Source organism: Molossus molossus, unplaced genomic scaffold (genome assembly GCF_014108415.1).
Source record: "Molossus molossus isolate mMolMol1 unplaced genomic scaffold, mMolMol1.p scaffold_m16_p_8, whole genome shotgun sequence".
Classification (NCBI taxonomy): Eukaryota; Metazoa; Chordata; class Mammalia; order Chiroptera; family Molossidae; genus Molossus; species Molossus molossus.
In genome coordinates, this window is record NW_023425402.1 from 23,509,164 (window position 1) to 23,653,342 (window position 144,179).

The following is a 144,179-nucleotide window of genomic DNA, read 5'->3' on the forward strand; positions in this document are numbered from 1 at the left end:
TCTCTCTGCTGGACTAAGCTACAATCCCTCCACTCCCCTCTCACTAGGCCCTGTCCGTCCCGTGGTTCTACTGACGACTAGAAAAACTGGGATGATCGTTATTCCCAGGCTGTAATACAAGAAACAAGTAAGAGGACATAAAATCCAATGAGGCTCAACTGAGTGGCTTAAAAAGTCTGATTTGCTGCAGGATTCTAAGAATAGTTCCCATGCTGTCCTTCGTGCTCTCAATTATTTGTGTCTTTAGTTCTAAATCTGAATAGCACAGAGCAGCAGAATGTATGCATTGTTCATAAGAGAACGGACAGCTCGTCAATTCTTCACGTGGGTGGGATTCGACCTATCACCATCGTAGGCTCCGTTCCGAAATATATCTGGGTCTGCTCTTCTGAGATGATAAGATGTCTTGTCGACACTCAGGGCTACTCAAAAACAGTGCCCTTCTGGTGTGTGACAAGGTCACAGCCTCCCCCTCCGAGGGAGGGTGTCAGGGGGACATCTACACTCATCACCTCATGTTCTTTCGTTCACAGACTCATTTGTTCAAATATTTGAGACTTTTCTATGTGCCAGGCAAGAGAAAAAGCCCTTGTCTTCCAGGAGAGAGACAGATAAACAAATATTTAACAATGAAAATGTTACAAAGAAAAATAAAGCCAAGTAAGAGAATGGAGTGTGTCTGTGGGATGGTGGTGGTGGTGATGGTACAGAGGTGATGTTTTAGATCTGGTAGTTAGGGAAGGCCTCTTTGGGGAGGTGGCATTAAGGGGAGGAACAGGTTGTGGAAACAACTGTCTGGGGAGGCACAGCAGGGACAAAGGCGTCTAGATGGGCAGGGCTCCATGGGAGACCCAGCAGAGGTGAGGGTGGCTGTGCACACGGAGGGAGGGAAACTGAGGGAGGTCTGGTGGGCCCAGGCCAGCTGGAGAGGGTCTATGGTCATGGAAAGATTTAGGATTTGATTTGCTGTGAAGCCATTGTCTAGAGGTGGCCCCAAGGCAGAGGGAAACTGGTGGCCCCAGGGGGTCCCTGCTCTTTCCCAGGTACCCATTCATGACGCTCATCACAGGCTGGAAGTATTAAGGGATTCTGGGAGAATCTGCAGGTCCTGTGCAATGGTCACGGCAGGTGCCAGGCCCCCCCTCTTGTTGGTTCTACAATTCGGGTGAGCTGTTCTGGTGCCCTCGGTCCAGTAGAATTGGATTTTTAATGGGAGCTGACTTGCTTCCTGCTGCGCACCACCGCCGTTACGTGGGGATCATAGTCCTGCGCCCTCCCCCATAGACCATGGGATCTATACATGTTCTGCAGTCCTGGAGAACCATGCTGAGTTCAGGTGAGGCAACGTGACAGTGTCACAGTGTGCTGGGGTCAGTTCTGGGTGCTGTAACACAGTGCCACAGACTAGCTGGCTTATAAACAAGGGACATGTATTTGTCACCATGTGGAGGCTGAGTCTGAGAGCAGGGTGCCGGCGTGCTCGGGTTCGGGTGAGGCTCCCCCCCGGGCTGCAGGCAGCTGAGGCCTCATCGCGTCCTCGAGAGCTGCACCCTCACGATCCCCTCCAAACCTAATCACCTCCCCACGCCCATCTCGTAATGCCAGCCCTCTGGGGAGGCACAGGCGTTCGGTGCATGACCCACGGTTACCGAGTAATGGTGGGATTTAAACTCCAATCTAACTGGCTGGAAAGCTGCTTTCTTACTCTGCACCACATTGTATAATCCTTCCTACTTCATTCTTCCTCAAAACGTTCATTGATGATCATCTGCTGTGTGTTTCGTGCTCTGCTGGGCACACCTTAGGGATGTAGACACAAGTAAGAGACCGTTCCTGTCCTCAGGTGTCTTAGAATCGAGGGGGCCGTCTAGAATCTCGACTACACCTCTCAGAATGAAGTGAGGTTATAGTGCAGAGACCTCTAACACACATGTGTGTGCACACATGCATGTACGTGCGCACACGTGCGCACACACACACACACACTCTGTTTTAGACTTTCTGAAATGGATATTTGCCTTATTCTCCTCATTACAGAACCTGCCAGCTGCCAGGCAGGATGTGTCACCGCCACGCATGGAAAGCATCTATTGACTCATCTGTCCTTGGATGACATTGGTATTACCTTTCGTGGCTGGATTTCACTGACATTTGGATCCTTAACTGGCACTTTAAAACATCTTCAAAGAGATAACCTTATAATAACAAGTTAACCTGCCAGGTTATTGATGTAGAAGCCTGCCCGTCACGTATGGGCAATGCAGTTGAGGGCAGCAGCAATCTCAAAGTCCCTGAGTGCTCACACTACTGTCAGAGCCAAACGCAGAACCACTCGGGCATGGCTGTCATGCAGGTGGAAACAGATGCCGCTGTGGACCGCTTCCAGACGACTTTCTAGAGAAGGCATGGAACTTCCCACGATATCTTACTTAGCTCGAAAAGATGAACTACCAACTTCAACACGTAATAAGAATTCCAATACCTTTCCTTATGTCTCAAAATGATCTCAGGTATAAACAGTGCCTAAGATTAGTCTCTCTGTTACTACCCTGGCTGTTTCCTTCAGAGGAGTTCCTAGACTTTATCCTTATTTTGTTTGTCTTTCTTCCAGAATGAGGCTACCTTTTCGTTGTTGTTTGCCCAGCAACTGGCTAAGTGCCCAGAGCAGAATATGCCCACGTCCTGCCGACCTGGTATCACCTGTGATACTATTATTACCCACCCATCACCTAGATGATTCACAACTACCTTTCTTTAGTGTCTGGAGAAGCTTAGGTTCAAAAGCTTTATTGCGATGCTAAAAAAATAAGTGCTGTGTAGTTTCCCAACTTACAGTTGTTTCAATTTATCCTTTTTTTTTTTTTTTTTTTTAGAAATCTGAGTTCCCTTACCAAAAGCTCCTATTAACTGAGTGTCAGTCAAGGATAACTTGGAAATAATTCATGTCGAGCAATAGCATTTAAAATCTAATGCAAAAAAGATCTCTGTGTACCATCTTGTCTGTTTACTGATTTGGTCTTTCTTAATAAATAACTGGCTATTACTGTCAAGTTCTGTGCTAGACACTTTATCTTGCATTTCTGCATCTAACTTCAGCCACCTGAGCTAAGCGTGCTTATTTCTCTTTACAGTTGAGGAAACTGAGGTTCAGAAAAGTGAGGTTAACTTGCTTTCAGTCCCAGAGTAAATAGCAAGATTTTCTTCTGACGAGTATGCCATGTCTCCTCCAAACATGCACGAACCCTTCCAGCGCAGAGTGCTGCTGTGCCCACAGACACACAGACTATCGACCGGGTTCTAAAATAAGGGTGGGACTTAGGGTCTGCTTGGGGCCATAACAATTTTCCTGTTCTGGTGCTCCTTTAAGAAAGGCACTGTTTTTAATGTTTTTATTAAAAAAATATATATATATATATATCGATCAGCTGCCTCCTGCGTCCCCTGGCACTGTGTTCTTAAGATTTGGATTCCTATTGCTCCCTTGTAGGGACATGTATGACTTTGGTGTTAAAATACATTTTACCAGGACTCCTTGAGCAGAGGGCTGGAGCGCTGTGTGAGCAGCACAGGGAGCAGGCGGGCAGGTCAACCCCTGGTCACGGGGCCTTCCAAATGACTGCCAACCTTAGCATTTCAGGAGGGAGCACAGGAGAGCATGAGGCTGTCCAAACCTGGGGTTGATGGTTTGCTACAAATAGGCACTTGTCTGACTGGAAACATTGTCAGCAGAAGGCATACAATTTACCTTAGTTACAACTGTCAAATTCATCAATCAAGGGAAATCCCCGCGAATGCCCGTATGCCCTGTATGCCCGTGCCTTGAACAAGGGCCAGTAGCAATCTGTGTGGAGTAATCTCCTGCAGGGAGACCCGCCCTCGACACTCTCCTTTAGGTGTTCCGGGTTTTCAGACTTCAGATGCCATGGCTAGAAGGGATTTTCAGAAGGGCTGAGGCCCCCATGAGGCTGCCCGTCTGACAGATGATTCCTGTAGATTTATAACCAGGACGTGAGTCCCAAGGCTTGCCAGTCACCTTCTGCTCCTTCCTAGCAGGAGGGCACCCAGGCAGGAGGCAGAGCTAAGAGTGAGCCTTTAAGGCATAACTACTACTTCCCCAGGGAACTCTAAGCACCGTTCTCATTTCATCCATGAGGACACCCCAATCGCACCCTCTTCCCCTTCACCTTTTTAAAAAAAATAAGCCGTTTCCCCATACATTCAGCAGTGCAGCGAGTGTGCCTCAGCCCTCGTGCCCTCTCCTGCACCTGCAAGGCCGTCTCCCAGGCCACCATCAGCCACCAACCGCTGACACCCAGACTGGCTTTGCAGGTGCAGATGGAGCCCACTCTTCAGAGCTGTTCTTTACACCCTGCCAGACGAGCTCTCTCCCCTCAGACACTCACAGTTGGTGTCTATCAATGGCATGGCCCTCGCCACAAACCATCAGGTGCCGAAGTTGGCTGTGGGTGTCTGATCCCAGTGTAGCAAAGGCCCCCGCGGGGCCTGAAGTTACTTCTCACAGATCCCCATGGGGCTCAGTCCTCTGCACCAAGCACTCTCCCAGGGGAGCAGGCAACATTCTTCGAAGGTCTGGTCAATCCAAGAACATAAATGGGCGACGAAGGGGCAGTAAGCTCTGTTCAGGAGAGTCTGGATGATCTGAGCGCGGACAACCACGGACAGCCTGTGATTGGACTCTGCCCCCTTTACAGCATCAGCTATCGGGTCCCACTCTGCTTGTTCCTATGACTTCCAGGCCAGAGCCCCAGATGTCTTCCACGACCTTGGATCACAAGCCGGGTGCAGACATCCATATAGACTATAGCAAAAACCAGCCCAGGAACTTTTCCCCTTTGGGTGAGTGTATAAATAGATCGGAAAAGAGAGACGATGAGCTCCCGAACATGTCGAGGATGACAAAAATGCATGGTCAGTGTTTGCAGTGAGAACTCGGGGCTGGTGTGCAATGCCATGAGAGCAGAGAACACAGGCAAACACCACCTGCCCCGGCGGGGACAATCGCCTCCAGATGAAGCGTGACGAGAAAATCTGGGTATTTGAAGTCTCTGACCGATGAGGGGAGAGTAGGAGACACCTATTTAACATGAGTTCAGACGAAATATCCAGGTACTGCACCGACCCGTGGCGTGACTGAAGTGTGTCAGAACTCTGGAGAAAACGAGCAACAGAAGACTAGAGACTGAAAACACGGCCCTATTTTCCACAGAGGAACTGAACTAGGGTCTAGAAACTCCAGAATGGTGAGTAAAACTCAGACCGAATCTGGAATATAGATGGTGAACATTTTGACTCCTAAGGATTGCTGGTTTCTTTTCAACTCTTGATTCAACAAAGCAAGCGTCATTATCAGACTACCTTCCTTCCCCTTCTGATAGGATCAGTAGAGCAACCCGTCAAGGAAGTAACAGTAAAACAATAGTGATAGTTTGGAGACCCGGGAGGTGTACTGAGCAGAACACACTCTCGAAGGTACCAGCGAACACATCAGTAGTTTACTCTGGGCTAGCCATGGTTGCAAGGGCTTTGTATATCTTTCATCTGTTTAATCCTCGTAACAACCCTATAACGCAGGTATTAACGTTATCCTCACCTGGCAGATGAGAACAGAGGCAAAGTTAAGGCAAGGTGTCACAAGGCCACACAGCCTGGATCCCAACCAGGCAAGGCGGCCACACTCCTGCTGCCCACATTAGGCTATCCTGCCTCTCCACGTGAATGGTAAGGCTGAGGAAAGGGGTGGGGTGGGGCAGGGAATGGGAACATCCCTTTTCTACACAGGTGAGCGAACTTGCCCTCCCAGGAGAGGGAACATGAGCGCCCATCCGGCCTGGCCCTGCTCTCTCACCCACTCACTTCTTGGAGGGGAGGAGGGTGACATTCCGATTGCCAAGACTGGGAGATGCCGCTGGGCACTTTCTTGGCATGGAAAGGTCATCAGGGTAGAATATGACCTACGAGGGAGCTTGTAGTATAAGTGGGTAGATTCCAGGGCTGATGTTCAAACTATTTTACTGATCAGTTCATCACCAGACCAGCAATCCGAAGAGAGGCAGGCCGTACACCTCGGATGTGGCTGCGGCCAGTGCTGGGAGGCTTATGTGAACAGGGTTGCCAGCCTGGGTATTAGAGCCCTACGGTGACCTTGGCCTGACCAATCCAGTCTTCTATGCCAGAGACGAACTATTTTGATTTCCATGAGTTTGACTTCTATATCCTGCTTTTTCAATTTGTCCTGGACTTAAAGAGGGGAAAGACAGGATATGATTAATCATCACCACCAAACCTCCAATAGCCTTTTTGTGCTTTTCAGATAATATCCCAACTGCTAAATGCAGTTTCCGATGACATTTTAAAGGTGACACTGACAAACTGAAAGGCACTCAGAAGCGGGGACGGAGCGGACACTGGGGGCTGTGGGGTGTGAAGCAGACGGAAGAGGGGTCACTCGTCTCATTCCCCCACGGTGGACATGGGTGGATCTGAACATCCACAGTGGGGTGGGCTTGGAGGCACTGGGATTTGGGGCAGGAAACGGTCTTTGGCAAAGAAAGTGACAGTGCTTTGGGACCAAGGTGGGACCTCATCTTTAGAGCAGGGGCTCAGCAAACGAGGTGTACCGTCTGGCTCCCTACGTTAAATCCGTGTGAACCTCTGGTCTGGACTTGGGAACGTAACTGACAGCCTGGGTGTGGGGAGAGGGAGGGGCGAGAGAGGAAAGAATTAGGGGGGAACCACCACCATGTGTTTACTGGATGAGGTTCCTCCTCACGTGAGCTGAGCAACCATAAACCTCTCAAACAGAGCCATTCACATCTGTCTGTGTGAGTTCTGAGAAGGTGGAGAGAGCGGGTTTTTCTCGTCTCCTGTAACCGGCAGCACGAAAACGATGTAAAACGCAAGCACAGATAATCAAAAATGTTTTAATGATTAATGTTTGGATGTTATTGAACAGTATGGGTACACCCAGATGAGCTAAAGCACACTTTGACAGCACACTACCGGATGTTACAGTTTCTGTATTGAAATATGTCAAGACTTTCGCCAACTAGTACCTAGGAAGACAGACATGTACAAATATACACATTCTAGGTTTGATAAGGTAAATGTAAACAGATGCCATGACTCCTTCCAAACAGAAAACCCACAAGACTAATAAGAGAACCAGCTGGCTCCCTATAATATGAATGTGCAAAATTAAAGCATGATATTTACATAAATATCAAACCAACAATTAGTTTATACATTGTCAATGACTTTCTAAGATGTGTCATGAGTGGTTCTGTGAATACCTCCCCCAACGGAGAAGGTATTCAGAGACTAAATTCCGACACTTCAAAATGACACACACAAAATAGTCCTTATCTGTCTGACCACTGCCTCCTTACAGGTGTGGGACATGATTTTATAAGTAGTCTATTATTTTTAAACAAGCGATTCTAAACAAATCTTTAAATTCTAAGCAGAAAAAATTACAGGTGTGATTAGATTTATATAAACAAATGATCTCTATCCAATTTCCCAGTTCTCTTATGCTGTAGCTATCTGTTTAATTTTACCTTACATTTTTTTTTAAGGAAGGTCCTTTTTTCCCCTTTTATTAATTTTGGTAAGCTAGGCACGTTTTAAAAGGAAGGTTGTGTCAAACAGATAGCAGTACAGAAATCAGTCCACATCTGGACCCTGGCGACCACTGTCAAGTGTTAAATAATCAGCCTTCCTTCTTGAAAAGTGTATCTCCTCTCTCCCATGAGTGGAAAGCAAAATGGGCTTTGTTTCCCATATAAAAACACTTAGCACTTCAGAAATTAAACATGGCCGACATATCCCACACACTTTCTAGAATCTTGAAGATAAAGAATATATATTTAAGTTTTATCAAGACTGCTTTAGAGCCCCCCCCTTTTTACATTATTAATAGTGGCACTCAAAATAAAAAAATAAGATCTGTTAAAAAGTTAAACTGACGGTTCCACTAGATTTGAGCCTGCCTGATTTAAAGCCAATATTACAAAACCGAAGGTGCCGTTTCTGATTTCACATGTACAAGTCCCCTGAAATTATGTGTCATACGCTAGTTTCATCAATCGTGGCCTTTTATTTTTCTAATCAGAGCTATTGAACGTAAGTCAGAACTTGAAACATACCCTAATTTAAACTAATAAGCTTTGGGCCCTGCTCTGTAAATTTTAAGGCATGTGTGTTTCTCTACTGTAACATTGTACAAATTTACAATCACATGCATGATCTACAGTAAAAAAAAAAAAAAAAGTTTGGATTACAGTGTTTTCAAATTGTGAATCACAATTCAGCACCTATCATGTTACAACTAATAAGGCAACAGCAGTGTCGTATACTACAATAACACGCCCTCCGCAGGGCAGCGCGGGGGTCGGTGAGAGCCCAGAAATGTTAAGAATCTTATGCCTACTTGTCTAATCTGTGTACATCTCCTAGGGGTTTTGCAGTGATGAAGAGGTCCTACGCGAATCACTATTGTAGACCGGCCTAGTTACAGCAGCTGTCAACGAGCCTCGGGCACAACTCATATTGTGCTTACAATCAGACGACAGGGGTTGGAGGCTTGCAACTCTTCGACCTCAGTCCTTCCGTTGCTTCCTCAGCTTCACATTGTTTTCCAGGGACGAAAAGCTGTTGGTGTGTCCGTTGGCAGCGGCCAGGGACCCATTCTGGTGGTCCTTCAGGTGCTCTTTCCGCCGAGAGGCCCCCTTCTTGTTGTAGGTCTGAAACACACAAGGGCAGATAGCAGTGCGGGGCGGGGGCGGGGCGGCGCTGGGCTGGGGCTGCATCCCTGACACCAACCCAGCTCCATTCAAGGAAGAACTTCTGGCCCTGGCGGTTTGGCTCAGCAGTTAGAGTATCAGCCTGCAGACCAGAGTTCCAGGTTCGATTCCGGCCGAGGGCACGTACCTCGGTTGCGGTTCGTCCCCGGCCCTGGTTGGGGTTGTGCGGGTGGCAGCCAATCGATGTTTCTCTCTCTCTCTTCCTCTCTCTCCTTCCCACTCTGTCTAAAGATAAATGTAAAAATATCCTCAGGTGAGGATTAAAAATAGATAAATAAATAAAATATCAATAAGAATATATTTAAAAAAGAAAACAAAACAAAAAAAGAACTGCAGCTGAGCCACCATGAACATGTTTGGGGTTTTCTTGTGGCCCTGGTTTCAATCATTCTTCTATTTTATGAAGCTTAGCCCGAAGTTAGTTCAGTGAGTCATGGGCTGCAATAGAACCACTGTTTTAAAAATTAAACAGAAAAGTCGATTTATACTTGAATGTTGTGCCCTTTCAATACCTGGATGGCAGAGGCCAGGGGCTATGCGACCCCGCTGGATTCTCCAGCCTGCAGAACCTCGCGCTTGCCTTCACGGTGCTCATTAGACCCTGGCCCGGTAGCTCAATGGGCTAGAGCGTCACCCGGATACACCATGGTTGTGGGTTCAACCCCCAGTTAGGGCACATACAAGACTCAAATAATGAATGCAGAAATAAGTGGAACAACAAATCGACATTTCTCTCTTTCTCCCTCTCCCCTCCTCACTCTAAAATAAAAATTAATGAGTTTGAGAAAAAAGATGCTCATTACTTCAGCAGTTATTTTGGCCCTTATACAAGTGATAAGCAGTCAAAGCAAACATTATTGCATCTTCATGGGATCCTGTCCTTTAACCTCCTTTGTGCCTGATGAGTGTCCCAAAGTGTAGCATAAACCATTAGCCCAGCAGTATACAAACTCAACTCAAACATGCCATGCTCAGGTGTGTGTGACGAAAGGTACAGGTGGGCACAGGGAAGAGGAAGTGAGGCTGAGCCACCAGGTGGCTGCTAGACAGAACCACGCTTTACTGCCTGCGTGCCCGTGGCCTGTCCTTGGTCCCGACCTCCTGTGCCTGCCCTGGAGCCAGGCACTGCCCGCGGGAGCATCGTGATGGGAGGCAGGGAACCAGCAGTGGCTGCAAAGTGGTCAGGCTCCGCCGGAGATCAGCTGCCCTAAATGTGAGCAAAGCCCCGCATCACATCGTGCACTTGGAGGGGAGCTAAGCCTCCAGATGCGAGGGGTGGATGTGCGAGGGAACTGGGACAAAGGGGCAGGTTTCTATCTATAGCTGATAGAGTGTGATGGAAATTTCTCTGGACGTTTAATTTAGCTGTGAAGTTCAGAGCAGCCGCGAGGCCTCTGACTGAAGATTACCTGCCGTGTGTCTGACTCGGGCCTCAGGGAGGTGATGCAGGAAGCTGCTGACAGTTTTACTTTTCCACATAAACCCCAAGCCTCCCCCGCTGAACATCCAGAACTCCAGAGGTCCAGACAGACTTAGCATCTTCTCCATGAGCAGTGACCCTCCCCTCCCGAAGGCAGGGGCTGCCCTGTCACTCGGACTACGTTAGTTCCCAGTGCCCGGCACACAGCAGGGCCTCTACAGGTCCCCCTTAAACACAGGCGAAGCCTCTGCTGATCAAGGCCCGAAGCCCATCCGCCAGCGGAGAGGAGACTCACCTGAATGTAGAAATTTGTGAAGAGGGCAATCAGAGAAATCATGTATCCGATCTGGAAGCACAACCAACCGAAAGGGAATGCACACGGCCAGATGACCCCGCAGCTGGTCTGTATGATTGTCAGCACAAACTGAAGCTGGTGGGAAAGAGGGGCAGGCTGAGCCGGGGGCGAGCCGGGGGCCGCCCGTGGGCGAGGGGCCCTCTGCCCTGCACCACTCCTCTCGGAATGACACTTACCCACCTTTCTGCAGGTACCTCAAACACGAAGCATATGCTAGGTGTATCCCGAGCTCTCTATCTTTCTGTATTTGTCTTGTACACACACATTCTCCCTTCCCTCCAAGCTACTTAAACCACCTGTCCTGAAATTTGGGGAAGAGTGAACAACCGTCTCACATATTTGACAGTTGCTCAGAGTAGATCTTAAAAGTTCCCGTCACAAGACAAACACCTGAAACTATGTGAGGTGATGGATGTCAACTAGACTTCCTGTGGTCATCATTTTATAATACACACGTATTATCAAATCATTATGCTGTACACCTTAAGCTCATACAATGTTATGACTCAGTGACGCTGGAGGCAAAAAGAAAATGTTAAAAGACAAAACAAGACAAACATACATGCAAACGTCAGGGACACAGTACAGAGAGAGATGCAGGTTTTTTCTTTCTCAGGAGGAAGAACGGGTGTGGGGTGTGTGTGCAAAGGAACCAGTAACGTCGCTGTAGAACGTCCAGTCCCACTGGACACGTCTCCTAGTCCTCATCTGCGTTCCCTGTGGGTTTGGTGAAGGCTGATAAGTAGATTTAAACTCTTATGAGGATATAATGTGAAGTCCACAGAATACTTGTGGTAAGCAGATCTTGAAAAGCATATAAAAGTGCTTGGGAAACGAGGCACGGGTGTGAAAGCGTGGCTGTTGGAGGGGCATCTTCGAGAGGAATAACACAGCGGGTGGGGCTCTGTCCACTGGATTTCTGGCCCAGCTACCAGGGTTACTACACACAGAACTGCTGTTTTCTTTTTCTTCTTCTCTTTTTCAAGGTAAATACTCTAGGCTGAGTGATAACCAGGCGTGATGTTTAAAATAAATCTAAGCAAACTAGGTGCAATCTTCTGCCTCCAAGGGCACAACCTAATAGGAGACCAACTTCCCCTGTTGGTTCTTTCAAATTCTGCTTCTACAGAGCCGCGGCTGTGGGGTGCAAGTGTGGTACCGGTGCAAGTGTGGTACCGGTGCAAGTGTGGCGGCTGTGGGGTATAGGTATGGCGGCTGTGGGGTGTGTGGTACAGGTGTAAGTGTGGCGGCAGTGGGGTGTAGGTGTGGCGGCTGTGGGGTATAGGTGTGGCGGCAGTGGGGTGTAGGTGTGGTGGCAGTGGGGTGTAGGTGTGGCGGCTGTGGGGTGTAAGTGTGGCGGCTGTGGGGTGTAAGTGTGGCGGCTGTGGGGTGTAAGTGTGGTACAGGTGTAAGTGTGGTGGCAGTGGGGTGTAGGTGTGGCGGCTGTGGGGTGTAGGTGTGGCGGCTGTGGGGTATAGGTGTGGCGGCTGTGGGGTGTAAGTGTGGTGCAGGTGTAAGTGTGGTGGCAGTGGGGTGTAGGTGTGGCGGCTGTGGGGTGTAAGTGTGGTGGCAGTGGGGTGTAAGTGCGGTGCAGGTGTAAGTGTGGTGGCAGTGGGGTGTAGGTGTGGTGCAGGTGTAAGTGTGGTGGCAGTGGGGTGTAGGTGTGGTACAGGTGTAAGTGTGATGTAAGCTGACCTCCTTCCTCATCGCTGCTCCTCAAAAGGAACAAGGTGAAAGGACAATTATTCTTCCTTGGGGCAGGGGGTGGGGGCGAGAAACAGCTAAGGGACGGCACTGCAGCTGGCAGGAAGTGATAATGAAATGCCAAACACGTACTAAGCTCAGCTCTTCTCCGACTCCCCCCCACCCCAGATTGCTATTTTTAAATATTGGAATATCACCATTGACTTGAAAGGATCTGAATCAGCTTGGTGTCTTTGGAAGACTGTTAATGAGGCCAGGCCGGGGCTCCGTGTCTAATGTCTAAGGCCGGTCAGCTAGTCTGGCCTATTGCTGTGTCCTCCTCTACAAAAGGGGGATAAGAACGTGAAGTCAGGCTATTGAACGATTCATGTAAAGCTGCTTACTTAGCAGGAGTGCCTGCTAAGCCAACACATGTCAGCGTTCATCAGTAGAAATAGCACTGATGATGAGTTTGTGGAAGAATTCACGAGGGGAGGGGAACAGAGACCTATAATGTCCTGACCACTAGGAAAGCTCAGGAGAGGATGGTGAGAAATAACGCCAGGAGCGACCTGCTGCAGTGGCCCCCCATGGTGACCCTTGGGAGAAGCCCCATCTGGAGCACAGCGGTGCCCTTCTCGCCACCAGGGGCTCCGCTGCACCGGAGCTGGGAGATCCCGGCACCTGCCTCAGCAAATACCTCGCTGCCTAACAGGCCATAGGCACCCTGGACTCAGGCCAGTCCACAGCTCCTCTGAAGTCCTGGGAACACAAACAGCTTTCACTCTGGAGTTTGGATTATGATTAGGAGACACATGGATGGACAGACAGACCCACATATGTGCATGTGCTTTACGCACACACTAAGAACAAAGGACTGAACCTGAAGTCAGAAAATTAGAGCCTAGTTCTCGTTCTGCAACTCAACTAGCTGTACACCCATAGGAACAGTTTCTCCACCGATAACAAGAAAGTTCCCCGCTCTGCCCACTTCGCACTTTTCACTGGAATAGTGGGAAAGGGTGGGAAGGCACCTAGTCGGTGCTATTAAACACAGAGCCAGGGAGGCAGCAAGAGCACCCCGGGGAGAGCTCTGTGCACCCCCAGCAGCAGGTGCTGGGGAAAGAGGCCGAGTCACTCACCAGCTGCCCCTGAGTGATGTACTTCTTCCACCAGAGGTAGGGACGCATGGACGGGACAGAAGACAGACCATAGTATGAGTACATGAGGATGTGGATGAAGCTGTTAAGTGTGGCACCGAAATAAGCTGCAGGAACAGAGAGGATTTGCAGAGGAGGATGTATCAGTGTTTTATACATGAGAGGTAGAATAAAAATAAAATCCAAGATTCTTTATAAATTGGAAAATCAGGTGGATTTGAATGGCTGGCAAACACCGCAGCAGTGCTGCACGGACCTGTCACTGGAATTCAGTTTCCACGTGGCCAGGCAGCGGCAGGGTGCTGTAAGCCCAGGGTCAGCTGTAGCCTCCAGGTGGGCATCTAACTCAGGGGCCATGAAAGCACCCGCCCCTCGGGCACCTACAGGCTTTGCCGCCAGAGCCTGACCCACTCCCAGAGGCAGCTCTCTTCTGTACAAGCCCAGGGCCTCAGACGGCTGAATTGAAGACTCAGGAAGACAGTGACGGGCACTGCGCTCAAAGCTGGCTGTCTGCACACTGGCTGAGGTTCGAGAGGCCTCTGAAGTCGCCGCCTAATTACTCCCCAGGACTGCAGTACTGAGGTCATATCTTTCTACTGCTGGTGCGGTTCAGAGTCTAGTTCCTTGGAGATGAAAGACCCGCCTTTTATCACATGATGTTTAACTTCTAGCAGGACCACCAGTTTTTTTTTAGACTCTCTGTCCTCCTCCCCCACAGCAGTCAACCAAACAAAGCTCTCTGGCTTTTCCACGTGCAGTGGAGGTGAACGAGGCTGGGGGCAGAGAATGTGTTTGCACCCCTGGCTGTGACAGCACCTGGCTGTGTGACCTCGGACGAGTCACCTCCGTTCTCTGGTTGTCTCTCAGGGGCCAGGTTAAAGTCTGTCATCCTGCCAAGTCCTTTGACAATTTAAAGCATTCTTCAAGGTATGGAGGTGCTGTTTCTATCAGAAAGTTAAGTCAGCTCATCCACAGCCATAGGTGTGATATTGAGAAAGAAAATGACACTTGTCGTGGGGGGGCCTGCAGTTCTGAGTGGCACCAACCCCCTACCATCGGCTTTCTCTTCAGCTGAACGGAGCTGTGTTTGGAAAGTCTTTTCAAGTCTAAAATCCCACGACCGTGAATCGTGGTGGGCCGAGTGAGTCAGGGCACTGCCATCCTAGGGGAAAATGTGAACAGACTCAAATCTGTCAGTGATGGATGACGGGAATCCGGACTGGGACACATCCGTGAGAACTCCCAAGCTGAACCCGAAGGTGGCCACTTACTTACTCTCTGACAATTACAAGAGTTCAGATCATAAGCTTTCCAAAGCCACCCATGTCCTGCTATACAGGCTTCATAGACCGCGAGGGTCATGGTATTAGAATATGTGCGGATTCCCTAAAGCTACATTTCATAACTTGCCTTGTTCTTGGTGCTCACCCAAGGTGTGATTCCAACTTCCTGGCCTGCCCCCATTAGTCAAACATCTTCCAAATTGTAAAGAAACAAGAATTAGAAGTAACCTATATGACAGAGAACATTGTCCCTATTTCTTAATATGCCTTGGGCTGGATATCTAGCATCGCCCTCCTCTTGCAAAGCCAGCACAGGACGTTACTCAAGTAGAAGCAGGTTTTGGCAGCGTATGGAGTGCACAGGCCACACCAACTATCATCAGAAGCATCCCAGACACAATGTTCAAATGCTTGACCTGGAAATCTAGAGACGGCTCCTTTCCTAAGAGCCGGAGCTTCTGCCTAGCACTTCTGCTTATGCCTGTTCCCCAACCCCCGTATGTGAGACTTACAGTGGCCGCAGGGGACCCAGTTCATGACGAACCACCAGATGTTCAGCATGGAGGCGTGGTGGTACACGTGCAGGACCGTGATCTGGTGGTTGTTCTTACGCAGGATGAAGAAGAAGGTGTCCATGAATTCTATGAGTTTGGAGAAGTAGTACCACCACAGGACACGGATAATCTAAGAGGAAGGGGCATCAATGTTTCGCTGGAGTATCTCCTCTGACACGTTACCGACACCTCAGAACCCCGTGCTGGCGCAAAGCCCGAGCGCCCCGCCGGCCCCTCCAGCCCTTCGGCAGCAGTTGAGAGCGCTGGTCACTCTGCAAGTGGCTCTAACCAAAGAGCATGATTTGGGGGGTGGGGGAGGTTGAAATAATAACAGAAGAGGTTTTAAAAAGGGCCGATGACACCATTCAAGACTATCAAAACAAGAGGCTCCAAGTTCAAAGCCCCGAAGCCGGCCGGTTTCCTCAGAAAGAGGTTGCAGAGCCATTGGGACAGAAAAGCCACCTGAAAGGCACTTCTGATTTCAGGGGCTGGCGTGGGGCAGGTGACAAGACATGAGGTGAAGAAAAGGAGCTGGGACTTTCTGTCACACAGGGGCTCTGAGGACATGACTGCCTGTGCTGAGCTCCACCAGCTTCTCACATAGAAAACACCACACTCCAGAGTGGGCGTCAGAATCTGCAGCCACCATGCAGAGGACACTCGGAGGGATGGACAAAGCATGTAGGGCACTCCTCTATGACCCCGTTTACATAAGTAATGCACAAACAATGATAAATGCATGCCTTTTCCCCCAGGAACTGTTACTAGGACTTACTTTTGCAGAGAAGGAAACTTCAGTTTTCATTTCATACCTTTTCATGTTGTTCAAATTTCATATTATAAGTATATACTGCTTTTTAAGATTATTTTAAATGTCAACAAGAATGACCTGAACCGCAAGGTCATAAGCTGTTTTGCCTTTTACACAATTCACAAAAATGACTTAAAACAGAAAAGAGGGACAGTACCTTCATATCTGCGTCTCCCGCGCTGCGTGTGCCCTGACAGAAGAAGTTGTATTTGCCTTCCCATACTCCTGTCACTAACTAGAAAATAAAAAGGAGAAAAGCCAATTACCAACACTGTTAGAACCATTGAAGCCCCAATCAATACAAGTTCATTAGTTTCAGAATCACTGAAAATTGACCCTGGGCAAGCAGAGGCAAGTTTGTTGCAAGCAAAACACAGGAGAGGAGTGTGAATGAAGCTGCTTTGCCTCAATTTCACAAGGGGGGGCCCAGGTTACAGGAGGAGGGGTGGCCAGGGTTACAGGAGGGGTGGCCCGGGTTACAGAGGGGAGGCCTGGGATACAGGAGGAGAGGTGGCCTGGGTTACAGGAGAGGGGAGGCCCAGGTTACAGGAGAGGGGAGGCCTGGGATACAGGACGGGTGGCCCAGGTTACAGGAGAGGGGAGGCCTGGGATACCGGAGGAGGGGTGCCCGGGGTTACAGGAGAGGGGAGGCCTGGGATACAGGAGGAGGGGTGGCCCGGGTTACAGGAGAGGGGTGGCCCGGGATACAGAGGAGGTGGCCCGGGTTACAGGAGGAGGGGTGCCCGGGGTTACAGGAAGAGGGGTGGCTGGGGTTACAGGAGGAGGGGTGGCCGGGGTTACAGGAGGAGAGGTGGCCTGGGTTACAGGAGGAGGGGTACCCGGGGTTACAGGAGGAGGGGTGCCCGAGGTTACAGGAGGAGGGGTGGCCTGGGTTACCGGAGAGGTGGCCTGGGTTACAGGAGGAGGGGTGCCCGGGGTTACAGGAGGAGGGGTGCCCGGGGTTACAGGAGGGGTGGCTGGGGTTACAGGAGGGGTGGCCGAGGAGTGGGGAGCTGGGTGCAGTCTTCAGAGCTGCTTCCTTATCAAGCTGTCTTCCTCCAGAAGGCCATCACAAGCACCCTGCCACTTCCAATGCCCTGACAAACAACCCAAGGCGGGCTCCCCGCCCTGCCCCCAGTGGCCTCGGGTAGGTCACTCCACAGGCTTTCCCTCAGCCACTACCTCTCAACCTCCTGCAGACCACAGTCACCCAAGGGCGACCTCTGGCAGGTTTCTGATCCTGCAGCAGGCCGCCCGGGGTGGGGTTCTAAGAATTCTTATTTCTAACCAGTGTCCACACTTCGAGAACCACTGCTATGAGCCTTGGGATCATGTAGTTCAGCCTCATCGTTGTTTCCTGTTGCGGTGTCATCCCCGGGCTCCATGAACTAGACCTCTGCAGACTGCGGAAACTGGGCCCATTCCTCAGAATCCACTGCAGCAGGTGGGCCCTGTGGTGGCACAGAAAGGACCCAGAATTGGGGCGCAAGCTGCAGGTTCCAGACCTGCAGTATCAGCAGCTCATGGCGGAGGCCCGTTTCCTAGCGTGCACAGGGAGGGACCCACTCTGACAGTCCGGAGGGAAGGTCTGGGTTGACCACCGTGTGCATGCCCACCGTCTACTACCTTCTAGGCAAACACTCGGGATACTATTCTTGGTCCGTGTGAACTGTAACTCACTGCTTCCTCCCGAAGCCTAGGGTAACCTTGAGTTCTCCGACACCAGAAGGGAGAGATTTGCGGGGGCCTGCCTCGTGCCCGATCTCATCTCGGTAACCCACCCAAGGACTGGCCCTGGCTCCCCAAGTGCGTTCCCCAGCCCAGCTGCGTTAGCATCACACAGGAGCTTATAAGACACACAAATCCTTGAGCCCATCCCAGACCTTCAGAATGAAAACTCTAGGCACAGACCATCTCTAGGGACAAACCCCAAACTCTAGGGGCAGGGCCTCCAAGTTCTGGATCACAGACCCTTTGAGAATCTACTACTGTGGTTTACAAAGTGGCCCAACCCAGCAGCATCACCCAGGAGTTTGTTAGAAAGATAAACTCGCAAGGCCCCCCCTATACTTACTGAGTCAGACATTTCTGGGTGTGAAGCCCAGTGGTGCTTTCCAGGGGATCTGATGCAATTCAAGTTTGAGAACCCCTGGCTGGAGCTGTGGTTCCCATTCTAGCTGCATAAGAGGATCAGCTGGGTTTTTTTTTTTTTTAAATTGCTAACACCTAGCCTCCCCCTAGACCACTAAACCAGAAATTTGAGGAGCTTTTTACAAAGCTCTTAAGGTGATTCTGATGTGTACCTAGGAATGGTGACCACTGGTTTCAAGCACCTTAACTTCAAATAAGAAATGATTCCCATACCAGCGCCTTGAGAAAGGTGTAACTGCGACACGGACCTCCCCCGTGCCCTTGCCCTTGAACGGAGGTTAGCTGGGTGAGCAACAGGACTCCCTCAGGGGACAGGAACGCAAGGGTCTACGACAACACTGCTAGACCCTCCCTCAGACTGACCTCAGAAATAAACCCCGGCAGTGGGTGTCACCACTGAGCACCCTACTTAGAATCTGATTATTCTATTACCTTCCCTTTTGTTGTTTCCTTCTGCTTTGTCATCTTCTATAGGTACAAAGCAGCTAACACAGTTCTCCGTGGCCAAAGATGAGCAGAGATTTAGAGTACACCTGAGGGGAGGCACCGTTCCAGGATGAACGCACCCGGATTAGGAAGCAGAGGATGAGTGCAGGGCCAGGCAGGCCACCTTCTCCCTCCAGCCAGCCTGGGACCCGAGGCAAGCCAGCTAACCGTGGTTGTTTTTACTGTAAAAAGACGAGGCTGGACTAAATATCTCTAACAGCTCAATTTTAATTGTCTACAGTGTCTATGTTAAGACTTCTTGATCTGATCTTTGAAAGACCAGCACCCACATGGTAATTTACTAGAAGGTATATTATCTTTTTGGTCTTAGACAACTCTCTAAAGCTATGGCCAGATAAGCATGCAGACCTATCAGAATTTCCAGGAATCAAGATAAAAAGCCTGAGTCCAAAGTGCAGCTGGGAGAAGTCCTACAACTAAGGATATAAAGAAACCACATCAAGACGGCTAGAAGGGCCCTGCCGGTGTGGCACAGTGGTTGAATGTCAACCCATATACCCAGAGGTCACCAGTTCGATTCCTGGTCAGGGCACATGCCCAGATTATGGGCCTGATCCCCAGGGGGTGTCATGCAGGAGGTGGCCAATTGATGTTCTCTCTTATCGATGTTTCTATCTCTCTCTAAAATCAATAAAGGACAAAAACAAAACAAAACAAAAAACCCCCTAGAAATTAAAAAAGAAAAAAGAAAAAGACTGCTAAAAGGGAATGAGGCATGGTATGAGCTGGTCCCATACCCACATGTGGCAGATAAAAATAGGAAGAGTCTCTTGGCTACAGAGGTCACCCCTGAGGAGCGAGGGGTCCCAGCCCCACACCAGGCCCCCCAACCCAGGTTCCAGTGCCAGGAAGAGAGGTCCCCATAAGTTCTGGCTATAAAAACCAGCAGGGATTGAGGCTGAGTGAGATGGAGGCTTCTGGAGTCCCAGGCAGTTCCTCTTAAAGGGCCCAATGCACAGACTGACTTAAAATCACTCCCTCTGAGCTCCCACAAGCTGGGGAAGCAGCTTGAAAGGAACCAGAGACATACTGGTTCCTCATGCAAATTCCTCACACTGATATGCCAACAATCAAGGCTCAACTACAAATGAAGGGTGTGCACAGCCTGTACGGGGGTGGGGAGGTGCACCTCCAGCACTCAGCTCGGGTGAAAGGGGAGGAATTGTGCCACTGGACCCTACAGGTCACCTTCTACATAAGGCCACTCTACCAAGCCCAGGGGATGCAGCGGTTCTGCCTAATACATAAAAAGAAACACAGGAGGCTGCCAGAATGAGGAGACAAAGAAACATCTTCCAAATGAAAGAACAGAACAAAACTCCAGATCAACAACTAAAACTGGAGACGAACATGCTGCTTGATGCAGAGTTGGAAACACTGGCTATAAGGATGCGCCATGAACTTAGGGGAAGAGTAAATTAACTTTGTGAGAACGGCAACAAAGAGATGGGAAACAAAAGAAGCTGTCAGAAATGAAGACTACATTAACTGAAATGAAGGCTACATCACAGGGAATCGTCAGTGGAGCAGATGAAGCAGAGGATCAAATCAGAGATACTGAAGACAAGGAAGCAGAACACACCCAATCAGAATGTGGCAGGATAGCAAGAAGCTAAGGAAAGTCCTTGACAAGTGGAACAAGGCGAACTGAGACAAAATAATTAAACAAGGCTAAACTATTTGAACAATTTACAGCCAGATAATGAATGACAAGGTTTTATCTTCCCTAAACAAGGTCACTTAGTAGCAAATGGTTTACACATTCCAGACTAGACCACCCTCGGACAGAACAGCTTGGTCCTGGTCCCTCTTTATTGACATTCTTTGAAAATAAAACTAATCAGAAAATAACCCATGACCCCTCTATACACACATTTTGGTGAAGCAACATATTGTAGGACACACCCACAAAGCTAATAAGTATTCTGTTAAGACCTTCCCCCCGAAGACCACCACTAGGATTCAGCCAAAGAAAAATAAAATGCCTCAAGACAACGGGCCCATGGCACACTCTCGCTAGGGCACACCCACACCTTGCATCTCTGTACCTTTTCTCCTGAACTCTAACAGACTTGCAACCAGGGGAGTAGCGGGCAGCAGCACCTTTGTCCAGGCTTACCCCCTAAACCTGTCTCCAAGGCCCCCTTGTCTTCTGTCTCTCTCCTGTTACTTCTACCTTGAGCCCTTCGTTTGTTTCACTGTCCCCAGCTTTTAAAAATGTACTCTCAAAATCACCTGGACTCATGTTGTGAAATCTTTCCTGCACAAAGAAAAAACCCCCACACACACTACTGATAGGCCCAAGGCAGACCCACTCCAGGCCCAGTACCCATCACTAACAAGAACAGCAAAAAGAAAAAGAAAGAAATAAAAGAAAATAGTTTAAGGAGACTCTGCAACACCTTCAAAAGTACCAACATTCGCACCATGGGAATACCAGAAGAGAGAAGGAATTGAAAACCTATGTGTAAAAAATAATGACAGATAACTTTCATAACCTGATGAAGGAAACAGACATACAAGTCCAGGAAACACAGAGAGTCCCAAACAAGATGAACCTACTGAGGCCCACACCAAGGCACATCATAATTAAAATGCCAAAGGTTAAAGACAAAAAGACAATCTTAAAAGCAGAAAGATAAAAGCAATTAGTTACCTACAAGGGAGCTCCCATAAGACCGTCAGCTGATTTCTCAACAGAAACTTTTCAGGCCAGAAGGGATTGGCATGAAATATTCAAAGAGATGAAAAGCAAGGACCTACAACCAAGATTATTCTATCCTGCAAAGCTATCATTTAGAATCAAAGGACATATAGTTTCCCAGACAAGGATAAGCTACAGGAGTTCATCACCATCAAACCAGTAATACATGAAATGTTAAAGGGTCTTCTTTAAGAAAAAGAAAAGAAAGAAAAAAGATAAAAAATATGACTAATAAAATGGCAATAAATACATATCTGTCTATGGTTGACTAAAAATAAATAAACAAGCAAGCAGCATAGAAACAGACTCATAGATATAGAGAACATTTTGACAATTGCCAGATGGGATGGGGGTTCGGTGAAAACGGTGAAGGGATTAAGAAGTACAAATTGGTAGTTACAAAATAGTCATGGGGATATAAAGTACAGCATAGGGAATATAGTCAATAATGTTATAATAATTATGTATGATGCCAGGTGAGTATGAGATTTATAGTAAGTTATATAATGTCTAATCGCTGGCTTGTACACCTGAAACCAATATAATATTGTATGTCAACTGTAATTAAAAAATTAAACAATTATTTAAAGTAAAATAAAAAACAAAGTGCAGTTGGAGGTGGGGATTGCTGGCCTGCAGGTCCTCAGGAGACCTGAGGTGGGAAGAAGGAAGTGTTATCTTGTACAATGTTCTTCATTGCCCTTCCTTCTACTGCATGAAGAAACCGATGAATTATCTTTTGTGGCTGGAGGGTACAGAATGGGAACAGATGGTTCTTGATGAAATTTGCATAGGACTATCACAAATGAGAATAAGGACAACAGGGCAAAGTTTCATAAAGATGAATTTATACAATTTAAAATAGCCATACTTAGTAAAATTAAAGATTTACTAACACGATGTTGTTGTTGCTTTCAACTTTATCATCTTATAAATCTAAAATTCTAGGACCTACCATCATTGTTTTCCAGCTACTATTTTGGTTTATGGTGTCCTAAGACAACCCAGGTTAGTTTTCTCTTGCCAATCCTAGAATGGGTGGCTGGGTGTGTGTGTGTGTGTGTGTGTGTGTGTGTGTGCGCGCGCACGCGCACGCGCACGTGCAGGCAGAGGACCAGATGACTGCATTCACCAATGTCTACCCTGGTGGGGAAGGGGAAAGCAAGGAACCTCTCTGGGGAAGAAGATGACAAATCCTTCCCCATAACCCCATAGACACCTCGGCCTCAAGGGTGGGCACAGGTTGAGGGGTCTGTTAGTTCCAGCAGAAGGCACTGACACATGCCTCCTTTCTCTTAAACTGTCTTTCAGAAGGAATCTAGGTGGGATTGCCTTGACTCTTTAAGCTTATTAATCTAAAATTCCATTTGCCTTTCTCCCATAAATGATAAAACAAATCTTAAACACCTGTTTTTGGAGGCTAAAGAACTCAAACCTAGGTCTTGGGTGGTGAACTTCCCAATTCTGAGCATAAAGCAAGTACACAAGCCAGAAGCTTCTCGTTCAGGGCCACCTCACTGCCCGGAGGCCCCGTGCGTGCACCCTAAGGCTCCTGCAGGAGCTCCACCAGGCTTCACTACAACAATCCTTTGACCGATCGCTGCTGCCACTCAAACCACAGAATTGTGTTTAAGACCCTCCAGTGACTCAACACTGACTTCAGAATAAAACCCTGAATCCTAGGCACAGTATTCAGATATATACGTTCTTAAAAAAATAAATAAATAAATTGATTTTAGAGAGAAAGAGAAAGAAACATTGATGTGTGAGAGCAACACATCAATCAGCTGCCTCCTGCATGTCCCCCACTGGGGATTCAACCCGAAACCTGGGCTTGTGCCCTGACTGGGAATCGAACCAGCAACGTTTTGATGCATGGGATGATGCCACCCAACCAACTGAGCCACACCAGCCAGGGCCAGATACACACTTTCTTCCCCAATGTCCCTCCAAGTTGACCCTCCCTCCTCTGCCGACAGCAGACTGGACACACTTCTTTCCCCAAGCCTGCCTCTCCTTAACCACGCCATGTGACCAAGGGGAAGAGCGCAGGTTTGGGCACTAGCCAGAACCAGGTTAAATCCTAGCTTCCAGACGTTTAGCTCGGTGACCCTGGGCAAGATCAATGCTTCATTCTCACATCTCTTTAGGCCTCCGTTTCCTCACTCCTCAAGTAGGGTAAAAATAATACTCCTGCCTCTTAAGGCTGAGGAGTTAAGGAGATGAGGTGATGCTTCTCTTATCCCACCTGGAATGCAGAAGCAGCACAATAAATGTGAGCAATGACCATTGCTTTGTACCTTTCAGCTGGAATGCTCTCTGCAATCATGTACCCCCGCCTCCGGCTCTTAAAATCCCATCTAACCTTCAAAGTTCAGTTAAAATTCTATTTTCCTCATGGCTGCTCCCTGGAGCACTCCAGCTCGAAGTCTGTCCCTCCTCCTCCAAGCTCACCCTGCCGTGACGCGGTCTTATCTGCTCACGTGCTCCCTTTTAAGCCCCTTGTCACTGGTTCTGCTTGAAGCTCCTTGGCAAGCTCAGGGGTGCTGACTGGCTCCCGCCTCCCCAGAATCCAGCACAGGCACTTGTACACAGAGGTGCACACGAATGTTTGCTAAGCTAATGACAAAGCGCTCAAGGTGCTGCTCTTGTCCCCCAGATCTAGGCCTATTGTTTTATGTATATGCAGCCAAAAAAAAAAAGGCTTTGTTTCTGCTTTGCAAATGGAGGAACTGAAATACAAGAAAGTATTTTAAAGAGGCTTGAATGTGATGACATTCATCAGAATTCTCTTCACAAGATGAAAACCAGTCCTCATGAAATAAATATACTGGTGATATGGAAAGCTCAGTTCTTAAATATCCTTGGCTTCAGAAAGGATAGAATAATGTAACACACGAGGACCAAAACCTGAGTTAACGTTTACCCACCTAAGAGTCTCAGAGTAATCCTCCATAAAGTGGCCAGTGTCAATGTCCTCTTCCTCTATTCCCCTATCAGAAGGAAACCACAGAAGTCTGAGCTTTAAAATTTTTAAATATGTTTTTATTGACTTTTTAGAGAGAGAGAAAGGGAGAGAAACATCATTGGCTGCCTCTTGCATGCCCCCTACTGGGGATTGAGCCTGCAACCTGGGTATGTGCCCTGACCGGGAATCGAACAGGGACCTATCAGTCCATGGGACGATGCTCAATCCACGGAGCCACACCAGATGGGCTAGAAGTGTGCATTTTATTTATTTATTTATTTATTTATTTATTTATTTATTTATTTATTTATTTATTTATTTTAATCCTCACCCGAGGACTCTTTTCCATTTTTTGTTCAGGTAGAGTGGGAGGGAGAGAGAGGAAGAGAGAGAGAGAGAGAAACATCGATGTGAAAGGAACACATCGAGTGGCTGCCACCCGCACAACCGACCAGGGCCGGGGACAAACTGCAACCGAGGTACATGCCCTTAGCGGGAACCGAACCTGGGCCTCTCAGGACCGCAGGCCGACGCTCTAACCGCTGAACCAAACAGGCCAGGGCAAAGTGTGCATTTTAAACCCCGTGGTTACTCATGACTGTAACAGACCGGAGGCCTATCCAAGCGAAGGCCTGGCCTTCCCTCTGGCCCCACGAGGAAACAGTGCTCCAGTCAAAGACACCTCAGCCACCATTTCCCTTCAGGACTCGGGCCTGGCTTCTTTCCAAAGGGCTGCTTTGGTCAGTCCCTGGAAACTCACCGCAGGGGAGGCCAGGAGGCTGGACAACAGTGAAGCACTGAAAGGAAGAGATTCTGGGAACCAGCTCACAAGCAGGCAGGACTGTATTCCAATGACAGAGAGGCCACATGAACGGCTCCCAGCACCTGTCCAGCTCCCCGAACACCACTGACTACTCCAAGGGAGCACTACTGACCCTACCTGGCTTTCCCCAAGTAACCGAGATACAAGCAGCATCGCTGTAAACCATGTGCTTTCTCCTTGGAGTAAAGCAATCTTGAATCAGTCCACAAGCACCTGAAGAGCTACAATTAACCCCCAAGCAAGACAAAGCCGATAGCCAAAGGTGGTTTAATGTACCTTCTCATTTAAAGAAAAGTTAGGCAAGTATCCCCGCTGGGTCTAGGATGATGCAGTTAAGGGAGTGAGTCATTCCTAACGCTGAGAGTTGACTTTTTTCATCTGACACCACGCTGGACCACAAATGAGATAAAATATTCGGCCTGATACCCATTTCTAGGGTACCTTCTGGAAAGCTACCAAAGCAGCTCAAGGAACAAGGTCACTTGAAACACTTAAAAAAATAAGCAGAAACATGCCATCCTGGGTGGCCCTTATCTGTCATTCACCCCAACATGCCAAGATGTCAGAGCAACAAGATAACCCCTCTGGTGGTCAGGGCTTGATGAGCTGTGTGGTGATTACCCTCTACACAGAAATGCAATGAAAGGTAATGAGACAGACTACCCACACGGGCATTCAAATGTACTGAGGGACATTTCTAAGCACCACCACCAAAAGCATGTGGGGTTGACAATTTCACAACTTTGTTTCTAGGTGAACCTCCAAGTGCATACGTTTTAGACCTGGTAGAAACTCACAAGGAAAGAGAGATGAGAAGGGATATGGGCGGCCTGAAGTCATACAGCTTCTTGGAGGCACTGCTGGGTCTGGCCCCCAGCAATCCCGACTCATCAGTGCGATGTCAAACAGCAGTTCCCAGCTGCCTTGACCTCCTTGTCGGCGTTGGAATCCTTCGTGGGGCACAGTGGAGCTCCTCTCCCCATGAAGAATTCTATGGAAAAGCAGACTTTTAGCTGCATCTTTATCTTCAGCAGGTGCTTGGTTTAAAATGAACCATCAGCTACTCCAAAATTAAATGTACCTATTCTCTCTAGGGTTTGGCTGGCCAGTCTTGACAGTGCCATAATGGAAGAGGGTCAGGTCAAAGAATGTGGTTTTGAAATTCAAATCTCTCATGTCAAGAGCATAAGGATGCTCATTAAGATAATTTTACACCCGTGACCTCTGGAGTATTTTTTCCCCTCTTATGACCAGGAACGCCGCTGGGTTACAGCTGAATGGAACAGTCTTGGGTAAGTCATAAGGACGGGCTCTGTGCACTAGAGAACGCTTCAGAACAAAGCACAGAGGAAAGGCTTGTCCTCGGCGCAGCCGGGAACAGGTATGCCTGGCATCCCTCCTGAACGGGGCCCCGCCCCTGTAAGCTGGCAGTCCTTTCTCGCTGCTCAGGCCTCTTGAGGTGGTTTCAGGTGGGTTGCTTCCATATACCTGGCAAGAAGCACTTATTTTATATGTCATGGGGGTTAGTGGCTGGGCAGAGAAAAACCTCAAGCTAAGACTTGGCATTTTGGGGTAGTACAACCCAAAGGTTTGGAGCACAGACTTGGATCGCAGGCCCATCCCGGCACTGCGGAAAGGGGGCAATAATCATGTGATGAACACTGAAGGTGTTAGCCTAGTCCCTGGAATGAGGTAGGCGCTATATGAGACTGCTATGATTCCAGCCAAATGTCAGCGTAGCTTCCAACACTTGAAGGCCCATGACCAGGTCTCAAGTGGTATTGCTCCTCCTGTGTACAGAAGCCCCAGACAGAGCATCCTTTGCATAATTTAAAGAGAGACCTCCAGCCCACTACTGACTGGCTCTGCGGCCTAAGTCTACTTCCGATGAGGATTTGTAGAGTGATGTGCTCCTGTTACAGCCACTGAAAGGCCCAGTTAGCACAGGTTTGCAGGGTCAGTTGAGGGGGGTCAGGCTGGATGTGGGGGGAGAAGAACACTGGGCCGCATCCTTCTCTCCATTAGCTCCACAGCACAGCATTCCCTCAGGGCAGTGCAGGTCCCCGAGGGGCAAGTCACCGAGGGCTGCTCCTCTCGGAGGCTTTTTTTCAGAGCAAAGAATTTCAGTTGCAAGGGAACCAAGAGGGAGAATTATCTTAGACAATGACCAGGCCTGATAAGTATTAATCGCACCAGATGTTTCAACTTTTCTATACCCCTCTTAAATGGGAAAAAGCAAGCAGCACAGTAAATATCTTTTCCAAAGTATTTTGGCAAACAAAATAATTTTTAAATAAAACTCAATGATCAATTGCAAGGTCTTTTAAGTGTTTTTCCAAATGTCATTTTCCCACAATAACATATCTATTTTAGGAAAGCCTGAAGGGAAAGAAAAACAACAAGACAGTTTAGGATATAATGTTTCCAAAGCAACTGCTCTGTGGTTCTGTCACAGAGATTCAAAGCCCGAGCCCTGGGAGGAACTGCCTGTCAGGTGCTGGGGGGATACTTCACCAGCACCCACCCCACAATTACGGAGGTTAGAAATCAGAGGCAAAACACTCAGCCTGTCCGATGCTCAGTTTCCTCAGTTTCTTTCATCTTTCCAATAATGCAGCATTGGAAACCTTCAAAAGGAGTTTCAAAAAGACTGGCGTCTGGTTCTAGCAATGCAGCAACCTGAACAAAAGCAGAACCAACCGCCCTGCTATTGACACGAACGGAAACGCTACGTGAATCACCCCAAGAACACGCCAACATCATTGACACCTCACTACAAGGTGAGGTTTCTTTTCCCCAAAAAAATCATTCTGAAAAGAGGAAGTTAGCTTACACTCAAGTCCTTTTAAAATCGTTCTTTTGTTTGGGAAGACAGTAACCTGCGATGATCTCAGCGATGACTAGAGTTTGGGATGCTTCACAGGACGCCCGACAGATCGTTCTGTTTTTGTTTTTAAAGAAGCAAAGAAATTTAACATAGATGATATTTATTCCTAGAGGCGTGACCTCCTGGATATAGCGGAAAGAAAACTTTGAAAAGACGATGTTTAAAAGCAATCTAGGGACTGGCTAAGTGTGGAGATCCCTGTCATAGATCTGAGCCATGGAGGACAAAATGACGTTTCATGTTGTAGAGTGAAAGAAAAGACTGAGAGGCGAATTTTTAGAAATAAAAGATAATCACTGACAGTGAAAATGAATGAAATGGATGAAACAGATTAGACCACTGAAAGTAGGAATGAGTGAGAAGAATGCAGAAGAGAGAAAGCTGAAAAAAATATGAGAGAGAGGACATGTGAGTCTGAGAATGTCCAACATGTGTCTAATGGGAGCTCTAGGAGAAAGGTCACAGCCTAAGACATAATGCTGAGCACCTTCCCAAATCAATGAAACACAAATCCTCAGATTTCAAGCACACAGCCCCGAATGAGGTAAATAAAAATGGGTGACTAGGCACACTCTTATTTTTAAATGCAATTTAAAAATACCTGGAAAGAAAGAAAAAATGACCTACAAATGAACAAAAATGAGACTGCAGCATAATTCTCTGGAATAAATCTTCAAAGTGCTGAAGAAAAAAATTTCTTAATTTAGAATTCTACACCCTGCTAAAATACCGTTTAAGCATAAAGACCAATAAAATGATGTCAAACAGAGACTTACAGAGTTTCTCCTTCACAGAAAAGAACTACTTCAGAAGAAGAAAACTGAACCTCAAAGGAAAGAATGAATTTCACACACAGCTCAACAGTGAGAGAAAAAAAATCAGTAGCAGGGCCCTGGCCAGTCTGGCTCAGCTGTTAGAGCATCAGCCGGTGGACCAGAGAGTCCCGGGTTCAATTCCCACTAAGGGCATAGAACTTGGTTGCAGTTTGTCCCCAGCCTGGTTGGGGTCGTGTGGGTGGCAGCCACTTGATGTGTCTCTCTCACTTCGATGTTTCTCTCTCTCTCTTACTCTCTCTCTCCCTCCCACTCTATCTGAAGATAAATGCAAAATGTCCTCGGGTGAGGATTAAAAAAAATAAAAATTAAAAATAAATAAGTAAATAAAAATCAGTAGCAGGGACTGTGATAATGATGATTGTTTGGGGCCTCAGGAAACAGTGGAACTAAACACCTGCTAACAATGACACAGAGGATGAAGAATCAGAGACAAAATCTTCTAAGGTCCTTGTATTATTTAGGAAAATAGAAATAATCACTTTAGACTTCATTAAGTCAAGAATGCATGTTAAAAACATATGGGTAACTAACAGAACTAGAATAACTTTTAAATCAGTAAAATAAAATAAAAAATTCAACAGAAAGCAAGAAAAAAAGGACAAAGAAAATATATACGAATACAAAAAAGATAGAAATTATCTCCAAGTAATTAATATGCTAGATGAAAATGGATTAACTTTATATCCATCCAGAAAACCCCAGATAAGATGGTATAAGAAATCCTAACACTAAAATAGCACAGAGAAGTTAGACCTAATAAATTGAATCCTTAAGATTCAACATGGATTCATCTCAAAATATGTCAACTGAAAAGTTATTTAAAAAAGAGTATAAACCATTTATGTAAATTTAAAAACTACCTCAAAATATACTATATTGTCATGTATACATACATATGTAGTAAAAGCAAAAAGATATATCCAGAAAAAAAATATGAACTGTGAAGTTACCTCTGAGGAGCTGTACTTTAAATACATTTTGTATTGTTTTCTTTTACAGACAAAAAATTCAAACCAATAAGAAATTGTCAATATTTGTTGGGTGTGGATATCATTTAAGTGATTTAATTTTTCATATTTTAAAGCAGTTCCAAAATTACAATGTAATATGCAAACTGCAAAGGGAAAGAAAGAATAAGTTTTGGATCTGTGCCAATCCAGATCCATCTGTCCAGCTAGCTGTCAATCATTGTCTCAAAGTTACATCTTAAATGTCTGAATGTGTGTGTGCCAGAGAATTCTCTCATATCACTCACAAAACACAGTTCTAACTGCAAAGGAATGAACACATACAAATACTCAGAAACTAATCTTGTTTGAAACCTGTGATTTGTATTTGTTAAAGTGAAACCGTGGCTCTGGCATTTGCTTTTCTCTGTCCTAGTGCTCAAGACCCTTCTGGTGGACCACACCAACAACGGGAGACGACAATGCGGGAGAAAACTGTAAGGACAGGCGTCCTGCGAGCCCGTGATCTGTGCGACAGGATGCTAGAAGACAGGGCCACCAGAGCCCTTTCATGGAAAGGAACGTGTCCCGTTCCTTGGAAATGGGGATGCAAATGATGCTGAAAGATCACTGCTGTGTAGCCAAGTCTCCTCACAGCTTCACAGAGGAGCTGATCCTTGAGCAGAGTCCTCAAGAATGAGATGGAGGCTGTCAAACCGAGGTAGGCTTAGGTCAAAAGGGAGGAAAAATTTTTAAGGAGTAGGGACCAAAGCCTGGTGCTGGAGGGGATGGGGGGAGTTTAATAGAGCTGGGCATAATGGACAGGCGAAGCAAGCCCAGTGGTTCCCCCAAGGGGTGGTTAGCCAGCAGTTCTCTTGGTGCAAAACCAAGTGGACATGCAGTGCTGACCCTGGCAGCTGCTGATGAGCCCAGAACCCGTGCACGGGAGCAGGCTGAACAGAGATGGTCCTTCTTGGACTGTAACAAATCAAGCGCTTAGATCCTCTCTGCTTCGAGTGGTGAGGCAGGAGGCCAAGAGGAAGGGACAGATACACTAGAATGGTTCCATAGTGGGACAGAGCAGCTGCTGAAGGGGGAACCCCAGGTTTTTTTTGTTTTTTTTTTTTACTTTTTTTTTTATCCTCACCCGAGGATATTTTTCCATTTTTTGTACAGATAGAGTGGGAGGGAGAGAGAGGAAGGGAGAGAGAGAGAGAAACATCGACGTGAAGGGACACATCGAGTGGCTGCCACCCGCACGACCAACCAGGGACGGGGACAAACTGCAACCGAAGTACGTGCCCTTAGCGGGAACCGAACCCGGGTCTCTCCGGACCGCAGGCCGATGCTCTAACCGCTGAGCCAAATTGGCCAGGGCAGGAACCCCAGGTTTGATATGCAAACACAAAGGAGTCAGAAGCAGCTCAGGCAGCTCGCTGGGTGGACTGAGAGAAACTTGAGTCCAGCCTGGGTATATGTTGCATAATTTGGAAAAGCCTCAATTTTGTGATGGGTAGGTGGGGATTTGCAATCTGGGGTTTGAGGACAAGACGAAAGACGTAGATAGTTTAAAAAAACAGTGGGGCATTTATTCAGATGAATATGCCCTGAATCTCCGGGGGTAAACAGGAACACAAGATTTTTATGTTTGCTATGAGGGAACTTTTACTAAGCTGACTAATGCAAACTAAGTTGTTTCCCTTTTATTACATCAAATTTTATTTCTGAATAAGAAATAAGATCACCATTAACTGTGATCTTAGACAACACCTAATTTAACAACTAAAAGTTAAAAGGCTTGCCATAAAGTCTTACAGTTTCAACCTAAAACAGCTCCCTGTTCAAATGTACTTCTAATCAGGAATCTATGATCTTCTTCCTGGAAATAAACACTAAGCTCATGAGATAATTAAAAGTAATGCCACGACTCTCCTAATTTTCTTCCTACCAAATGCATAAACTATGAACAAGTCTACGTTCTTTCTACATTTTAAATTCAGTTACTTGATTTTAAAACTGTCATTTATTTACTTTCTCCTAGCAATTTTAAAGTTTCTGTGATTAACCCCATCTCCTTTTTATCTCCCTTCTTTCAAGATTTCTCTTTGTCTGCTTTAGTGACAATTTTATCTGTCTTTTCAAAAACAATTTTTTCTTTATTGATTTTAGAGAGAGAGGGAGAGGGAGAGAGAGAGAGAGATAGAAACACTGATGAGAGAGAACATCAACTGGCCACCTCCTGCATGTCCCCCACTGGGGATCAGGTCCACAACCTGGGCATGTGTTGATAATCAACCACTGAGCCACACCAGCTGAGCAATTTTATCTGTCTTAACCTAGAACTTGCAAAGGCAGTTGTGAACTCATGCCACAGGATTAAATAAACAAATATATCAATGACTATGTATTTATTTTTAAAATTCTTCACAGACCCAAATATGTAGATAAGCAAGATGGTAAATAAAGACTATCAAGACCATGCCAATTGTGTGACCACAGGCAAATAAATGGCTCTCACTCTTGGGATATTTCTCTGAAACAAGGGGCCCGCGGGGTCCATGATCGCCCCAATGGTTTCTGTTCTACCGCTCTATAGCTGCCCTCCATGCTTGAGTATTCTCTAGACTCCAAACACTAAGCACAAAAAGAAAATCCAGTAGCAAAAATGAAATGGAAAACCTGACAAATATGTTTTAACAGTATTCCTGATGAATACAGAAAAAAAAAAAGTCCAAAAAACAAAAACCAAATGTGAATATCATTTAAGTTGGAGTACCTGGGCTTATTTAAAACTCAGGCATGTGACCTGGGTAGAGTTTATAATCTTGATTTAATTAAGAAATTACTGCCCCCTTACCTATTACCTCTCTATACACTTTATAAGTTGTTATTTTCTTCCTCTGTATATTTCTTGGATCTCTACATTCAATGCTCGGGCCCTACTCAATGCCTTCTATTGTTCTCAAGAAGCTGTCAGAAGAAAATCTATACTTCTTGTTACAATGCTTTTGGAACCCCCCATTCACTCATTTATACAAAGAAGCCATTTATACAGCACTTTTCCTCCTCTCTTCACCCAGAAATGATCTATTTAAGAGGTTAAATTATGAAGTTAGTGCTATACCTCTAGGGTTAGAGAAATATTTAAGGCATCAGATGCTTAAGTTCTATAAGACTTAATAATCTTACATATTTTTCTCCGGACTGTTGCTATGTGTAAGAATAAACTCGGTAAAAGCTTTCTTAGGTAAATAGCTCCAGCATCTATCATTCTGAGAAGCCTGGCAGCTTGCTGCGGTTCTGTCCCTCGAACAGAGAGACGCGCGCAGAGCAGGAGTCACTCCTGGGCACTGGCCCTGCCTCCAGTCCTGCAATATCCATCTTGGAGTTATTTAAACTGCCTTTGCTCTAGAATAGGACAGAAAAAAGCAAAAAAGGAGTTGTAAGCATTTGACAGAGTGTCAAGCATAAAAATAATGATAGTAGCATCTAGCGTCCTAGTCACAGAATCTTTACCATGGCTTTTGAAATACATGTGGGAGAACGAGACATGCATCCCCACAGCTACAATACCTCTGCCGGTCAAATGCAAGGTTTTCAATAGCTTGTACACCCAAACCCACTCTCAGACACAGCCAGCCACGCGCAGACAGGGAGACATCACAGCCGGAAGCTGATTGCACATTTATTCTTTCTTTGAATACTAATTTTAAGATTCGGATTGAGCTCTCCTCGTTCCCTCCGCCTTTTTATCTTCTTTACTATTTCTTGGAGAATTAAAGCCACAATAAAAGGTTAAAAAAATCTGAATAGGACTGTTAAAAATGTCTGTTTTATGTATGGCTTAATTCTCCACCCTGGAGACATGCCAGTAGTTTTGTGTTGTAAGGACATGTGTGTTGGAAGCCTGAAAGGTATAGTCCTTCCCCTAAAAACGTACACAAATTGTACTTACCACTGGAGGGCAGCCTCCCCCACCCCCCCTTAGCTTTAAAGGCTGCATTACTATACTTTGCAAAATAGGAAGGACATAGTATTGATTCTGGTTTGTCTTTCTTTCTTTTTTTTTTTAATCCTCACCCGAGGACATTTTTGCATTTATCTTCAGATAGAGTGGGAGGGAGAGAGGGTGGAAGAGAGAGAGAGAAACATTGATGTGAGAGAGATACATCAAGTGGTGGCCATCCACACGACCCCAACTGGGGCCGGGGACAAACTGCAACCAAGGTACATGCCCTTAGCGGGAACCGAACCCGGGCCTCTCTGGTCCGCGGGCCAACACTCTAACTGCTGAGCCAAAGGGGCCAGGGCTTTCATTTTTATTTAAACTATATTTGCCCTTGAGATAATCAAATGTGGTATTCAACATTCCAGTTATATAGAAGAAATAATTAGGTCTGAACATACACAGACCATTCAAGCCTTAAACACAGATCTCATATCCACTCTTCTTAGCTTTAAAAAAATAACATGTCAAATCTCAAAGCTGTTTAGTTACAGATCAGGATAGAGAGGCTGACTTACCACGAACATAACCAAACACTAGTACCTCCCACTTCCTTCCTCCCTAGCCCCAAACAAGCACCATTTATTAAATGCCTAATAATCAAATGCTCACAGATCTGTTTTCTACATTTTGTTCCTTTTCCACTCTACATTTTCCCTGCATAAGAGCATTTCTGAAATATTTAATTCTAAATAGAATACGAAACATGAGAACCAATAGCAAAGGCTTCTGTTTTACCTATTCCAGAAGGTATATTTGTGCAAACAACGCTGGCATTTTGAAAAATCCATTTCAAAACATACACACAGCGCATTGCTGGACTTGCTCTCCCAGTCCTCTCCCCACCACCCCTTTCTTCCTCTAGGAACACAATTCAGGACAGCGACAGGAGCCCAGTTAAGGGAGAGGAAGCCCTTGCTAACCTCAGACCTACCTCACAGAACATATAGAGAGACAGCAACGTGAGCCCAAGGTTGTACACCACTAAAATTCCTCGGCAAGCGAACGGCTGCCTGTTCTTCATGTATTTTGGTCCCAGCCATACAATTAGTAAGTATATGATGGAACAGATAAAAGTAGGTATATAATTGTCCAGAAGAAACCATCCTTTTACTCTGGTATCTGGAAAATAATAAAGGAGCAATGTTTAGTGATTAATAAGGTAGATATAAATATCACAACATTTTTTAAGTATTAAAAATATTTTTCTCTAACCACAATTTTATAATAGTTTCCAAACACTGACGTTCCTAACACCAACCAAGCAACAAGAGGAAGCACGAGTTTTCGATCTTTATCACACAAGGTGAAGCTCCTTTATACATATTCTGAACAATGTGCATATTATGTTTTTTGCTAAGTAAAATAATCATTTTAAAAATCCTTTCCAACAAATCTTTAAAAAGTGAAGGAGAAAGCTAAACTTTCCATTAACTGGATTTATCCACCAGATCTGTTAAATGATGCATGGGATAATGAAACCCTAGAAACAGCAGTCATTGAACTCCGAGTCCTCCATCTCAGCCAAGTGTCAGCAAGTCCTCCCAGCATGGGCAGACACAGAGAAAACGTACCATTTAGCCAGCTTAACAACAGTCACTGATTAGACGGGCAGCATCTGCTGTGAGCACACGCACTGGTCAACAGCACAGGGCACAGTGACATTTTTTAAGTGAGGGTGAAGCAGCAATGATCAGTAAGTGACTATTTAGGGTACTAAGGAACCATGTGAAGAGTAGACGCTTGAGGGAGAAGATCTGCATGGTTTGAAGGGAGCTACGGGTACAGGCGAGAACTCCCTTGCACCCATCCCTTTTCCTCAGCAGGCATGAGGAGGAAAGGAAAATGAGTTCTAAGTAGCTGCCGGCAGCAGTGTGACAACCATCTCCTTAAATGGGAGTCAACTTTCTGGCAGCCAGATCCCCTAGGTGTTATCTGTCCACTGCAAAATTCAACTTCCTCTTCTGGCTGACTCCCTGGAAGCCACCTCTGTAGCATGTTCCCCTCTGCATCCTGCTCTGGCAGCCCCCCCCCACCCCAAACCTGTGGCTTCTCCAAGGCCCCCACTCTGGAGCTCAGAGGCACATGCAGGTTTCACTTCCTGCATCTTCTGAAACACAGCAGCTATGGGGACAGCCTTTGACCTTTCTTTGCCCTCCTGGCTGGACCATCTTGCTATTCTCGCCAATGCTTTTTCTGTTGACCTCACAGGACAGCCTATGTCTACTGGGAGAACCTACTGGCAGTCTGCTTTCTTGCAGACACATTAATTCTCCCAGTGTTTCCTGTCTTTATTCCTTGGCTTCAGAGAAAGGTGGCCTCCACCCTCTCCCACTAGTTGTGCTAAGGTGGTAGAGGGTATTACTGACTGTTCTGCTAAACTGATGGTTCTCAAAAGTTCTTCAGGGAAGTGATTGGCCCCAGTGACCTTAACAAGGGGATTCCTAACACCTTTTTTTTTCAGCCGTCAATTCTGAGAAAACAAGTTCCCACTTAGCAACTAACATCAGATGTTTGCATGTACGTTATGTATCAACAAACACAACAAATGCATACGTAAAAATCTTCCGTTTCCTTTTACTTAAAGCTGCTTGCACCTTGCTTTTTAAGTTTTATAACAGATTTTCGTCTTTCCATATTAGCAAGTATCCCACCTCCTTCCACAATGCCTAGTACTTCCTGGGCAGCTGGTCCCAGCCCTGGTCCTGGCGGGAAACACTCGGGGAGCCAACTAATCGTGGTCAATCCTAACCCACTCTCTGGTGACTGGTTCGGACATGGGCGTGTGAAGCAAATACAGCCACTGAGCTCTGAGGTGACAGCTGGTGAAGGGCTCTGGGGAAGAACTTCCTTGTTCTTAAATCAGAGCACGTGCGATTTCTCCCTCCTCCCCTGTGGCAGCCATCCTGCCACCACGACAGGTGGGAGACCTGTTCTGGGGACAGAGCTGCTGCTGTACTGAGGATGCAAAGTAGAAAATGACAAGAACAGGGATCCTTGCTTAACAGCACACAGCCCCTGAAATAACGCAAGAATCGCCCAATCTTGTAATGCAAGCTGGTACATATTATTTGAGTTGCAGCCATTTAAAATTGGTTTTTGGGTCCTGTAAAGATGAAGTGGGGCATCATCCCAACACAAGCATATACAGATGGACCTAACTTGTTCTTTGCCATTGGCTGTCCATACATCTATTTAACCAGCCCCCTACTGATGGCCATCTAGGTGATTTCCAGCTCTGACAAGCAATGCTGTAAGGGTCATCCTGGGACACATCTCTGCGTAACCGATCAAGATTAGTTGTAGGGTAAATTCCTAGGAGTCGAACAGCTGAGTCAAAGGGCATGTGCATTTTGATTTCAACAGCAGACACAACCACCCTCCAGAGAGGTTACGCCAACTCAGACTCTGTCTCCACATCTTCACTATTGTCACAAATGGCATCACACGTATGACTCATCTGTGCCATAAGAATAGAGTGTCTTTTGTTGCTTTCTTTTCTATTTTAAAAATCATGAGTGAAACAGAATCTTTTAAAAGATCTTTTTTAAAATGACAGTTTTTCTGTGAATTATTTCTGTGAACCTACAAAGTTCCTTCTTTACAGATAAGACATTACAAGACATCTTAGATGACACTAAAGGAAGGCAACATGGAGCTGATTTACTCCCTCGAAGATAATACAACATTAAGAGAAGTATAAAAAGTGAGTGTACGCGTATACATTTACTTGTTGATGTGCCACAACATGAAAGGATGTAAAAAAGCCCTAAAAATGGTCGCAGGGACCATTTTAGACTGGCAGGGCAGCAGTGCGTTTGGGAAGCCAGTTGCGGCTGGAGACCCACAAGAATCCAGGATAACGTGCAGGCGATAATGGTGAGGGCTTGGCACCGGCAGGCTGCCAGCTTCCCAGCATAGCCTGGTCTCCTGCTGACACAAGCTGGGGCTCACAGTGGCTTTGGTTCTGCTCCACAGCCAGGGACACGGCACCATTTCAATAACCATCCGAGGACTTCTCCAAGCCCCTTGTTACCCAGGACAAAGCATTAGTCTTATCATAAGAAATGCTAATGCTTTCTAGACTCTCATCATGCAATATTTACAAGTGGTTATATAGGGGGAGGGGAGCGAGGAGGAAAAAGTAAGCAAAACCGAAAACCACCTTACCTCGGGGGCCTAGCAATGCCTTGAAATAGGTACTAAGTGATGCATCAAAATTTTCCATTTTTAAAACCTATTAAGAAAAAAAAAAAGACACTGATTAATCTCTACTCAAAATGCTTTATGCAGTATTTTTTTTCATAAAGAACAAGAACAAATTCTTTTCAGAGAATATGCTACGGACAAGGTTAAATTCCTCGTGCTCAAATATATATTTTTTCAACTCACAAAAGTAACTTATGTGCTAGTTCTAATCTGAAAACCAAAATGAGAGACACAATCCGTGAATTCACTTTATAAGTGCCAGTGTAAACTTCCCTCAGTTCTCTAAGAACCCTCTCAGCGAAGCTCAATCTCTGGGGAGAAGAGTGGAACTGGGCTGAAAGGTGGCAGACGGGAGAAGATCCCACCCGGCAGAACTGAAGCTGGAGCTAAGACAACAAAGACAGGAAGAGCTGTAGAAAAGAAAGGAGTGTCACAGTGAAAAGATGGCTGCTGTGCTTGTTGTTTTTATTATGTTTAATACTTCGTTCATGCCCACAGTAAAAAATTCAAATATTACAAATGAAGAGAGGTGGGTAAAACAATCTCATCACTTCCCCTCAACCACAATCCCTAGAGCCCTGCTGTCAGAAGGAACCCAATGGTGAGATTTATTGGGTATACTTCCCAAGATTTTTCTCTTTTGAGCACAAAAGAGGTCATGCCAAATGGGTGTTTTTACAATTGTGGGTTGTAGACGTAGATCATATATTAGTAGATGATCAAGTTAACTTAGTATTAAAAACAATAAACTGATCATAATAATCAAAATGAGAATAAATATTGTTTCATAAATCTTTAATGTTACTGTAGCATATAAATATGATGTATTTAGTTGTGATGTAAAATATATTCTTACTGAGGGGGAGGGGGATCACAGTAAAAAAGAAACTTAGAAAAATACTGTTATACGAGAAGTGTATATAGTAAGTCCTTACTTCAAGCTGTGTCAACATGATGTATAAATGAAAACAATTTTACCATAGGCTCATTGATAAAAACAAGAGCGAAGTTCTTACTGCTTCTTATCAACATTATAAAAAAAAGATGTTATTTGAGGACCTGCTGTATATTACTTGCTTGTTTTCACTTAAAAAAAACATCTTGAGGCCCTGGCCGGTTTGGCTCAGCGGTTGGACTGTCGGCCCGCGGACCGGGGAGCCCTGGGTTCGATTCCCGCTAAGGGCATGGACCTCAGCTGCAGTTTGTCCCTGGCCCCAGTTGGGGTTCTATAGGTGGCAACTAATTGATGTGTCTCTCTCACGTCAATGGTTTTCTCTCTCTCTTCCTCCCTCTCTCCTTCCTGCTCTATCTGAAGATAAATGCAAAAATATCCTCTGGTGAGGATTAAAAAAAAACATCTTGAGGATAGTATCATATCAATAGTTATGGATCTAATTCCAAGACATCATAAATCCCTACATTTTCCCCCAATTTCAGATTTGACTTTATAGGGTAGCTAGGCATCTTTTCATATAGATATTGACGAGATTTTCTATATTAACGTTTGGAGGCATACATTTTCAAATTTCCCTGTCATTACTCTTACAGAAATAACCACAAATATTTTACCTTCCAAGAGCAAAGACAAACATCAGTTTTGTTAGCCAAGCTGCTAATCATTTATTGCTACATCTCTTGCTTGGCTTGCCACATTGAAGCATATGTATTCTTTGGCTAATTCATGAAATTACCTAATGGGCTCTATCTAGCCAGCTATGAGATAAGAGATATGTGAACCCATCAAGGGCAGTGACAGCAGTAGCTCCCAGGGTTCTGGTCCTGACATCTGTCCAGCCCCAGCAGAGACTCACTGTCTCAACCCATGGCTGGAAACCAAGAAGCTACCATTCATCCAAGTACCAACAATTAGGTATACCACCTTTTTCCCTCAATGGTTACAAGCCAGGCCACTAGGTCACTTCTGAACTTCAAAAACTAAACAGCTTTTTAACACACTGTATTCTAAGACCCTTCTTATCCTGAGCCAGTCCCCTCCCTCAGACCGACCTCTTCAGGGGAAACATTCTAGACTGTCTTAAGAAGTATCTGTCTAACTGCACATTTCCTCAACAGAATTCCTCTTATAAAATTCCGTCCTTAAGTAAACAATGTTGTATTTATTAAAGGCTGTTAGAAATCCTGCAGTTAAAAAAAAAATAACCTTATCTATGTTTTCATAATCTATTGAAAATCATCTAGAAGATACACATTTTGGAAGACAACCATCATGCTTTTGTGCAATCTAAATCACTGACACAGCCCAGCCGGCGTGGCTCGGTGGCCTTAGCATTGTCCTGTGAACTGAAAGGTCACCTGATTCAACTGCAGGTCTGGGCACATGCCAGGGTTTCAGGCTCAATCCCCAGTAGGGGATGTTTCTCTCTCTTATTGATGTTTCTACATCTCTCTCCCTTCCTCTCTCTAAAAAACCAATAAAAACATATTTTAAATCACTGACATGGTTTAACTTCGTCTGTGATGGGTGGTCGGCCATGTATACAGAGGGAACAGGGTCCCCTGCACCTCAGTCAAAAGCAAATACAGCCCTGGCCGGTTTGGCTCAGCGGTTAGAGTGTCCGCCTGTGGTCCGGAGAGACCCGGGTTCGGTTCCCGGTAAGGGCATGTGCCTCGGTTGCAGTTTGTCCCTGGCCCTGGTTGGTCGTGCGGGTGGCAGCCACTCGATGTGTCCCTTTCACATCGATGTTTCCCTCTCTCTCCCTCCCACTCTGTCTGTACAAAAAGTGGAAAAATGTCCTCGAATGAGGATATAAAAAAATAAAGCAAATACAGAGTCTGCTCAAGGAGGAACAACGTCATAAACCCCACGACTATTGGAAGAATTACTGACGGACAAGCTGTCCAGTGGACAGACTTACCGCCTTCCAAGGCATTTTAAATGTAGACCCTGCTATTACTTGATGGGTACACAGCTTACTGATGGGTCTAATACTCAAGTATTAAGCATGAAGTAGCTGAGAGCAGGTATACCAGACTGGCAGGTGATTAGGTAGTTCAATACTGGGCTCTTTATCAAACAATGTGGGTTTGGAACTTATTTTTTCCAGTTACCAGCAATGTGTCTTTGGACATGTTATTTAACCTCCTATTTGTAAAATGGGGGAAATAGTAACTGCCTCTTAAGGTTAAGAAGGTCAAATAGTGTTCTCAGGGCACTGCCTGGAATAAAGGTGTCTGCCACAGGCTCAACTCCGTAACGGGCGCTGCCAAGCACCTGGGCACCGGGCCTCTCAGCAGGGGCACTGCTGACTCTGTCCCTGGCCTGGCCCACTAAATGCCATCAGTGAGCCCCAGTTGTTGTAACAACCCACAATGTCCCCTTCACGTCCTATCACCTGCCAGCAGCACAGGTGGAGGAGTTGCTAACACCTCAGGAGAGACGGACTTGCCAGTACAGACGCTGTCTAACAGAAAAGAAAAGGCTAAAATGAGTGTGCTAATTAACTACACAAAGACCAAACATCCGTGTGTACAAGACGGCCATGGCCAGAACTGGAATAAACACAAAGAAGTATACCTGGAGGCTGGAACAAACCAGACCTTCACAACGGGGGAGGAAGCCAGACGCTGTGACCACACACAGAATCCCGTTCGCCAGAGCAGCTGTTAGAACGATGCGTGCTAGAACAAGCTGTGTGCACACGCCTGATAGCAAGCTGTAAAAATAAGGTTCACATAACAGTATCCTGGGCTCTACCATCGGCAAAGGTCCCTGACAAAAGCAGTCAGGAGATCATTCTACTTCTTAACTAAGAGGCCTTTGAGAGAGCTGCGACCAGCTTTGGTTTCCACAGAAGGAGGTTAGAGAAAAGCTGGAAACAGGAGTAAAGAAATGTTCTAAAATGATTAGGAAACAGACCTGCGGGATGGAGTTGTGGGGGAGGGAGAACATGAGTGGACTTAGAAAAAAATGAGGCCCTTAGGACAGTGGTATAAACCTATCATTACGAGGACGACGCCCGAGCAAAGCTGAACTTGGGAAGGCAGGCTAACAACACAGCAGCGGAAAGGCAGCTGACACAGTACAACTCCAGTCCACGCGTACTGAACCCACAGCAGGCTACCCCAGAGCGTGGGTCTTGGTATTGGAAGCACTGAAGAATTCTGTTACAAGTCATCTGTCCTGAATAATCCAAGTCTAAGCCCACCTTGAGCAGAGGCCCCATGGAAGCTGGCAGGCACGGGAGCACGCCTGCCGTTCTGAGAAGAAACAACTCCACGCAAAAGATACACGAGATGGGTGGTTCTGTCAGCAATAGCACATCTGTCTAAGACTGTGTTTCTCTCGGCTGGAGAAGTCTCTTGGGTTTGCAGAACTTCTCACAAACTCAGAAGCATGTAAAATAGCCAATGAAACATTCTCTAAAAAGACATGCATGGATAGAGATAAACCAAAAAACTTACATGCATATATGCACAACCGATGTACACAGACATTAGGTTAGAGAAAGCACAGGCCCCTGATCAGCAGAGTCCTGTTCCATGAATCACAGCCCTGATTCTGTGCTGAATTCTGCTGTGTTAGAGGTTTTCCCCAAACGGTCCCCCATCACACCCACAACTGGACATGTACTGCAAACCTTCTTAGACAGGTTATTTTTACACAGGTTATCAAAAGACATCGCCACCCAAGGTTTCCTTCCATCCTTTGCTCCACACAATGCCATGTATCTGTCTAGCCAGCCACATCTCACACCCCTCGCTGCCACGTGTTCATTTTTCATTCATACCACACACTGACTGAGTCCTCCTACGTGCCAGGCATGCAGGCACCAAGGTCCAGAGGGAACAAAATTCCAGGCTGGGGTAGAAATACACACATATAAAGTGTTATGTAATGCAACTGATGGCAAGAAAAAATAAAGCAGGGTGCAAGGGGTGGGGTCACAGAGCAGGACTTGACTTTGGAATCTGCCTTTAGAGAAGGCCAGACACCTAAATGCAGAGTACGAACCACCTAGCAAGAGAAAGGGCACTTCGGGGAGAGGGACAGGTGGCAGGAACAGTTCCAAGGTCAGGGCTGCTTGGCATGCTCAAGGACCACAGGCCAGGCCAGGGGTAGAGGGCAGGCGGCAACTTGGGAGACCTGTCCTCCACTCCCTGCTAGGTGCCCAGACCTCGCTCAGAGGTGGTCCACAGACACTGATACCACGGCGCAACTTGCAGAGAGCATGTGGCCAACAGGCTGGGAACAGAAGAGTGCCAGTCCTTAACTGCTCTCCCCGCCACCATCCCCTCATGCTCCTGGCTGCACTGCCTGCCAGCACCGTGCCCTTTTCCTCCTCATCTCCCTTGCTGAGCCTATCTGCTGTGCCACAGGAACAGCACAAAAGGTGTCAGCAAATGCATTCTTCACTGCCAGCCTGGGCCGGCCTGCCCCGCTGGGCGAACTGGGTACTTGCTGAGTTGCCTGTGGGCCGAGCCGCACTCTTTTGTACTTTTCTAAAGGAACGGGGGAGGCACAGGACTTTGCAAAACCCTTGATACTTTGCTGATTGATCTGGAATTATGGGAACAGTATGACCCACTTTGCACAAGATGTCAACCACACTGCCAGGGCTGCAGCCTGCCTACCTGCTACAGTGCCCCATCTCCCAGGGTGCATGGGGACCAGTGACATCAGTTCCCAATGGCCCGCATCACTCTACAGGCAGCCTGGGCAAGCTGGGCCAAGTGCGAACACAGCTGCTCTGTACAACTGTACGAGCAGGGACCAAGCCCAGGCGCTGGGCCCACAGGAGAGGAGCTTTGGTCTGAAACGCTGCAAAAGATTCTTTGATCTGGTTCGTTCCCCACATCCAGACAGGAACAAGGGATGCTCAGCCCCTCCCAGGAACCAGATCTCACTGACACCAAGCCAAGCATGGCATCCCCATCTCCTTAGCTGGGAGTCTCTGACACCCACTCAACCAGAGGGGCTTCCCAGCACGTCAGGCCGTGACAGGGAGTAACAGAATCCATTCAAAGTAATTCCAATCACAACAGTATCCAAAAGCTATTAACTCACTCTTTCAAGGGCTATACGTGGAAGATGACGACTATGAAAACAGGTAAGGTAGACAACAGAGACAGGTAGTAAATTAGAATAGATTTTAAAGAATTACTCTTTTATGTACATTTTTCAAAAGCCATTTCCCACTATTAAATTCAGGGGTGTTTTTTGGTAACCACACAACTGTTATAAGTGTGCCTTGCTGTAAGTCTCTCACTGAGAAAGACATTCATCGGGGCTGGCCATTCTCTATAAATTACCCTATATTAAAGGAGGATGTGGGCGAGAGCTCAGCATACTGTCACCTACAGTGTTAGTACACATGCCAGGAACTCAGCATCCCGGACAGAGGTGAGCCTTCAGCCTACCACAGCAGAGATATGGAGACCTGGACATACTGATGCAAGCAGAACACAAAAGGGCAAAAGCTGAGTCCCCCAGAGAGCAGTGCTCCTGAGGAAAATCCATCTGTCTATTAGTTAGCTCTCGGCAGGAGCAGGAGGCCCAGGTGAGCCATCTGCATGAGGTGAAGTCAGCATTAGTGTTCACTCTGATCTAAGATCAAAGCGAGCTGGAGGCTTGTGGGAAAAAAGACACCACAATAAGCATTACAGCAACCCTCCCCCCTTCCACTTGGCTCCCAAAATGGACAACAAAATGTGAGAACGGGGAAGGTACCAATGGACGAAGGTTACTAGGGGTGAGGACAGATAGCGTAGTGATTCTCAAGATGATGGGGAGAACTCTGATGGAAGCAGCTGATGAAGTTTCTGCCGTGATAAAAATGCAAACGCTAATCATGCTGGCCATTTATATATGAAGTAGGGGAACGCTACTCGGCAGGCGAAAAGTTCTGGGATCTGAAGGCAAATGTGTTTTAAAGAATATCAAGATTTAAAAAAAAAAATTTCATAGCAAAGAAAAGTTAATTTCCAAAACCCACAACTAGGTTATTTGCTGAGCAGCAGAGACCGTCAGGGTCAAGCCCTGGTTCTTCTTGCTGCTCAGGCTACGGTAGCAGCGAGCAGGCAGCTTGCTTTGAGTCCCCTTTCCTGTGAAATCAGTCAAGTCTCATTGCTTTTAGCTTTAAAATGTGCTCACTGCGGACGTTTATTTTCCTCATCGTGTCCTGTTTTATTCATTTATTTTTTTGAACTGTCATGGTTGGTCTAAAGATAAGTCAACCGAGCTGGCCTCACAGGCGACAAGAGGTCAGGAGGAAATTCCCCTCCATTTCCTGTTCTCTCCGACCCATCCATCCTTTTCAACAGTCAGCCTGTGTTAAGCAGGCATGGGAACACTCTTCAGATTGTCTGCCAATAACACAAAAAATTAAATGGCACTTTAACTTGGCAGTCACAACACTGCTTGAATTTAAAAAGGTTTTACTAGGTTGGAGGAAATCAGCTCAGGAATGAGGGAGAAAAGAACCGTACCTTGGTCAGAAATATTAGAATACCAAACACTGGCTTAAAGACCATAAGGGAAAGAATAGCTAAGGGCGGGCACGCTTTCAGCTATGAAAGAACATTGACAACAGAATCCCTTTAGAATGTCGGCACTGAAATCAATGACTCCGGATTAAATCTTGGCTGGAGAGAAGTATCGGCCACATCAACAGTGGTACCATCATTCTGACAATCTGGAAATCTAGGCTTATTTTATTTCCCTCATAGAATTCCCATACTTGCTAACCTCCATTTTAAGGACATAACAATACACCTTGATAAGGGTCAGTATTCCTGCCATAGATCATATATGTAGAGAAAGAACACAGTCCTATTTGGGGCCTTAGATAAGGAACTGCAAATTTTGGACACTGATATGCACTATACAGTACTGATAGTACTTGGATAGCTCACAGGCTGAAGGAGGCTGAACAACCTCTTTCTGGTATAATGGACATTCAGGGGAAATGTTTTAAATGTTGCAACAAAAACAAGATTGAACAGGTTAGAAGACAATCCCCCACCTCCCACTCCTTCGTTGCCCCCAGTTAATTAAAAAATACTATTTTAGTCCTGGCTGGTTTGGCTCAGCAGTTAGAGCATCAGCCCTCAGACCAAAGAGTGGTGGGTTCAATTCTGGTCAAGGGCACGTACCTTGGTTGCAGTTCGATCTCTGGGCCTGGTTGGGGGTTGTGCAGGAGGCAACTGATCAATGTGTCTCTCCCACATCGATGTTTCTCTCTCCCCCTCCTCCCTCCCATTCTATCTGAAAATTGATGGAAAAATATCCCTGGGTGAAGATTAAAAACAAAAAAAACTATTTTAGCCCTGCCAGTATGGCTCAGTGGTTGAGCATCGACCCATGCACCAAGAGGTTGCTGGTTCAATGCCCAGGTTGTGGGCCTGATCCCCAGTGGGGGGCATGCAAGAGGTGGCCAACTGATGTTCTCTCTCATTAATGTTTCTATCTTTGGTCTCCTTTCCTCTCTCTCTCAAATCAATAAAGAAAAGCAAAAAATTTTAAAAATACTATTTTAACCACTCCTGGAGAAGGACATTTTTCTAAAGCAGTGGAGAGATACCCCAGTGGCTCTGATTTTTTTTTTTCCTTTTCTTTTTGTTCAGATAGAGTGGGAGGGGGAGAGAGAGAGAGAAACACCGATGTGAAAGGGACACATCGAGTGGCTGCCTCTCGCACGACTCAACCAGGGCTGGGGACAAACTGCAACCAAGGTACGTGCCCTTAGTGGGACTAAACCCGGTCTCTCCGGACCACAGGCTGACGCTCTAACCACTGAGCCAAACCGGCCAGGGCGGCTCTGATCTTAAATGAATCATCTATGGTCCTTCTCCCTGTTCTCCCCTGTCTTCACTGCCCACCCTTTTTCCAAGACCCAGATCAGATGTTACAAAGGCACCTCTTGTCCTCTTGAGGCTTCACTGTCTGGACGACTCATTTAGCGTATAACAACTTCAATTTTTATATGACTTAGACACTTATGTTTTCAGGTATGATGGGAACACAGCTTGTACCACCTCAGGTAAAGCTCCAAATCCAATTTCCTCTATGCATACAATAATTATCTATGGGTGATGCAATAAATGGGGCGATATACCTGCTATTACAAAACACATAACAAGAAGGGAAAAGTGTCAAATACTGACACATGAGCCCACAACGTCAGCTTCCTAAAGCACGGACCCCAGCCTAGTTACAGAGGGTGTTTCCTCAGAGAAAAGGCCCTCCATGCCAGCAATCTGGAACACTAACATCAACCTCCTCCTGTCTACGACATGATCAGTAAAGGCATTTTACAAGGTAGGAAAGAAATACCAAAAGAATAACACACATACGCACATACACACCTCTTAAAAACACTCAAAAGCACCCCCCCACACACACACACAGAGAAAGACATGTATTTTTCTACTTTTGGAAGGCAATAGATAAATATAAGTGAACTAAGAAACTCAGATGTAGATAGTTTTTTCAGCAGCGGGGGAAGAGGCAGAGTAGTAAGATCTTAAGTTGCATTCTAGGGGAATTCTCACAGCTAAGGAACAGAATGTGCCGTCAAATTCAAAATTCCTCCAGTTCTCAGCAAGAGGAGATAAGAGCCCCACACCCCAATTCACTTAACCAACAAGCACTTGGAGAGGGGTTCACTATAGAAGATTACTCTTGTAGAATTTCATCACCTTAGAGATGATGACCTAATTTTCACCTGGAACACAAACAAGAAGCAGTGATGACTTTGCTGGGGTGGAAGCACACTGTCATTTGGGGAAAAACAAGGCTAATCCACACCCAGAATGCTCCTGGCTGGTGGAGGAAGCCAGCTTGCCACAGATGGACTTAGAACTCTGCTCTCACAAACAGCCTGCTGACAGTAAATAATTAATCCCCACAAGGCTGTGGTGAGACAAGGTAAAAGGTCCACTGAGGGCTGGGATCAGGTCATCCCCATGACTTGTTTTACTTCTATGCTCCCCAAACATCCTCAGAATCTCGGCCCTGCACTCTTCCTGGTCACGTGAAAGGCAGCTGGCTTGCCAAGTTAACAAAGACCTTGTGAGTGCCCACTGTGTGCCAGGCTGTATGCTGCTCATTAGGAAAATGAGCCCTCTTGAAAGGTAAAGCAGTAAAAGCGGTGTGCAAAGACGCCAGTGGGTCATTCGCTTTTGGGTAGCAATGGTTAGGAGCACACACTCTGGAGCCTGACAGCGGGTTCAGATCCCTGCTCCACAACTGACTACATGTGTAACAACCTCAGGCAAGTTACTTTACCTTTTCATGCCTGAACGGTCTCATTTGTAAAATAAGTAATTAAGTACTTTCCTCGTGTGATTAAATGAGTTAATGTATGTAAGATACTTAGACTAGTTCGAGGCACACAATAAATGCTGCAAACGTATTTGTGTTGTTATCATCATTACAAAGGCCTTTGGCATTGACCAACCCACATTCAGTGCTTATGAAAGAGTTTTTTTGCTAAGCATAAATCCGAGTTCACTGCAAAATCCACATCCACACCTCGCAGCTGTTATTCTCTACTTTGAATGGAATCACATACGATGCTTGTGAATCAGGGGTTTTTAAGCGTCACTAGACACATTCCTCTAGAACAGCGATTCTCAACCTTTCTCATCTCATGGCACACAGAAACCAATTACTAAAAACCTGAGGCACACCAAAAAATATATTTTTTGCCAATCTGACTATTGTTGTGTTGGCTGTTGTCATTTTTTATATTTATTTACTTATTTATTTTAATGTTATTGATGTCTAGAGAGATAGAAATATCAATGTGAGAGAGACATCAATTGGTTGCCTCCTGTACGCCCCTCACGGGGGATGGAACCCGCAACGTGGGCATGTGCCCTGACCGGGAATGGAAGCGGCAACCTTTGAGTGCATGGGATGACACTCAACCAACTGAGCCACACGGGCCAGGGCAGTTGTCATTTTTTAATTTGACAATCTAAGGGAAGAGAGGTCAGTGTCCTTGATTAAATAGTTCGGTTTGCATGTTTTAAAAATTCTTGTGGCACAGCGGCTGAAAATCGCTGCTGGTCATTGACTTCTTTGTGAGTCCAAGATCAGTGTTCATACCCTAGGACAAAGCGCAGGTCAGTCCATATCTGATATGCCTTTTTTGGTACTCTCAGCACCTAGCATATATGAATTTATTCACTTACTGCAGTTGGAGAGGTGACTGAGTTGACCAAGATCACAGCGCATGGGTAGAGACAAAGTTTGAACCCAGGTCTCCTACCCTATGGCTGGTCATTCTTAAAAAAATACCCCATATATGGCTTTCCAAGAAAAGTACCTTCACGTGGTTATTGTTAAGATGATGGCATTATATGTATTGTAGTGTTTGAGTTCATATAGCTTTAACCATGAGAATAAGATACAAAAATAACGTAATTTTAAGTAACACTATCAAGGTAAAAAAGAACAATAACCAGTTGCATTCACCTATGATGCTTGGTAACAGAAGCCTTAGAAATCTCTGTAATTAAGACCCACATGGGAAGACGGTGGGAAAGAGCTGGCACTTGCCCTTGGCCTCATTCACATGCCCATCATCACTTCTACTCTATCTCAATCAGTGATAAAATTACAGGCTTATTTCTTAAGTGTTATAATTATCGGTTATACTGTAATTATCTGCTCATTTGTTCACAATCCCCATCAAGCTCTCAGCTCTTCTAGGGCAAAACCTCTGATGTTCCGTTTGTCTCTCCACAGAGCCTGAATCCGTGCCTGACAGTGCCGATTACGGGCTGGGACCATGAAGGAGCGCCTTCGTGCCCTTTAGTTTCATATCAAGGGTTTCTCTAATCTGTCAGCAACTCAAATCACCTAGGAGCTTCAAAAACCAGATTTCTAGAAATTCTGACTCAACAGCTGGAGCCTGAGACAGTTGTCTTTTGGGAAAGTTCCTTGGGATGATGAGCAGCCTTCTTTGGGAACCACTGCTGTATATACAGAGTTCACTTTGGGACTCTAATAAACCCCCCTGCAGCTCTTGAAGTTATATCACCCAGACAGTATCCATTTACTGACAGTACTACACTCAGTCTAGACTAGGGCAGTGGTCAAGGATAAAATACATTTCATTCCTACAAATTCAGTTATAATTCTGTTTGCATTAACTCCACCATCATTTCCTTTTAAACCATCTCTCAAACTAAAATAAAAGCCCATGAAGTTGAGATCAGTTCTCCTATCTATCAAACACCATATTACACAGTACATAACTCATATAACCAGTCTGTAGTAAGTAGTGTAAGCTCTTTCTCCAATCTGGAATGTTGTCGGAAAGAATACCATGTCAGCAGGAGAGATTCTTTTTTTTTTTTGGTTGTCCACAATTTTTGTTCAAATGCTGACTACCCCCCACATAACCTTCACATCTTGCTTATTATTTTGTTTTTATTTTAATTAATTTATTTTTGTTACAGATGTTTCTCCTTTTTCCCCCACTGATTCCCCCGACCCTGTCCCCAGCTTTGTTGTCCATGTCTGTTGTTCACGCATACATGCATATAAGTTCTGTGGTTTCTCTCTCCCCCACCACCCTCTCTTCTGGGGATTGTCAGTCTGTACCCCACTTCCACATCTCCGGGACTACCCCAATACTCAGACTGTTCATTATATTCCACAAATAAGTGAGATCATATACTTGTCTTTCTCTGTTTGGCTTGTTTCATTTAGGATAATACTTTCCAGGTAGCAGGAGAGATTCTTAACCTGTCATTTCCTAAACCAGGTGTCAGTGGTGGCCAAGTTTGCAAAAGCTCAGTGAGGGTGGGGAACGTATATCTCTCTCGTTCCCTGTAATCCCAGCAGCTGTTCTTAGCACACAGAAGGAATTTAGCAACTAGTTTGTTTAATCATACTGAACTGGGGCAGTGTGGGGTGCCAGTGTGGGGTGCCACTGCCAGAAAACGTGGCACATGCTTGGCCACAGCCAGTTATACATACTCCTTAGAAGGAGACAAGGTGAGTGATGGGAAGATTACTGGCTGAGATGTGGGCTCTGGCTCAGGCCCTGGTATCATCAGTCCCAAACTGAGCCACTTTCTATTGGCATCACTACCTGGATCAGAGGATCAAGGTGTCAAGTGAATTGGTATCTGTGGAAGGCAGCCTCTCTGATGGTCCCCCATGATCCTCTCCTGAACTGAACCAGGGTTGTGTGAGCAACCAACAGAATATAGCAAAAAGGATGGGATGTCACTTGTGGGATTTGGTTATGAGACACTGTGACTCTCATCTTGGTCAGCAGTATGTTTCTCAGGTCACGAGCTCTGGGGGAAGCCAGCTGCCCTGTTGTGAGTGGTCCTATGGGAGGCCCTCTGCCAACAACCCCTTGAGTGAACTTGGAAGCAGATCCTTTGGCCACAGCCAGCTTCAGATGACCTCAGCCCAAACTGTAACCTCGACCCTGAGTCAGGACCACCCAGCAAAGCCTCTATGGAGCTCCCGACCATGATCATCACAGCCTGTGTGAGATGATAAATGTTTACTGTTTTAAGCTGCTAAAATTTTACAGTAATTTGTTACTCAGCAATGGATAAAAGAAACTAATGAGGCCAGTGGGGGTGGGGAAAGAGGTTCTTCAAAGTCAAACCTCCTCCCCCTTGGCTAGCTTTCCTTTTGGTTACTACACATAATCAAAGACACAGCCCTAAAAAAATCCCTTTTGATTTAATTGGAACTGAGAAGGAAATAAAAAGTCCTGTTATCTAAAGTACAGAATTTGGTTAAGAAAACAATGTAACACTCATTACTAGCCTGAAGCTTAACAGACAAGGGGGCTAACATTTATGATCTATTGCATACCTAGTTTTTCAAAGACTCAGTAAGGAATTATCCTCATTTTATAGATGAGGAAACTGAAGTTCAGAGATTTTAAGTAACTTGGTTAAACAACAAACTGAATAGAGCCATTTAGTTAACAGCGGGTTTATATGACAGGGTGGCCAACCGTCCTGATTTATTGGTACTTGGGAGTTGCCAATGATGCAAAAGTCAAGGCGAGAAAAATCAGGAAAGTCCCAGGGACATTGCTTACCTTACTGAGTCTAGATATTGTGCTCTTTGAAAATCACAATAGAGTTGATTTTCTTCCCCCCCAGACAGTCAATGTTTTTAAAGCTATCATTTCAGCAGTTTATAATCTGCAGTGAATTTTGAGATGTCGCCTATGCAGGTGAAAACCACAAGCCTTTCTAGTCTTTATCTCACAGTATCCAAAAAAAACCTTTTTTTGTTTTTTCTGTGAAAGAGCAAAACAGTTGCTGTTGTTATGATACAAACTAGTACGGAAATTTTTCAGTGTAAGAATTTCTGCAAACTCCTGTTTCAAAATAGCAATCCAGTCCCAACGCACAAACAGGTGGGCCCCCCGGGCCTCTGCCTGCAGGCCGGTCCAGCATGGTGGCTCGGAGGGCTGTGGGTGTGACTGGGTGGGCTCCCTGAAGAACTGCACACCAAGGCAGGGCTCAGGCAGGAGAGGCTGACAGACAGGTTCACAATTTTCTCTTCTACAGAAACCCAGAGACAGCCAGCGAAAATCACCGGGGTCTCCAACATTAGCAGTGCACAGGTGGTTTTCACACCTGGTGGGTTCGGAGGGCCAACTAACTATCAGCAAAGTGGCATAGCCCAAACAGCTCTGGCCCTTTCTCTTTTAAAAAGATCCACATAACACCCAACAGGATGGCTGTAAGCACAAGGACAGACAATAACAAATGCTGGCAAGGGTATGGAGAAGCTGAAATGCTTATACATTGCTGGTGGGATTGTCAAATGGTACATGTGCTGCGGAAAAGAGTTTGGTGGGTCCTCAAAAAGTGAAACAGAACTGGGGGAGGAGGTGGAAGAGGATATCGTGGGGATAAATGGTGATGGAAATAAAATAAAATAAACTTAGCCAAAAAAAAGTGAAACAGAGCTACCATCTGATCCAGCAATTCTAATCCTAGGTTTATATCTAAGAGAAATGAAAATATATGTCCATGTAAAAACCTGCACACTAATATTCACAGTGGCATCATTTAAAATAGCCAAAAAATGGAACCAACCCAAATGCCCATCAACTGGTGAGTGAATAAACAAAATGTAGTACATCCATACAATGAAATGCTTTTTAGCTGTAAAAAGGAATGAAGTACCGACACATGCTACAACATGAATGAACCCTGAAAAGATTATGCTAAGTAAAGGAAGCCAGTCACAAAAAACACATATTATATGATTCCATTTACATGAAATATTCATACTAGGCTGGTCCACACAGACAGGAAGTACATTAGTGGTTGCCAAGGGCTGGGGGGAAGGGTGATAAGAAGTAACTGCTGACGTATATGGAATTTGAGGTAATGAAAATGTTCTGAAATTAGATTCACTTCAAAAAAATAAACAAAAATAAACTTCAAAAATGGAAAGGTACTTTTAAAAAAGCTTTAAAATATTGCATACTCAAGTCCACTTCTAGAAATCCTTATACCAAGGAATAAAAAGCAGATGTGTACTGAGATTGACCTATAAGATTGTCATCAGTACTACCACAGCAGAAAAATGGGGAGAGGGACACCTTTAAATATCTACCTAAAAGAACCTGCTAAAACAAATTATGGTACAGGCATACAGTTAAATATTATGCCACCATTAAATTAAAGTTGTTGGGCATTTATTCCAGAGAAATGAAAACTTATGTTCACACAAAGACTTGTACATGAATGTTCATAGCAGCTTTATGTGTAATAGGCCCAAACTGGAAAACCACCAAGATGTTCATCAACAGGTGAATGACTAAACAGACTGTGGCACATCCATACCATGGAACACTGCTCAGCAATAAAAAGGAACACACGAACGATACGCTTAACATGGATGAATTTCCAGAGAATTATGCTGAATGAAAGAAGTTAATCCATTTATATAACATAACATTTTTGAAAAGACAAAATTACAGAGATGGAGAAGAGATTAGTGTTTGCCAGGGGTTAAAGATGCTATGAATTTATTGGGGGTGACATTGGTAAATAAGATTATATAGATTTCAGGTATAAAATGCTACAATACCTCATCTATACACTGTATGGTGTTTACCACCTGAGGTGTTTTTTGATAATAAAAATATTAATAAAAGTCTTTTGTACTATGACAAATAAAAACTGTGCTTTCTTCTATTTTTTTTTTGGCTCATTTTCTTGTCAATCCACTCTAAACAAAAAACAAACAAACACAGTGGTTTAAGAAGCACTTTTGTAATGTGGACGAGTCCTATCATTACGTGATTCCACAGCTGACTGGGGTAAGCGCATGTCCGAGTCATGCGTGCTCTGTGGGCCTTTTGCTCTCAACAGGAAGGAGCCATTCAACTCCCACGGCTCTTCAGATGACAGTGGACACTTTCCAGAAAAATCTGAGATGACCACTCCTGGAACCCCCGTGGAAATTCTCCAGCTAGATTAGATTCTTCCCAGCAATGCTTTCCTCCCTTTCACCAAGTGCTACTTCCAACAAACGTGCCACTGTGTTTAAAACCCCCCTGACAACTATGAAAAGTGAAATACAGAGCATTAGGCCCTAAGGTGATTACATTTTTGTGGAACTGCAAGTATTTTAGCAAGTCATATTAATGTAACTGAATATTCTGACTGGCTAATAAATAACAAGATTTTCCCTTCATTTCAATTTTCCCCAAGTACCAAATGTTCAACTCCAAGCTGTCATAAAAGTCACCTTGCTGTAACAAAATAAAGACAGAGAAGCCAGTGATCAAATTAACATGAAGCCAATTAGGTACCTACCTACGGCCAGAACACCAAGGGAGAGACACTAACAGGTCCCAAAATGAAAATGAAGGACATAGCTAAGGGGGGGGGGGGAGCTATTTGTGTATAGACCATGTAAAAATTATTTCCTGGAGAAGTCAATCAGGTGAAAATTTTAAGAAAAAAATTTAGGTTATAAAATGGCATATATCATTGTTCAACAACATGCCTTCACTAAGCACCAAATGTGGTTAAGGCACTATGGTAGGTGGTTATCCAGTTGGAATCCTTATTTTTAGCTCGTTTCAAAACACAGAAATGCAGCACAAATCCACAACAGCTCAACACACACCCCTCCTCTGAAAGGGAAGAATATTTTATTGGTGGCGGAGGGAAACAGATACAAAATGATGCACTCTCTCCTACTTTGATTTGGAGAAGCTATCACACATTTTCCTATGCAGAAGCAAATGAAAACAATTACTGCAAGAAAATTAATGTGACTACAAGAAGCAGCGACATGTGTAAAGTGTATTATGTTTCTTCCAATTATTTTTTTTCATCTACATGAACAATTAATATATGCCACCGGGTTGGAGAAGGGAGGAGAGAGTGTCTTAAGTCGGCTCAGGCCTCTACAGGCTGCTACAACAGAACACCATAGACTGGGCGGCTTCCACAGAAACTGATTTCTCCCAGTTCTGGAGCTGGGAAGTCCAGATAAGGCGCGGCAGACTGAGTTCCTGGTGAGGTACCTCTTCCTGACTTGCAGACAGCCATCGTCTAGCTGTATCCTTGACCTCACAAAGTGGGGAGAGGGGGCTCTGGTCTCTTCCTCCTTCTAGAATGACACTGATCCCATCATGGGGGCCCCATTTAAATGAGCTCATCTAAACCTAATCTCTTCCCAAAGCCCTCACCTCCAAATACCACCACACTGGGGACTAGAGTTTCAACATATGAATTTGGGGGCTGCACAAACATTTGGTCCATACAGAGAGGTAGTTCTCCATTTAAAAGATAAAGGGAATGACTCATTGTTTACAGAGTCTAGAGAAAATTACTACTTTTTAAAAAACCTAGTCTCCAAGGCAAATCATTTTCATCCATTCGTTCAAATTATCAAAACACATAATCTGTACTTTACAAAAGGGATGTGTTCCAGATGTTACTCTGTAAACTAACCATCTGGCCTTTGGAAAATTCTATTTTCTATAGAAATTATGTTATATTAGTTCTTAATCTTTTGGGGATCCCACACTAATCGTAATAATCGATTAAAGCAAAAGAGACATCTCTATCCCCAAATGATAGAGTGTCCCCAAAATCCTAGGGACCCTCAGTCCCCAAATTAAAAAACCTACCTACATGTAGTTGATAGATTTCCAGATGACCCCTAAAGTACTTAATTCATAATAAAGTGGTACCTATAGGACCATAGATTCTCAGAATTTCTATGAGAACATGGGATCTATAGTATGTATAATTTGAGTTACAGTCCTCTGGGCTCTGGCAGAACACAGTAATAAGATCCCTGGTATGCTGCTAAACCTGTACAGACCTCAGTTTCCTGGTCTGTAAACAAGTGCATAATAATGCCTACACCTCACGGGGTTGTGGTGAAGATGAAATGAGCATTTATGACACACCTGGCACAATGCATAAGCACCTTGATTCATGGCTGCTGTTTTTCAAATTATCATCAGCAAATATCCATTGAACACCATTGAATCCACTGTGGTAGGCACTGGGACATAGAAATCCACAAGACACATCTGCCCAGAGAGAAGTCAGAGTCTAGCAAGAGAGAGAAGTGATAAATAACTACAGTAAAGTGAGGTGCCTTGACAGAGCATGTACAGGTGAAATGGGGGGATTAAAAAAAAGGACAATTGGTTGTACATAGGGACAAGAGGGTCAGGCGAGGTTTCAGAGTAATATTTGAGTTCAGGCTAGCCAGTGTGGGGTGGCGTAGAGGGAGAGAAAAATGATGTTGAAGAAGTCGGTGAGAACTCTCTAGTGTTCCGATTTTAAACAGGGGTGGGGCCTGTGGGTGGGGTGTGCAGGAGGCTGGAGAGAAGGTGTGAACCAGGTCAAGTCAGCGGACAAGGGCCATAGCCCACCTGCAGATGGAGAACATCCTAAAGCCATGGCTGGGGAGGAATGAGTGGGTGAGGTGAGGGACAGGAGGAAGTCCAAGCTTCTGGTTTCTCACTCTGCACCCTAGACCGGGTATTATTCGATGAGTCAGGGAGCACAGGGGCAAGCTGGCTAGAATAAGGGAACAAGGAAAGTTCTGACCATCTAGAAATGTACTGCTATGTGACTAACCTTATCAATCAGAGATCAGTTACAGTTTCATATGTGCCTGTTGAAACAGGAGGCAGGCCATATATTTTGCATTTTAGAGTGCAAATTAGTGAAAATTCACCATACTGACATGCTCACTTCTAGGGAAAAATTTGTTAAATATAAGAAGTTCAAGCTTAAGCTGGGACCTGAGCCACATATTTGTTTAGGACTTTATATACTCTTGCTGTCCTAAGAAACATTAAGGCAGCTATGCTCTACCATGAATACACACTGTGAGAGATTGAATTATTTAGCAAATTGCTATATCCCTTCACTAAATGGTCTGCTAATGACAGACTGCTACAAGTAAGCTTTCCACAGTCATTCTATCACATTAATACCTCTCCAAGAGACTCTAATCACCATTTAGAACCTCATCTAGCCCAGTTCAAATGATTTTTTAAAAATTTTCAAATCTTTTTCTTTGAAGATCATAATGGTTATAATAACTAACACTCAGTCTTACTATGTACCAGTAGATTTTCTGCTATAAATTTACAAGGATAATCTCACTTAATCCTCATACCAGCCCTTCCACATTCCCCTTTTCATACAGAAGCATACTGAGGCAGAGAGCAATTAAGTCACTTATTGAGGGCACAGCAATGGCAGGCAGAGTGACTCTGGAGCCTGCTCTTTTAACCCATATACCTGCTTGCTTCCCCATAAAAATGTTTTTTTAATTTTATTTTTCTTTATTGATTTTAAAGAGAGAAGAAGGGAGAGGGAGACAGATAGAAATATGGATGAGAGAACATCGACTGGCTGCTTGCTTCATGCATGCACCCCACTGTGGATTTGGCCCACAACCTGGGCATGTGCCCTGACTGAGAATAGAACCAGCGACCTCTTGGTACATAGGTGGATGCTCAAACACTGAGCCACACTGGCCGGGCCCTCATAAAATTTTTTAAAAAGATGTCTATTTCAAAAAACTACAATGTAAAGAAATGTGTCTTTTTCTTTTGTTAGTTTCATTTTAAAGTAAGAACAAAAAGCAACCAAGAATGTGGCAGAATCCATGTTGCCCTTTCTTACACTTTACAAGCAGAGTGATCTTGGACAAGCTAAGCTGTGAAAGTCTCCGTCTCCCCCTTACCTGGAATGTTACTCACCCTGTAATGGGAATAATAATAATTTGAGTTCTGGAGCAATATTTATATAAATGCTTTAATTATTCTCCCATTATTAGTCATTTAATCTGTTTCCAAAAGTTTTTACTATTTTTTTTCAACTTATCTTTATTGTTAAATGTATTACAGATGTTCCTCCTTTTTCCCCTACTGAGACCCCTCCTCCCCAATCCTGCCTTCCCCACACTGCTGTCTGTGTGCATAGCTTATGCATGTAAGTTCTTTGGTTTATTTCTTCCCGCCCCCTTACCCCCTTCCCTTTGAGGTTTGTCAATCTAACAACCAATTTCTTCTTCTTAATTCCTTCACCTTTTTCACCTATTCCCCTAACCCCCTCCCATCTGGCAACCAACAAAACGTTCTCTGTACCTATGTGTCCGTTTCTGTTTTGCTTGTTCATTTTGTTTGTAGATTCAACTGTCGATACATATGTATTTATTGCCATTTTATTGTTCATATTTTTTTATCTTCTTTTATTTCACGAAGACCCTTCAACATTTCATACAATATTGGTTTGGTGGTGATGCACTCCTTTAGCTTTTTCTTGTCTGGGAAACTTTTTTTTCCCTTTATTGGTTTTACAGAGAGAGGAAGTGATAGGGAGAGAGAGATACAAACATTGATGAGAGAGAACATCGACTGGCCGCCTCCTGCATGCCCCTCACTGGGGATTTGGCCCACAACCTGGGCATGTGTCCTGACCGGGAATTGAACTGGTGACCTCTTGGTGCATGGGTCGACGCTCAACCACTGAGCCACACTGGCCAGACTTGTTTGGGAAACTCTTGATATGTCTATCGGTCTTAAATGATCGTTTTGCAAAAAAGAGTAATCTTGGTTGTAGGTTATTGCTTTTCATCACTTGGAATATTTCTTGCCATTCCCTTCTGGCCTGCAAAGTTTCTTTTGAGAAATCGGCTGACAGTCTTATGGGAGCGCCGTTGTAGGTAACTAACTACTTTTCCCTTGCTACTTTTTAAATTCTCTCTTTGTCTTTAAACTTTTGCATTTTGATGATGATATGTCGTGGTGTGGTCCTCTTAGGGTTTGTCTTATTTGGTTTTCTCTGTGCTTCCTGGATTTGTATGTCTGTTTCCTTCACCAAGTTAGGGAAGTTTTCTGTCATTATTGTTTCAAATAGTTTTCAGTTTTTTGCTCTCTCTCTTCTCCTTCTGGCACCCCCGTGATGCGAATGTTGGTACACTTGACATTGTCCCAGAGGCTCCTTACACTATCCTCATTTTTTTGGATTCTTTTTTCTTTTTGCTGTTCTGATTGGGTGTTTTTGCTTCCTTATATTCCAAATCAATGGTTTGCTTCTTGGCTTTACCCACTCTACTATGATTCCCTGTAAATTATTCTTTATTTCAGTTACTGAATCCGTTTCTGACTGGTCCTTTTCTATGCTCTTGAGGCCCTCAGTAAGTTCCTTGAGCATCCTTATAAGCAGTATTTTGAACTCTACGTCTATTAGACTGCTTATCTCCATTTTGTTTAGTTATTTTCCTGGAGTTTTCTTCTGTTCTTTCATTTGGGACATGTTTCTTTGTCTCCTCATTTTGGCTGCCTCCCTGTGTTTGTTCTATGTATTAGGTAGAATTGCTATGTTTACTGGGCTTCCTAGGGTGGCCTATTGTTGTAGGTGTCCTGTAGGATCCAGTGGCCCAGCCTCCATGGTCATCCATTTGGGCCCTCAAGGTGCGCCCCTCGTGTGGACTTTACACCCTTCTGTTGTAATTGAGTCTTTATTGTTATTGGCATGTCAATGGGAGGGATTTACTCAGGCTGATCAGCTGCAAGGACTGCTGTGCCCACTATCCACTGACCTCTTACTACCTTGGAGGATCAGCTGCAAAGGCCCACCACACAGAGCAAGACTTACTTTAGCAGGGCTCTGGTACCCACTGAGTCCACTCTTTGAGTGTGTCACTTGTGGAGGTTGTTGGGTAGTGGTGCTTCATTATGGTCTGACAGTCCACTGGGTGTTCTGGCTCTGGGGCAAGGTCAGTCACTGCCTGTGTTCTACCAGGGGCCACCAGGCATAAGCTACAAAGAGGTCTGCAGATGGCTGCTTCTTGTGCTGGGCTTGGAGGTACCCAGGCAAAGCCAAGGTGTGAACCGAGGCTGGCTGCTCCTAGTGCTGGGTCTGGGGCCACTAAGTGAAAGGTATGGGGTTCGTTGAGGCCAGATGCTGCTTTTTTTAGAGCATTTAGGAAAATAAGAAGCAGGAGCCAAAACAGAGCCTATGATAAAGCCTCTGGGAACAGCTTGGGTGGGCAAAGTTGGTTGGGGCAGGGCCTCAGGGAATCACCAGGCGGAGCCAACAGTGTGAGCCAGGTTGCTGGAGTACCAGATATGGCAGCCATCTGCTGCCCCAGGGAAGGGCTCACCAAAGGAACAAGGGTCTCCATCAGCAATTCTGTCCAGGAAAAGCTGCCTATTCAGTCCTCATCCCAATGTCAAACAACTCAATTCTTCCCCATATGTCTCTGGTGCCTTTTGAGCTTCCTCCCCCATCCTGGAGCTCAGAGGGAGCAAGTCTGAGTAAGTCCATGCTCGGGACCTTCAGGAGGAACTGCCTGGCATTCCAGCAGCCTCGGCCTCCCTCAGCCTCAGATCCGCTGGTTTTTACAGGCAGGTGCTATGGAGACTTCTCTTCCTGGTGCTGGAACACTGAACTGGTGGCCTGGTGTGGGATGGAGACACCTTGCTCCTTAGGGACGACCTTTGCAGCCGAGGTATCCCTCCTGATTTTTATCTGCCACACATGGGTGTGGGACCAGCCTGTCTGTGTCTCCACTCCTCCTACCAGTCTGGATGTGGTTTCTTATTTAATTTTGTTGTAGGACATCCATTCAGCTTGGTTTCAGGAGGTTCTGAATGATGGTTGTTCTGTAGTTTAGTTGTAGTTTTTACTATTCTTTTTTTTTTTGTATATGCCCCTAGCAAGAACCAAACCCGGGACTCGCTGGTCCACAGGCCTACGCTCCAACTGCTGAGCCAAACCGGCCAGGGCTGTTTTTGCTATTCTTAAGTAATATTGTAATAAACATCTTTGCATAAAAAACTTAAGCTATACATTAAATTATTTCCTTGGGCGAGAATTTCAGAAAGTGAGCAATTATTTAAAGGGTCTTAATATATACTGCAAAATTTATTTCCAAAACATTTTTACCTACTAATGTTCTCACCAGCAGAGTCTACACGAGCAGTGGATACTGCACCCTGGCCTGGACTAGGTAATCTCATGAAGAAAAAACTATTTTTTTCCACTAATTTAGTCTAATATAAAATGTTCCATGCATATATTAAAAATATAAATCATACAGGAATCCCAATGGCTGAATAAACAGTGAATATATACATTAAAAATCTGTATAAATAAGGGGTTAATATCTAAAATGCACAGAGAACTCATATAACTTAACACCAAAAAAACAAACAATCTAATTTTAAAAATGGGCAGAGGACCTGAATAGACACTTCTCCAAAGAGGACATACAGATGGCCAATAGACATATAAAAAGATGCTCAATGTCACTAATCAGAGAAATACAAATTAAAACCACAATGAGGTATCACCTCACACCTGTCAGAATGGCCGTCATCAATAAATCAACAAGAGCTGGGAAACGTGGAGAAAAGGGAACCCTTGTGCACCTTTGGTGGAAATGCAGATTAGTGCAGTGACTGTAGAAAATCAATATGGAGGGACCTCAAAAAATTAAAAAATGAAACTACTTTATAATCCAGCAATTCCACTTCTGGGTATATATCAAAAGAAACCCAAAACACTAATTCAAAAAAATTTATGTTCCCCATGTTCATTTTAGCATTATTTACAATAGCCAATATATGGAAGCAACCCTAGTACCCATCAATAGACATCTGGTTAAGAAAGTTGTGGCACATATATATAATAGAATATTACTCAGCCATAAAAAAAAAAAAAGAGTGAAACCTTACCATTTGCAAGGACAACATGGATGGACCTAGAGGGTATTATGCTCAATGAAATAAGTCAGACAAAGACAAATACAATATAATTTCAATTGTATGTGGGATCTGAAGAACAAAATAAAGGAAACAGACTCAAACAAATAACAAACTGATGGCTGCCAGAGGGGCTGGGGGTTGGGGGCCTCGGTGAAAAAGGTAAAGGGATTGAGAAGTACAGATTGGTAATTAAAAAACGGTCACAGAGGCTAACGTTCAGCATAGAGAATATAGTTGATAATATTATAACTGTGCATGGTGCCAGGTGGGTACTTGCGTTATAGGGAGTCACTTTGTAAATTATATAACTGTCTAACCACTATGCTATACAGCTGAAACTAATATAAAATAATATTAAATGTCAACTGTAATTGAAGAATAAAATTAAGAAAATGTGCATATGTAAATAAAAAAACATTTATGGCTAATGCATGTAACAGAAAAATGAATAATAAATTCCATGTGCCTTCTGCTTTCTAAAGGATTAATTTGTGAATATAAGCTGGTATTTGTTAACTAATCACTTATGTCAAGAGTCTTTCTTTCACTCAACTTATTAGTACAGATGTTTCCTACTTCTTAAAAGTTTGTGTTCTGCCACTTTGCTAGCTAGAACAAATCTGAAGAGGATTTTGCTTTTACGACAAAAAGTGAAGTCAAAACAGCATTCAGGTTTGTTTTTCAGTGAAAGCAACCACACTCAGCGTCTCAGCATCAAGCCACCAGAGCTTTGAGCCGTTGTCTGGGAGCATCTGTGTTTTATCTCAATTCACTCTGCGCATCTGTTAGCAAGATGTGTCCTAAGGTATCAGAGAAGCCTAAGGGAGCTCGTAAGGGTGTTATGTTTAGTGCAAAACTGGGCATAATTAAGCATTTCCATGATGGTGCGTGAAATAAAGACATTGTGTATGCACTGAATTTGGGTCCTGGGAACCACTTTTTTTCATGTAAATCAGTAATGACTGCTTCTTTGCTTTACACTATCTTGGCTTACCAAAGTTTTCATAGGAATGCTCCACTTTCATGTCTCAGGGGAAACCTGTAAATGGAAATGTCTGCTTTCCACAAAAAGTCCCCCTCAAACCAAGGCACTAAGTCTAGTTACTAATGTTTTAAAACTCTGAGAGAAGCATTACATCTTACATAAATAACAATGATCCTTGACAGCAAGTATGGATTTTAAAAAGCACAGTTCCCCCAGCTGGTGTGGCATCGACCCGTGCACTAAGAGGTCGCCAGTTCGATTCCCAGTTCGATTCCCAGTCAGAGCACATGCCTAGGTTGTGGGTTGGATCCCCAGTGGGGGGCATGCAGGAGGCGGCCAATCAATGTTCACTCTCATCGATGTTTCTATATCTCTCTCTTTCTCCCTTCCTCTCCCTCTAAAATCAATAAAGAGAAAAAAAATGTTTAAAATAATAGAAAGCACAGTTTAAGCATTTGTTAAATACCTACTTTGTCTAGGGACATGGACTATTTTTTTTTTTTTTTTAGAAACACTGAATCTACAAATCCAACCACAAATAAGTCCTGTAAAAGTAAATTCAAGAGATTCAGAAAACTGGCTTAAAAAATGTTTTATGAATTTTTTAACTTGAAGTAAGAAGATTCTTTCAGTTGATTTATTAACTGTGTACATAACATTTTACAGGAAGGTCAGTTTTGCTAATCAGTAGCCAAGTCAGCCAAATTTGGTTTATGTCATTAGTATTATTTGTCCATAAAGCATTAAAAAACAGCTTGCTTTTTCCAATCCCATGTGGAAGGAGGCACTGAGTGAGCAGTTGGAAAAATATCTGACTTGCTCACAGACAAATTTCATGCATTTCACAGGACACAAATGAGGAACCCTGGGGCCTCCCTGCCTGCACTTTTCAGCTCAGTGACCACACCCAGAATAAATAAGTGGCATTGGATCCAACAGCTTCAATTTAGAATCAACCAACTCCCACTTGGGTCATAAAAACCCTCCTGATGACAAGTGGCCCACTGCCCAAGAATTAGGTCACACCGAAAGGAAACCGGTAGCGCAATGTTAGGCGGGCACTGGGATAAACTACCCGAGGTCTAATAGGATAAAGTGGCATTAATCTGGCATCAAACAAATCTCACATCATTATAGATTGTAACGCCTCAGTAATGAGTTAAGAGGATTTCATTATTAAACCATAGTCTTCCTTCAGAGTCCCCAGTTTCAAGAGAACATCACTAAAAATAGGAAACACAACAATGATAATAATCATAATAGTAACTAACAGTGAACACAGTACATGCTAGGCATCATAGTATGCACGTCACATACAGTTTATTCTTCTCAGTAACTGTGTAAAGGGTTATTTTCTCCACTTTATAGAGGAAATAAAGGCTCACATACTAGAAGTTACTACACACACTCACTGAGCCTGTACTTGGTGATTCAAACCCTGGCTTCCTGGCCCCACAACCTGGGCTCTTAACTCTCTTGTAGTGAAATGACACTAAGTTTAACATTGCTAGGAAAATTTTAAAAAGTGCATCAAACTAGCAACCTACAAATACCTGTAACATACTACTGGGCCCTAAGTAATAATCTCAGGTTTTGCGAGGAACAATTTATGCCCAAAGCAACCTAACACCAAGACAATGGGTGTTCACCATAGAGTGTCAGTGAGTCAACGGTTACCACTGGTTACAGTGCTTATGTGACACACATTTGTTTTGATTTTTCCTCCCCATTCGAATGAATCATTACACAGACTTTGTGTCCTGTAGACGGCATAAATAAGGTCATACTAATTCTCCAGTGGCAGGTCTGCTAAGAAATTGACATAAAAACAAGTAATAGTGATAAAGTGGTTTCAGTGAGGCTATGGTTGAAAAAAATCTCAATGGGCCACTTCCTGCCTGAGTGTCCTGGAGGATAACGTGATGTGGAATGAGAAGTGTGTCCACCATGCTCAGCACTGGTCAGTTTCCAGAGCCAGGAGGAAACCATGGATGTGCGGCATATGATAAAATCAGTTATAGATCTGTCTCCGTCTCTAGACATTAACTATATAATTTTATATAATTAAAAACACACATTTAAAAAAACATAGATAGCCCTGGCCGGTTTGGCTCAGCGGTTGGAGTGTCAGCCTGCGGACTAGAGAGTCCTGGGTTCAGTTCCCGCTAGGGGCACGTACCAAAAAATAAAAATAAAAATAAAAAAAACATAGATCTATAGAGAGAGTTAAAAGATTCTTTTTTAAAATGGGCCTTGGGTGATGAGATGGGACAACTACCTAGTTTTAGATTTAAAAAAAAAAAAAAAAGGCTGAAGAAAGAGCTATTATAAGAAATAAGAATTTCTCCCATTTCCAAAGAGGATCAGATCACAAAGGAGAAGTATTCGTTTTGAGGTCTGACTTAAGGAAGAACTTTCAGAAATATGCAAATGCTAGAAAAGGCCTGTGGCTCACTGCATAAATAAGCCCTCACCCCTTCATTGATGGCAAGAACAGATTAACCTGAGGCCAAGGACCTTTTCTGGACACTGATAACCCTATTCCACGTAGACTGAAAGAGGGTAGAAAAGCACTGTGTTAAAGGTCAGTTAGTCTCCTGACTTTGCCCCACCCTCTGGGCCCACTTTCTAATGTGAAAATCCTACCCTTATGGTTAAATTCTTTCAGGAAGGTCAGCTCACAATGCATCCTCCAAAAGGCCATTTGTTCCACACTGTTTACTACTGACCAACTTCTCATGCTTCGATGTCCTATCCAAGAACAATTTATGGCTACAGCAAAGTGAACCATTAGGGTATTATTCTTCAATCTAAAACACAAATTCTAGATTAAGATACCCATTGTTATATCATAAGCCAAATTATGACACATGTCCAAACGCTGTTTTTTTTAATTGCCCATATCTTATCATTTATGGGAAATTATAAAGATTATGAGTCATCTGCAGACACTTATGCATGCCAACCATTTACAAGCCCTCTTCGGGATAGAGTAGACCTGCGAGGGTCTGTATTGTCCAATATAACTGAAATCACATATACATAGTGTGAACGAAAAAGGGGTTCTATGGAAGGTAACCTCACATGGTGACCTAATCAAACATTTCTAACTAGGCAGGTCACGGCACGTAGTCACGCCACACACACAATTTCTTTAGTAAAAATTTCTTTGCCTTAAGCAAGCATTGTTTTTGTGCATCTAGGACCTTAACACACCTTTAAAGTAACCACCCCCTAGAGCACATAATCTTGTTAACTGGTTGCATTCAAATAAAACTCTTATAAAAATTCTTTTTGTTTTTTAATCCTCACCTAAGGTTATTTTTTTATTTATCTTCAGAGTGGGAGTGAGAAAGAGGAAGAGAAAGGGAGAGAGAAAGAAACATCCACATGAGAGGGACACACTGACTGGTTTTGCCTCCTGCATGACCTCAAGCAGGGCCGGGACGAACTGCAACTAAGGTACATGCCCTTGACCAGAATCGAACCTGTGACTCACTGGTCCCACAGACCGACGCTCTCACTGCTGAGCCAAACCGGCCAAGGCTCTTGTAAAATTCTTCACAGGTTTGTACATTACTTCCACTGACAACAGAATGTTACCAATACCACAAGGGCACCCAATAAAAGAGAGGGAAAGCCGAAAGGGTGAGGGCTGTGGTGGGAGGAAGAGATCGGGGCTGGGGCATCGAGAGGCTTCCCCAGAGGAGTGGGGCTTGAACGGACACTAAAATGCTTGGATGAGGAAGGGAGGCCAAGGAATGCAGGAAGGGTAAACAAACACGAGGACTGCAGTCCGGTGTGGACTGCTCATCGCTGGGAGGCCTGCGGGATGTTTCAGGTTCTACCTTGACTTGATCAGGCCACCATGTAATCGATTGGCACATGACTAGCGCTCCGCCTTTGCTAGAAAACCAAGTCAGCAATGATCTGAAGCCCAATAAAACGCGTGAATGTTCTGTAAATATTTGCTAAACTAAATGAATCTGAGCAGCGATCAGAGAAGACTTCGCAACAGTGACGTGTGGCCAGGTTATGAAGGATTTTACAAGGCGGGATGTTGATGGGTATTTCAAGCTGAAGTAGAGCATTCTCCATTGCACCCGACTCTCAGGCAGATCCAAACAGGAAAAGCTCCCTCACCCACCTGCCCCACTTCCCACTTACCTCATATTTATGCCCTAAACCTCTGCTGAAAGGTTACTCACTCCAGAGACATCTTCGCTGACTCCTCCCCCAAAGGCCCAGTCCAGGTTAGGTCCCTCTGTTTACACTCTAATCATACCCCAAGTGCACATTTGGTTAGTATCTAAGTCCTTGAGGACAAGGTCTGTGCCTGCCTGGTTCAACATGTAGCACCCACTCAGCCCTTGGCACATGATGGGTATCATTTCATACCCGAGGAACGAGTGCCGAGTAGACTGGGGACAAAATGGGGAAGACTCGGAAAGCCAGTAGTCTGTTGACCTTTATTCTGTGGGCAGTTGGGAGAAGACAGCTCCCAGCATTGGCCTTGCTGTGGGCAGAGCTGGCCTCCATCACTGCTTTTGGCACCAATCAGAATCGTTGACTCAGCTTTATCAACCTTCATCAAAGGCAACCGAATGAAACTCAAGGTCTGCTTTCCACCACCCACTTCCAAGAGCAAGAAGCCCTCAGAGCAGCAGCACAGCATCATTCCCCAGCAGGGCGAGGTCACAGCCTTCACCTCATTGGCCCTCTTGGAAACCTGGTCTGTCCACCTGCAGTGGGCAGCTATGGGTGACCCTGATCTACAAACACAAGAGAGGACCCCCACTTTAGGTGGGCTCATGTTTCCACATGTATACTCTAACTTCAGAACCCCAATTTACCCCAAGTTGAAATAAGACAAGTTGCCTTGTCATGCAAGTTCCCACCCTCCCACCCACGCCTCCTCCCCACGCCTCCTCCCCAAGCCCTCCCTGGCAGTTACATTGCTCTTGATGACTGCCAGCCCCAGATCCAGCTCTGGCCCCTGGAGGTGTGTTTCCCTGCTCAGACTGGACCTCCCAGCCAACCATTTCACAAATACTTATGATGACACATCCACCTATGTGGAATCTTGATCCGAGGTCAGTCCAACTGAATGATGTTCTGCTGAGACTCAGGCTGTCAAAATGAATTCATTAAAACTCCCTCTCCTTAAAATGTCATGTCACTTTTTACATGCTACAACATAGGTGAACCTTGAAAACATTATACTAAGTGCAAGAAACCAAATATAAAAGTTACATATTGTATGATTCGATTGATATGAACCACGCAGAACAGGTAATCCACAGATAGGTTAGTGGCTGCCTGGAAGCTGCGGAGAGGAGAAAGGGGGGATCTGGGGTGGGCACACAACCTCTCCTGGGGATGATGAGAATGTTTTCCAATTAGAAGTAATAGCAGCACAGCATTATGGATGAACTAAGTGTCACTAAATTGACCACTTTAAAATAAGTTTTATATTACGTAAATTTCAGTTCAAAACAACCCAAACACTTAAAGTCCATCTTTCCCTCCCAGTTCCATTCTCCTACTTGCACTCTGGATCTTTTCCCCACTTATCTTCAATTCCCTCTCTCCATAGGACGCTTTTTTCCTGCTGACAAATCTGTTCAGGTCTCCCCAACCTAAAAATCTTTCCTTAATCCGCTTTCCCCTTGAATCTCATCTAGGAATGCCTCAAGAGATGTGTCACTGTGTCATAAAAAGCAGCCCGTATCAACAGCCTTCACGCTTTCAGCTCTGACATTCCTTTCTAGTTCCATATCTGGTGATAAGCTATCTAGAGATATGGAAACCTATCTGCTACACTTCTAAAATCAATAGACTGTTATAAACCACAGAACTTATATGCATGTATGCATAGCCGATGGACTTGGACAACAAAGCTGGGGACGGGGTGGGGGGTGGGGAGGAGGGTGTCAATGGGGTAAAAAGGAGAAACATCTGTAACAAAAATAAATTAAATAAATAAATAAAATCGATAGGCTCTTGTCCTGGCTGGTGTGGCTCAGTCGGTTGGGCACCATCCCATGTACCAGAAGATTGCCCGTTCAATTCTTGGTCAGGGCACATGCCCAGATTTTGGGTTCGATTCCTGGTAGGAGAATGTGTACGGAGGCAGCAGATCGATGTATTTCTCTTTCATAGATGTTTCTCTCTCTCCCTTTCCTTTCCTCTGTCTCTGAAAATCAATAAAACAAATCTTAAAATTGATAGACTCTTGTAAGAATGAATGGATGAACCTGCGTGGAATCCAGGCCAAGAATGAGACAAGCATGAATCTTTTAGAAGCTGCCAAAAACCCCGAGGGTTCCACTGTTCAATCACTGGGATATGAGCCACATGTGGCTATTTAAATGTAAATTAATTACAATTAAACTAAAGCTCAGTTCCCCAGTTGCAGTAGCCACATTTCAAGTGCTCAATAAATACCTATGGCTAATGAGTATTATATTTGACAGTGCAGAATAGATTCCGTAGAAAAATCTCAGTATCTGAAATACAGCAGCTAATTCAGACAACATAGAACCTGAGATCATAAACATCTTGACAGAATGAACCAAAAGGGAGGCAGATACAGTATTTACTAATCCCCAAAGCAGAGCTCTCTATGATCAGACATTATACAAAAAAGGCCAGAGGAACCTTTTTGTAACACATGAAATTATGAAGGTTAAATGGTTAAACAGAACAAGGTGGAGAGGGGGACACGATGCAGCAAATTTTATTAAAGCAAAAGCACTGTCCAAAATCAACATTTAAAAAAAGTCAAGTAGTATGTATCAAACAGGCATGAACAAAAAAGGAAGTAGCTATTTTAAAGACTATTCCAAAAAAAACAGCCAATCTGAGGTCCAAATAGTATAATGTATAGCCAGCAAAGAGAATGGGATAAATAAGAAAATAAAATGAACATCTAAAATGTTGTTTATGTTACACTGAGACCTTGATCTGTTTAGTTCCTCATTCCTTTCTGGTTTGCATTTTTATTTTAAAAACAGACCACTACAGTGCTCCAACAGAACATCCATGCAAGCAACCAGTGTTGTTAAAAGACATGAGTTTACTTTTAAATATTATCCTACCTATGTAAGGTACCTTGCAGATATATTTACTTGATAAAATGGCTCAAACTAGTCCACCTGATGAAGTTCAAGTTCGAAAGTAGCATTTAGAGATCCTGTGGCATAAATCAAGAAATTTACTCAGGCAGAAGGAATCAAGAGGCAATAAAAGCTGCTGCTGGAGGAGGAGGAGGAGGAGGAGGAGGAAGAGGAGGAAGAGGAGGAGGAGGAGGAGGAGGAGGAGGAGGAGAAAGATGTTTGTATAGCTAAGTAGAAGGGTGGTTCTTAGTTTTAAAATACAATAGATAGGATCTGGTTAGAATAGAGGTTCTTAAAGTGTAGCCTAGACACCCCCGAGGGTCCTAGGACCCTTTCCAGAGATTCCGTAAGATCAACACTATTTTCATAATGCTCCTAAGAGATTACTTTTTCAGTATCATCTCTCTGCATTGTAAAGTGTCCCAGAGGCTACAGATGTATGATCCCAAAAAACTGAACGAAGAAGTGGCTAGGAGGATCCAGCTGCCTTTCATTAAGCCAGATAGGTAATAGGTTGGCAAAAAAGCCAATGTCTATTTTCACGTTGTTTTTTGTTTTGGTTAATATATTTTTCATTAAAATATAGGTTATTTATGTTATATAGTGGGCTAATTATTAGTTTTAGATGTATTACTAATTATTTAATTTTTTATTTAAAAATAATGTGAAACTAATTTTTAATAGAGTAAATAGCAATCCACATAAAAAAGCTCTCTGAGGTTCTCTTGTCCTAAAACCCAAAAGTTTGAGAGCTGCTGCACTGAAAAAAAATTGTGTACAGAATTCTTTCACTGTATAAGGTTTTACTTCTTTAAAAATTTTTTTCCCTTCAATGATTTTAGAGAGAGAGGAAGGGAGAGGGTAAGAGAGATAGAAACATCAATGAGAGAGAACATCGACTGGCTGCCTCCTGCATGCCCCCCCCTGGGGACTGGGCCCACAATCTGGGCATGTGCCCTGACCGGGAATGGAACTGGCGACCTCTTGGTGCATGAGTCAACGCTCAACCAGAGATCTACACCGGCCGCACGATAAGGTTTTACTTCTAAAAAGACATTATAAATTTAGCTTCCCAACTTAAAGGCAAATATCCCAAACATACCTCAGAAAGAGCATGTCTTCATACTTTAGGAGTTAAATTTAACATGGAGTACACAGAGTTTAAAAACTGAATACATACTACTTAAAATGTGTTGATATATAGTCATTCTGAAAGCAACCTAACAACAACAAATAAAACTTACAATAAATATTGTAAGTTCTTCCCAGTTCCCCACCAACTCATGAAAGCATATGTAGTATGTTATTATGAGAAACTCAACACCCCTGAAACAGGAGGAGCCTTTTCCACATTACTCTAAGAACATAAAAACTGAAAGTTTCTTTAGCCAAAGCAGGAGACTAACCCCCTTTCCAAATGAGAATTCTCCTTGTGGAAACACTTAGTCACCAAAAAACTAAAATTTTAAGTCATAAATAATGAGACACACGTTTCCTGTGGCTAATGCACATTAGGTAGTACTGCGAAGAGTTTGTACTCTCTCTCATCAAACACCACACAAGTGCCGGAGTGCTTGCTTACCTATAAACAAGAGGAAGAATGAGAATGCTAGCTAAGAATCAAAGTGAAAAATTCATATTCCTGACTTCAACCTGCCATAACAAAACACCTCTAAGAAACCATGCTTTCCATTTGCCGCCTACTGCCTCAGTGTGTCCAATTTTCACCAGGTCCTACTTTCACCAGGACGCATTTTGCTAATCAGTTCAAGTCCACATTGTGTGGGAGGTTTCTTAAAAATGCATAATCCCCTGCAGGCTGCAACCCCGCTGCTATCTACTCCCAGCATCAGGGGCTGGGGCCTGTGGGTTCACCTCCTTCCTTCCTCTAAATGGGGTGTCAGTTGCTGGTGTGGCCCTGACATTGTACAGGAATATAATTACCAGAAGGAAAGCAGCTGAGGGAAGAAAACCAGGTCAGCAGAAGTGACAGTGAAAGAGACAGAATGAATATAAATAAAAGAGGGAGAAAAAATTACATGACACTCTCTTTTCCGAAATAAGAATCTAAGTGACATTTCACCTCGCCAAGCATGGCTGTCATCGTTTAGAACTTTACTCCTTTGAAAGAGAGCTGCGTCCATGACAGAACAAATCCTGTGTGCAGCTTAACACCTACTTACTATAAAGCACATTACATACTCCCATCTGTCAGGAAGACACTCAATGCTTTTAAACTAGAGCTCAAAGCATTCACCTTTTGGTCATGGACACAGAGCAGATATTTGCAGGGTTCTCTCTACAAAATGGTTTATTTGCTTTTTTAGTTTGGAAAACATTACAGAGAAATGCCTGCAAGCCAAGGAGATGGTCTCTTCAGGGGAAGCAACTTGATATCAAGAAAGAAAACAAACAAAAAAAAATCATGACTGTGTGGACGGTACACTTGAAATGTAATAATGGGCACTGAAGTACAGGACTAACTCCTCCTCCTCCCTCTCCTTCTCACATGGCTTAATTGTGTTGCACGCAGCTTATGCTTGCTGGGTGTTTGGGGGGCTCTGTCCTTTAGGGATACTGATTGATATAAATGGCAACTCAGAATTGTACACACATAAATCTTACTTTAATCAAATCAAAGGAAAGGGGGAACAGAAAGTTTAGCTGGTCAATAAGCTGGTTTTAATCTTATTTCCTTTTCTGGAGAAGGAAATGTAAGCAACTCATTGAAGTTTAAAGTGAATTTCATGTGTGGTTTATGGAAGTCATTACTTTATTAGTCATACCTCATATCTGTATGGGCCTTAAATTTTTTCAATTACATTCAGTACAGTCTTCATTTAAAAAATCTTTACAAGCCCAGCCGCAGTGGCTGAGCTGGTTGGGCATCATTCTGGGCACCGAAAGGTTGCAGGTTCAATTCCCCATCAGGGCATATGCCTGGGTTGTGGGTTCCATCCCCAGCCGGGGCATGTAGGGAAGGTAAGTGATCAATGTGATCAATGTTTCTCTTTTTTTTTATTTATCCTCACCCGAGGACATTTTTCGATATTTTATTTAGATAGAGTGGGAGGGAGAGAGAGAGAGAGAGAAACATCGACGTGAAAGGGACACATCGAGTGGTTGCTACCCACACAACCCAACCAAGGCCGGGGACAAACTGCAACCGAGGTACATGCCCTTAGCGGGAACCGAACCCGGGTCTCTCCAGACCACAGGCCAACGCTCTAACCGCTGAGCCAAACCGGCCAGGGCGATCAATGTTTTTCTCTCCCCCCCCCCCCCCCCCCCGCTTCTTCTCTCTAAGCATGTCCTTGGTGAGGGTTAAAAAAAAAGTCTTTTCACTTGTAAGCTCAAATAATACACCAAATAGGACAGTGATCAAAGAGAGAGAAAACAACATCATAGACAGGCAATGTGGTGCCCGAGGAAGAAAATTCTCTAAAGTTAATAATTCTACACCTTGGCTCTGAAATGGTTTATCTCTCATTTCTCAAGAAATAGACTAGAATTCATTCATTACAACCAAGTTTATGATGAAGAACAAAGGAATTCAGAAACCAAGGACTTCCAGGATGTCACCATGTCTAAAATAAGTCTATATACAGTTCAATGGCAAATTGGTATTTTACAAAAGGATGTGGAAATGCTATAGCAAACGGCATTCGTTTCCCTTTTTCCAGCTTAAGCCAAGTTTTGTTTAGGGCTCCATCCTCCCTGACTCCCTGGGTGAGATCTGACAGTGTCAGGACTGGGAGGGGAGGAGCATATGACCCTGAGTGACTGGCTGGGTGACAGAGACCAACCAGAGGAGGACAGGCTTCTGGGAAGAGGACCCGTAACACAAGGTAAAATACCCAAAGGCGGGTGGGGGGTTACAGAATTATGTTACTTAGTTTATTTAAATGTGTTAATAATTTATTTAGTATTAACTTATTTTTTTTTTATTTAAAAAAAATGTTAAGGGTATACTGAATTCGCCCAGGCAGGTAGCTCAGTTGGTTAGACTGCTGTCCTTATACACCAAGGTTTCAGGTTTGAACCCCAGTCACGGTACATACAAGAAGCAATCAATGAATGTATAAATAAGTGAAACAATAAAATCAATGTCTCCCCTGCCCCAACCCTTTCTTCTCTTTCTCAAAAAAAAATCAATGAATAAACACATTTTTTAAAAGGGTATACAGATTTCAAATGGTAACAAAAATAATTTAGGTGAAACACTAGGAAAACCTTAATTTCAAGGACTGTGACATCTTGGATTCTTAACAAGGGTTGCCGAGTCTCTTCACTGGAGAAGTTTGAACAAAGAGTACAGCTGCTCACGACCAACGACACCTGGCCCTGCACCCCATTGCCAACCTCAGAGGCCAGGTTCTATCTGAGCTCTCTCCACCTACGTGCATGTGGTCCTCCTGAACGCAAACCCAAGACAAACACTGAATTTATCATACTTCCCTCACAACCTTCTCTTCCTTCTGACTCATTTATTTCTGGGGCTAGCCCCAAAGCTTCTGAGGAATCGAGTCCTGAAAGCACGCATGTTCCATCCCTCGCCCTGCACTGGCTACCTGGCCACCCAGGCTTCAGGTCCTGTTGATGGTACTGCAAGGTCAGCGGCCCCCATTTCTACTCCACCCACTCCTCCAGTCTCATCCTCATCACCTCTTTGCCAGAACTGTCTTCTAGGAACTCCTTGGCCTCCAGAACCTTCTCCTATCCAACCCAACTCATAAATGAATCTGCCACATTGATCTCGTAAAGCACAGCTCTTCACTTGGCAAACACACACCGCTGCACGAGTCCTCTAAGGCTGCTCTAGCAAATTACCACAAACCAGTGGCTTAAAACAACACTCTTATCTTACTTTCAGATCAGAATTCCCAAACAGGTCTCACTGGACTGAAATGGAGGTGTCAGCAGGGCTGTGCTCCTTTTTGGAGGCTCTACAGGAAAATCCTCTTCCTTGCCTTTTCCAGCTTATTGAGGCTGCCTGCATTTCTGGATTTACAGTCCCTTTGTCCACCTTCAAAGTCAGCAACACTGAGCCAAGTCTCTTCATGCCTTTTTTCTAGTCTCTTCTGCCTCCCTCTTCCACATTTCGGGACCCTTGTGATTACACTGAGCCCACGTGGATACTGTACGATGCTCTCCCTTCTGCAGCATTATCTTACACTGCTTCCGTGACGCACCCTGCTACTTACTGTACTCAAACTGCAGAATGCAGGACACCCAACACACCTGGGCCTCTCCTCCACATAACTTGTTTTACCTAGGAGGTCCCTCCACTCTCCTGTCCAAACTATACTTATCTTTTAAGGCCCAGCTCCAAAGACACCCACAATGCCGTTTCCCCCAACTGGCACACTCAGCAGTAACAAAAGGAAAGAGATTAGGCAGAAAACGGTTCTGATGCTGCTCTGCAGCCAGCTGTGTGGCCCCGGTCAAGCTGTTCCACGTCTCAGCCTTGGTCTTGCCATCTGCCCAGAGAAAAGGTCAACCAATTGCTAGATTCTTTCCCAGGTCTTAAGCTCTATAAAACTGAGAGGACTTTTAGGCACTTCTTTTGATCCCCAAAGCCACTACCTAGTCAAGGCCACCATCATGTCAACTGATAAATGCACCACTCCCTTCCTAATGGACCTTCCCTGCCTCCAGTCTCGGGTTGCTCCCCACACCCTAAAAAGCATCTTTCTAGGTTACTCCCCTCCCCAAAACAAGTTCAAGGCTCTTAGGAAAACGTCCAAAGTCCTCAGTGTGTCCCCAGAACCCACATGATCAGGCTCCTGTTTCCTCCTTCAGTTTTCCTCACTGACTTTCTTTCAGTTCTTCACATGCTCCTCCACCCCCAGCTACCTGTCCCCCCTCTCAGAGCCTTTCCTTGACTTTCCCCTTTCCACCGGATTCCTGCTTATTGTCCAGGCAACCTCTCCTGACCTCCCAATCTGATTTAGGTGTGCTTCCTGTTTTTTTTGCAGCTCTGCACTCCAACTTGTACGTCAGTGGGGTTGTCAATCTCCTCCACCACCGGTAGCACAGACTGGTGATTGTTGCCCAAATTCTGCAACAGGACTTTCAATTGCCATGACCACCCAGAATCAAGATGAGGTTTTGCAGCCTTTTTCTGCAGCTTCATGTGGCCACGTGTTTAAGTCCTGGCCAAGGAGACATACACAAAATTGTCTAGAGGCAGTTTCTGGGAACTTCCCTAAGAGAAAGCATGAATGAACCCTCTGCCCTTTCTACTTTCTTTGTCTGTCCCTCTCACCTGTTGCCTAGGAGATGGCAACCACACTCTAATTGGGATGAACACTGAGCTACAAAGAGCCCGTGATTGGTCATACCAGCTCTGGACTGATCACCTTCGAACTACTCCCCAACCTTTTATGGGAGATAGAAACTTCAACCTTGTTTTGAGATCCCATTATCAGAGCCACTATTATTTTGAGATCTTCATCATTTGTGGCCAAACCTAAGAACAACACACAGGGCCATATCCACAGTACCAATAATTATCTGTTGACTCAAGTACACAGCTCACTTCTTATACTGGATTATAATCTCTTTGCCAATAGGTGTCTAGTCATGTGTCCCTGCAAGATCCATGCTCCTTAGCAGAGAGTAGCACACAGAAATCCTCAACAGTGAGTGAGTGTGAATGATCCTTGAATTAGTGACCATGTGTCCTCTGAAGATGGGCCCTGTCCAACCTATACGGTCTACTTCTACCTGGGTTCTATGTTGCGGCCAACCAAAATAAGGTTTAAAAAGCTTGTCAGTTTCCACCATTATTCTATCATGGAACAGTTAGGTGCCTAGACCCCAGAGTTCACGTTATTCCTTGCTTGGGCACGGTGCCACCAGTATGGTCTACAACTGGCGTTTTCTACCTGCGTGCTCTACAAGGAAATATGCAAATAAGCACAGCCCTTTGAAATAACAGCATGAGTCACCTCTGCTCCTGGGCATGTGGGCTGTCTAACAATTTGTATGGCCTGAAGGCTGTTGCTACTCTACTCCGGAGGGGAGAATGGCTGGGTCTCCAGAGACCCCTACCCAGGTGGACTCCCCATTCATGAAATGTTATGTATCCTCAGGCTATCAAGGTACACTCACCTTCACAGAGCCATTAGCATAAATTACTGAATGGATTCCACTTGAAAGGTATGTATTTAAAGAAACATAAATGCAAATAATTGCTAGATACCTACTATATGCCAGGTGGTGCATAGGTACCAAGGATACTGAGGTTAGCATGCCAGACACTGAGCAAAGAGAGAAGGAAAAGCACTAGTCACTCTCATTAAAGAATGAGGAAGCTGAGGCACACAAATGTGAGGTATTAGAACCAAGGTTACACGGAAGGAAGAGGGAGAGCACCTAAATCTGTCAAAAATATCAAAGGTCCTAGGGTGTGAGCACTTGACCTATGAAGAACAGGACTTCTTCGATTAAGTTTGCTTTGCTTTTGTGTTTTTGTTTTGGGTGGGAGCAACTGCTGGAAGCCTCCAAATACAGCCCGTGTGGAACAGAGATGGGAGCAGACATGGTCCTTTTGGGGAAATCAAGTCCATGGTGTGTTTAGAATCAAAACTGCAGGTGGGAAATTGGCAGGAAATGAAGCTGGATCGAGGATGGCCCTGAAGAAGAAGTAAATGAAGTATATAGGATGGAGTCAAATGGTCCTATTAACATGTCAGAAGACCATTGTGACAAGAGATTAGGGACCAGAACACAGGGAGACAAAAGGGAGCCAGGGAGAAACTGGAGTGGTCCAGGAAGGGGCTGATGTGCCCCTAGTGGCAGAGAATGGAAGGTGAAGGGGGCAGCAGAGAAGGACAGAGAGGAGCCTGAGTGGACAGTATGTGGTGAACATAGGTCGAGGGAGTGGGAGAAGGGTGTGGCTGATGGGAGAGAGAAGGACCCGAGTACTGCTGCCGGCCTGATGGCTTGGGAAAACTGGTGGACGGTGGCACTTCTGACCATGTTGGCCCACAGAAGAAAGAGGTTTGTGGGGCATCCAGGTGAACCTCGCTGATGAAAAGTTCTAAGTGTGGAGTTTAGAGGAAAGAAGTGGATTGGAAATAAATATCTGAGATAGATAACAGGAGGGTGAGTGGATACTTTAACCCAACTAGTCACTCATTGAAATCAATCTTCCAACAGTACCTTGCATACTATTCAACTAAATCTTGAATTCTGGGAAGCTCTTGAAAAAATGCCAGTCCTCACAAAAGGAAAAAAAAAATATTTAAATAAAAATAAATGTAAAAAAAGGAAACAAAAATAAAATAAGCCAGTCCCATTTCTTATGAGACGAGAAACTCAAGCATGAAGCTCTGTACCAGGGCTCAGTGAAGGCACCTCCCTCACTGGGCAATGCACTCGTGTTCCTCTGGGGTCACAGAGCTTATTCCAAACCTACCATTCCTTGCCAAATAAAGAAAAAGGAGCTGCTCTGAAAATGAAGCAAGCACAGCTTTTATAGCATTGTCTTGGGGACATGGTAGTCCTCAGAAAGTGTCTTTCAGGGGCTCTCTGGAGAAGCTCCGGCCTGTTTCACAGGGCAACCACCTTCTTGGTTGAAGCATACTTGTAGAAAAGACAATCAGTGGCAGAGCACTAATCATGGACCTCGAGATCCTCAGCATGCCTCTACAGGGTCCTGTGAAGACCTTAAAGAGGCTCAGCTCTACTTCAATCATATTCCTTAACATTAAATTAGACTGTAATTACAAATAGCTAGGAGACAAACATTTAAGAGGAGTTGAAGCAACATTTTCTGCTATATGCAACTAATAATTCTTATCTGATTGCAGTCTCTTAGCTGATGTGATTACCTGAATATTCAAAATAAATTATCATGTTCTCCTAGCTCATTCATACTAAATACACAAAGGCTGTGTTGTCCCCTAAACGAGGGTGGAGAAACAAATTCAAACCTGTGTAATATAAATCAGGCACGTGACATAAAAACACATTTCTTTTTAAAAACTAAATCTAAACACCCACATTTTATAAATGGTGTTTGGGTGGGGGGGTGAATGAGGGGAGGGAGAGGCAGAGTTAAATGTGTGTGTGTGTGTGTGTGTGTGTGTGTGTGTGTGTGTTTAAAAGCCTATTACAATGTGGCAGTTTAAAAAGCAAGCACCATCTATTAATCATCTATTCATTTCTTCCATAAAGTGTGTCTATAGAAGTTGTTTTATCACCTGGTCATAATAAACCATTATGTGCATTTTGTGATTCTCTTATTACAGGAATGATGGTACTCATAGCCAACATTATGTTGTCAAATCTAGAGACCACACCCAGAGAGAAAATAAAGACATTCTTTCTATAAGAGTATAATAACGCAAGAGAACTGAAGGCGGTGGAAAACAGGTCTATCATCAGCTTGAACAAGTGGTCCTTAGCAGGACCTGTGTCAGATGACCTAGTACATGATTTCAAAATATACATGCCTTACACCTCCACTCAAGGAAAATCAGACAAGCTGGAGACAGAAGCTTCCTAGAGGATTTGGGTGCCCTTCCCTCTTAGCCCACACTTCTCGGTCTTACCACCTTGTAAATCAAACCCAGGTGAGGTCAGGTAACCAATGCCAGATGTCCTTGACCACTCATGCTAGCCCAGCCAATTGGTAGCTGGGCTTTCAATACTGATTTCTCCGGACCGCAGGCCAGCGCTCTAACTGCTGAGCCAAACCGGCCAGGGCTGAATACTGATTTCTTACACCAATACTTTTTATAGAGCTCTTCTGTGTTTTCACTTCCGGTCACACCAAAAAGAGGTGGCTTAAGTGCAAAATCTCTATAAAAGGAGTCAGAGAAGAAACAAAGGTCACCCTTTCAAGGACTGATCATATAGGTTATTCCCCTATTACCTTACTTTCTCTGATGTTTAGTTACTGTCAAAAGTTCTATACTGGATACATTGCCCACCTCCAGAATGTATTGATGAATAAGAAACTCAACTATGTTTTCTCTAGTTCTGTATCAAGAGCTGCAAATACAAAGATTGCTATTTAGGTCTAACAGGCATGCAGCATGCCAGGGTGGATTTGAATCTTGCCGCTGCTAGCTGTGGAGCCTTGAACAAGTCACTTAACCTTTCTGTGCCTTAGTTTCCTCGTCTGCAAAACTGGGGTACCTACCTCAAGGGGTTTGTGAGGCCAAAATGAATTTATGTAGGGCTTCAGAAAGTGTCTGGTATGTAGTATTGAGCAGCTGTATTCAGTACCCACAGATCAGCCTCATCTTTTTTATAAGCTGCAAAGTATTCCACTGCCCAGCTATAGTGTAACTTATTCTTCTGAAGGACATTCACCCTACTCTTTCAATCTTTTGCGATTATGAACTATGCTTCAGTGAACATCCTATACAATAGAGGGATGTTTTTACCATGATCATCAAATTAAGTCAGTCCCCTAGTTAACTTTCATGTGTAATTCTGATGGTTTAAATACCCTCCAGAGTAAGCACAAGTATAATCACTTCCAGGTTCTACAAAACAAAGAGGTGGAATAACTTAGTGCCAGAGCTGACACAGCTGTCAGTGGCAGGGTTGGAACTCCACCCGGATGTGTAGCTGCTAACCTGAAAGGGACTTTCTTCAGTCTGCTTCCTACAGCTTTGCTTTTTTTTTTTTTAAGCACAATAGATGCTCTTATCAATGCACCTCAGATCCACAGTAGAGATAAATATCAATAATTCTATAAAAAGTAAATTCAAGTTTTCACAGAGGTGCCTATCAGCTTATAAATTGGGCAGATGTAAGTGTCAACAACTTCTTTAAATATTAAAGTAATCTGTGCAGCCCAGGTTGGTTGCTCAGTGGTTAGAGCATCAGCCTGCTGTCCAGAGAGACCAGGACTCGGTTCTTGCTAAGGTCACGTACCTCGATTGCAGTTTGTCCCTGGCCCTGGTTGGGGTCGTGTGGGTAGCAACCAGTCAATGTGTCTCTCTCACATCAGATGTTTCTCTTTCCCTCCCTCCCGCTCTGTCTGAAGATAAATGCAAAAAAAAAAAAAAAAAATGTCCTCGGGTGAGGATGAAAAAAAATTAAATTAAAGTAATTTGTGTCTTCTGCCAAACACTGAAGTAAGGGTACCCTGAACACAGCCCCTAGGGACAGACACCACACTGCCAAACTCCCAGGGAAGCAAATGAGTACTTATTGAATTTGGTATCATGAGAACTATTCTTTGGGGAAAGAGAAATTCATAACAATTACTTTGCAGTCGTTTTGCTGTGCCAAGACAAAGGGGAACAGGTACTCTGGGGTTCAGAATAACTCAGATAAAATAAAGACCTGAATGGCCAATTCTCCAACATTAGTTCATGAGCTCTGTTTGGCATGGGCTTATAAGATTCATTCTGACTGAGTGAACTTGCTGACAGTGGAGAAAGGAAAGGGCAGAGGAAGGACTGAACAGAGAAGGAGCTGCAACCAGCATGCGCTAACAGGAGGTGCTCACCCGGCATGCGGATTATTGTTAGAAACTGCAGGGTTGTTTCCAGAAAATGGTTATTCTCCCAACAAAGGAGGCATGACTGTACCAGCACGAAAAATCTAGAAACAAACTATTTCCTAAATCCCAGTGAGCAAGAAGATCAAAATCTCACAAGATATACAGACTACCAAGACATTACACACAGCTGTACTTCAAACAGTTCTTTCTGAACATCCGCCAAACGTGAATATTTTAAATCCAGGCACTGCACAATTCTAAAAGTGAATGGCTACAAGTCAAATAAAAATGTTCCAGGGGATGAAGCATGCCAGCAGGAGCCCAGTAAGAACCAAACAGTTTGGTAATAATAACACTTATGGGTTGAAATCGAGGTTAAGGGCATATGTGGATGGGTGGGCCTTCCTATTACAGTAACTCAAAACTAGGCCAGGTTACCTTCCTAAACAATTCACTTTGCTAGGATCTCCCACAGTTATGTTTAATGACTTAAAGAGAAAACTAATTTCCATCACTGATTCTGACTTCTACTTTCTAAGACCTGAATGCTTTCAACTTTCATTTTCTATCCTCGGTCAAACAGAAACAAAGGATTTTTCTCTTAATAAAAGGGAAAAGAAAAAATTTAGTTCTGAAAGGGTCTTGGAAATCACCTTGGTTTAACTCTTGTAGTTTAAAGAAAGAGAGGTTAATGCCCACAGTTGATTTTCTTATGGTTGGTGGCAAGTTAGAATAAGAAACCACGGCTGCTAGGTTCTATACAAGGGTGAGGCATCCCACCATACACAACTGTGCCTTCCAATCCTCTCAAATTACTTCTGTTGTAATCAACAAAAAAACATGCACTCACTTTGTTACAATCCTGTATCATGAAGCAATGTTTATTTTAATATCTATTATGTAAATTGAGGTAACCCAGCTGATGGAAGGAGCCCAAGAGTCTTGGTTCTTACTCTTGGCTCCACCAGCAACTGGCTGCATGAGCTTTAGCAATACTGGGATCCAACTTTTACCAATGATATTTCATGAGAAGGTGGGAAGCATCTTAGTTATAGTAATATTAAAATGTGGGGAAATGCTTGTAAGTGACTTTAAGATGCCACTGATTATAAGTTGCATCTCTACCCAGATATGTTAAAATGTGAAAAACTATCTGAAAATGGATGAAATGTGGTGGAAACATGTCACTTGCAGAAAGGCAACAACAACAACAAAAGGTTAGCAGAGAGAGACTGGCTGCAAAGAGGAGGAATTGAAACTCATGGTTTGTGTGGACATGTACCTGGACTGCTAGGATATTTCCACCTGATTACAAAGCTTTCTCCTCCCTCTATGATACCATGTTTCTTCTACCACCCAGTCTTAAGAGTTCCCTTCCTCTTGTTGGCCCTCGAATCCAACTGGTCTCTAATACACACAGACCTTATCCTAGCAACAAGCTGGGTCAATTAGCTCTCTCCAGTCTGTGTCCATGGCCATGGCTGCAAGCGGAGCTTTATCACAGCCCTGGCCTCCTCTAGCAGCCTCCCAGCCCATCTCCATATTCCCAGCCTCTGTCCATGCCAATCCATCCTACACATTCAGACAACACTCATATTCCTGGAGCCGAGCATTCATAATGCATTCCTAGCTCAAAAGCTTTCGTGGTACCCTGTTACTGCACAAATACCTCAGGAGAAAAAGCAGGCTAGGAGATACAACGACCTGGCCAGAATGCTTTGTGACCTTGGGCAAGTGTCTACACTTCTCTAAGTCTCCATTTCCTTGCCTGTGAAGTAGAAATGTTCATAGTACCAATTATTAGTAATTGAGATAAGTCCATGTAAAAAGTGCTCAGTGCTCAGTTTGACACATAATAGCTCAAAAAAAGTTAGTCATTATTATTATCAACAACTTGCTTTCAAAACTTTTCTTCCATTTCTATCCTCTCTATCAGCTTCAGCCAACTGGGCTACTGGCTTTTTGCTCGATAATTCTGTACTTGTTTGCTCTCTAAACTCCCTCTCTCGCCCTGGCCAGTTTGGCTCAGCGGTTAGAGTGTCGGCCTGTGGTCCGGAGAGACCCGGGTTTGGTTCCCGCTAAGGGCACGTACCTTGGTTGCAGTTTGTCCCCGGCCCTGGTTGGGTCGTGTGGGTGGCAACCACTCGATGTGTCGCTTTCACATCAATGTTTCTCTCTCTCTCTCTCCCTCCCACTCTATCTGAACAAAATATCGAAAAATGTCCTCGAGTGAGGATAAAAAAAAAAAAAAATCAATAAACTCCCTCTCTCAAAGAATGCCTATCCTCCTATCTCTGAACCTAAGATTCCTCTATGAAACGTAAGCCTACATTCAAATTGTTGGTTCAATTCTATTTAGTTTAATCCAATCACAGCTTACTACTGACATCCTTGGAGGCCTGTACCGCCACCACTGTGACTCGCTTCCCCCATGTCCACACAGGCCCTTCCTGAAGACATAGTAGCAACCAGGTAGGTGAGGTGAGATTTAAATCCACTTGAGATAAATCCTGGTTATCAGATTTATATTGTTCTAATTATTACTTCAAGTAAACTAGGCCTATGTAAATCACCTCTAGGTCAAGGACCTTCTTTAAAAAGTGGAGGGAAGGGAAGTTCCCACATGAGAATATGGTAACAGGAGGGTCTAAACTGTTGCTGGTAGTCATCTTGCAAAATCAGACTATGGATATCATAACATCTGAGAGCATTTCAGAGAAATAAGCAAAAGTTCTGCCATTAGCACTGTTTGGGTCAGGTGTTCATGTAAGCCCATCTGAGTTGGGTTTTCTGTCTCCCGCACAAAAAGCACCCTAACCAATTCAGGAGCACTAGGCATGGATATGTCTAACATGGATAGCTCTGCCATAAAGCTTTCTCAAATACAGTTAGATAAGTCCTCCAGAAATCTGCTTCTGATATCCTTTTGGCCCCAAATGCAGATTAAGTATGGGTATTAAAGGATTAAGGTATAGGCTAATTCAGGAAGCCCTTTTTATTTATTTATTTTTTAAATCCTCACTCGAGGACACCCTTCCATATATCTTCAGATAGAATGGAAGGGACGGAGGGAGAAAGAGAGAGCAAGAAAAACATCAATGTGAGAGAGACACATCAATTGGTTGCCTCCCGCATGACCCCGACCAGGGCCAGGGATCAACCACAACCAAGGTACATGCCCTTTACCAGAATCGAACCCGCGACTCTTTGGTCTGCAGGCCAACGCTCCCACCGCTAAGTCAAACCAACCAGGGTTAGGAAGCCCTTTAGAGTCATTTAACTTTGTATATACCTTGTGTTGTCATCACACACACACACCACATTCCATAACCGACGAGTCAATGAATTAGTAAAAAGAATGAATCAAATATGGGCTAAACGGAAGGGAATAAATTTTAGGCAGTTTTGAAAGATGACAAGTTGTTAATCTTGGATGGCTTGAAGATGGGCCTTTACACATGGGGTTAGATTTTTAAGTACAGGGTAACAGAGTTACACACAGCCCACTGATTAAATCCTAACAGTGCAAAGACAGACAAGGGAGCAGGTATGATTCAAGAGACAGAGCTGTGTGGATTTGGAAAAATCACCTGGCACTTCCAGGCCATAGTTCTTATTATTTAAAAAGGAGGTAGGGAAAGCAACTATTTACAGGAAGATACTCACATCAAAAATATCTGAAATGAATGCATGCAAAGACTTAGCTATGGGTAACTAATGGAAAGATTGTCCTATCAAGAACAGAAAAGTTGGTAGGCAACAGAGGAGATACTCAAACTCAGAATAATTAAAAAACATCTCAGGGGAAAGGAATAATGTGGCTGAGTAAGAAAGAAGTTAAACCATTACTCACACTCTTTACTATCTACTTAGGCATCAGAGTTCTGCCGAAGGAAGGATACCAGGTTTACCTTGATTTGTATAATTCAAGAGGGAAATAGGACAACCAAGGATTGACATACTCACCTCACCAATAGCAGCAAGAGGATGATCAATAATTATGCTGAGGGCAAAAGAGAAAGTAGTGAAAAAAAAAAAAAGATCCCTAAGAGGTCCTTGCAAACGTCACACATCCAAAAAATCAGGGTCTCTAACAAAAAAACAAAAACTCTGTTGATTCCAGGAAATGAGATGACTTACCTCATTTTCAAAAGTGACTTCATAAGGATACTGAAATTAGTGTTTGTGAAAACCTAGTTTTAAATATTTCCCAGTTATTTTAGCTTTTCGGGTTTCATTCTTGGCCACATCCCCTAAATCTCACTTTATGAAAAAATAAGTAAGAAGGAAACATTTGGCAGACCCATGTTGGGCTATTTTACTTGTATCATCTCTTGAAATCCATATAACTATTCTGTAACATGAAACCCCCATTTAGAGACAGACAAGGAAATTGAGTCAAGGGGATGAGGGCAGTGTCTGAAATTGAAGTATTTTTCTTGAAAAATCGGACAATCAAAATTTTCAGCAAAGTTCTATTCTATATTATGTAAGATTGGCCATCTGTAACCATCAACAATATTTTCCCTTTTGTCTTCAGTAAAAAAAAAAAAAAAAATGGAAGAGAAAGGGAAATGCAAAAAGAGAAAACACTAGAAAAGTTCCTGGCAATGAGAAATTACAACCTGGGGTAGGAATCTCAAAGGGAAGAGTGACGTTTCTCTTTCAAGTGCAGAGCTTTCCTGGAGAACATCAGGCAGCATGTAAACTGACTAAAAAAGTAATCTACTTGTCCCCTACCACAGATGTAAAGAAGTGTTCATCCACAGCCATGGAATGCAGAACTGGCTGTGTAGATTCTGCACCAAATGCTGGTGGCTGAGATGTTCAGGCAAAACAAGTGCAGACCAACAGGTTATCTACCAAGCGGTTACGGGAACAAGTTACAAAGCCTAACAAGCAACATCAGCTCTTCCGCACAATCCTGTAAAGCACTTCCTGCCACGGATCCCGCTATTAAAGAATTCAGGTTGCTTGCTCCCCACAGTTCTCCCACCTGCACCCCTCGGTTCCCCAGCCCTGCTAATAAGTCGCACTGGATTCATCCATACGTACTCCCACCCCAAAGGTGGTCAAATGCATTCTTTAAATTTGCAATCACGAAGCTGGGAGATCAGCTTAACAACAGTCATGAGAAGGGGAAACCACCACCCTTTAAGTGCAAGAGGACGGAACGGTTGCAAGACACAATTTGAAAGAACAACTCTTGCTCCAGGCATGACTCCTTCCACCCCAAGGTGGGCGGGTGAACTCGGGGAGTGGGGGGTGGGGGGCGGCGAGTCTTACTGGCATGGAAACTGTAAAAAAGCACTTTTCCTTAGAATTCGCAACAGACTTGACCCAAGGGCTTCCCCTAGCCCAGAGCCACTCCCGGGCCCTTCGTCTCCCTCCCCGCCTGCCGCTCCCGCCTCACCCGCTCCGCGACTCCTTAAAGGGCCGCCGGTCCCTCTCAAGTCCCCGCCTCCTCGCTTTCGCACCGGCCTCATCCCTCCCGGAATACCTCTGGCTGCAGTTATCTGGTTTTAATAAACACCGAAGTGGTCCGGGGCTAGGAGGCTTCACTCTGGGGAAGGGGGCAGGCAGAGGCAAGACCCGAGGGTCCCCGCACCTCCCGCTCAGCGCGGGGGTGAAGGTGGGCACGCCCTGGGTCTTGGTGCCCATCAGACCAGCGATCCTTAATCCCTGAAGGCTCTCGGAACTCACCCAGGTTTTGTTCTCCCCAAAGAAAGCGCCCTGTTTCAGAGGGCGCCTCCCTGGACCTTGCACCCGCGAGTTCATCCAGACCCGGCGGGCGGATCTGAGCACACAAACCCATCCATCTTGCCTCGGATCTGGGTACAGTGGGTGTTCCCGCAGCGCCTCTCAGCGCGTGCAAAACTGCCCGCCTGCTGCTTCCACACGCGGAACAGGTGAGCCACCATCAGAGTGGAAACTCCCGAGGCGCCCAGGACCAAGCCACCTCGCGCCCGCACAGCTCTCCCCGCGCCCGCGGTCCGTCCTGGGGGGGCTGGACTGGGACCCGCGGAGCCGGCCGGCCGGGCTGGCTGCCACGGGCCGCCAGGGCTCTCCTAAGCCTCACCAGGGGAGCACGGGCCGTGCCGGCAGCTGTTCCTCCGCACTGGGTTCAAGACCTAACGGGGGTTCGCAGCCCGCTGGTCCCGGCCGCACGCTTGCGCGAGTGTCATGGCCGAGAGGCGGCCCCAGGCGAAGTTTCCTGGAGCTGATGGCTTACCTCTAAGCTCCAGCGGCGGCAGCAGCTTTGAGAAGCGGCGAGGCAGCGGCGGGAGTGCCCGTAGCCAGCCGGAGCCGAGGAGGACTTGGGAGGGAGGCACCGGTAGCCAAGAACCGCTGCAATGGGAAGAGGAAGGCGCCGGGTATCTACAATCAGAACGTGGGCTGACAGTGACGTCACAATGGCGCGGCTAGCCAATGGGTGTCCCAGGGATGAATCAAGCGCTATGATGTCATGCGGACCTGGAGCCAATCGCGAGACAATAGAACTTTCGTGATTGTAAATTCCAGAATCCGAAGCAGTCGGGAGCCCAGGCCCCAGGCGGTACCCCTTAGTTCACGTGTCTCTGGGCAATTTTATCCCCTTTCTTCCTAATAAGCCTGCGTGGAACCTCAGAGCCTGCGCAATAGCGCCAGTGAGGTTCCCGATGCCCTGAACTCTGATTCTCTTCATGCCAGGCGTGGCATGGTGTGTGGTCGCGTTTAGACGACAGAAGCCCACGCTCACAGCGGTCCCCTCTGCGGTTCTGAAAGGGATCTAGTTCGCCTTGGTTTTAGCTAAATGGGTCAAATGCCTACGGAGACCACCAAAACTAAGGTCTGCAAATGAACAAGATAAAGCAGTAACAAAATCCACTCAGAACTGATGTTTATAGCTTCACTCCCTTGTGGATAGATTTACCCTGATTTTTCTCAGGGATTTTGATTTTTCCCTTGGAGGTCACTACCAACGCCATTTCTACTCCAGAAATTACTCCAAAGGCTTGTAAAAGGAAGAACGGTGGTGAAGTAAGTGACATCTTTTCAGCTATAGAAATTTAAGCACTTAAGACATAATGCTTTGTGCTCAGGGTACACATAGAAGATCCTTGCTGTTTTTCATTGATATTTGTATAATTTGAGGTTTTCATCATCCTAGTATCCTATGATTTCCCCATATTAAGCCCTCTTGCTATGTTTCTACTACTCCATGTTCTTGGATCTAACTTAGTTAACCATTTAATGTAGCCAGATTTATGTTTTTACATTTACAATGTAATGTTTACTATGTGCCAGCTGTGTTCCAGGTGCTGGGCCTTTGCAGTAGGGAAACAGGTGTACACACTATATACAAATTAGGTAATTTAAATATACACAAATGAGATATTTAGCAGTTGGCATCGGACTCCACACACACTGAATGACTTCAGTTTGTTAGATAGTCTACTAGGTGTTAGGAATAAAAAATTTCAAGGACCCCACTCTGCCTGTAAAATGATATAGTCAGGAAACAACTACTATGCAGATTGGTAAATGCTACAGTGAAAGCCAAGATACACAGAGTAATAATTTTTTTGTCAAGAGGCATGTGAAAAACATACTAGAGGCAAAAAAGAGTTTGGCAAAGGTATCTTCACTCTTCTGCCAATAGGCCAAGGTGATACCCTGTCCAAGTTCTGTCTGTCCAAATTTTTAAAGTTTCCATTTTAACTTGATATTCCAAAAAAATCTCAAGTTTTATGTCATACGCAATTGTTTTTATTGTGTGCATCTATCAAAATATTTTAAGCCCATATTACCAAAATATATATATTTCAAATTATGGACTTATGTCAGTAATTTTCAACTAGTGTGTTGCAAGAATCTTTTGAAACATGCAATACCTGACTATTAGTCAGGAGCATTGGCCTCATTTCCCTTTTAATTGTCAAAGTACTGACAACAGCCAACATAACAATAGCCTGAATGTGAATTCTTGTCTTGAACCATAAATATATAGGTCAAATAATAGAGTTGCATCTTATTGGTCGCATTGCATAATAAGATTGCATCTGATCCGTTAATTCTTGTTACCAGAAATCTCTGTATATAAGTATAGCCACCTGCTTTTTAAAAAAGTCACTGTGGAGCAAAAAGAATGGTATGTAATTACTATTAATATTTTTTTTATAAATCAATCAAAATTATACCTATTTTGTCAGATTGGCAATATATATATATATATATATTTTTTTTTGGTGTGCCACAGAGTTTTAGTAATTAGTTTGTGTCCCATCAGATGAAAAACGTTGAAAATCACTGACTTATATAACTGTCAAGTTGTACATTAAATTTTAAATATTTTTTCTTATTTTAAAATAAAAGTAAATATAAAGTTCTAATATTTCATTCCTTTGGGGGCAAAGGGTGCTTGTCACATATCCCTTGGCAGATAGCTCTTAGTTGCTCTATGTATCCTGGTTTCCATTATAGCATTTTCCACTGTGTACGCAGATGTTTCCTGACTGTGCCTCTTGCTCAGTCCATGGGGTGCTTGTACCCCCACTTTAAAGATCACTGCTTTAGATTGTATACTCTGTTAGAGGGGGAAATGTTGACTTTTGCTTGTTATTAATCTGCAGATTTTACTATAGTCCCTAGTATATAATAAGAGCTTAGTAAATATGTTTTGATAAGTGAATTTTTACATTCCCCCCCCCCCCCCCATCATTACCATCATCACTGGTGCTTCCATTTTCTGCTCCAGAATTCCAACCCTTTGTTAAATAATCATGTCACAAGACTATTGACTCCTCTCACACCTAAGTAAGTAAGGTCATGTTCTCATTCTCCCTCAACAAAAGACTTAGGGTTCCCAATACATATATGTTAGGAGGAATTCCCCCCACTCCAACTCATACCCAACAGTGTAAGCTAATTATCGTGACCACTGGATGAATTGCTCTATATTCTAGCACCATTACATTCATGGATAAAGCTACAAGAAAAGAAGTAGAACTGAAATGACTCCTCAACTTGACTCAAAATAAAATTTAAAAATGCCTAGGACTCAACTCAATGCCAGTGTTCAAGGAAAATGTTTTAGCATCAGAATCAGATTCTTGGCCTTCTGGGTTCTAACCACTGTGCTGGAGCCATCCCAGTCCTCATAACCAGCTTATTAAAAGTGAACCCAAGTAGGATATAGTAATAAAACCCTGCAACTCTTATCTGTTTTATTTATAGAATCCATATGGTAGTACATCTAGAAGTGATTGTTGAATCATCTTCATTAAGTAGTTAACTATTTTCTTCCTACTTCCTCCTCCTCTGTCCTTTACTATCCTTCTACCAGTCAAACCTCTGTTCTCCTATCTCGAACAATTTGCTTCTCAACCCACAACACTTTCATGCTGATACGTGTATTATCTGTCCCTCATCTCTCAATTAACAAACAGAGAGAATGCTCGAGTATGACTCAGTTTACTGATAAATCTCACGTTGCTAACTTCTCAGGAAATTGTGCTGTGAATATTTTCGTGGGATTTTTTGTTTTTGTTTTGTTGTCCCTTATTATTAAATTTTCATTTTTTACTGTACATTTCATTTCCTTTTTGTTAAATTTTTATTTACATTTCATGTCCTTTTTGTTTTTAATGTGCTTATTTATAGATTAAACAGTGTGTTAGACATGTATTGTATATAAGAAAGGTTAAAACGGAATCATTTGGGGGTCTGGAATGGATTAATTCAATTTATATTATATCTAATGGGAAAAAAATGATTTGGTTTTCAAACAGTCTTCTGGAACGAATTAAGTTCCAGAACCGAGGTTCTACTCTACTTAAATACTGGTAGCATTTTTCCTTCTGCTCTTAGTTTTCATCAGTGGTCTCAAACCTCCTCCCACCACACACTTCTAAGTGTATTAGAAGACTGCTTTACTATTGCTCTTGAGAAAGAAAGTATTTCACATCCTGGGGAATTTATTTTTATTGCAGCTGTAGAAATACAATAGAATGCAATTCTAATTAGTGAGACTGTTGTTTCATTGAAGAATGAAATACTATATTGCTTAGAAAGTATTTGCATGACATGATGAAACCTGCCTCTTGTAATAAATCTGCCTGTGTTGACTGACAGATCTCAGAGGGGAGGGGTGTTGGGGATGGGGAAGAGATTAACCAAAGAATTTATATGCATTTATGCATAGCCCATGGACACAGACAACAGTGTGGGGAAGGCCTGGGGTGGGACAGGTGCTGGGAGGGGACAAAGTGGGGATAAGTAGGGGACATCTGTAATACTGTCAACAATAACAAATACATTTAAATTTAAAAAAGAAAAGAAAAAATGTAAAAACTGGGGGGGGAAAAAGATGAGTCTGTATTTACCTCTAGACGTTTGAAAGTTGACTAAAATATAGGCCAAGTCTAAGCCACTTTATGCCTGGGATGCCACTATGCAGTCACCATTGGTTTCTACTTTTTCTGTTTTTCTTTCCTGTGATCTCACTTGTTGTCTTGTTTGTATTTTTTGTTATTTTGTTACCAGGGATTCCCATTGGCCTGGCTTGTCTTTGCTGAAGGCTGATAGAGAGTAAAGACAGTTTCTTTTCCTCCTCAGACTTCAGAGTCCATTCTATGCTCCCATTGTTACTTTGCAGCTATTCCTCTTTGCTGCTTTTCAATAACATGTACCGAGGTTTATCTCTATGCCTGTCCTTGAGTGTTCGTTTCGGTGGATGGGACCGACTTGAAGGCACTGCGCATGCGCCGTCTGCCATGTTGTTTTCCCAGTGGTAGCAGAGCCTCTGCCAAAGAGCAGGTGCTCATAAATATCAGCTGAACAATGAACAGTTTGAACTATTTCCGGAATCTCTGGTCTTTTCTTTTACATCCTATAATACTCTATCCAGGAGCAACTGGACTATAAAAGGAATCGGTGTCCTTAGTGCTTTTTACTTGTATTTCCTGGGTGATATCATCACTACCTTTCATGGCTTTGGATTCTATCTATAACCTGCTGACTCCCAAATGTATTTCTCCAACTTACACCTTTCTCCTCAATTCCTGACTTACATATTTAACTGCCTATTAATGGCTTCTATTCTTGGATGCCCAAAAGACATCTCAAGATGAGAATAATAATAATAATAATAATAATAACAAAAAACACAAACTCTTGATTTCCCCCCACACACCTGCTCCTTTCATGGTCTTCCCAGCTCTGTAAATGACAACTCCATTCATCCAGTTTCCCAAACCAAACACCTTAGAGGTATGTTTAACTCCCCTCTTTCTCTCATGTCCTACATCTCTGCATCAGCAAAATCCTGCCTGCTCCAAATTCAAAACATACCTAGAATCTGTTTACTTTTCACAATTTTTACCAAACCACGAGTTTAAGTCACTATTGCTTGTCCAGAATTTTGTAATAGCTCTCTGCCCAAACCTTTACCTCTGTTTTTGCCTCCTACAGTGTATTTCCAACCTAGCAGCCTGAGTGATCCTCTTAAGATCAAAGCCAGATCACATCACTTGTTTGCTTAAAACCATCTACCAACCTCTCATCTCAGTAAGAGTACAAATCAAAACCCTTACAATGGCCTATAAGGTCCTTCATAACTTTGCACCTTACCACTTCTCTGACCTTCTAAAGCTACTCTCTCTTCCACAATGGCCTCCTTCTTATTCCTTGAGTACACCAAGCACTAGACTTGATTCAGGGCCTTTGCACTTAATCTTCCTCAATGCATAGAATAATCAATCCAGAAAGCTCCAAGGCTTACACCCATGCTTCATTTTTATCTCTATACAGGTCATTATCTTAGGGAGTTCTCCTTGATCATTCTCTAAATTTATAACATCTCCTACCTTGCCTCCCACATTCTAGAACCCTTTTACTCTGCTTTAGTTTACTCCTTAGCACTTTTCACTGCTTGACATCCTAAAGCTTTGTTTACTTTAGTATTTGTTTATCACCCTCCTAACATAAGCTCATTGAGGGCACAGACTTTGTTCTGTTCACCACTGTACCCCAGTACTTGGAACACTGCCTGTTACCTGGTACGAGCTCAATAAATATTTATTCAATGGCAAAATGGATGAACACATGAATGGAAAAAATGAAATGCAAATCAGTAAGATATAATTTTACTAGGTACCACTAGGCCGCAAATTCAGTCTAAGAGAAAAAGAAAACTATAATAATTTTAAATTATCTATGACTATTATTTTTCTGTACCCCATTAAAATCAAGATACATTTTTCCTCCCACTTTTCTGAAATGTTAAAATCTAAAAAATTAACATGGTCCAAAGAATATTTAACATTTTAAAAGTGCTATAAGGGAAGCAAGACAATAACTATAGCTATTATGAAGAAGAAATACTGTTGCCTTAACTTGGTGTGAATTTGGGATATTTTATCCCTCTATAAATGGAGCAGTTATCTTGAATATTAAGCACTTTCTCTTGAAATAGAAACTGTCATGATAATTATTTCAAGATGAATCAAATTTGGTACTAATTTTTCTCTTTTTATTACTTATAAATGTCTAAGGCCTTTCCTAATACATTCTCATTTATGCTTTCAGCACCATAATGAAATGAGAAGAGTTAAGTGGCATGCCCAAGGTTGCAAAGCCAGTTAGTGCAGAATTAAGATTGAATTCAGGTCTCAGTTATCAACTTCTTCAAATCTCAGCTATGTTAAAAATAAAATGTTAAACCAGGACAAATTCTCAATGTGGCTTTTACTTTGCTGATTACCAAAACATAAATTTCATAATTGACTTAACATCCCATAACATATTAAAAAACTAAAGATTTCTAATAAGTAGACAAAAGCAGACAATAATCAAACTTCTGGCCAAAACCTATGTGCAACTGTGGTTTTTGTTGTTGAGGAGTGTGTTCTAGTTAAGCAGTATGTTCTACTAGTACTCTATATGATTTTGGAGCTGGCGATATAATACAGGATATACTCTGACTAATTCTATTGTTTATGAAATATTATAAATATTATAAGAGTATAATATTAAATATTATAAATATTTATACTATTATAATATTAAATATTATATTATTATTATTAGGCACTCCAAATATTAGCTGTAGTGATTTAGTAATTCTAGGTAATGTGATGTTTTAGTTATATACATAATGTGTCATAAAAGGCCTTGCTTCTACATAGTCTTAATCTATATCGAATCTTTTCATTTTTCTTTCCACCTACCCCCATCCTTTTTATTTCTCTGAATGTGACCTAGAACAGAATGTTTTTTTCCCCTAATCTTCCCATAACCACAGCACTCTGTGTAGGCCTTTGTTTTATCATTTATAATATTAATATTGTAATTATTTGCTTATACTTCTCTCCCCAAGTCAAGGCCTGAAAATGTATCATTCATACTTGTTCTTTTAACATTGTGCTATGCCTGATACATAGTAGGCATTCAATAAGTATTTCTTGAATTAGACTCTCAAAAGATAATTTAGCCCTGGCCTGTTTGGCTCAGTGGTTAGAGTATCAGCCCGCAGACCAATGAGTTGCGAGTTTGATTCCGACCAAGGTGCACATACCTTGGTTGCTGTTTGTTTCCGGCCCTGGTAGGGTCGTGTAGGAGGCAACCTGTCGATGTGTCTCTCTCATGCTGATGTTTCTCTCTCTCTCTCTCTCTCTCTCTCCATCCGTCTCACTCTATCGGAAGATAAATAGAAAAATATCCTCGGGTGAGGATTTCAAAAGAAAAAAGATAATTTATTTTCTTTATGATAAAGACAGCAAATTGAGGCATAGTAGGCTGCTTCAGGATATGCAAGAAATACTGTTGGAGCCCAAAATTTATTTCATCAATTTAATATGTTTGCTAACATGGCAGGTGGCTTCTAATAGTGATCTCTGGCACCTGTTATTTATGCCTATGGGCTGGATTTAGTAACATTTTCATAAAGTATGGAAAGAACATGGCAAAAATGATGGAATAACACTTCCAAGATTAAGTAGAAGTAACTTCTATCTTTCTGGCATTCTCTGAATAGCTTCTTGGCTTGCATACTTTGATGAAGCAAGGTGCTATGTTGGAGATGCTCGTATAACAAACTATGGGTGGCCTCTGGCTTATAGACAGCTATTAACTAAGGTCCTCAGTATGACAGCCCACAAGGAACTGAATCCTGCCAATGACCCGCTAATTAATGAATTTGGACATGAATTTCCCAAAAAAGCCTTGAGATGACTACAAGTCCAGTTGATGTTTGATTGCAGTCTCTGAGAAACCTTGAAGGGGAGAACCCAGCTAAGTAAGCAATGTCCTGATTATTTGGGATAATTTGTTATGAAGAAATATATAATACAGGTGGCATCAATAGTTTTACTTTTTAAAACAGAATCAGAGACAGAAGCATTGAAATAGTTTATTTACTTTACTTGTCAGAACAATCAAGGTATGCCTAGTATATGCCCACTTTTGATAACTATGTCAATATTCTAGCTACAAGAATTTGTCTTTCCCAGTATGGTTTTCTCCTACTATAGAAAAACGTTTACACATATGGGGATAGGTTGTCAGGTTTCAAAAGGAGGTGGTGGATATCCAAGGCAGGCCACTCTGCAAACAAATTAAGCTGTTGTTTCATTGAATGAGGGCTTACTGAGGTGAGACCTTCATTTCCAACCCATCAAGAGGCTAGTCAAGTGCCTCAAATTTTCATTTCACTTATTACTTTAAATTAAGGCATTGCCAGTTCTATTAACACAAAAACATAAAAACAACCACAAACATTAAATGGGAAGACGAATAATGCATTGTACTTTCACTAATGGGTAGACCCAATTAGTTTACTGGATAAGCCTGTTAAGAAGTAACTAAGCTCTGAAAGTATGAAAGCCTGGAAAGTTTGGACGTGGTTATGTAATAAAAATTCCCAAAGACAAGGACAAAGGGTGCCACAGTGGGTGTATAGGACAAGCATAAAAGGGACAAAATTAATATTCAGCAAACATTCATGAATGTTCTGTTCACTTTTTTAATACTTAATTTATTAATTTTTAAAATTATTACTACAAATGTTCCTCCTTTTCCCCCCTTTGTCACTTTTTAAAGTATCCTGGGCACCTAGCAGGGTATCTGGAAGTCAGATATATTTACTGCATATTCTTTGGAGACCTGGTGTGTGCTAGGAATTGAGATAATAAAACTACAGTACTTGGTAAAAGTGATGTGCCTTAGGAAGTACCAAAATAAAAGTGCTATGGGAATTCAGATGTTGCAGAGGATGAGAAAAGGCGACTGAAAGTAGCAGGGCCTTTGCAAAGGACATACGCTTGCCGGGAAACTGCTCATCTCCCCCTTCCTGGGTCTCAACTTAAAAGCCACATTTTCAGATTGGTCTTTCCTACCATCCTGGCTAAAAGCAGTTTCTCCTCTTCACTTACTTCCCCTTCCTCAGCCACTAGTTTATACTTAGTTCACAGCACTTCTCACAATCTGTAATTGTGTTACTCACTTTTATCCTTACTTTCTCAATTATTTAAACTTCAGGACTGCACAGACAAGTCTGCCTTGATCGCTGGGATGTGCTAGGCATAAGTCTACACACAACTGAGAATGACCTAATGTAAAATGGGAAGTAAAAAAAAAAAGGTACTGGTGTAGGGATGGGGGAAAGCTGGGTGTCCAGACATGGATTCCGATCATAGCTTTTCTTCTGATGAGCGGGGCCATCTTTGCACTCGGTGCTCCGAGCGCCCTGTAGGGATCCTCAGGGCCTCCCCGTTGCTCCCAATCGCAGCTCCTCCAGGGCCCGGGTCACTTCCAGGCGCCCACACTCCCAGCGGCCCCCACCTCCAATCGCAGGGCGCAAGGCGTGGGGCCGTTTACAGCTCGCACTGTAGGGCGGGGCCGCCACCCCGCCCCTCCGACACTCTCCCCAGGCCTGCGCCGGTGGAGTCCTCGCCCGCTCCCCGCCGCAGTCACCCCATTCATCCCTTCGCTGCACCCGCCAATCACTGCGCACAAACGACACCGCATCTGGCGATGGGGCGGGGCCTAGCGGGGTAGGCTCTCACCCCTTCCCCACCAGGAGCTATCTCCCGGGCAGGGTTATTCCCGGTCAGTGACCCGACCTCCTCCTCCCTCTGATCGCGTCCTGGCTCTGACCTCGCCCCAGGACCGGGTTGGGATGGGGGAGGCGCTCAGCAAGGGCGAGGAGAGTTGTGCGATCCTGACTGTGGAGTCCTGGGATCGGAGGGTGGCCCAGGCCTGCGGGAAAGACTGGAAAGTGGTCTTGACTCCCAGGCGTCCCACGCCCCTCGGATCCAGAGCCCAGAGCATCCAGATCCGCGCGCATAGGACCTTGTCAGTCCGGAAACATGCGGCTGGAGACGAGGCAGCAAGAAACTGTGTCCCTGTGGGCAGCTCCGCCCCAGTCTGGGGCTCGGGAAGGGCCTCTGGAGAGAAGCCTCAAATCCTTACTCAGCTTTCGCTGTCTTCGGCTATAATTCGTGAATTAGCCCTGCACTATATAGTTTGTTAATTCTCGTCCGGGCTGCTGAGAGTGAGGGTCAAATAAAAGGCTGCTCCTATTGATGTTAAAATTATATTTACTTTTATATCATAAATTGTGTGATATTGAAAACATTTATCTTGATTTATTTCATAAATGGACTTCTTTTTTCCCCCCTTTCCGAGATGTTTCATAATGTCTTGTTCACCAGAAAGGATAAGAGAAAACCTAGTAGCTTTTCTATTGGTGGCAAAGGTCATTCCCTAATTCTGCCCACCCCACCCAAAAAAGCCTTAAAGGCACAGAAAGCAGTTTGACCACAACTCAGGCTAGATATTTTCACTTCTCATTTAATCCTCCCAACCAATCTGCAGATATAGGCATCATCACCCATTCTGGGTGTCAAAACAGGCTCAGAGATTAATCTGGCCAAGATCACAATTTGTAAGTGACAAAGTTTGGGCCCTTCCCACCTTTCTTTCCCCAGTATCATGAAATTTCAATCCACAATAAATGGAAGGTGGAAAGGAATCTAATGCTTTTGCAGTCAGTCCTTAGCTAAGGATGCAAGCACTTTTTGGAGATGAGTTTGAGTTTCTTGAGTACTCTGTTAAGGGTATAGTTTTCATGCCAGAACTTTGAAGGGTAGGACGACAGTTCCTTGAAGCTCTGAAATGCCAGGTCACTTATGGGCTGATGTCTTTCATATTCCTAGCCTGACCTGAAACAAAACCCTTTTCGTAATTCAGTATTACCAGCCCACATGCTGGAGGGCTGCCCAAGGCTTGTTCAAGGACTTCAGTTGGATCAAAGACAGAATTAATTAGGTCACAGAATGCTTTTTGGGGGGAGAGAAAATAGCAACTATAAGCAGACTTAACTCAGTCTGATTGAACAGATTGGCCCAGTATATCTGCTCCATGCTGTGGCACAAAAAGGTAGGTGAGGAACTTTTCCTGCCTGCTAGAAAGTATTACAGTTGGAGTGAGGTGCAGTAGTGAGTCAAGTGTATGAATAACGGTAAAGCAAGACAGCACCTAAAGTTACAATAAATACAAGGCAAGAATTATGGTGGATGTGATGAGCTTTGACTCAGCAGTGTAGGTCTAAATGCAGAGGAAGGAAAAGAGGCTCCTTTAGACTCCAAGTTGAGGAGTTAGGATTTTTCTCTACCAAGCAGCCAGAGTGGTCTTTGAAAAGAAATGCTGGCCCAACACCTTAAACATTCTTTAATAGCTTTCCCACTGCACTTGGTACAAAACCCCAATCCTTAATATGATGTGAAGATTTGCATGAGCTGGTCCTGCTGAACTGCTGACCTTCTTACCTCCTCCTGGGGCACCACCATCCACTCATACTGCTCATTTCTTTGCTTCTCGGAGCTAAACGTTTTTCTCATCCCAGACTTTTCACACATCCTGTCCCTTCTGCCTCCTTGTCATTTCACTACCACCTCTGTTCCCCTTTCCCCAGTTCATCTGTCCTTCCATCTCAGCTTCAAGTTGCTTCCTCTGAGAAGCTTCCCTTTTAAATAAAGCCCTTTATTATAATTCTCATCAGACCCTTTTCTTTTCCCCACACACTTATCATAATCTGTAAGATATTGGGTGATTTTGTTGTTGTTATCTGTCTGTCCTGTTATGGCACCCTATTTCCCCTATAACTATCTATAGTATAGTATATATTTATTTGTGCAATTGTTTGTTTTTATATCTGCTGGCCCCACCTGTTTTGGAGCTCATGCAGACATGGTTTTGTTGGCCAGTCACATCTGGTGGTAGCACAATGCTTGGCACGTTGCCAGTGCTCAGTAACTATCTGTTGAATTGAGGTTCAGGATCAGTTGATCTAGGATACATGGTGGGGAATAGTGGAAGGCAGGCTGAGTCAGGGAGGATGGAGCCTGATTGTGGAGGGCCAGAGAGAGACATTTCTACCCAGTCCTTTAGACCTGCACTGCTCAATATGGAAGCCTCTAACCACATGTGGGTATTGAGCACTTGAAATGTGACTGAGGAGCTGAATTTTCAGTTTGATTTAATTTTATTTAATTTACATGTTCTAAAGTATATTTGAAACAACGTGGGTATGTGAATCTACTTTTCCAACTATAAACTTTATGAAATCTAAATGCAGATCAAGAATTTTGGTGAATATTTATCATTTGAATTGAGAAGTACTGTAAATACATTGGATTTTAAAGACCGTAAAATATCTCTCTTTTCTTTTCTATTGATTACATGTTGAAATGGTAATATTTTTGATATACTGGATTAAGTAAAATGTATTTTTAGAATTAGTTTTTTTAATTCTAGGTCTATACTAATTCTAGGTCTATACTCAAAGAATTAAAAGCAGGGACTCAAACAGATGCTTGTATACCAATGTCTGCAGCAGCTTAGTTCATAATAGCCACAGGGTGGTAACGCCCAACTATCCATCCACAGATGAATCAATAACAAAACGAGATGCATATGTATAAAACAAAATGTTGTTTAGCCTTTAAAAAGAATAAAATTCTGACATGCTATGACATAGATGAACCTTGAAAACATTATGCTAAGTGAAATAAGCCTATCACAAATGGATAAATATTGTATAATCCTACTTACATTAGGTATCTAGTATAGGTAAATTTATAGAGATAGAAATTAGAATAGAGGTTATTGAGGGCTGGCTGGGGGAGAGTTTCTGTTTGGGATGATAAGTTCTGGGAATGGGTGGTGGTGATGTTTGCACAGCATTGTGAATGTACTTAATGCCACTGAATTAAACACCTGGAAATGGTTAAAATGTGAATTTTATGTACATTTACCACAATACATTTTTAAGAAACTAATTTCACTTACTGCCTTCTATTTTTTTATGCAAGACTACTACAAAAATTAAAATGATAAAGATAGTGGCGTAGGTAAACGCGGTATCACCTCCTCCCACAACCAGAGCAAAATTACAACTAAACTACAGAACAAACATCCTTCAAACCACTGGAACTCAAGCTGCATGGAAGTCCTACAACTATGAAATTAAAAAAGAAGCCACATCGAGACTGGTAGGAGGGATGGAGATGGGGACGGGCTGGTCCCACTCCCTCGTGTGGAGGACAAAAATCAGGAGGGTACCTCAGCTGTGAAGGACCGTCCCAAACCAGCCCCCCAGCTCAGAGTTCCAGTGTCAGGAAGAGAAGTCCCCATCACTTCTGGCTGTAAAACCAGCAGGAACTGAGGCTGAGGGAGGCTGAGGCTGCTGGAGTTCTAGGCAGTTCCTTTTAAAGGGCCCGAACATAGACTTACTCAGATTCTAATCCTCCAGGCTCCAGTGTGGGATAGGCACCTTGAAAGGCACCAGAGACATACGAGGAAAAACTGAGTTATTTGGCATCGGGGTGAGAACTGGTGAAGCAGTTTTTTCCTGCACAGAAATGCTGGTGGAGGCCATTGTTCCTTTGGTGAGCCCTTTCCCGACAGGGCAGGCAGACTGGAGCCATATCTGGGACTCCAGCAACCTGGCTCATACTGTCTGCCCCTCCCTGGTGATTCCCTGAAGCCCTGTCTCACCCAACTTTCAGGCCCACCCAAGCTGTTTCTAGTTGTTTTATCATAGGGTCGTCCTTCTTTGGCATCTGCTTCAGATTTTCCTAAATGCTCTCAAACAAGCAGCATCTGGCCACAGCGAGCCACATATTTCTCACTAAGTGGTCCCACGCCCGGCACTAGGAGCAGCCAGCTTTGGTTCATAGCTTGGCTTCACCTGGGTACTCCAAACCCAGCACAAGAAGCAGACATCGGCAGATCGCTTTGTAGCTTATGCCTGGTGAACCCAGGTGGATCATAGGCAGTGGCTGACCTTGCCCCAGAGCCAGCACACCCAGTGGACAGCTTCAGACCACATTGAAGCACCACCACCCAAGCACCTCCACAAGTGACACATCCAAGGAATGGACTCAGGGTACCAGAGCCCTGCTGAAGTAAGTCTTGCTCTGTGTGGTGGGCCCCTGCACAGCTGATGATCTAAGATAGTCAGAGGTCGGTGGTTAGAGGGCACAGCCAGTCCTTGCAGCTGATCAGCCTGAGTAAATCCCTCCCATTGACGTGCCAACAGCAATCAAGACTCAATTACAACAGAAGGGTGTACAGTTCGCATGAGAGGTGAACCTCAAGGGCTCAGCTGGTGATCAGGGAGGCTGTGCCACTGGATTCTACAGGACACTTACTACAACAGGCCATTCTAGAAAGCCTAGAAGACATAGCAACTCTACCTAATACATAGAACCAATACAGGAAGGCAGCCAAAATGAGGAGACAAAGAAACATGTCCCAAATGAAAGAACAGAACAAAACTCCAGGAAAAAAACTAAACAAAATAGAAATAAGCAATCTAACAGATGCAGAGTTTAAAACACTGCTTATACGGATGATCAATGAACTTAGTGAGGGCCTCAAGAGCATAATAAAGGACCAGTCAGAAATGAAGGAGGCACTAACTGAAATAAAGAATAATCTACATGGAATCAATAGTAGAGTAGGTAAAGCCAAGAAGCAAACCACCAGTTTGGAATATAAAGAAGCAAAAAACACCCAATCAGAACAGCAAAAAGAAAAAATAATCCTCCCCCACTTCCCCGCTCAAAAATGAGGATAGTATAAGGAGCCTGTGGGTCAATATCAGGCATATCAATATTTGCATAATGGAATTGCCAGAAGAAGAGAGAGGGCAAGAAATTGAAAACCTATTTGAAACAATAATGACAGAAAACTTCCCTAACTTGGTAAAGGAAACAGACATACAAGTCCAGGTAGCACAGAGAGTCCCAAACAAGATGAACCCAAAGAGGTCCACACCAAGACACATCATTATCAAAATGCAAAAGTTTAAATACAAAGACAGAATCTTAAAAGCAGCAAGAGAAAAGCAGTTAGTTACCTACAACGGAGCTCCTATAAAGCTGTCAGCTGATTTCTCAAAAGAAATTTTGCAGGCCAGGAGGGAATGGCAAGAAATATTCCAAGTGATGAAAAGTAAGGACTACAACCAAGATTACTCTATCCTGCAAAGCTATCATTTAGAATCAATGGCCATATAAAGAGCTTCCCAGACAAGAAAAAACTAAAGGAGTTAGTTCATCACCACCAAACCAGTATTATATGAAATGTTGACAAGTATTCTTGAAGAAGATAAAAAAATATGAACAATAAAATGGCAATAAATACATATCTATTAACAATAGAATCTACAAACAAAATGAGCAAGCAGAACAGAAACAGACTCATAGATACAGAGAACTTTTTGTTGGTTGCCAGATGGGAAGGAATTTCGGTGAAAAAGATGAAGGGATTAGGAAGCACAAAATGGTTGTTAGACTGATGAACCTCAAAGGGAAGGAGGGAGGTGGGAGAGGGAGAAAGAAACCAAAGAACTTCTATGCATATATGCATAACCAATAGACACAGACAATAGTGTGGGGAAGGCAGGAGGGGAGTGGGATTGGGGAGGAGGGAGTCAAGGGGGGGAAAAAGGCGGGAACATCTGTAATACATTCAACAATAAAGATACGTTTAAATTAAAATTATATATGTGGCTTTCTCATTACATTTTTATTGGTCAGCACTGTGTTGGACAACTGAGAACCCTGGGAGAGGGTGAGAAATTTTCCACAATAAAGGCTTCAGCAGCCCTGGCCAGTTTGGCTCAGCGGTTAGAGCGTCGGCCTGCGGTCCAGAGAGACCCGGGTTCGGTTCCTGCTAAGGGCACGTACTTCGGTTGCAGTTTGTCCCCGGCCAAGGCTTCAGCGATGTCTATGGCACCTGGAAGGCTGCTTGTAAGGAGGGCAAGAGAGTAGCAGCGAATGATAAACTCAAGAGTTTAGGCTTTGGTGAAATATGTTATGTGGAAAATGGCATGTGAGCAAAAGCCTGGGTGGGAGGGGCGAATGCACAATAGGATTCAATCTGGGAAGGGCTTTATTTGTGGCTGATGTGAGAGCGTTCTAGAGATACCGTGTTCTCTACTGTAATGAGATAACTTGGCAGTGAGCCCAGCGTGGTGTTCCTTAATTGCTGTGGGATCAAATGAGTACCATGTGAGAAAGAGCCTTTTAATCTGAGGTGAGAGGCCCAGGTGAGGCCCAGTTAAAGTTGATCACAAGTACAGGATTTCTTCAGTGTTTTCATGGTGATCATTTCCATCAGAAGCTCTAACTTTGGGGAGTTTCCTACCAGGGCCACACATTTTACCTTGTGTATAGAACTGTGAGAACGCTTATCCGTGATGATGCCCTGATCCTACTCTAGAAACACACTCTTCCAAAATTGCACCATTACCACTTTAAGAATGTTGTTCTTGGAGAACAATTGTCTTCACATGTTCAGCACCGTCCTGCTATTTGTGAGGTTTTCCACCACCCAGAAGCCATGCAGGTACTGACTCAAACTCAGGAATGTGACTGGGCCCAAGGACTAAAGGTATGTGTGTAAGTGGTGGGACAAATTCAACTTAGTTTGACCCTCAGGGTAGCCAGTGTGAGATACATGATAAAGAAATGACGCAGAGCCGAGCTTGTGGGTTTTCGGAGATCTGAGTCACTCAGGGCACCTGATTCAGCCCCAGCACATCCTTATAGCCCTCCACACAGTTTAGGAAATGGAACATGTCTTTGGCCTTGCCCCAGGTTAAGAATGGTCATGGAGGGAGATAGAAAAACAGGTCCACCCTGGTCAGAATGATGTATGCGTCTCCATAATTAAAATTTCACCCAGAATCTCTTTACTGTTCTACAAAATATGCAGGGGCATTCTCTGCCCAAGGGAATCAGAAGCATAGACTGCTAAAAAGTTTGCACCAAATACATTTTTATTTTATTTATGTTTATTGCTGTTTGAGATGAGTTTAGTGTAGCTTGGTTTTATATTATTATTTGTGTCTTTCTTTATTGATTTTAGGGAGAGAGGAAGGGAGAAGGAGAGAGAGATAGAAACATTGATGAGAGACAACAGTGCTCGGCCGCCTCCTACATGCCCCCACTGGGGATTGGGCCCACAACCTGGGCATGTGCCCTGATGGGAATCAAACTGGTGACCTCTTGGTGCATGGGTCAACGCTCAACCACTGAGCCAGGCGGTTTTTATTTTTGAAAGATCCCCATAATGCCTGAGGTTATCTCATGGTCTGACCCTTCCAATAGTTATCAAAAGTCAGTTCCTGGACTGTTTACAGCATTGTTTCTGGTATGGGATAAAGGAGTATGGGGTTTTAATACCATCTAAACTCCTACATTCTAGTCCTGGTGTAAATAGTATCTTTGGTGGAGCCTTACCCTTAACTCCTACTATGATGGCCAGATCATGGGTAAGACTTTGTATTATGTTTCTAGATATCACAAGTAATTAAATTAGTAAACTGTTCCTTTTTGTCAGTTCTGAGAAGAAAGCTTATTTCTGGGTTCCACTGTATCTGTGACTTCCGTCCCTGTTTGCTATGGACAAAGTAGGAATTAGAGGTCGTTATCTGAAAATAAAGAAGGTGTGCTTTGGCCTGAATCTCTTGACAATTGGTTGAACATGACCTAATAATGATTCTAGTATCCACAACTTACCACTTCACTGGGAAATGTGAACATTACACAGATGCTTGGAAAGGAAGAGGCAATGGGGACCAAGTACTCACCTAGTAAATTCTCTAATTGCCCAAGGCAAACTATTAAGACATGGCTCCCACCCTGGCTGGTTTGGCTCAGTGGTTGAAACATCAGCCTGTGGACCAAAGAGCCATGGGTTTGATTCCAGGCAAGGGCATGTACCACAGTTGTGGGTTCGATCCCCAGCCCTGGCTGGGGTCGTGCGGGAGGCTACCAATTGATGTGTCCCTCTCTCATTGATGTCTCTTGCTCTCCCCCTTTCTCCCCCTCCCTACCTCTCTCCCTCCAACTCTATCTGAAAATCAATGAAAAAGAATCCTCTGGTAAGAATTTAAAAAAAGACATGGCTCCAAACAGGAGACTTTAAAAAATTACTATTTTCTAAATTAGCAAGCTCCTTGATTCATTTCTTCTTGCCTATAATGCCAGAGAATGCATTTTAGCTATAGGTGCAAAGGTATTAAGAGATACCTAAATATTTTCATCTTGCAACACCTACGTTAGATAAATGTTAGAGTTCTTGAATCTTCTGGATGGATCTGTGAGAACCACAGTGGTGGTATACATAGGGCAATTATGATGTCTGCCCACTAAATCGCCATGGTGTGAACAGTTCCGGGTTCTAATTTGTGGTACAGTTACTGCAGTTGTTTTGCTTTTCTATAGAGAGGTTAATGGTTAAAGTTCTGTATTGCGTCTTGTCCCCTTGCCTGCTGACAAATACAAGCTATTTTCCTAAAGCCAAGTTAAGTGTTTACTCACCAACATGAATTAGAAGCCTTTGTGGGAGGGGCAGAAACCACTGCATTGGGCTTTTTCTATTTTCTGAAGTGTTCATGAAATCCCAAGTCCACATATTGCTTGGTCTGGATGAGTACAGATTTTAAAATCATCTAAGCAACATTATATTCCTCCAAATAAAAGGGAGACAATAATTCACTCAATATTCTAGATTAACAAATCAAACCATTCCTTCAAATCTATTTTGCATCTTTTTTGTCCACTTGAATATACATCTTTTACACAGTTGTGCAGTTTTGGTTCTGCTATTTTTAACTTAACAGTTAATTATGTTTCTCCATATTGCTACATTATCTTTCTTTTCATTGAATTTTTTGGGGTGACACTGGTTAACAAAATTATACAGGTTTCAGGTGCAATTCCACAACACATCATGTGTACACTGTACTGTGTGTTCATCACCCCAAGTCAAGTCTTCTTCCATCACCATTTATCCCCCTATACCCTCCTCCACCTCTCCCCCAATCAGCTACATTATGTTTTTTTAAAATGTCTGTTAACTGATTGTACCACAGCCATTGCCTGAGGCATTGGTGCTCAAAACACATTTCAAGGCCTTGAACCAAATCTTCTGACTCTAAAACATTCACCCTGAGGTTCCAGGACGTTGGGTAACGTAGGAGCTCCTCCGGTTCTGGATGGGAATGTCACGATTTCCCACTGTTGTAAATAATGTTGCAATGAGTCTCTTTGTGAACACATCTCCCCACCTCTTGGGATATTTTCTTTCTTTTTTTGTTTTTGGTGTGTCATAATCCTAAACAGAATGAACCAAAAGTATGACTAATTTCTATCTACTTTCCTGACTTTCTTATATTCTTTTCCCATGTTAATTAATTAACAAATATTTCCAGCAATAGTAAACCTGATTTTGACTATATTTTAAATTCTAGATGTGAGACAGCCAATAGTTTAATCTAGGGAAGTTAATGGATAAAATATAAACTTCTTCCGTACTCTACCTGGTTGACTAAGTTAGGCTAGGGGAAAAGGCTGTGGGGTACCAGGTGCAGCTGTAGTCACATGTGGGGAACTGATCACTGGTAACAGTCTTGACTAATGTTAGTGAACGTTTTTTATACTTAGAGAACAACTTCACATTTATTAGCTGATTAGGTTCTCTAAACACTGTGAGTAGATATGATTATTTTCCCTGTATTTATGAGGAAGCCAAGACTCAAGTTTACTAACCAATTTGCCCAAAGCAGCTAGTCACTGACTGTGGAAGGTTTTCTGCCTCTTCCTCTTCTGTGCTACTTCACATTCTACTCTGGGATCTATTTATCAGAGCACTTTTCTTTTCTTTTTTTATCCTCACCTGTGGACATTTTTGCATTTATCTTCAGTTAGAGCGAAAGGGAGGGTGGGGAGACAGAGGGAGAAACATCGATGTGAGAGAGACACATCAACTGGTTGCCACCCACACAACCCCAACCAGCGCTGGGGACAAACTGCAACTGAGGTACGTGCCCTTAGCAGGAACCGAACTAGGAACTCTCTGGTCCGCGGGCCGACACTCTAACCACTGAGCCAAACCGGCCAGGGCTATCGGGGCACTTTTCTAATACAACATTGAGAGAGGTTCTTCTTTATTTCTAATTTGACTTCTGTTTTAAAAATAAGACAGTTGCAGCCCAATCGGTTCAATAAAACACACGGAAATAAGCAACACTTAGTTGTAAGGTACTGCACCAGGTACCATGGGAATGCAGAGAGGGGAGGGCATAGGGGCCTCTGGGAACTTTAACCTGGGAAATGTAAACAGCATGTTGCTTTTTAAAAAAAAAAAAAAAATTAATTTATTTTAGTTACAGATGTTTCTCCTTTTTTCCCCATTGACACCCCCCTCCCCACCCCCCCCACCCTATCCCGAGCTTTGTTGGCCATGTCCATAGGTTATGCGTACATGCATATAAGCTCTGTGATTTATCTCTTCCCTCCCCACACCCCCTCTTCTGAGGGTTGTCAGTCTGTACCCTACTTCCACGTCGCTGGGTCTACTCTGTTCCTCAGACTGTTATGTTCATTATATTCCACAAATAAGTGAGATTATATGATATTTGTCTTTCTTTGCTTGCCTTGTTTCACTTAGGATAATACTCTCCAGGTCCCTCCATGTCATCTCAAAGGATAAGAGATCTTCCTTTCTTACAGTTGCATAGTACTCCATTGTGTATATGTACCACTGCTTTTTTATCCATTCATTTACTGATGGACACTTGGGCTGTTTCCAGATCTTAGCTATTGTAAATAGTGCTGCTATGAACATGGGGGTACATATATTCTTTCTGATTGGTGTTTCACGCTTTTTAGGGTATATTTCTAGAAGTGAGATCACTGGGTCAAATGGCAATTCAATTTTTAATTTGTTGAGGTAACACCATATTGTTTTCCATAGTGGCTGTACCAGTCTGCATTCCCACCAGCAGTGTGTGTACTAGGGTCACCTTTTCTCCACACCCTCGCCACCACTTGCTGTTTGATGATTTGTTGATAACAGCCATTCTGACAGGTGTGAGGTGATACCTCATTGGTATTTTAATTTGCATCTCTTTGATGATTAGTGATGTTGAGCATTTCTTCATTTGTCTCTTAGCCATTTATATGTCCTGTTTGGACAGGTGTCTATTTAGGTCCTCTGCCCATTTATGAATTAGGTTCTTTGTCTTCCTTTTGTTCGGTTGTATGAGCACTCTATATATTTTGGAAATTAACCCCTTATCTGATGTATCATTGGCAATTATGCACTTCCATACAGTGTGTTCCCTTTCCATTTTGATGGTTGTTTCTTTTGCTGTGCAGAAGCTTTTTAGTTTGATGTAGTCCCATGTGTTCATTTTCATCTTTGTTTCTGTTGCTTTAGGTGATGTATCAGTGAAAATTCTGCTGTGTATGATGTCTGAAGTTTTGTTGCCTACATTTTCTTCTAGGGTTTTTATGGATTCATGAGTCATATTTAAGTCTTGTATCCATTTTTAGTTTATTCTTGTGTATGGTGTAAGTTGATGGTGTAGTTTCATTGTTTTGCATGTAGCTGTCCTATTTTCCCAACACCATTTATTAAAGAGGCTGTCTTTACTCCATTGTATGTTCTTGCCTTCTTTGTCAAATATTAATTGAGCATATTGTCTTGGGTCCATTTCTGGGTTCTCTGTTCTGTTCCACTGGTCTATATGCCTGTTCTCGTGCCAATACCAGGCTGTTTTGATTACAGTCGCTTTGTAGTATAACCTGATATCTGGTATTGTGATCCCACCTACTTTGTCCTTTTTTTCCAAGATTGCTGTAGCTATTCAGGTTCTGTTTTGGTTCCATATAAACTTTTGAAGTATTTCTTCTAGTTCTGTGAAATATGTTGTTGGTATTTTGATGGGGATTGCACTGAATCTATAGATTGCTTTGGGTAATATGGACCTTTTAATGATGTTAATTCTTCCAATCCATGAACAAGGTATGTGCTTCCACTTTTTTATATCTTTCTCTATTTTTTTTTTTCAATGTCCTGTAGTTTTCTGCAAATAGGTCCTTTACTTCTTTGGTTAAGTTTATTCCTAGGTATCTTAATATTTTTGCCGTGATAGTAAATGGGATTTTTTTTTTAGTTTCTCTTTCTGTGAGTACATCATTGGTGTATAAGAATGCCGTTGATTTCTTTTTCTTTCTTTTTTTTTTTTTTTGGTACATGCCCCTAGTGGGAACTGAACCCAGGACTCTCTGGTCCGCAGGCCGATGCTCCAGCCGCTGAGCCAAACCAGCCAGGACAACCATTGATTTCTCTATGTTAATTTTGTATCCTGCTACTTTGCCAAATTCATTTATTAAGTCTAGTAGATTTTTGATGGAGTCTTTAGGGTTTTCTGTGTATAATATCATGTCATTCTTTCCAATTTGGATGCCTTTTATTTTTTCTTCATGTCTGATTACTGTGGTTAAGACTTCCAGTACTATGTTAAATAAGAGTGGCAAAAGTGGGCATCCCTGTCTTGTTTCTGTTCCTAAGGGAAATGCTTTTAGATTTTGCCCATTGAATATGATGTTGGCTGTAGGTAGTTCATATATGGCCTTTATTATGTCTAGATATGATCCCTCTATTCCCACATTGCTGAGCGTTTTTATTAGAAATGGATGCTGGATTTTGTCTAATGCTTTTTCAGCATCTATTGATATGATCATGTAGTTTTTATCGTTCATTCTGTTTATGTGGTGCATCACATTTATTGATTTTTGAATATTGTACCAACCTTGCATCCCTGGGATGAATCCCACTTGGTAATGGTGAATAATTTTTTTGATGTATTGCTGGATCTGATATGCTAGTATTTTGTTCAGGATTTTGGCATCTTTGTTCATCAGGGATATTGCCCTGTACTTTTCTTTCTTTGTAGTGTCTTTTTCTGGTTTTGGAATTAGAATTATGCTAGCTTCATAAAATGAGTTTGGAAGTCTTCCTTCTTCTTGAATTTTTAAAAATAGTTTGAGGATAATGGGTGTTAGTTCTTCTTTGAATGAAGCCATCTGGGCCTGGGCTTTTGTTTGCTGGGAGAGTCTTGATTACATCTTCAAATTCTTTACTTGTTATTGGTCTGTTCAAGTTTTCTATCTCTTCCCAGTCCAGTTTTGGGAAACTATGTGTTTCTAGAAATTCGTCCATTTTGCTTAGATTGTCAAATTTGTTGCTGTATAATTGTTCATAGTATTTGTTAATGATCCTTTGTATTTCTGTGGTGTCAGTTGTTATTTGTCCTCTTTCTTTTTTTTTCATCTTCACCCAAGGACATTTTTTGATATTTTGTTCAGATAGAGTGGGAGGGGGAGAGAGAGAGAAACATCGACATGAAAGGGTGTCGCCACCCACCCAACCCAACCTGGGCTGGGGACAAACTGCAACTGAGGTAGTGGGAATTTAACCCAGGTCTCTCCAGACCGCAGACCAATGCTCTAAACGCTGAGCCAAATCGGCCAGGGCTACTTGTCCTCTTTCATTCCTGATTTTGTGCATTTGGGTTCTACAATTGTTCTTTGTTTTGTTTTGTTTTATTTGACTCTCTGTGTTATTTATTTCTGCTCTGATCTTTGCTATTTCCTTCCTTCTACTTGCTCTGGGGTTTTCTTTTTGTTTGCTTTCTAGTTCTTTAAGTTGTGAGGTTAGGTAGTCTATTAGAAATTTTTCCTGTTTCTTGAGGTAGGCTTGCAGTGCTATGAAGTTCCCTCTCAGAACTGCTTTCGCTGCATCCCATAGATTTTGTGTTGTTGTGTCTTCATTTTCATTGGTTTCCAGGAAGTGTTTAATTTCTTCCTTGATCTCCTTGATAACCCATTCATTGTTTAATAACATGCTATTGAGCCTCTATGTGTTCAAGTGTCTACATGTTCTTGTTGCAATTGATTTCTAGTTTCATGCCATTGTGATCTGAGAAGATGCTTGATATGATTTCAATCTTCTTGAATTTGTAGAAATTTAGTTTGTGTCCTAACATGTGGTCTATCTTTGAGAATGTCCCATGTGCACTTGGGAAGAATGTGAATTCTGTAGTTTTGGGGTGCAATTCTCTATATATCAATGAAATCCATTTGGTCTAGTGCTTCATTTAGAGTCTCTGTTTTCTTGTTAATTTTTTGTCTAGAAGACCTATCCAGTGATGTAAGCGAGGTATTGAAGTCCCCTGCTATGACTGTGTCACTGTCAATTTCTCCTTTGAAGTCCTCCAGATGATTTTAAATATATTTTGGTGCTCCTATATTGGGTGCATATATGTTTACCAAGATTATATCTTCCTGTTGGATAGTTCCTTTCAATATTATGTAGGGACCTTCTTTGTCTCTAGTTATGGCCTTCATTTTGAAATCTATTTTATCAGATATGAGTATTGCTACTCTAGCTTTTTTTCCCTTTCCATTTGCTGGGAAGATTTTTGTCCATCTCTTCTCTTTCAAACTGTGTGAGTCTTTTGTTGTGAGATGGGTCTCTTGTAAACAACACATAGATGAGTCATGCTTTCTTATCCAATCAGCTGCTCAGTGACTTTTGATAGGAGTGTTCATTCTATTTACATTTAAGGTTATTATTGATATGTACTTATTTATTGCCATTTTTGTTTAGTATGCTTATATTTTTCTTCCTATTTCTCCTGCTAATTACAGCAGTCCTTTTAACATTTCTTGCAGTGCTGGTTTGGTGTTAATGTATTCCCTTAGCCTTTTTTTTGTCTGGGAAGCTCTTTATTTGACCTTCTATTTTGAATGATAGCCTTGCTGGATAGAATAGTCTTGGATTCTGATCCTTGTTTTTCATGACCTTGATTACTTCATGCCATTCCCTTCTGTAGTGTTTCTTGTGAGAAGTCAGCTGATAGCCTTATGGGGTTTCCTTTGTAGGTAACCTGTTGCTTATCCCTTGCTGCCTTTAGTATTCTCTCTTTGTCTTTAATTTTTGGCATTTTAATTACTATGTGTTTTGCTTGGTGTGGGCCTGTTTGGGTTCTTCTTACTTGGGGCTCTCTGTGCTTCTTGAACTTGAATGCCTTCTTCCTTCACCAAATTAGGGAAGTTTTCTGTCACTTTTTCTTCAAATATACTCTCTAATCCTTGCTCATTTTCTTCTTTGGTGTCTCCTATGATGCGAATATTATTGCATTTTCACTTGTCCCACAGTTCTCTTAAGCTGTCTTCCTATTTTTTAATTGTTTTTCCTTTTGGTTTTCTGATTGGTTGATTTTTTTTTTCTACCCTGTCTTCTAATTCACTGATCTGGTCCTCAGCTTCTTCATCTCTGCTGTTTAGTCCTACCAATGTGTTCTTTATTTCTGCTATGTCATTCTTAATTTTTTCTTGGTGGTTTTTCATTTCCAATTGGTTGATTTTTTTTTCTTTCTTTCTTTCCTTTTTTTTTTTTTTTGGTATGTGCCCCTAGCAGGAACTGAACCTGGGACTCTCTGGTCCGCAGACCGATACAACCACTGGGCCAAACTTGCCAGGGCTCAGTTGGTTGATTTTCAATGTTTCTATGTCTTTATTCATGGTGTTGATATCCTTACTCATGCTGTTGAGCTTCCTCAAGATCATGGCTCTGAATTCTACCTCTGATAGCTTGCTTAACTGCATTTTATTTATCTCATCTTTGGTAGAGGTCTCTTGTTCTTTCATTTGGGATTTGTTTCTTTGTTTCACCATTTTGGCTATCTCAGTGGGGTTTGGAGCCTGCCAAATTTTCCCTGTGGGTGTCGGTGTTCTGCTATTTGTGGCTCCCTCTACTGGGTTTGGATGAGCATGGGAGGACCCACGTTAAACACCACTGTTAAGTCTTACTTTCCTGGGTAGATTTGCAAACCCAGGAATGGTTCAGTTATCCTCTAGCTCTTTTCCTGGAGGCTATTAATTTAGGTTACTTGAACAGCCTTGGGTTCTGGTTGAACGAAAAACTCCCTCAGGTGTTCAATGTAAGAGGATATCCAGAGGGTGGGACAGATGATGGTTGTTAATAAGCCTCAATTTGCATTTCAATGGCCCACCCGGATGGGATTGAATCTCCGAGGGAGGGGCTGCTGCCTCTCCCCAGAGCCCTGGGAAGAAGTAAGATGGCCACTGTCCTGCGTGGCCGCAGCTCAGCTAAAGCTCTAAACACCTTCCAAATCCTGAGTGTCCCCACACATTTCTAGTCCAGTCTGCCCTCCCTCTGCCAGAGCCCAAAGTGAGTGGCTGTGACTGTTTTAGTGCTCTGTCCCAGCCCTCTGCACTGTGGAGTGGGCTTGGGATTTTAACCCTGAGGGCACTGCTCACAGGTAAAACCACCGCTGTCTGTAGGCTCCCAGCTCCCCTCTCACACCTCCGCAATTCTACCAGGATTGATTCAGTGTCCCTGGTTATATAGTCCTCGCAAGCTGCTTTTCTGTTGCTTTTTCTTGACAATTTGTCTTTATTTTAGTTGTAATTCCAGTTTGGTCCTGGGAGATGGTCTGTGTAGCTTCCTTTTACTCTACTGCCATTTTGGAATCCACATGTTGCTTTTTGTTTTGTTTTGTTTTGTTGTTTTTTTAAATCCTTACCCAAGGATATTTTTCCATTTATTTTTAGACAATGAGGATAGGAAAGAGAAAGAGAAACATGAATGTGAGAGAGACATATTGATTAGTTGCCTCCTGTACAACCCCAACCAGGGCCGGGGACTGAACTGAAACCGAGGTACATGCCCTTGACTGGAATGAAACCCAAGTCTCTTTGGTCCTTGGGCAGACACTCTAACCACTGAGCCAAACCAGCCAGGGCTAAACAGCTTGTTTAAAGCAAGAAGGGACCAGGGACAGGAGAGGGTTTAGTCTACTTCCTTGATGGTTGGGAAGACTGAGGCCTAGCATCGAGGATTCCCTACTCTAGTTATTCCAACTAATCCATCTGTGCTGGGGCTTCTGGGCTCCTTCTTTGAGCTATGAGCTCCTCAAGAGTAGGGCATAGCTTCCTATGCCTTTTGTTGTCCCCAGGGCTTGTGCACTGCCAAGTATGGAGTGGGCACACTCTGAATCTATTTATTTAGTGTCTGCTATGTGGTGAGCACTGTTCTAGGCACTTGGGAGATCAGGGAACAAAATGGACCCAAATCTCTGCCCTTGCAGAGTTTAAATGTACAATCACATTTTCATATTCCAGGAGTTTGATACCTAGATGGTATAGGTATAATTAGGGTAATGTTGAATGTGTCTGCTTCTAGCTTTACTTCTTCTGTACTCTTACTGCTAAAAAAATTCATGATTGCTGATAGCTAAAGACATTTCCGATGCCTTCCATTTACCTCTCTCTTTCTGCTACACTTCACTCTACATAAATCTGAGCCTCATATAGAAATTTTGAAAGTTTAGGGAACTGTCCAGGCAAAGACATAGAGTGATGAAAGTGTGTAAGATGTTGGGAGCTGGTGAAGGGTCCATGCGGCCAGAGTGTGGGGCTCGAGGAGCTGATTAGCTGAGAATTAGGCAGAGAATTGGCTTGAGATTAGGGTAGAGGGCCTTGGAAGAAGCCATTTAGTTGGTGTTATTTTTTATCCTCACCCGAGGATATTTTTTTGCATTTATTTTCAGATAGAGTGAAAGGGAGAGAGGGAGGAAGAGAGAGAGAGAGAAATATTGATGTGAGAGAGACACATCAAGTGGTTGCCACCCACACGACTCCAACCAGGGCTGGGGACTGCAACCAAGGTACATGCCCTTAGTGGAAACCAAACCCGGGACTCTCCTGTCCGTGGGCTGATGCTCTAACTGCTGAGCCAAGCTGGCCAGGGCAAAGCCATTTAGTTTTTGGGTAACTGAGAATGTTTTGAGATTTTTGAGGAAGAAAACAAGATCTGAACTGTGTTAGGAAGGTTCCCCTGGTAGTGGTGAGGATGGAAGTGGAGATGGGGGGCGGCAGGAGACAAAATGGGAGGGTCTTACACAGCCTGTTATGAACTATGGAACCCATAGCAAGACAGGAAAAATGAGAAGAAAGACAAACTGCAGAAGTAGAAACAACAGAACTATATGCAATGAAGGAGAGAATTCATGAAGGGAATAGAGAGGTATCTGGGAGTTGCTGGTGATATTAAAATGAGGGCAATGAGCAGGCTTTTGATAAATGGATGTGCATTTTATATAGAATATAATTTTAGATATTTTTATCAGTTATCTAGAACAGCATAATGTTTACACTAAGTAATTATATTCAATTCAACTCAACAAGTGTTTCTAGAGTTTCTACCACTTCCCAAATGTTAGAGATCAAAGTTGAGTCAGCCAAACCCTGCCTTAAATAGCTTTCAGTCTGATGAAGGAAATAAATTCAAGTACAAACAATAATAAATGATAAAATACAATAGTTTGTAAGAGGGGTATAGAATCAGCAAGACCCAAAGAATGAAAAGATTATGGTTCTTTAAGGGCAAGCTGGAATGGTTAGACTAGAATAAGAAAACAATTTTTTAAATGAAAAATATTTATTAAATGCAAAACATATCCATTAAAACAATTAAATTCAGAAACATCTAATAAATATTGACTCAGTGTGCACTCAAGTGTAGTGAATATACGATGAAAATCTAAATGAATTCTTTTCAAGTGGATGTTACTAAATGAGTGAGTCAAAATCCAAGCCTGCAAACAGCTAAGAAAAAGAGATTGGTAAAGATGGTTTGTGACATTTCAACTTAATGTAGTCTGTATCTATAGACTGGAGCTGTGCCCACTTTGATGATTTCTTGCTACTGCTGCCAAACGTTGTGACTGAAAAATGACAATCTAGGCTTTCTTTGGGCAGGTCATTTCCCAGGCGACTTGGCTGAAGAAGGCAGCTTCATTAAGGTCCTTGTTAACACTTGGATGAATCTCTTTTGAGGCTCATAGATTTTTCAGTCCCATTTTCCTGAGTTTATTTAATTTTTAAAAAATATGCATTTTCTTCCAAACTGTCAATAGTAAATTCTTCAGTAGAGGGTATGTAATAACCGGGTTGGGCCACAAACTGGTTGGGGTCTGTCTCCCTCCCCATGCATAGGTGTCCCTTGAAGTGCATGCCTGGTTGAGTCTGGTACTGTTACAAATAGTGTGTTTTTAATTTTTCCTTGAAATATTCCAACCATTGTCTCAAAGCAGGCAATCACGTTTGTGAGTCTCAAGTATTACATCAGCTCCTGCTCTTTCTGAGTAGGAATGTAAGTTTCAAACTAGGTGCTTTCTCGTTCTTCTTTTCTCCTCGTTCCTTTGTTCACTTTCCTCTTTTCTTTGTACAGTAAAGAGTTGCTCTGGTCTGCTAGCCAGGCAATATTTTTTTACATCTTTAGTATCAGAAGAGTTAGGAGTGTTGTCCATGATTCTATTGGCTCTTTTTCTTTGTTGTAGATAATCAACTTTGTTTTATTTTCAGAGTCTTTGCTCTAGTTGATCATTGTGACATTAAATACAGAGTGGGACAGATCTGGAGGTGTGATTCTGTATTCTCTTACTAGAGATAACAAGTCATTGTTTTCAGTTGGAGTGTTATCTGACCAGCAAATAGGAACACCTGTACTCGTTACTCTCTTGCTTTCTGCCTCAGGACTAGAAGGGTTATTGGAAGCACTGGCAGACTTCCCAGCATGTCTCAGCCAAAGCCTTCGCTGGTCTTGGGCAAGATGCTGGAGGCGGCCTCAGCTGAGCATCGTGCTCAGGTCTCCTCCGCTGGGAGTGTGGCTTTTAAGTCTGCTTTTAAATATGCTATGGTTCCAGCTGTTTGTGTTGGTGGTCTGTTTAGTTAAAAAAAAAAATCATGCTGTCTTTTTGTATGTGTTTTTGTTTATAAAAATAATATAGATTTACTGTAGAAAACTTGAATTGTAGAATGCTAAAGTTTGAAGAGAATAATCCAAACTACCCATCATATCACAACTCACTATTAATGTTTCATTTTATTGCCTTCCTGTCTTTTATCTTTTGTTTACAAGAACAAAATTTTTATATATGTATACATTAGTTAGGGGTATATATGTAAGTGTGTGTGTGTATATACACACACACACCTATTCCTAGAATATATATTTACATACACATATGTACATATATACACACATCTATGTGTATATATATTTTAGGAACTCCTAGTATATACATACACACACACACACACATATACACACATATACATATATATATCACATATATATATATATAGTTTGTTACTTTAATTTTACTTAACAAATTTTGTGGATTTTATGTTTGAATAACAAATTCTTTGCACCCAGGTCACCACCTTTGGAGTTGTCTTAGTTTCCCTCTGCTATATATTTACTTGACAGAAAAAAAAATCCTCATGTCTGCTCATCCTGGGACCTTTGGCCACTTTTCATTAATACAGCAAATGCCCGGGAGAGGGAATTGTACCACTTACCCAATACTAATTAGAGTATCTTAGTGCAAGTGCTTGTATTTTAACAGCTTAGTATATATAACTTGATCACTCTTATGCAAGGCAGAGTAGAAATGAGCAATCCTAGGTTGTGCCGGGAGCTGTGACTTTCATTAAAGACTTAATTAAACCTGACCTGTAGCCATTGCATTCAACATACCCATACCGTCGTCTATGCGAGCCTTAAACATGGTTTTCAGAGAATGTATCATCATTTGGTCATGAGGTCAGCATTTCTTATTGCTGCAGCCATATTTATATAAACCCAGTGATCTGGGGTTCCCGATTGGCTGCACACAGCCACTTCTGTGGAGCCCAGACCTGAAACTTCAGCCGTGTTTCTGGGAACCATATGTGAGCAGCCACTGTGATAAGATCTTATCAGGTTCAGCTGGAAGGAGAGAAATAATATTTCTGAACTTTACTGACATCTGTGGAATTCAGTAAGCAAGATGGGTCAAGAATTAAAGACAAGAATCCGAAAATTCAGAAAAGACTGCATTTTGTCTTAGCCCCTTAAGAACAGCCTAACTGGCTAAAACTCATCTACCACCATTGCCAAATTCTTGACCCATGTCAACTTGATTGCCAGCTGTAGGCATAATGTATGTTCACAGTTAATTTAGGCAGAAAAGCTTGTGTGTGTGTGTTAAAATTTCTTGTTTTAATCACTTTTATTTTTCTGTGTAGTGTTAGCTCAAAATGCTTCCGTTTCTGAAGAGAAGGCTGCTCTGATAAAGAATAGCAAACATCGATGTTTTCTAAATTTGTAAACTTGCTGAGGCAGAATGCCTCATTGGAGTTTGAAGTTGCGACCTGCTGCTTTCGATGTGGTTCACCAAGGTGGGTCAGAAGGTGAAGGCCTAAGTGTTTCAGTTCAGGAGACTTACAGCACATGGATCTCCAGAACCTTCTAGAAGGTTCTGTAGAGAAGTAGCAATAACAAACTATTAACCAATGATAATAGCAAAATTAATCGAACATGTTCACACACTGGGTGCTGTGTTAACCACCAGAATGTGCTAATCATGTTTTGCCTTCATCAGAGCCCTAGAAGGTGGTTAGAGTGACAGTCTCCATTCTGTAGACCACAGAGAGGTTCCTGGCCTTCGCAAGGCCAAGGAGCCAGGAATGGCTGAGCCAAGACTTAAACTCAGGTCTGCTTGACTATATACATACATTGTTAAGCTGTAAGCATTGTACATTACTTCTTGGTGATTAGATCTTACATCTTGGCAAATCCAAGTCTAAGCTGTCTTACTAAGCTCAGGTTCATTGAAAAATCTCATAGAGCAACATGATGCCAAGACTTCAAGTAGAGGGCTTAAGCCTTCTCCTGCTGGTATTCTTGTTTCCTTCTCAATTTAGGATTCTGCTGGCACAAAAATACAGAATTGATATCCTTTAGTTTCAGGGAGTGCATATTCTTCTTATCATTTAAGTCATTTAAGAACAATATAGGTCAATCTCACATATGCTGAAATCCTAACTGAAATATTAGTACATAGAATAAAGGACTACATTAAAATTGCAATGGGCCCTGGCCAGGTAGCCCAGTTGGTTAGAGCGTTGTTCCTATGTGTCAAAGTTGCGGGATTGATCCCTGGTCAGGACACATACAACAATCAACCAGTAAATGCATAAATAAGTGGAACAAAAAATCAATGTTTCTCTCTCTCTCTCTCTCTCTCTCTCTCTCTCTCTCCCTCCCTCCCTCGCTCTCCCCCTCTCCCCCCACCTCTCTAAAATCAATAAAAATTTTTTAAAAAATTGCAATGGGATTTAAAATATTGGTAAATAAAATGCAGAAATAACTGTAAAATGGGATTGTATTATATAATCATCCTTACAAATAGATTAAGGACATATTATAATCATCCTAATAAATGCTAAAAAGGCATTTAAAAATCAACATCCATTTTTGATAAAAATTTTCATAGTATAATAGGTATAGATTAATATATTCTTCACTTGATAAAAATGTGTATGTTTCAAAACAAACACCATATAACATTTAATAAAAACAAAAGAACATTAATTTTTTTATGAAAATTAACTGAAAAAGACAAGGAAGTGTATTATTACACTCTACTGTGAACACAGTTCTGACAATTGTATCCAAAGGTATTATATTCATAGCCCAGCCCAGTGTCTGGCATACAGTAGAAACTCAATTATTTGTTGAACGAATGAATTAATGACAGACAAAATAAGTGGCTCTATTTTAGAACAGAGGAGTCAAAATTATCACCATGTGCAGGCAATGTAGTTTTATTCCAAGAAGATCATTAAAATTTTTCTGGAATAGTAGCTTTCAAAATGAATATATTTATAAAAATATAAACAACTTAGAAAGTATATCTGTCCTATATGAAGGAACCCTTACAATTCTGCTGAAGATATTAAAAAAATATATATATTCCATTCTTAGATAACAATAGTCACAGCTCCAATTCTAAATCTACGCAGTAAAAGAATTCTGTAAAAATGCCAATAGGATTTTCAAAACGAACCAATTAATTGAAAAGTTTGATAGTACTCAATCGGCAACAGACTTGGGAAAGAAGTACCCACTGTAGTACGTAAAAGGTTAATTATGTGAAAATTTGAAAGAGCAATTTGTCAGTGTCTATCACAGTAACATATATCCCTTGATCCAATATTTTCACTTTTAGAAATTTATCCTCCAGGTGATTCATGAAGTGCACAAAGTTAATATGTATATTTGTACAAGGATTTTTTTTGAGCCCTGGCCAGTTTGGCTCAGCAGTTAGAGCTTCGGTCCTTGGACCAGAGGATTTTTTTTTTTTTTTCTATTTTTTTGTTCAGATAGAGTGGGAGGGAGATGAAGAGAGAGAAACATCGACATGAAAGGCACACATCGAGTGGCTGCCACCCACACGACCCTAACCAGGGCTGGGGACAAACTACAACCAAGGTATATGCCCTTAGCGGGAACTGAACCCCAGCCTCTCTGGATCATGGGCCAACTCTCTAATCACTGAGCCAAACTGGCCAGGGTGGTTTGGGTTTTTTTTGTTTGTTTGTTTGTTTGTTTTATATCATTGATTCTTTTGTTGCTTAGACAATGATGGCCAACATTTGCTACATTTAATGAAAAAAGAAGTATTAAAGTTTGTCTCTCATGCGCACGTGCGCGCACACACACGATTTATCTATTTCTGAGAATTCTTCCAAAAAAACATCTTATAGGGTAGTTATTTAATTTTTTGAAAAGGGAGGGCTTGTTTTTCCTATGAGTGTCTATCTTATCTCAGGTCCTCTAGAAAACAGAGCCTGAGGCAAAGATCAAAGATCAAGTGCTGGTACTTTACTTGGAATGTGCAAGTTTAAGGACATGAGGGTGAGCAACACAGGGAAGTAGGGCAAAGGGAACTGCAGCAATGCAGCTGTTTCTCACCTGCTGCCATTTCACAACAGACTTGGAAGGGACTCGGCTGGTGGCTGGGTGGGCCTGCTCAGCTGGACTTACCTGGAGGAGCTTCAGGGAAGAACTGGGCTTCTGACTAGTCCACAGAAAAGCATGGTGGGGGAATTTTCTTAGTGCTCCTCAGTCTTTCTTTCTTTCTTTCTTTCTTTCTTTCTTTCTTTCTTTCTTTCTTTCTTTCTTTCTTTCTTTCTTTTCCTGTATTGATTTTAGAGAGAGAGAAAAGGAGAGGGCAAGAGAGAGCAACATCAAATGAGAGAGAGAGAGAGAGAGAACACTGATTGGCTGCCTACTGGGGATTGGGCCCACAACCTGGGCATGTGCCCTGACCGGGAATCAAACCGGCGACCTTTTGGTGCATGGGTTGACGCTCAGTAACTGAGCCACATCAGCTGGGCCTCATCTCATTTCTTTTTCTTTCTTTTTGTCCTCACCAGAGGACATTTTTGCATTTATCTTCAGATAGAGCAGGAGGGAGAGAGGGAGGAAGAGAGAGAGAGAGAAACATCAATGTGAGAGAGAGACATCGATTGGCTGCCACCCACACGACCCCAACTGGGGTACATGACCTTGGCAGGAACTAAACCCGGGACTCTCTGGTCTGCAGGCCGAAGCTCTAACTGCTGAGCCAAACTGGCCAGGGCTCATCTCATTTCTTAATGATTAAGGTTTACTCCACCAATCCTTATTAACTGAGAACTCCCTCACACAGCTGGGTTGGCTCCTCGGTGGTTATCCAAAAGAGCCACATCCTGTACCCCAAAGTCTGGTGCTTTGAGTCTGAAAGTGGAGGCCAACCTGATGGGTGGTTTCAGCCTAGAGAAAGGGAACGAGGAGGCAATCAAGAGACTCCGAGAAGACATGCGGGGTCTGTATCCAGTGCAGACTAGAAGAGGACACAGCCACAGGCACTCCTGACAGCAGCGGGCACTCTGGCCAAGCTCTGCAGTGACTTTATAGCTGAAGGACTCTGAGAAATAATTTTGTAACCTGGAAATCAATGGAGAAGCCAGACCTGTGAAGACATGTTCAGTCTAAGAGTATTTAGCCTCAGCCACGCCAGGTCAGCACACAGCTACTGAGCACTGTGGTCTTTTCTCAGATGCTCCAAACATCAGTAACTGCTGGCTGGAGACACCTCGAACTGCAGGCAGTTGCTGGGTGCAGCCCTGTTTGCGATAGGCTTGTACCTGCGTTAAAAATTTCTCCAAGGGCATGGAAATACCTGCTGAAAAATATTGTTAGCACCAAAGCTCTGAGGAGAGAAATCAGGGGGAGATCTTTACTTCTTGTATTCTGCATATCTATACCATTTGAATTCTTTTTAATGCACGCATACTTTTTAAATGAGGAGAAAAATAAAACATTGTATCTATAGTTTAAAATACTGTATTATACACTTAATTTGTTTATAGGGTAGATCTCGTGTTCTTACTGCAATAAAATTAAAAATTTTAAAGTAAAATAACAAAGAATCAGTGAGACATGCTTGAGGTAGAAACTGTTAAAAATATAAAAAGTGTAAGGAGGGTGCTACTTCCCCAAATCCATTGCTGCTATATACTGTGCAACAATGAATATTTTGTGCTGTTCCTTCTAGTATATTTTCTGTGCACATATATTCATAATTATAATTTTAATGTAGATGAGATCATACATATGTATAGTTTGTCACTCTGTATTTTGTCAGTATTTTTCCAGGTTAAAAAACTACAAAATACCATTTATGATGACTATATAATATTCTATGTTGTGGCTATACCATAACTTATTTACGCATTCATTTCTATCTTCACTGACCTTCAGAGCTCTTTTTGGGGCTCTAACCACACTGCAGTGTGTTCCTCCTAAGACAGGGGGAGGATGGCCTTGGGCGGCACCCGGCAGTGTTTCCTATGCATGTGAGCATCCTCTTCGAGAGACCTCCCTGATTGCCATTTTAAATATCATTGCCTTTCATCATGCTCTAGCTCCTCACACAGCTGTGTGTTGCCATGGTTATTGCTGTTTATAGTGGTGGTGCAGTCTTTCTGGTTCCTAACATTGCTCATTGCCTGTCTCCCCACCTGGACTGCAAGATGCATGGATGGCTGGGCCCTGGGTGGTTTTGTTGTCTGCTGCGTCCTCTGTGCCTAGGTCAGCGTCAGCACGTGTCAGGTTGTCAGTGAACAGGAGCATGCAGGAGGGGGTCTTCATTGCTTCTAGTCCTCTTTTCTACTTAAAAAAAAAAGGCAATTGCTATTCAATTCCTAAGTATAAATACTAGCTAAGCAGCCCTTGTGGAATCACTATAATGTATTTCTTGGGTTTCTAATGTGTTTAGAATGACTAGATGTTAGACCTAGATAGGGACCTTTTAGGTGCTCCAATCCATTCTTTTACAGATAAAAGGTTAATTTAGGTTACGTCAATAGTAAGGGGTAAAAAAATGAAGGCGCAGAGGAACAAAAGTTTTTAACTCCTCAAGAAGTTTACAATCTAGATGGAAAGAGAATATTAAGACACAAGGAAATGGTAAACAGTTTGAGGCGATATATCGTTACTTGTCAAATTGTTGTGCAATTCCATTTCTACCTTTAAGGATTGTATATTCTCCTAAAAGAATAAACAAGTGACATATTTATAGTGTTCAATAAAGACGAAAGCAATGAGGATGCAATAGGGCGGCAAACTCTGGGAACAGGTTGGAAGGAAGGACTTGTTTTGTTTGGAAAGTAGAGATGTTGTCCTGGAGAAAGGAACATTTAGGCTGGTGCTGAATGGTACGTGAAGAGTGCTGGTCAGAGGTGGGGGTGTGGAGACGAAGGCACTAGAGGCAGAGAGAACTATGCACGTTAAAGGTATGGAGAAGTGAAAATGCTTGGCTGATTAAAAACTGGCAACTCTCTGGCACCCAGAAGACACAAGGAGGCAATGCAGGTGTTGAGGGCTGGCCAGAGGGAAGGAGCAGTGTGGTGAGGCAGAGGGGCCTTGGGCCAGACTGTGCCTCTGTGCTGAGGGTTTGGACTTTATTTAGGTAATGAAACACAGAATTAGGTCATTTTTCAGTAGGGATGGGACAAGATAGGGTCTGTGTTTTATTTATTTATTTATTTTTAAAAATATGTTTGTATTGAATTTAGAGAGAGAGAGAGAAACATCAACCAGCTGCCTCCTGCAAGTCCCCCACTGGGGATCAAGCCCACAACTGAGGCATATGCCCTGACTGGGAATTGAACCAGTGACCTCTTGGAACCTAGGATGATACTCAACCAACTGAGGCACACTGGCCAGGGCAGGGTCTGTGTTTTAGAGGACTGAGGAGTTGAAGAGGAGAAATAAAAACAATGAAACAGGAAACTTTTGCCATTGCTCATTACAGTATTAGTTGATGGAGATCTGAATAGGGAGGGAATCCTTGGAAATGAAGTAGAGATGGTTTTAGAGATCTCAGAGGTAAATCTAGTGGAAGGATTTGGAGACTTATGAGAGTCCTAGGTAAGATAAATAGGAATTGTGCTATAAGGTTGGGGAATCTCTAGGTGTTCAGATTGTGGCCTTAGCCAAAAAAGCTGGGGGGTGGGGTGGGGGGCAAACACACAAACCAAAAACAATATTAATAAAAAGTAAGCAAATGACCCCTGGCTGGTTTGGCTCAGCGATTAGAGTGTTGGCCCGTGGAACAAAGAATCATGGGTTTGATTCTGGTCAAGTGTTCGTACCACGGTTGCGGTTTGTCCCTGGTCCTGGTCGGGGTCCTACAGGAGGCAACTAATCAGTGTGTCTCTTTCACATCATGTTTCTCTCTCTCTTTCCCTCCCTCCCTTCCTCCTACTCTATCTGAAGACAAATGGAAAAATATCCTCGGGTGAGGATTAAAAAAAAAAGTAAGCAAGTGAATCCCTACCTCTAACCCCAGGTAACTCGGCGACAGGTCCTTTGTGTTCTCAGAGTCCCAACACGTTGGTGTCCTCTCCCTGTCCCTTGCCCCTCTCCCCTCACCCCTCTCCCCTCACCCCTCTCCCCTCACCCCTCTCCCCTGGTTTCCTTCTTGGAAGGTGCTCCGAAGATTCTCTCCTTGAGGCAAGAATTCCTGGTTTGTACACAATACCCCTCTCATGCTTATGCTTTCTCAAGGAACTTTCTGGTTCAAATTCCGTCATCACTACATCTGTACTTCTTTGTCAGTGTATTGTAGATACATTTACTGTGTGTGCTCTATGCTCTTTGTTGATGGGAAGCCCCCTCCCCTTTTTTAAATCCTCACCCGAGGTACATTGTGAGGGGAGGGAGGGAGGGAGAAAAGGGGAGGGAGGAAGAGAGAGAGAGAGAGATGTGAGAGAGACACATCAATTGGTTGCCACCCGCACGACCCCAACTGGCACCTGTGCCAAACTGCAGCCAAGGTAGTACCTTTGGCTGGAATCAAACCTGGGATTCCCTGGTCTGCAGGCTGACGCTCTAACCACTGAGCGAAACCGGCCAGGTCTGATGGAAAGCCCCTTGTAAACTCTTTTCTGCTCAACCTCTTTTTGGTGACAGCTAAGTAGTGTGAAAGGCAGACAAAAAGGGGCACGAATTCAAGTGCAAAGGGCAGATATTAATTGGGGCTGTACTACTTTGATTTGTACAGAGGAGACTGAGTGTTTTAAAGAGAGAATGAGGTGCCCTGGCCAGCTCAGCGGTTAGAGCGACCGCCCGCGGACCAAAAGAGTCACGGGTTCGATTCTGGTGAAGGGCACGAAACTCAGTTCCAGTTTGTCCCAGCCCTGGTTGGGGTCATGTGGGAGGCAGCCAGTCAAAGTGTCCCTCTCACGTCAATGTTTCTCTCTCCTCCTTTCTCCCTCCCTCATTCCCTCCCACTCTATCTGAAGATAAATGGAAAAATATCCTCGGGTGAGAATTAAAAAGTAAATAAAGAGGGAATGAGGGACTGTAAAGGAGGTGAGCCAGGGAAGTAAAAACTGACCAAAAGTGGGGGAAAAGGTTAGTCCATGTGAAACCCATCTGAGTTTGCTAACTGGCTCTTAAAAAGTTTTTCTATTACAGTTTACATGCAATATTATATTAGTTTCAGGTGTACACCCCAGTTATTAGACATTACATAACTTACTAAGTGATTATCCCAATAAATCTCATACCCAGGTGACACCATACATAGTTATTAGAATATCATTGACTATATTCCTATGTTGTACTATACAGTCCCATGACTCTTTTGTAACGGTCAATTTGTACTTCTTTAATATATATATATATATATATAAATATATATATAGATATATAAATTGATTTTAGAGAGAGAGGAAGGGAGAGGGAGAGAGAAACATCGATGTGAGGTAGACACATTGATCGGTTGCCTCCTGCATGACCCTGACCAGGGCTGGGGACCGAACTGCAACTGAGGTACGTGCCCTTGACTGGAATCAAACCCAGGACTCATTGGTCCGCGGGCCGATGCTCTAACTGCTGAGCCAAACCGACCAAGGCAAAATTTAATTTTTTTATTTATGGCCAAGTAATATTTTATTTTATATAGCAGCTTTTATTTATCTACTCATCTATTGATGGACACTCAGGTTGCTTCCATATCTTGGCTACTGTAAATAATGCTGCAATGAACATGAGGGTGCATATATCTTTTTGGATTTCTTCAGATAAATATCTAGAATTGGAATTGCTGGGTCATAGTTCTACTGTTAATATTTTTAGGAAACTCCATACTTTGTCCGCAGTGGCTGTATCAGTCTGCAGTCTCATCTGTAGGCAAACTGGCATTTACTGAAGTCAGGCTCCTGCCCTTCAACAGAAACTGGGACACGGGGCCTGCATGTCTTCAGGTGTTGGCTGGAACAAACAGTAAATTCTTTTGGAAGCCTTGAGTTTTTTTTCCTCAGGCAGACTAGGGGCTAGGGTCATCTTAGAGACATGACCTTGAGCTGTTAGAAACTCTGTTACTGTTTGTTCAAGTCTTTGCATGCCAAGACTGGAGTCTAACGGAGAAGAGGGTTCACAGAGGCCTGGCTAGAGTTGAATCGAGAAGAAATATTGTCAATAGGTCAAGAAAACCAAGAACACACGGAAAATGTCTACTCTGATTTCCACAGAAAACTATGAGACAGAGAGAGGAAAATGATAGGGAAGCGAGATAAAGGATAATTTTCATTATATTGCCCACTGCAAAGTCAGTGGAATTCCAATCACCAAAAACTTTGCCCTGCTAAATTCCAAACAAAACAGCTATTTACTTCATCCTTATCTGGCCTGTTAGGATAAACAAAAATTAATATTGCGAATTGTATTTTAATTTAAATATCTTGCACACTATTTTTTTTTTTTTTATTGATTTTTAGAGAGATGAAGGGAGAGGGAGAGAGAGACAGAAACATGGATGAGAGAGAACGTAGATTGGCCACCTCCTGCATGCCGCCCACAACCTGGGCATTTGCCCTGACCAGGAATCAAACCAGCAACCTCTTGGTGCATGGGTTGATGCTCAGTCCTCTGAGCCATACGGGCCAGGCTCTTGCACACTATTAACAGTTTCTAATAAAGCACAGAAATAGTGATGCAGATTGACTTCTTTAAGACATTGCTCCATAGAACTAAAGGAAAGTGACCTCTTCTTTCAAATATCTGGCTTTATCATTTAAAAACAATTAAGTATTAGTTCACTAGCCTTTATTCTGTGCCTTTTGTAAATGTACAATGTTCCCTTCTTATTTTATGCCTCTTTCTATTTGAAATTCAGCTTCCTTTACTTGATATTCTGGCCCCTGTGGTTTATGACCAGTGACATAGTGATCCCTATTTTCCCACATGCTGATCATGATAACTCTGTCCATCATGTTCCAAAGGGCTAAAAAGATGAGGTGGACATGTATGAGAATAGACTTTAAATCTTAATGTACTCTTTATTGAAAATGTGAGGACTGAAAGGCTAGAGAATGCACAATGTGGTTGTCTGCAGAAAATGAGTTGTTTTACAGTTTAGATATACTTGACACATAGTGAACTGCACAGATCTTAAGTATACGATTGAATCAGTTTCAAGGAATGCATATATCCATAGAACTCACACCCTATTGAGATAATTAAGATAGAAATGTGTTTTCATTAACCAGAAATTTCCTTCACACCCTTTCCCAGTCAATCTGCAACACTTCTAGAAATAACTACTGTTCTGATTACATCATAAAATCTTTTTCTGCCACAGAACTTCATATACCCAGAATTATACAATATGTATTCTTTTGTGTCTGACTTCCTTCACTTTGTATAAAGTTTTTGAGATTTCATTCATGTTGTTGCATGTATCAGTAGTTCAGCACTTTTTACTTTTTAAGTAGTAATCCATTGTATGAATGTACCAGTTTGTTTATTCTATTGATGAACACCTGGGCTTTCTCCAATTTTTGGTTATTATAAAGCAAGCTGCTATGAACATTCATGTACAAGGCTTTTTGCGGACATATGTTTTCATTTCCTTTGGATAAACACTAGAATTTGCATGACTGAGTCATACGATCAGATGTGTGTTTAACTCTTTAAGAACCTTCAGAGCAATTTTTCAAAGTGGTTATATGGTTGTACCATTTTATATTTCTGCTAGCAATGTTGAAAGTTGTTTGCCCCACAGGCTTGCTAACACCTGGCTTGCAGTCTTTTACAGTGTAACCATCTAGTGAGTTTGCAGTGACATCTCATTGTAGTTTTAACTTGTATTTCCCTAACAACTTAATGACCTTGAGCACCTTTTTATGTGCTTATTGGACAGTCACGTGTCTTCTTTGGGAAGTGTTTGCTCATGTCTTTTGTCCATTTAAAAAATTGGGTTGTCACAGAACTTATATGCATGTATGCATGACCAATGGACATGGACAACTAAGCCGGGGACGGGGCGGGGGTGGAGTAGGGAGGGGGGTGCCAATGGGGTAAAAAAGGTGAAATATCTGTAACAAAAAAATAAATAAAAAATTTAAATAATAATAATAATAAATAAAGGGATAGTTCTATCAAAAAAAAAAAATTGGGTTGTTTGTGTCCAGCCAGTGTGGCTCAGTGGTTGAGCATTGACCCATGCACCAGAAGGTCACCGGTTCGATTCCTGGTCAGGGCACATGCCCAGGTTGAGGGCCCTATCCCCAGTGGGGGGCATGCAGGAGGTGGCCAATTGATGTTCTCTCTCATTGATGTTTTTTTTCTCTCTCTCCCTCTCACTTCCTCTCTCTGTAAAATTAATAAAGGAAAAAAAAATTTTAAATATTTTTTAAAAATTGGGTTGTCATTTTATTATTGCATTATAGTTCTTTATCCTGAATAAAAGTCCTTTGTCAGATTTATATGTTGTGAATACTTTCTCCTGGTCTTTGGGTTGTGTGTTCATTTTCTTAATGCTATCTTTTGATGGACAGAAGTTTTTAATTTTGCTGAAGTCCCAATTTATCATTTCCTTTTATGATTAATGCTTGTGTTCTTGCTCTAAAAAAATTTGCCTACCAAAGTCTGTGAAGATATTCTTCTATATTTTCTTCTAGACACTTGATAGGTTTAGCTCCTACATCTGTGTTTATGATATATTCTGAATTAAGTTTTGTATATTGTGTGAGATAGGGGTTAAGGCTTCCCCCTCTCATTTGGATACCTATTTATTCCAGCACCACATGTTGAAAAGGTTTTCCTTTCTCCACTGAGTTGCTTTAGTGAAAAGTATTTGACAGCAGTATATGTATAGCTCTATAACTGGACTCTGGTGTGTTCTTTTGAGCTAATCGCCATTCCTTTATCTAGTGCTGCACTATCTTAATTACTGTATCTTTATGATAAGTCTTCAAGTCAAGTGGGATAATTTCTTTAATTGTGTTTCTTCTTTCAAGATTGTTTCAGCTATTCTAGGTCATTTGCATTTCTGTATAACTTTTTGACTCAGCATATCAGTATCTACAAAAAGAACATGAAATTTGGATAGGTTTAAAAATTAAAATTCATTCTCCTTGGACTGCTATGTGAAATCGTTTTAGATTTTAATTTGTAAGACTGAAGAACTATGGCTATGTGACTAAACTAGTTTTTGCTCAAATGTGAAATTTAATCCTTCCAGTGGCTTCAGGGAAAAAGTAGAAGGAAGATAATGGAGAGGTGGAAAAACATATGGGGAAAAGACTGTAGAAGTGTAGAATGAAGCAGATGATGGGGGCTGGAGTTTGTAGGGGGGATGGGAGCATATTGGGGGTTCTACCTTTAGGCCCCTGCTTTCTCAATGGAATATGTTCAATGACTTGTAGGTAATCTTAATGGATAGCCATTGGTCTCATTATACCAACACACCAATATTTCACACAAAATATAAAGTTAATGAAGACATTGTAATGTCGCAATACCCCTCTCTAATCAGGTCCAACATTTAGAATAGACAGAAATTGGAAGTTGATTTAAAGATTAATAGAAAAGGGATTACTTTTTTTTTTTTTTTTTAATCCTCACCCGAGGATATTCTTCCATTTTTTGTACAGATAGAGTGGGAGGGAGAGAGAGGAAGGGAGAGAGAGAGAGAAACATCGACGCGAAGGTACACATTGAGTGGCTGCCACCCGCATGACCAACCAGGGCCGGGGACAAACTGCAACCGAAGTACGTGCCCTTGGCGGGAACCGAACCCGGGTCTCTCCGGACCGCAGGCCAACGCTCTAACCGCTGAGCCAAACTGGCCAGGGCAAGGGATCACTTTTAAATAAAACTCAGAACACTCATTACCAGCCATTCACTCTCTCTCTTTAAACTTGCTATCGCTCACATATTGCCCACCCCCAGAATGGTTATGTTTCACCCCAGTACTGTAATTGATTTTCAAAGGGAAACAAAAGTTTTGTAGATGAGTTGGGGTAAGTGTTTCCCCAATGGCAATCACTCTCTTTAATGTAACAACAACCCGGCCGGTGTGGCTCAGTTGTTGCGCGTCAACCCATGCACCAGGAGGTCGCCGGTTCAATTCCCGGTCAGGGCACATGCCCAGGTTGTGGGCCAGATCCCCAGTGGGGGGCATGCAGGAGGCGGCCAATCAATGTTTCCATCTCTCTCTTTCCCTCTCACTTCCTATCTCTCTAAACAATAAAGAAAAAAATAATAATGTAACAACACTTGCAGATAAACAAGTTTAGCCATTGTATCTTCCATGGTGTGAAGCAGCCACTTCACTTCCTCTTAGTATAGCAAAACAATTCATGCTAAATCAATTAAGCTCCAGTCAAGTAATTCAAAGTTTGCCTTCTGTTGCCAACAGCTTATCTTTGTTCTCATACTGTACTGACTGTCACTTCACATAGCTGTGCAATTAAGAAGACTTCTTGTATTTGATCAATTCTCGTATTAAAACATGGCTAAGTTGCTGTGAGAGAGACTAGACTCAGGTTGAGTGGTCCTGATCAACATGGTGGCTCCACTCCACACGGTTATTCGGGGATTCAGGTCTTTCTATCTTGTTGTCCTGCCTTTCTGTAGGGTGCTGTCCTCATTTGCCATGGTTGAAGTTGTGTCAGAGACAGCTCCATGCTCCAGCTTAAGAACGGGGCACACTGGTGATCCTGATGCAGTTCCAGAAGAGGGACACATCACTTTTAGGCCATGTTAGTTTCAAGTGACGCTGGGAAATGTAGTCTAGCGGGGCAGCTGTGGGCCCAGTTACAATTTATTCCAAAGGAAGAAGAGGAGAATGGAGGTGAGTGAACAGTGATCGCACTCTAAACTCCTTGAAGGTCCAGCAGAAATGTTAAAGAGCGATTTAGAATATGTTGGAACTTTTATTTTATTTTTTATCCCCACTTGAGGACATTTTTGCATTTATCTTCAGATAGAGTGGGAGGGAGAAAAGGAGCAAGAGAGAGAGAGAGAAACATTGAGTGTGCCACCCACACGACCCCAACCAGGGCCAGGGACAAACTGCAACCGAGGTACATGCCCTTAGTGGGAACCGAACTCGGGACACTCTGGTCCACAGGCTTATGCTCTAACTACTGAGCCAAACCGGCCAGGGCATGTAGGAACTTTTAACTGGCAATAACTCTAAGCATGCATAAAAGATTGCAGTGTGTAGTATGGATCTTTCTCATGAACTCATACAAAACTCAGGCATATGTGTTCTGAGCAAAAACAGATTTTAAAAAACAATTTTAAGCTATGAACTTCAGACCAAGATTATCTTTGAAGCATAGAGTAAGAAAAATTAACAAAAGGGAGAAAAGAAAAAAAAAAAAGAGAAAAAAATATTTTTAGGTAGTTTATACATAATATAGTACCAGTCTTCAACAATGCAGGCAGGTATCCTGTAAGATCGACGCAGGCCTACCCAAATCCACCCTAGTGAACCTATCAGAGTCCGGAGACCATTTCATGTTGGAAACCTTAAACCTATGCCTTTGTATTGTGAAATATGGCCATATCTTTCTTGTTTCCATTTATATCTGGTGTATATCCTAACTCACCCACTCTTCATCTTCCTCCCTGACCTTTCTTTTTTTTTTTTATCCTCACCAGAGGATATTTTTCCATTTTTTGTTCAGATAGAGCGGGAGGGAGAGAGGGGAAGGAAGAGAGAGAGAGAAACATCGACGTGAAGGGACACATCGAGTGGCTGCCACCCGCATGACCAACCAGGGCCGGGGACAAACTGCAACCGAAGTACGTGCCCTTAGCGGGAACCGAACCCGGGTCTCTCCGGACCGCAGGCCGACGCTCTAACCGCTGAGCCAAACCGGCCAGGACTCTTTTTTTTTTTTTACTTTTTCTCCCTGACCTTTCTTGTCACTGATATTGTTCTTTCAATTACCTGTTCTTTTCTCTTAGTACCCCATTTCCCATTTTCATCCCCTAGTTTTTATCGTACAAACAGTATTGCTTTCTGCCCCACTAGACTGCAAGCTCCGTGAGGGAAATGACTATGTGTGTTTTATTTATGACCATGTTCCCAGTGTCTGTCAAGTGATAGACTTTTAATAAATCCTTGCTGGATGAAGAAATGCAAGGAACAACAAAATGTAAAATATACAGTTTAATTTAAAAGTTTAAATCACACCTCCTAGGTTTTTTGCCTCCAATTTTTATTAATTTATTTTTGTTACAGATGTTTCTCCTCCCTTCCCCAACCCCCTTCTTACTATTCCACACCCCCATCCCCCTAGCATTGTTGTCTGTGTCCATTGGTTATGCATACATGCATATAAGTTCTTTACACCTCCTAATTTTTTATTTTATCTGAGTTAGGTTGGGACTAGAAATTATTTTATTTGAACCTAGGCATATTCTAGTGTCTAGCATAACCCTATATGAAAGTGGATGGATGGATATATGTATATATATATATATATATATGAAAATAATCTTGTCATACTGATTTAGGAATGATAAATAATTCAAGTTTACGCATATAACTAGTTTGAGTAAATACTTTTAAAAACAGCAAAGCAGAAAGATATATAATTATTTCTTATATCCAGGACTCTTTAATAATTGCCATCCAAGATAGTATTTGCAAAGGACCAGCTTCCTTTGCAAACATGTTTCTTCCGTCTGATCTCATTCCTCAACAAGTTTGTCTCAGATGTCCCTACATCAAACTATCCCTGGGGAAGCTGGACTGGCCAGTCACACTGTGGACTCTTCCCTCTAGGACACATCAATTCTGGTACAAAGAAATCGGGTTAAAACAAAGGACAAGGAGAGCATTACATGGAGGAGAAGAAAAGCTTTAAATTGAAGATCAAAGATAGCTGATGGTTTTGCAGCCTCAGTCTTTATGCTTTTTTCTGGGTGAACTAATTCATGCCGTGTTTCCATACCTCTCAGTGCTGAATCCTCTGCCACCTCTCAGACAAGTTCTCTCTCTGATGCATTAGATTCAGCATGTCAGGAACAGAGCTTGCTGCTTTGCCCCTTCACCTGCAAAGGGATCTCACCTGTGTTTTCATCTCCTTAATCACCAAACGAGGATGCCACTGAGTCACCTTGAATCTCTTTCCCTGCTCCACTACTAAAACTCTACTGAGTTCCTTTCTGAAATCTCTGTCTTTTCTCCTTTGTCCCCCTTTCTTGATTATCTTTTTTTTCCTTTATTGATTTTAAAAACATTTTTATTGATTTTAGAGAATGGGGAAGGGAGAGAGAAACATTGATGAGAGAGAACATCGATTGGCCGCCTCCTGCATGCCCCCCACTTGGGATCAGGCCCACAACCTGGGCATGTGTCCTGACTGGGAATCGAATTGGTGACCTCTTGGTGCATGGGTCGATGCTCAACCACTAAGCCATACCAACTGGGCTTTTTTAACCTGTTTATGGAAAAGTTAAAGATATCATATAAATAAAGATAACAAGAATAGTATAATGAGACCCTTCCCCCAATCTATGTATCACCCAAATTCAGCAATGATCAATCTTATGCCAATGGCCAATCTTATCTTCCATAAACTCCCCCACACCTTCTCACTATTGGATTGTTTTATAGAAAAATCCCCAAAAGTTTATCAACTCATTTTTTTATTTTGATATGTATCTCTGCAATAATTTATAAAACACAGTGTCTTTATCATACCTAAAACAATAAATAAAATTCTTTAATATCATCAAATACCCAGTCAGTTGTGAAATTTTTATAATTGTCTCATAAATAACTTTTTGTAGTTGGTTGGTTTGAATTAGAAGAAAAGTCATGTTTACACATTGCATTCGGTTAATATACCGCTTACATTTATTTTAATTTATAGGTCCCTCCTCACTCTTTTGTCTCTTCTTTGCCACTTATTTTTGAAACCTGGTCATTTGTCCTGTAGAGTTTCTCATATTTTGGATTTTGTTCACTATATCCATATGGTCCCATCATGTTTCTTTTTTTCCCTGATTTCATCAAAACCAATCATTAGATTTATTCTATATTCAGTTTGGGATTTTTAGCAAGAATGTTTCTTGCTCTCGTGGGTGTGGCTCAGTGGATTGGGTGTCGTCCCATGGACTGAGAGGTCCTGGTTTGATTCCCCATCAGGGCACATGCCTGGGTTGAGGGCTTGATCCTCAGTAGGGGGCATGCAGAAGGCAGCCAATTGATGTTTCTCTCATCAGTGTTTCTATCTCTCTTCCTTCCTCTCTCTCTAAAAAAAACAATAAAAACATATTTTTAAAAAAGAATATTTCTCAGGTGATGGTGTGTTTCTTATCATACCAATATCACATCAAATCGGGTTGCTTCTCTCTTTGTGGGTGTATCTTGATAAGATAGAGCAAATTGCTAACATTATAAAGAACTAAGATTTTCAGCAGAAGAAAAAAATATGTAAACATAAAATCAAAACAGGCAAATAAAACCTCTTTAACTCTAAATTTGAATTGGAAAGGTTAGAAAAAAAATCCTAATATATTTTCTCTTTTTAAAAAATATGTATTTCCTAATTGTTCACACACAAAAAAAATGCCTACAAAAAATAACCAGTTTAGGAGCAATGGGCACCCTTAAGCCCACATGATAGTTTCAAAATATCATTTCTCAATAAAAAGTACCAAAATCCCTTGGAGAATTGCATGGATCAGGTCTGGAACAGGAAATATATGAAATGAGCCTGGAATTTTCTTGCCTTACCTGTACATACCTCAAGACATACACAGAGTAGATGAAGAAAATGTCTTTATGAAAACATTCTGATAAATGAAAAAGGAATAAAAGAACTAGAGTATCACCATTTTGCAAGTCCCAGTGAATTAATGGATCTAGGCAAAGTACAAAGTTAGGTTCTTTGGTTTTGTGTTGCCTGTTTTACTCTAAAAGGGAGGGAGTATAATTTTGGGGCCCTGCTTATGCGTCTTTAGGATGATCTGTGCCTTGCCCTCACACCCCCTCCGTCTTGAGTACTCAGTGGTCAGGCTGAGGGTACACATTCCTCAGTGATCTCTGGGGAGTTGTGCTGGATCAGCCTTCCTGGGAAACTCTCTTCCCAGCTCATTAATAACAAGAAAGGAATTCTATTTCAGGTGGTCTTATCCCCTAGGTCTCCTGTTGCTGAGGATTCCCATGAGCAATTAGTAATTAACTATCCCGACAGCTGGCCATGCTACCCCAAGGGGTTTTGTTCTACCCTCTGTGATGCCTGATATGTTGTTTAGCTTCCAGAAAGTTTTGGTGACTGCCTAGCCAGACACTCTTCTCTCAGCACAGTTGAATGTAAATACAGGCAAATGGAAGTATTGTGGATGTCAGGCCTATTAGCACAGTATTCACTAGGGGAAACTCACACAGAATTGGTCTCCCCTTCTCCATCCTGGGTGGAGCAGAACACCAGACTCCCTCTTCTGGTGACATGTGGCATTTAAACTAAAAGATGAAGTACTGGCCCCTTTCCTGCTGTCTGGACCGGGTGCCCCAGCAACACAGTGTGGCATCTCCTACTTTCTGGTCTGACCTGCCCGATCAATTTCCAGGTTGGGAGAATCATGACACCTCTGTGATCAGGTGGCTGGGGTCCCAGGCTTGCAGTTACAGCTCTTGGAGGTGGCACGCTGGTGGCAGGATTCCCCATGTGAGGGTTCAGGATTGAGGACGTTGCAGCTCCAGCCCAGCCCTGGCATCACCAGGATGAGGGGGATGCTGGGGTCTAAGCTGACTAAAATTGATTGCCTTCAGCACGGGGCCACAGTGGTTTCCTAGGAGCCCACTCCTTTCCTGGGAGACTAGGCTGCAGGATTCAGTCCTGGGCACCGAGTCCTTTCACCTCTGCACAGTTAGAGTGTTTTCGGGCTCTTGTTAATGGAAATAGGGCAGCAATGAATTAACCTTGTGCTCACCTTCTTTTGAAAATTTTTCATCATAGCTTTGAGATTGAGTCCAAGAAGTGGGATTGCTGCATCAAAAGTCACATGCATTAAAAAAAAAAAAAAAAAAAAAAGATATTATTTAGTTTCTTTTTTAGGGATTGAGCTATTTCATCAGAATGCTAAATTCTCTAAGCAATTCTCATATGCAGGCAGGACTGAGAAACACAGGTCTAGAATATATTTCCAAGGATTTCTTATAACACTTGAGAACTATAGGCTCTTCCATTTTTTGGCAAATCTCTGATGAGATCTTCAGTGTTTAAAAAATCCCATTAAGAAACAGGTGAAATTGACTCTAGTAATACATTTGATTTCATCGAATATGTCCAAAATATTTCAACATGTAATCAATGTAAAAAATACAATTGGGATATTTTACATATTTTTCAACTAAGTTGTCAAAATCCAGTGTGTGTATGTGTTTTGTTTTGTTTTTTTAAAGATATGGACTCTTTATTTTTATATATATATTTTTTGGTACATGTCCCTAGCGGGAACCGAACCTGGGACTCTCTGGTCCGCAGGCCGACGCTCCAAATACTGAGCCAAACCGGCCAGGGCCCAGTGCGTGTTTTATACCTATGACTCATTCCAATGTGGACTAGCCATATCTCAAATACTCAATAGACTCACGGAGGTGTGTGGCTACCACACAGGATAACCCCAGGCAAAGTGGCATCCTCCTCCTCATGAGGCCTATTTTTACTTTTATAACATTTGTCATAATCTGAAATGACCTTATTTATTCACACTTTATGTACTTACTCCTAGAAGGTGAGCTCCATGAGAGCAGGGTTGCAGGGTTTGGTTTTTTGTTTGTTTTTTTAAATCTTCAGTGAGGATATTTTCTCAAATATTTTCAGATAGGGTGGGAGGGGGGTAGAGAGAGAGAGAGAGAGAAAAAACACATCGATGTGAGAGAGACACAGCGACTGGTTGCCTCCAGCATGACCCCAACCAGGGCATATATTCTTTACTCTTTCTGATCTACTAAAACAGAAGCTACAGGGAAGGGGCTTGGCAAATTGGATTTTTAACCAATGTTCCAAGTTTGAGAAACACAGGATAAAGTTATTGTTCTACCAAGGTTTCCTGTGATAGCATTTGCGACCTGGTTACCCTGTTAAGCTCGTGCATCTAATTAATGTCTTTGATTGAGTGCACAGCTTTAGAAAGATTAGTGAGCAGCCATGAGAAAGATGGTAACACCTCATCAGCTAGATCAGCAGTATCATCCTGGCGATCAATAGGATGACAGATGCGGCCCACTCAGGTTCCTTCTTTGACCCGAAGGCTGATGTCAGCTCTGGCTGCAAGCACCTGGTCGTGGTGTGCTTTTCAGGCCAGAAGCTGACATCAAGACAGAAGGCCTTAGGAAGGAGCAGCAGACTCTCCCTTTGAAAGGTCAGACGTCTGGAAGAGGGATCCCTGGTGGTGGCCACTGAGAAGGCACTTGCCACCTGTTTTCAGGGGCCCAAATAGAAGGTCAGGGGCAAAGTGAAAGCCTGTGAGTTGTATGGTCCTTTGGGAATGGAGTGCAGACTGCAGGGCAGCCTACAGGTGAGTGGCAGGAGGCTACAGTGCATGTACGCTCTTCACTCTCTGAGGCCGATTAAAAAGTATGTATTGCCCTCTTCTAATTTCTTTCAAATATTCAGTAAATATTTAGTATTTGAAAGTCCCCCCCCACTACCCACCTAAAACGTGCAATCCTCAACTTTTCTCAAAATAAGGGACTTCTGATGCCGTCTTTTAATCGCTTTTTTTTTATATATATAAAAAAAAATCTATCCACTTGGCAAATATCCAAAAGTCCAAACCTACTGTGTTGGCAAGGATATGGGAATTAGGTAGTGATATATTGCTGACAGTAGTGTAAATTGGTACAAACCCTTCGGTGGGTTGTGTGTGTGAGGGGGCAGGGAGTGTAAGTCAGTAATAGACATAAACATTACAATTATATGTATCCTCAAATCCAGTAATTTCATTTCTCTTATATGTATATTAACATATATGCAAAATAGCATATGTGCGTACATGCCATGGAATGTTGTTCAGCCTTAAAGAGGACTGAACTTTTGATGTATGTATGGATGGACCTTGGCTAAGTGAAATGAGCCATAGGTGGCTTATGAATAAATGGCAAGTCAAATAACATGGACACAAAAGGAAAAAGTTTACATGCTCCCACTTATGTGAGGTACCTAGAGTCGTCAAACACATGGGAAGTAGAAGAACATTTATAGGGTGTGCGGAGCGGGGGAGGGAGGACTGGGAAGTTGTTATTTAACAGGCACAGAGTTTCAGTTTGAGATGATGAACCTGTCTGCAGATGGATAGTGGTGACGGGTGCATAGTGATGCCAAAACACTCTATGCCACTGAAATGTACACTGAAAATGTACATTTGTTATGTATATTCTACCACCACCACCACAACAAAAAAACATGTGCAAGGCTATTCATTACAATATTAATTACAGCCCAGTATTCCTAACAGTCTTATTTATAATAACAAGATTGGAAACAACTTAAATATCCATCCACAGAGAACTGCTTACGTATAACTCAATGGTGTAGTCCTACACTGAGATACAATGCAGCTGTTAAAAAGTTTTTTTTTTTTTAATTTTTAATTTTTTTTTGTTACAGATGTTTCTCCTTTTTTACCCCATTGGCACGCCCCTCCCCCCTCCCCCCCCACCCCCCTACCGCGTCCCCGGCTTTGTTGTCCATGTCCATTGGTCATGCATACATGCATATAAGTTCTGTGGTTTATCTCTTCCCACCCCACCCCCCCTTCTGAGGGATGTCAGTCTGTGCCCTACTTCCATGTTTCTGGGTCTACCATATTCCTCAGACTGTTATGTTCATTATATTCCGTATATAAGTGAGATCATGTGGTATTTGTCTTTTTCTGCTTGGCTTATTTCACTTAGGATAATACTTTCCAGGTCCCTCTATGTCGTCTCAAAGAATAAGAGATCTTTCTTTCTTACAGCTGCGTAGTACTCCATTGTGTATATGTACCACTGCTTTTTTATCCATTCGTCTGCTGATGGACACTTGGGATGTTTCCAGATCTTAGCTATTGTAAATAGTGCTGCTACAAACATGGGGGTACATATATTCTTCATGATTGGTGTTTGAGGCTTCTTAGGGTATATTCCTAGAAGCTGGATCACTGGGTCAAATGGAAGTTCAATTTTTAATTTTTTGAGGTAACACCATATTGTTTTCCATAGTGGCTGCACCAGTCTGTATTCCCACCAGCAGTGTATTAGAGTCCCCTTTTCTCCACACCCTTGCCAACACTTGTTGTTTGATGATTTGTTGATGGCGGCCATTCTGACAGGTGTGAGGTGATACCTCATTGTTGTTTTAATTTGCATCTCTCTGATGATTAGTGATGTTGAGCATTTCTTCATATGTCTCTTGGCCATTTGCATGTTCTGTTTGGAGAGGTGTCCATTTAGCTCCTCTGCCGATTTTTTAATTGGGTTCTTTGTCTTCCTTTTGTTGAGCTGTATGAGCACTCTATATATATATAGGAAATTAACCCCTTATCTGATATATCATTGGCAATGATGTTCTCCCATACAGTGGGTTGCCTTTCCATTTTGATGGTTGTTTCTTTTGCTGTGCAGAAGCTTTTTAGTTTGATGTAGTCCCATGTGTTCATTTTCTCCTTTGTTTCTGTTGCCTTAGGGGATGTATCAGTGAAAATTCTGTTGCGTATGATGTCTGAAATTTTGTTGCCTACATTTTCTTCTAGAATTTTTATGGATTCACGGGTCACATTTAAGTGTTTTATCCATTTTGAGTTCATTTTTGTGTGTGGTGTAAGTTGATGGTCTAGTTTTATTTTTTTGCATGTAGCTCTCCAATTTTCCCAACACCATTTATTAAAGAGGCTGTCTTTACTCCACTGTATGCTCTCGCCACCTTTGTCAAATATTAATTTAGCATATTGCCTTGGGTCCATTTCTGGGTTCTCAGTTCTGTTCCACTGGTCTATATGCCTGTTCTTGTGCCAATACCAGGCTGTTTTGATTACAGTCACTTTGTAGTATAACCTGAAATCTGGTGTTGTGATCCCACCTACTTTGTCCTTCTTTTTCAAAGTTGCTGTGGCTATTTCAGGACTTTTTTGGTTCCATATGAACTTTTGAAGTATTTCTTCTAGTTCTGTGAAATATGTCGTTGGTATTTTGATGGGGATTGCATTGAATCTATAGATTGCTTTGGGTAATATGGACATTTTAATGATGTTGATTCTTCCAATCCATGAACAAGGCATGTGCTTCCACTTTTTTATATCTTCCTCTATTTCTTTTTTCAATGTCCTGTAGTTTTCTGCAAATAGGTCCTTTACTTCTTTGGTTAAGTTTATTCCTAGGTATCTTAATTTTTTTGCCGCGATGGTAAATGGGATTGTTTGTTCAGTTTCTCTTTCTGTGAGTTCATCATTGGTGTATAAGAATGCTGTCAATTGTTTGACGTTAATTTTGTATCCTGCTACTTTGCCAAATTCATTTATTAAGTCTAGTAGATTTTTGATGGAGTCTTTAGGGTTTTCTATGTATAATATCATGTCATCTGCAAATAATGACAGTTTCACTTCCTCCTTTCCAATTTGGATCCCTTTAACTTTTTCCTCATGTCTGATTGCTGTGGCTATGACGCCCAGTACTATGTTAAATAAGAGTGGCGAAAGTGGACATCCCTGTCTTGTTCCTGTTCTTAAGGGAAATGTTTTTAGTTTTCGCCCATTGAGTATGATGTTGGCTGTAGGTCTTTCATATGTGGCCTTTATTATGTCAAGATATGATCCCTCTACTCCCACATTGCTGAGTGTTTTTATCAGAAATGGATGCTGGATTTTTTCGAATGCTTTTTCAGGGTGTATTGATATGATCATGTGGTTTTTATTCTTCATTTTGTTTATGTAGTATATCACATTTATTGATTTACAAATATTGTACCGGCCTTGCATCCCTGGAATGAATCCCACTTGGTCATGGTGAATAACTTTTTTGATGTATTGCTGGATCCGATTTGCTAGTATTTTGTTCAAGATTTTGGTGTCTATGTTCATCAGGGATATTGGCCTGTAGTTTTCTTTTTTTGTAGTGTCTTTCTGGTTTGGGAATTAGAATTATGCTGGCCTCGTAGAACGAGTTTGGAAGTCTTCCTTCTTCTTGAATTTTTTGAAATAGTTTGAGCAGAATGGGTGTTAGTTCTTTTTTGAATGTTCGGTAAAATTCCCCCGTGAAGCCATCTGGGCCTGGGCTTTTGTTTGCTGGGAGAGTCTTGATTACCTCTTCAATTTCCCTAGTTGTTATTGGTCTGTCCAAGTTTTCTATCTCTTCCCAGTCCAGTTTTGGGAGACTGTGTGTTTCTAGAAATTTGTTTATTTCGCTTCGATCGTCAAATTTGTTGCCATATAGTTGTTCATAGTAGTTGTTAACAATCTTTTGTATTTCTGTGGTGTCACTTGTTACTTCTCCTCTTTCATTTCTGATTTTGTGTATTTGGGATCTCTCTCTTTGTTTCTTGGTGAGTCTAGCTAAGGGTCCATCAATCTTGTTTATCTTTTCGAAAAACCAGCTCTTTGTTTCACTGATTCTTTGAATTTTTTTTTTTTTTGGTCTTATGTCATTTATTTCTGCTCTGATCTTTACTATTTCCTTCCTTCTACTTGCTCTGGGGTGTTTGTTTGTTTGTTTATTTATTTATTTACTTTGCTTTCTTTAAGTTGTGAGGTTAGACAGTCAATTAGAAATGTTTCTTGTTTCTTTAGGTAGGCCTGTAGTGCTATGAACTTCCTTCTCAGAATTGCTTTCGCTGCATCCCATAGATTTTGTGTTGTTGTGTGTTAATTTTCATTGGTTTCCAGGGAGTTTTTAATTTCCTCCTTGATCTCCTCAGTAACCCATTCATTGTTTAATAACGTGCTATTTAGCCTCCATGTGTTCCAATGTCTTTGCATGTTCTTGTTGCAAATGATTTCTAGTTTTATGCCATTGTGATCTGAGAAGATGCTTGATATGATTTCAATCTTCTTGAACTTGTAGAGATTTAGTTTGTGTCCTATCATGTGGTCTATCTTTGAGAATGTCCCTTGTACACTTGAGAGGAATGTGAATTC

At 42.9% G+C, this 144,179-nt stretch overlaps 1 protein-coding gene across 1 annotated transcript; it reads right to left on the minus strand.

Moving 5' to 3' along the window:
* Nucleotides 1-6,921: 6,921 nt before the first annotated feature.
* On the minus strand, nt 6,922-88,387 carry ELOVL5 (ELOVL fatty acid elongase 5). Its single transcript, XM_036248429.1, has 8 exons — nt 88,171-88,387; nt 38,088-38,154; nt 34,852-35,039; nt 16,246-16,323; nt 15,236-15,407; nt 13,423-13,547; nt 10,538-10,672; nt 6,922-8,762 (listed from the first exon to the last, which is right to left on the minus strand). The coding sequence occupies exons 2-8, from the start codon at nt 38,143-38,145 to the stop codon at nt 8,619-8,621; spliced, it is 900 nt and encodes a 299-aa protein (XP_036104322.1). The 5' UTR covers nt 38,146-38,154; nt 88,171-88,387; the 3' UTR covers nt 6,922-8,618.
* Between the last annotated feature and the right edge of the window lie 55,792 nt (nt 88,388-144,179).

What these genes read in the sequence shown, in the direction of transcription:
- ELOVL5 (XM_036248429.1), bottom strand. Translation starts at nt 38,145, where the DNA reads ATGGAAAATTTTGATGCATCACTTAGTACCTATTTCAAGGCATTGCTA. An exon ending in CGGGAGACGCAGATATGAAG is followed by an intron (nt 15,408 to 16,245) that starts GTACTGTCCCTC and finishes CCTTCCTCTTAG; the next exon opens with ATTATCCGTGTCCTGTGGTG. An exon ending in TCACAAATTTCTACATTCAG is followed by an intron (nt 8,763 to 10,537) that starts GTGAGTCTCCTC and finishes TGTGTGTTTCAG; the next exon opens with ACCTACAACAAGAAGGGGGC.